The sequence below is a fragment of the Artibeus jamaicensis genome, unplaced genomic scaffold (genome assembly GCF_021234435.1).
Source record: "Artibeus jamaicensis isolate MK-2021 breed Jamaican fruit bat unplaced genomic scaffold, CSHL_Jam_final contig_3152, whole genome shotgun sequence".
Taxonomy (NCBI): domain Eukaryota; kingdom Metazoa; phylum Chordata; class Mammalia; order Chiroptera; family Phyllostomidae; genus Artibeus; species Artibeus jamaicensis.
This window is the reverse complement of record NW_026521729.1, coordinates 2,013,388-2,152,418: the sequence shown is the minus strand read 5'-3', so window position 1 is coordinate 2,152,418 and position 139,031 is coordinate 2,013,388. Positions and strand designations below refer to the sequence as shown.

At 51.3% G+C, this 139,031-nt stretch overlaps 4 protein-coding genes, 2 long non-coding RNA genes and 1 other non-coding gene across 10 annotated transcripts in view; all 7 read left to right on the top strand.

The window, feature by feature from the left end:
- The window catches only part of LOC128627087 (uncharacterized), a 12,463-nt gene extending 825 nt beyond the window's left edge, over window positions 1–11,638 (top strand). Inside the window, exon 3 of the long non-coding RNA XR_008391187.1 lies at window positions 11,551–11,638. This is a non-coding gene — a long non-coding RNA (uncharacterized LOC128627087). The remainder of the gene's footprint in view (window positions 1–11,550) is intronic.
- A 57-nt stretch (window positions 11,639–11,695) lies between these two features.
- On the top strand, window positions 11,696–13,757 carry LOC119046483 (metallothionein-4). Its single transcript, XM_037141611.2, has 3 exons — window positions 11,696–11,745; window positions 12,980–13,045; window positions 13,563–13,757. The coding sequence occupies exons 1-3, from the start codon at window positions 11,715–11,717 to the stop codon at window positions 13,652–13,654; spliced, it is 189 nt and encodes a 62-aa protein (XP_036997506.1). The 5' UTR covers window positions 11,696–11,714; the 3' UTR covers window positions 13,655–13,757.
- A 5,757-nt stretch (window positions 13,758–19,514) lies between these two features.
- On the top strand, window positions 19,515–23,465 carry LOC128627070 (uncharacterized). Of its 2 annotated transcripts, none has more exons than XR_008391160.1 (5): window positions 19,515–19,620; window positions 20,388–20,612; window positions 21,079–21,166; window positions 21,390–21,455; window positions 23,214–23,465. It is a non-coding gene; the product is annotated as an uncharacterized LOC128627070 (long non-coding RNA). The 2 variants fall into 2 exon arrangements; XR_008391161.1 differs by lacking the exon at window positions 19,515–19,620 and adding an exon at window positions 19,681–19,916.
- A 7,679-nt stretch (window positions 23,466–31,144) lies between these two features.
- On the top strand, window positions 31,145–32,046 carry LOC119046432 (metallothionein-2). The gene is made up of 3 exons (XM_037141524.2): window positions 31,145–31,264; window positions 31,556–31,621; window positions 31,812–32,046. The coding sequence occupies exons 1-3, from the start codon at window positions 31,237–31,239 to the stop codon at window positions 31,901–31,903; spliced, it is 186 nt and encodes a 61-aa protein (XP_036997419.1). The 5' UTR covers window positions 31,145–31,236; the 3' UTR covers window positions 31,904–32,046.
- Window positions 32,047–40,347: 8,301 nt separating this feature from the next.
- Window positions 40,348–42,117, top strand: LOC119046431 (metallothionein-1L). Its single transcript, XM_037141523.2, has 3 exons — window positions 40,348–40,468; window positions 41,077–41,142; window positions 41,888–42,117. Exons 1-3 carry the CDS (start codon window positions 40,441–40,443, stop codon window positions 41,977–41,979), a joined length of 186 nt encoding a protein of 61 aa, XP_036997418.1. The 5' UTR covers window positions 40,348–40,440; the 3' UTR covers window positions 41,980–42,117.
- Window positions 42,118–57,893: 15,776 nt separating this feature from the next.
- On the top strand, window positions 57,894–138,765 carry NUP93 (nucleoporin 93). Of its 3 annotated transcripts, XM_037141520.2 has the most exons (22): window positions 57,894–58,006; window positions 68,003–68,195; window positions 74,873–74,990; window positions 106,522–106,584; window positions 111,704–111,832; window positions 120,179–120,253; window positions 122,231–122,320; window positions 123,797–123,936; window positions 126,407–126,539; window positions 128,016–128,173; window positions 128,983–129,148; window positions 129,356–129,449; window positions 130,154–130,345; window positions 130,866–130,992; window positions 131,079–131,151; window positions 131,429–131,473; window positions 132,918–133,034; window positions 133,643–133,761; window positions 134,488–134,605; window positions 134,857–134,940; window positions 136,266–136,394; window positions 138,482–138,765. In XM_037141520.2, the coding sequence occupies exons 2-22, from the start codon at window positions 68,017–68,019 to the stop codon at window positions 138,590–138,592; spliced, it is 2,460 nt and encodes an 819-aa protein (XP_036997415.1). In that variant the 5' UTR covers window positions 57,894–58,006; window positions 68,003–68,016; the 3' UTR covers window positions 138,593–138,765. The 3 variants fall into 3 exon arrangements, with proteins under 3 accessions (XP_036997415.1, XP_053519168.1, XP_036997417.1); XM_053663193.1 differs by lacking the exon at window positions 111,704–111,832; XM_037141522.2 differs by lacking the exons at window positions 57,894–58,006; window positions 68,003–68,195; window positions 74,873–74,990 and adding an exon at window positions 94,573–94,826.
- On the top strand, window positions 90,559–90,691 carry LOC119046493 (small nucleolar RNA SNORA21). Its single transcript, XR_005081996.2, has one exon. It is a non-coding gene; the product is annotated as a small nucleolar RNA SNORA21 (small nucleolar RNA).
- Window positions 138,766–139,031: the final 266 nt, after the last annotated feature.

Genomic DNA, 139,031 nt, shown 5'->3' with positions numbered 1-139,031 from the left:
CTCTGCTCCTCCTCAGAGCTCCCGGACCCAGATGTGTGCTAGTGTGAAATTTAGAAGAGTGATTTTTTTTTTTCCTGCTTCACCTAAAAAGAGAGCTCGAGAGATAGGGGCTTCTCCTCCCTGGGATGTCACTGCAGCAGGTCACCTTCCAGGGTTCTAGTCATTATCTTGATGATTCTGGCATGGGGGACAGAGCTCAGGGTTTGCAGCCAGAGAGATGGCAGTTCAGATCCTGGCTAGCTGACCTTGGCAGATAACATCTCTGAACTAGTGTTCCTGTCTGGAATACGGATTAACCACAGTACCTACTCTGCTGGTGAGGTGTGGGTGTCCTGCGATGCAGAAATGGGACCAACGGGGTTTGGAGGTCACGGAACAGCAGAACCAGGCTTTCCCTCTAAGGAGACTGTCACTAAACCATCTCTCAAAATTCAAGTTCACGAGTTCAATGGGCAGACAAAGCCAATCACTAAAACATCAGAGCTTAGAGATCGAAAAAGGTTTATTCAATTTGGCCAAAGCAAGAGGAAGGGCGAGCACCATCTCTCAAATCTGCTCTCCCCCAGGAACAAAAGTAGGGAGTTTTTATGCAGCTGGGGAATCGGGGAGGGAGCTGTGGGGAACCCAGGGAGAAGTCTGTGTTCCTTCGGTCTCAGAAAACACCCTGTGCGACCATTGGACTTCTGGGCCAGCAGGTGGTCCCAACTTTCTTCAAGGCATTCATTCCATTTGCACAACAAACACAAATTTTCCTCGTGACCCTGGAGTTCTTTCTTTCTGCTGGACAAACATGCATCAGCGTGTTTTTTTCCCCAGGGAAAATGTAATAGCTTTCTTCAGCTTCTCAAAAGGGGTTTTGACTCAAAAAGATTACAAATCACTGAGAGGAATGGATGAGGTCACTGGTTCCCAAACCTGGGAGTCAGTCACCTGAGGAGTTTTAAAAAAAGATGGGGCTCTTCCTGGATCCTCCTCCCAGCCCACTGAGTCAGAATTTCTAAAGGGCTTGTTTTTGAGAATTTCTCACTGGGTCATTCTGATGCCCTCAGCCAAGGGTCAGCCTGAAGTCTCTAAAAAATAGTAACCAAAGGCCTTGGTGAATTTTAAGAGATTCTGTGCTCCTGAAGCTTTAGGATTTTAAATCAGGAGGTTGCCAATGAGGAAGCTGTGGGCTTCTCTGGTCTATGGATGCATTAGTTGTCCATGGGGAGAGTATTTTAAAATAATAAACAACTAAACAAATCTGATCAGTGTTCAAAATTAGAATATTTCACAATCCAGGCTTTAACTTTCTCTTCTAAAATTGGAAGAACTGACAAAATTTGACCCTCACTTCCCAATCTCACCGTTCAGTTGGGGCTTACTCGGTTTGCCACAGTCCCCACCATTCCCTATTACCTACCATCAGCTTACTTCACTCTTACACATTCACCACCTTGCCCCTTAGGTCACTTACATGAGAGACCCCTATTTGAAGTTTCCCAGGATATTCACCAGCTTGGGAGATTATTGACCCTAAATTGAATCCCAGACTGAGTCAAGGGCCACCTGCTCCTGGCTGAACTGGGAACTGAGGAGCCTGAAGTCCACACTTTCCCCAGACACCTGTCCACACTTACCCTGCTGGCATCTGGGAGTTGTCCTGTGACTCTGGCACTGGGGCCGAGGACTTCAAAGCCAAACAAGTTCCAAACTGGGTTGGCACCAACCCTCCTTGGCCTTGACTTGTTTTCTTCTGCTAGGCAGGACCTTCCCGCCTCTTCTTGCTTCCTATTAAAATTAACAAGCGTTTCAGGCAGGCATCAAAGGCAGGGCTGTGCCTTTAATGTTAATCCAGGCAGACCCAGGCTGCACTCACAACCCATCCCCTGCCGTCCTCCCTTCCAGCTGAGCTGAGTGGTGTGATTCAGCTGGGAGGGCCGGAATCGGAGTTTTGGCCATTCTCATCTGTTTGATATTTGCACCAAGGAACATTTGCAGGGCCAGGCAAACATCTTCACAGCAATTTTCTTCAAAGTACCCTACAAGAGCTGGCCAATTCTTTTCCTTTGTTCAAAGATTTTATTTATATATTGTGAGAAAGGGAGAAAGAAAAGGAGAGAAACATTGATGTGAGAAAGAAACATCAGTTGGTTACCTATTGTACGTGCCCCAATTAGGGACAGAACCTGCAACCCAGAAATGTGCCCTGACCGGGAATTGAACTGGTGACCTTTCGCTTTGTGGGACCACACCCAACCAACTGAGCTACACTGGTCAGAGCATGGCCAATTATTCTTAACAGGCACCCTTAGAAAGGTGTGTTATAAACCCCATTTTACTGGCAGGGAAACTGAGGTCAAATGGCTTGCCTAAGGCCTTAGAGAGAGAGAGAGAGAGACTCAAAGCCATGGCGGAAAAAAAAATCTGTGTCCATCCGAGTCTTCCTCAGTCCTGAAGCTGGCCCAGAAATCCCAGCACGCTGAAGCTTTCGTGCTCACCCGGGTTGTCGTGGCCACCCGTTCTGGTTCTCACACCGGGCTTCCCAGACCCGAGCTGCCCAGAGACATCGGGTCAGTGACCCCACGGGCGCAGAGAGGGGCAGCGGGCCCTGTCACCCACCCCTTCCCAGGGCAGAAATGGCAGCAGTGGGTCATTACTCCCCTCCTAGAAACCCCTCAAGCTGTTATCTTTGATTTTTCCTCCCTAACATGGAGTGGCAGAGGGCAGCAGTAATTATTTGCAGAAAACTATGTATTTGGACTGGAGAAATCAACAAATTGAAATACTGCTACACTGTGGTTCGGAGTTCTAGGTGGAATCCCCAACAGGTGGGTAAGGGAGTCTTGGTCGCTCTGCCTGAGGGACCTGTTTGAACAGAAGTCCTCAGACCCCCCAGGATGTCCAGCCCGCAGGGAACGTTTAGCCGTCTGGAGGGCCCCAGCACATGGGTGGGGAGGGGCGGCTGCAGGGCCTCGAGCTGCTGAATTCACTCTCACATCTTTGGAGGAGAGACAAGACTGGAAAAGGACCTGCAGACAATTAATAGTTAGTAAAGTTTCTGGAAAGTGAAGCTTTGATCTCGAAGCTCTAGATCAAAACGTTGGCCGAGGGGATGGAGCCTCTAGAAATCTTAGAGATAGGGACCTCTTCAACAGCCCCCAAAACACTGTCTTTACCAGCACCGGGAGCAGAGCTGGAGGAGACCTGAGCAGTCATCTCGCTGTGGGCGTCTCCTTGATGGTTCGGGGAAACTGAGTCCCCGGGCAGAGAAGTGAGCCTGCGAGTGAGGGATGCCAGTGAGGGAATAGAGAGGACTCAGGTGTCCCGAGTCCCAGCCCGGTCTTCTTGTTCTAAGGGAGAGAAAAGAAGACGCAAGAGAAAAAGTGAGACATGGGAAGAACAAGGGGGAATGAGAGAGAAGGAGGAGGAAAGAGGAAAGGGAAGAAACACAGGAGAAGGGGCAGAGGGTCATGTACACGAAGCCCTAGTCTGTTTCACCATCCGGGCCCTTTCACCATCCGGGCCCACGGTTCTGCAATGCTCACCAGTGATTTCTTTGCTGGGTGCCTCAGCACCCCAATACACTGCCAAACCTTCTTTGTAGTACCCTGGGGTGACGCGTGTGGCACCATGTGGGGCCCTCAGCAGCTGCTTAACCCACTTGGGTGGCTCTGCAAATGGGTACTCTGCAGTCACCTAGGAGGCTGCAAATGTCCTGGGAGGTTTTCCTCCCTGAACCCCTCACCTCGGCCAGCCGACCCACTCTGGCGGGGGACAGGCAAGGCACTCCCCTGGGGGCTTGGGCTCCCAATCTGTAGCTGGGGTTGGGGTTGAAAGAAGGTTTGGACTTCATTATCACCCTTGTAGCTCTGGGGTTCTAGAGTTATGTTAATTCCAGAAGTTCTGCTTTTCTCCTTCTTCAAGTCTTCCTGGGAGGTATGGTAGAGCCAAGCCAGAACTCCTGGCTCCGGATCCATTATGGCCCAAAGGAAGGGTTTCATGTAAAGGGCGTAAAGTTCAAAAACCTAAGACGAACTTTGTCGACTCGGAGGACATAAAGGCTGAGGGTGCAACTCAGGGATGTCCCTTCTACTCTCTCCCACTGGGGGCAGGATGGGACCTAGCACCCTATCTGCAGCACCTCCATGTACCCTGGGGCTCTGAGCATGCAGTATGAAAACCCCTGGTCCAGCCCAACAGTCCATGAGAGTTACCTGGACTGGGAGGGGTGAAGGGCAGAGACTGGGGTGAGGTGAGGCACCTAAGGGCACAAAATTTAGACCGGGGCTCACTCCCAGGGTCATTCAAGTACTACCCAACACCTGTGTGCCTCACAGAAATTCATTTGCTTTCTTCTCTGCTGATCGCTATGGACATGCTCTCGTTGCTACTGGAAATCAAGCTCCTAAGGACCAGGCCCTGGCTCATGTATCTGGCTCATGTATCCCATTCAGAGGGCTAATCTGAAGCCTAGCACGTAGGCAGCCCTGAAGGTGTGCTAAATGATGGATGAAAGGAAAGGGGTTGGGGGCTGGGGAGGAGAAGGAGGAGGAGAAGAAGGAGCAGACGGGGAAAGAGGGGGAGAGAGGGGAGGAAGAAGAACAAAAGAAGGGAAAAAGACCAACGATTAATCTTGAACCTCCTTCCGCCTCTCCAAAGCCCTAATCTGGGCTGCCAGCCAACCTGGACCAGCCACCTTGCTGCTGGGGATAATTGCTGGCTTCAGCCTCACTCATTCTTCCCGCGGGCCGTGTGCAAATCGGAGGGTTTCACTTGCCCATTGGGTACCAAATTATAGCTGCGGAGCTGGAGTCCCATGTAATTAACCAGCAGCCGCAAGCCCTGGAGAGTCCAGGAAGCCCGCCGACTCTGCCGGGGATGGGGCCAAGCAGAGTGGATCCTAATTAGCGGTGGCCTGATTTTCACAATCTACGTTGCTGGGACCCGCCTCCTGGGAGGCTGTTAACTTACAGGCTGTGGGGTTCTTTCCCAGGGCTCCATGAGTAGAACGGGGGGGGGGGGATCAGAAAGCAGAATTGTGTGTGTGTGTGTGTGTGTGTGAAAAACTTTACAGCACATCAAAATCCACAGAACCTTTTCTTGATGATAAGATCTTTCAAATCCCCTCAGCACAGCTGTCAGAACTGGGATCACAAAGAGGGAAGCATGTCATGAGCCCAGCTGGGGAGGAGTCAATAGTGCATCTGGGAAAGGGGGGGACTGCCCCTGCTCTTCACAATCAGCCTCACCCCAAAGCCCAACAGGCCAGGGTCTAGGGCAGTCTGTGCCAGTGTTCACCCCTCTGCACTATGCTCTCTCTTGATAGAGTGTGAAAGGCTGATGAGACACCCACAGCAGCGTGAGGTTGCCTGGACCGTGGCTTGTGCTCTGGATGTTAATGGCGGCAGCAACATGCAAATCACCCCTCAGTGAGATACCATTACACTCCACATTTGTCAGATGGGCAAACATCTCCAGGTCTGAGTTCGGGAAGTACTAGAGGAGCAGGGAGGGAAAGGGGGGTCCCGGAGACCGCTAGAGGGTCTTTGGAGACCAATTGTTCCACTACCCACTCACTGCCGTCCTTCTCAGGATGAGTGAGCCTTGTACCCTCATGTCCATGACACAGCTGGGGATGTTCCTCGAAGCAGTTTTATAGTAAAAACGATGCAGCATAAGGGTCCAGGGCAGGGGCAGGCTCAGGAAGCCGCTTAGGAGGTGGGTGCTGAATCTTTGCCGCAGAGGATGGTGGCTCAGAGCTGGTGGGTGGTGGAGGCAGGCAAGACTGTATAGGTGGGAGGACGAGGTTGGAGGTGAGGCGGGAGCAGGAGCTCCACTGGGGGTATGTCAGGTCGAAAGGCAGTTTGGTATCCTGTGGAATGTGGAGCGGCAGCCAGAAACGTGGCTACAGAGTTCAAAAGAGAGGCCCGACCTGGAGAGGTAAACTAGGAGCCCACAGCACAGATGGAACTTAAGGCCAGGAGCTCATTCATTTTTTATTTCTTATAAATAAAAGAATTGAGGCAAATGGGATGGCGTTGACCTCTGCGAATGCTGGGTGGTGGATGCTGCAGCATTGGTAATGCCATTCTTTGTGCTTTTTAGTATGTTTGAACTTTTGAGTAATCGAGTTAATTAATAAACAGCCTGTGAGGCGGCAAGGCTCCAGACTGCGGAACAGTTTTGCCGTGAGTGCCTCAGACCTAAAAGTGTGGGTGCTGGCAGCGGGTTGAGGAGCTGGGTTCCAATCCCCCTGCCCCCCCCCCCCAGCTCAGTGGTCAGGGGTTGACTGTCTGTCCCTGGGCCTCTGCTTTGTCGTGTGAACAACAAGGGCTGGCCCACGACTTCTCAGCGTTCTTCCAGTGGCGTCCATCCAGGATTCCAGCTGGTGCCCCCAAGAGCCCCCGCCTGCTCTGATTTCGTCCACCCACCGCTCAGGCCCGGCCCTACACATGAGGCCAGAAATACCCCACAGGAGGGCCCCGCAGGTGGGAGGTCAGCTTTGCCTCCAAGCACATGGAGACTGCAGCAAGGGGAGTCAGAAAGGACAGGGCCCCGTGCTCCCCAGAACCTGCGACCCCAAAAATATTAGGTTGAGCTTAAAAGCAGGGAACCCAGAGATTAAAATTCTTTCCAACATTTACTGCTGATGCACGCATCCTGCCCAGGACCCCAGGACCGGTCTGCGAGCCCGAAACACACAGACGGGTTGGGGCTGAACCAGCCTGACAAGTTGTAATAGGCACAGGTAATAATAATAATATTAATAGCAATAACAATAATAATAATTATGTGCCAGATTCCGAACTAAGCGCTCAGTATGCTTTCTCTCCTTTAACCCCGATAACGACAGTGCTGTAGGATTGTCATTTTCATTATTCAGATAAGTAAACCGAGGCTCAGAGGGGTCAACAACTGGCCCCAAGTCAAGTGGCAAAGAAGGAGCAGAGCTGGATTCAAACCCAGGCCTCGCAACTCCAGATCTCAAGCTCTCGAGCGCCCACAGTGAGCGACAAGATTCTCTAAATCTGTTCAACAAGAGCCACAGGAGACAGGATGAGTGAGCTGTCCGCTGAGCCACTGTCGGCTGAGCCACTTATTCATCACCAGCCCACGAACGTTTCTCCAGTGCCCACCTTGCGGCGGCACTTGGTGCACCTGGCCCTGGGGCTGCTGAGATGAGTGAGCACAGCCTCTGTTCTTGAGACCTCTGAGGTCTAGAGAGAGAGATCAGTTCACAAACCAGCACAATAAAGCCAACGGCCCCAGGCTGCTCCCAGGGAGCCACGAAGGTTTCAAGGGAAAGGATGGCGATCCCAAGAGCAAAGCAGGGACCCGGGTGTGGAGTCACGGTGGGGGACCGGTCTCGGCCATCACCACATGGCTGCACCTTCATCCCGAGGCCGTGAGTCCCAGAAACTCCTTCCTGGCAGAAAGTGCTGGGCGTGGGCATCGCACGCGTGGAGCTTTTACAAGAAGGGGAGAAGATGCAAAGGCTGGCACTTTGTGTTTTGTAAGCAGTGGCGTGTTCACTGCTTCCTCAGAACAACCTGTTCCACTGCGCCCCGAAAACCGCCTGACTTATGCCCGAAGGAGAGGCCACAGCTGGGAAGGAACTATTTAGGGCTCAGTGGCTCGAAAAAGCCACATTATCAGCACCATAACCACAGAAGACCTGTTGCAGAAAGATTGCTTCTACCTGGAAGGACCCTTAACTCGGGACCCCGGGGTGGGGGCCACCAACACCCTTTAGGAGAGCCACTAAATCCTCGAACGTGTGGAAAAGTATTGCGTATTTGTGCATTTGCCTTCTGGGTCAAGGGTTTAGAGTTTCCATCGGATTTTAAAGGGCTCCTGGAATCCTCCCAGAAGGCTAAGGATCACGTCTCTGAAGAAATAGCTATTCTCTCAGTGCGGATGTGAGCGGTGCCTGCCTGCCATTACATGTGCTTAGAGTGGCATGTGTGCTCTTGTTTTCCATGCAGAAATAAGGAGCTGGGACGGAGAAGATGCGCCAAAGTGGGAAGGGGCCTGCGGATGCGGGAAAGGGCTGTGTAAAAGCGACTGGTCAGCCCGGGGCGCAGTTCAGCGTGGACCCGATTACTCTGTGCACCACTGTTTCAACCTGCACAACCCCGAAACTGGGCGATATCTTCACGCTAGGGAATTGGGTCTTGCTATCATTCCGTCCGGGCATTAAGCAACATCAGAGCATCAGTTGTCCAAAGGAAAAAAACAATTCCTGGGCAGGGATTGGGGAAGGTAACTCACAGGCAGTGAATTCACAGGTAGGTTAGTTACAGGTTGGGAAGGGGGAGGAGAGGCAGCTTCGACGAGGGTAAAGGAAAAGTCCTCTCTCTCCCTAGACTCACTGGTTCAGGCCAGACCTTCCAAGGCATTATTATTGATGACGCGGCACACCCACGCTGCAGGGGGAAGCTGACCTGCCAAGAGACAGGGCTGGTCCCCGGCTGGGAATACAGGCCCAGGAAGGTGGTTCCAGCCTCTGGACTCCGAGGGCAGCCCAGCCCAGCCCAGCCATGGGTTTCCTGAGCTGAGACGTCCTCCTGACCTTGTGAACCACGAGCCCTATTTTTATTCACCCTCAGCTCCCAAGTGCTCAGCACAGTGCTGGCCCTGAACATTGTTGAATGAATGAATGTGGCCGGGTCCCCTACTAGACTGTGAACTCCCTTCTGGCAGGGACCACTGTGGGATCACGACAATATTGCCCTACTTAGTCCTCCCCAGTGCCCTGCGATCCCTTCCTCCACACTAGACACTCTCAGCTCAGATCCGCAGTTCCATGGGTCAGCCTGAGGCCCTGGTGGTCCTTAGGAGTAAGTGATGGAGACCCTGGTAACATACAAATGGGGAGGGATTATCTCCACAGGTTATGGCAGGCCTCTGTGAATGGTGACAGCATTTTTCAGCAAAGGTCCTCGGTATTCACATGTGGGAAAGTAGTCATGCATTTGCCACTCACCATTCACTCACTCATTCATTTGTTCACCTGTGTGCCCCCTCTCTCATTCATATCTTCAGTCATTCACCTACCCATCTGGCTGATTCATTGACTGATTCATTGGTTCATTCATCCATTCAACATTCTCTAGACATTGCAAAGAACATTGTGTGGACATAGCAATGCTTCAGACACTGGTCTCGCTCCTGACAGCTCCCAGGTTGGGGTGAGGGACACAAAAGTCATGAACATACACAATCACACAGAGCAGAACAGAAGGTAGTAAATGCCATGAGAAACGTACAGACACATCTCTGAGGGGCCACAGAGGGAGAGATCTCTCCCAGCCAAGAGAGGGAGAAATCAGAGGCAGCTTCCTGGAGGAAGCAGGGTCAGCAGCAGCTCCAGAATTTCTGCATGGAGAGAGGGTGCGGATGGCAGCTGGTGGGGGAAGCTTGAAGCTCATCTGGCATGCACTTTGCATAAGACTGAAGTCAGCTGCCTAGGTCAATGAATGGGGTTATGGTAGAGACTGGCAGCTGGTTGAATCTCCCCCAAATTTCCTCTTGCTTTCACTACCCAAGAGATGGAGTTGAAGCACATGCCTCGGTGAACGGGGAGGATTTATTTGAACTGAAGGTGATAGGGAAAATATGAACACCTGCCAGGAGCACAGGCCTGGGAAAGTTCAAGGCGATTGCAGAGATCCTGGAGCAATCAGGTTCTGGTGGAACAGGTAGGAGGAAGTAGTGGGCGATGAGCTTGGAAAGGTAACTTGAACTTGAAAGGCAAGGTTAAAATGTAGGGCTTCATTTTCCTGTTCATATTTTTTATCTTCCTTTTCTTAGATAAGTCCCTTTAATATTTCCTATACTAATGGCTTGGTGATGATGAACTCCTTTAACTTGACCTTACCTGGAAAGCACATTATCTGCCCTTCCATTCTGAATGATAGCTTTGCCGGACAGAGTATTCCTGGATGTAGGTCCTTGCCTTTCATGACTTCAAATACTTCTTTCCAGCCCCTTCTTGCCTGTAAGGTTTCTTTTGAGAAATCAGCTCACAGTCTTATGGGAACTCCTTTTCAGGTAATTCTCTCCTTTCTTCTTGCTGCTTTTAAGATTCTTTGTTTTTAATTTTGTGACAAAAAACTCACAACTATCAACAAATGAACCTTAAAAAAAGAAATAAAGAAAAACAATGAAAACAAAAACTAAGCAAACAACTAGAATAGGAACAGAATCAGAGAAATGGAGATCACATGGAGGGATTTCAGTGGGGAAGGGGAAGGGAGGAATAGGGGGCGAAGGTATAGAGAAGAAGAAGCATAATTAGTAGGCATTAAATAGATGGGGAGAGGTCAAAAACGGTATAGGAAGCAGAAAACTCAAAGAACTTATACGTGCAACCCATGGACATGAACTAAGGGGGAGGGGAATGTTGGAGGGTTGTGGGGTGCAGGATAGAGGGGGAATAAAGAAAGGAAAATTGGGAAAACTGTAATAGCATAATCAATAAATATATACTTTTAAAAAAAAGATGTAGGGCTTCATTCAACAGATGTGGGGGGCCACTGAAGGTTTGGGCCAAGAGAGCAACATGGGCTGTGCTACTTTTAGCGATACATCATCTCTGGGCCAGGGTAGAGAATGAAGAGCGGGGAGCAAGACCACAGGAAGCTATTCCGGGCCCCTCCTTACGTTTAGAGGGGCTGAACAAGAGTACAACCAGGGTCCACATATCACTTGGCTAAAAGATTTAAAAGCTGTAAGTCAAATTAACAAGTAAATGGAATATGTTCAATTCTGTTACCTTGACAAAGTGAAGTTCAGGGCAACCCAGATGGCCAAGTTCAAATGTCTGATTCTCAGGTACCCACATTGGAACACAGAGGTGCCAGATCTGCCCAGTGGCCCTAGTCCCCGACCTGTGACCCATGTCCCTTCTCTTCCCACACCTAGCTTCTTCCCTCACTGCGAGAGGCCTCACACACTCGGCGGGCACCCAGCCCACACTTCCAGACTCTGCCCACCCCCCGCAAAGAGCCACCCCCAGCCACCCCTCAGGCTGAGAGGGACACACATGGGCTGTGCATGTGCCCTTGGGGACCTAGGGAGGAAGATCGAACCAACCCTTGGAAGCAAGTGGGCTTGGGATGGATACTGGCTTCTCCATGTGTGGCCTGTAAGGAGAGGCTGCACATGGCCCTGACTTTGGACCTTCTCAGCCATGAGGACTGGGATCCAAATCCAGGAGAGGGCCTGCGTGGGGTCTTCCACGGCCCAGAACCTAGGATCGGCCCCTCTTGCCCAACCCAGGGAGAGAGAATGAGACCCTTAGCCAGGGTGGGAGCAGCCCCTGTGAGGGAGCGAACAGAAGTGGCAGGTAGTGGAATGCATAGGACAGGGAGACCCAATGGGTGCAGCTGCCAATGGGAGCCCTGCAGGTGCCACAGAGCTTGGTCCTGGAGCCCTGACACCTTAGCAGGTGGGCAGGTCGGTGGGGACAGTCACCTGCATACCTTGTCATGAAAAGCCACTTCAATGACTATACTACTCTTGCTCTCCTGTGCCCTTCCTCTGCTTGCTCTCCCCAACCCCCAGCCCGTGGTATCTGGCTGGGCCAAGTGCAAGGCGTCTGGCCCCAGGGAGAGGTGGGGTGAACCTGCACCTGCAGCTACACGGCTATAAATAGGCAGCCTCCGGTGGCTGCTCACTCGGCCTGCCTTCAGCAGAGAGAGCGCTGGAGCCTCCCAGAGACCTGGACCATGGACCCCAGGGAATGCTCCTGCACGTCTGGTGAGTGAGGATGCCCATGCCCCGGCTTCAGAGCCTTGCCCCAGCTTCCTCCAGGGAGCCTGCCAGTGTCTGGTCCACGCTTCTCTTCCCACAGCGAGGAGCCGCCAGTGGTGCTGGTTTCAGACTCGAGATCCTGGGGTAGCTCCCACTCTCCTTTGGCTACTGGCCTGATTTGCTAGAAGTAATAGCCTGGCTCCAGAATGACTGGAGGGGGCGCTGCCTGGCAGCAGGTCCCTAAGGGCAGCCACCAGGACAGGGGTTCAAGAGCTCAGGCCCAGAGCCCGGCTGCCTGGTTTCAGTCCATCGCAGCCATCACTTCTATCATTTACCATTTCCAGAGCTCTGTTTCCTCACCTGAAAACTAGATTACTCACCCCCCATCCCGTGTCCGTCTCCTAGGGAAGTGGTGAAAGTGCAGGAATCATACAGGACCTGCCGATGTCCAGGGAGTCGTTAGAAGTGCCTGGGGACTCCTGAGTCTGTGACACCACCTAACGCCACGGAAGCCTGTTGGCCGGGAGGGGTGGGGCCCCGGTTCGGAGCCATCCTGAGTTTTCTGGCCTTGAGACAGGGTATGAAGAAGCCTCTGTGGTCCTTAACAGGACATGTCTGTACCAAAAAGCTTGCCAGAGACAGGAGCTTCCAGTATCTCCCAATTCAAAACACTAGGTGGGGTGATTTTTTAAAGTGTAAAGGGTTGTTATGATGTGGAAGCAGTAGCGCCTGGGGCTCTCACTCTGGGCTTGTTAATGTCCTTTGCTCTCCCTCCCAACCATTCAGGGCTCCCGGTTGCCTGGGACCTTGACAAGGCGAAGGGGGTACAAAAGGCTCCCACGGTCCCTGGAGCCTGGGGGAGTCGCCTCCTCCTGTGGTTCTCAGCCCTGATTCGACAGCAGAACCACGTGTTGTTTTTTAAAAACACCGACTCCCTTTCCCCACCAAGACCTTTGACTCAGAACACGTCAAATGCCGGTCCCAGGAATCTACATTGTCACGAGGATTCTGGGGGTCGCTGAGGCAGCCACCCCAGTCTCCCCGCGTGGACTGTGACGGGGAACCACTGGATGGATGCTCCTCGCCACTTGGGGGGATGCTCGGCTGTGTCTTCGTCCCCCCCGTCCAGCACCGCCCAGGGAGAGCCGGAATCCTGCCGCCGTGGCGGTCTGCAGCGCGCCCAGCGGTCCCCGCTCCGCCTCAGCCCTCACGTGTATGATGGCCCTGTCCTCTCTTCTAGGAGGAGTCTGCCTCTGTGGAGACAACTGCAAATGCACAACGTGCAACTGTAAAACATGTCGAAAAAGTGAGTATGGCGACCGGGGCACCTCGGCCCGGAGCTGGGAAAGTCTGTTCCCTCGGTCCTCAGCCCTCCAGCCAGTGGGGTGGGGTGAGGCGGGGAGGGCCTCTGGATGCCTTCTACCCACACTTGCGAGTGGTCTGAAATGAGAGCTGGGCTCCCCAGGGCTGCAGCCCACCTGGCCATGAGGGTATCCACAGTTTCAGGTGTTCGGAGTAGGAAGAAGAATGAGGGGTGGTTCCAGCCTGCTCGGAGGTGAGGGGGAGAGAGCACTGGGCTGGAGTCAGCAGCTCCGGGTTTGGGTCTCGGGTCAGCCACTGTCCAATAACCTTGGCCAAGCCCTTCCCCTTCTCTGCACGGCCTCTGAGATCCCTCCCAGCTCCAGCATCCCAGGGTGGTCGTGACGTGGGCTGCAGCCTGTGGCAGGCTCCTCTCTCCCCGCTTCCTCCAAGTGCAGGGGAGGGGAAGGGGTAAGACAGCAGTGTGGACCCAAAGCTGAGCTGTCCGTCTCCCCCCCTTCCAGGCTGCTGCGCCTGCTGCCCCCCGGGCTGCGCCAAATGTGCCCAGGGTTGCATCTGCAAAGGAGCATCGGACAAGTGCAGCTGCTGCCACTGAGACCCACCGGCCTTGCTGAGGGCGAGGCCCGGGAAATGTCTGCACAGAGGGCTCGCTGAGAAGTTGAAACGATGGTACTTTTTATATATTCGCCCCAACAAGGTGGCAGTGACATTTCTGTGATGTGCTTGAAGCAATAAAGTTTTTACTCGTGGTTGTCTGGTGGTCAGAGAGCTGTTTTACCTCAACCAGGAAGGACCGGGAAGGGCTGACTCTGTGGCAGAGACATCGGTGGCCAGCCTGCGACCCTTCTGCACAGGGCTGCTACCCGCAGACTCCTGCACCTCTGTCTGGGGGCTGTCCCTGCTGCCTGAGCTTTCTGGATGCAAGCACAGGGCAGGCTGGGGGGATGGGGGAAGGCAAGGCCACAGGAAAACAGCCCTTAACAGATGACAAAGAGGAATTAGTAGATAAAATAAATACCCTCAGTGTCTTTGCCCTTACAGTGGAACAAATCTGAGACCTGGTCCACCCTGTCGTCCCCCAGGTGTCCCCAGCTGCACTGACCCCCAGCGGCCCACTGCAGTGGGCTGCCCTTCAACATACCCCGTATCAGCACCCTTCCTTCTCTGTCTCACTTCTCCATTCTCCCACCAGAGCTTCCTGGGGTTCCCACCCTAAGACGCTACTTGTACACGGTCTGCTTTGGGGGTAAAACCCAGGTTTAGCCAGGCTCCTCAGGCATAGTGTTGGCCCAGAACACCTCGTGGTGTTAATGGTGCTGTTTGAGGGACTTCAGCACTGAATCGGCCACAGGGGGTCAGCGTGGGTCTGGTGGGCATCCTCGAGGCCAAGACACTGAGGGCGGTAGCTGCCCCAGTTTGGTTATTCAGGTCAGCCTTCAGGACGGGGTGACTGGGCAGAGGTGGGCCAGGAGAAATGCGTGCTGTTCATTCAGGTTCTTGCATTTCGCAGCAGTCAATGTAATGAGAAACCAAGGTTTGTGTTCTCTCCCCCAGATGGCCGATGTGCATATCAGAGCTCTTACTACCCCACTTATTGATGCATTCATTGGTTGATTCTTATATGTGCCTTGACTGGGGACCAAACCCACAACCCTGGGGTATGGAGAGGGTGCTCTAACAACGGAGCTACCCAGCGAGGGCCTGTGTTTCATTATTACTATTGTTGTCGTTATAATATTAATCCTCACCCAAGGACATGCTCACTGACTTTTTTTTTTAGAGACAGAGAGAGGGAGGGAGGGAGGGAGAAAGAGAGAGAAACATCAGTGTGAGAGAGAAACATCAATCAGTTGCCTCTAGCATGTGCCCTGACGGTGCCAATCCCATAACCTAGGTATGTGCCCCGACCAGGAATCGAACCTGTGACCCTTTGGTTTACAGGGCAGCACTCCTACCAACTAAGCCACGCCAGCCAAGGCTGCTTTAATTTTTTGAATGGAGTGATTTCCTGAATCTCTCTGATGAGTTAAAGTTTTTATTTTATTTTATTTTCATTGTTAAGTTTTCCCTTTCTTAAACTATTTCTGCTTCTTGGAGCTGCAGGCGGGCTCTGTGGGTGTGGGCCGGGCTTGTGGGACAGCAGACTTGGTTCTGGCACGCCCGGGTAGGAGCTGGCCCTTCTCTAGCCCCCCCTCGGCAGCCCGGCCCCTCCCAGACTGGTTACTCCCTTTCTCTGCAGAAGACAGCCTCAGCGTGGGGGCAAATGGCAGAGCTGTACAAGATGAGGTAGGGAGGCCAACCCAGGCCACCTGGAAGATCCACAGTCGCATCTCCCATTAGTCTCCATCCTGGTTTCAGAAGCTAGTTCGCCTGCTGCTTTCCAGCCTGACTCCCCCAATAACAAAAAACAACCCCTCCCCCATCTTATTTCTCTCTAATGCTGGAGCTGAGCTGTGGCTTTCTCTGCTCCCATTGATCCGTAAATGGAACTTGACCCATCCTGGTACTCCAGAAAAATGTTATACTTGTCAAAATCATCCTCTCTCACACTGTTGTGTAAAATTTCTCAGGGAAAGAGACCAAAGAAAGAGGCTGACAGCCCCACTGTTACATCAAGAGTTTTCTAAGGGAACTTCTGTGTGTAGGAGGCTCATTGTGGGGACAACAAGATGACATGGATGATCTCTGCACCATGTGGCAGATGCGAAGGGGTCACACAGGACAGGCAGGATGGATGGGGTATGCAGATAATGGGGAACAGACTTGCATGTTTGCCTGAGGAAGGGCACAGGCCTGTGTCCGGAACCTGCGTGCCTGGGGCACAGGGGCGGGGGCGGTGGGGTTGACCCGGAAGCAATCTTTGTCCTGCCCAAATCTAACTGGATCTGGCATCAGGGTCCAGCAAGGGCCAGGCAGCCCTCACTTCGTGCCACAGCCTCTTCTCCACAAACCCCAATCCTCGGCTCTTTTATTAGTTTTTCTTGTTTTCCCTCCTTGACTTTTAAAAGTTTCTTTAGACAGATTTTCAGGAAGAAGGAGAGGTGAATGCAGGTTTTCAGTCCTACCGTCTTGTGCTAAAGGCTAGGCTTCTTATTGGTATAATTGCTACTCTTTGCAATTACGCTGCAGGATGGGAATTATTATCCCCATTCTACAGGTGAGGAAACTGAGACTCAAAGACGACACTGCAACTCAGGCAGGGCTAGCTGAGAGAGGAGTTTGAAAACCCTGTGGGAAGATGGGGGGGGGGGGCGTGTAGCGAAGAGAAAAGTGAACAGACTGGTCACATGTGACCTTGAAGGGATAAAACTTAAGCAGAGGAAACACAAAGGAAGGCTGAGACATCCTGGGCTGCGTTCCCGTGTTGCATGAGGAAGACATTGGAAACCTCAAACAGGCTGTGACAGACCCTGCACCTGCTCCGGACATATTCCAACTTGGATGGAGGCCAGAAGAGGGCTTGGTGGGCAAGGGGCCCAGGTCTCAGGATGAGAAAGGTAGTTCCTCGTTTGGGCTGCAGGGGGCACTCCAGGCCCAGAGACAGCTAAGGCTGGTGTGCTCCTGAGACACCGGGAATTGTGCAAGCGCTAAGGGGGCTGTTCCCAACTTAGTTTGGCTGTGTTTGGGGCCCGGACAACCCAGAAAGGGCCTAGACCCCTCAGACTCCAGTGTTGGGAGGGTGAATCAGGACAAGCTCTCCAAGAGCCAATTAAGCCGTAAGTGTAAAAGGCCTTAATGTGTAAACTACCCAGATTCACAGGGGATAAGGCTTTTAAAATAATTTGGCAATGCACATCGATGAACTCTAAAAACTTTTTTTCCCATTTGACCCAACAGTTTCACTTCTGGAAATCCTAAGGAATTCACCACAAATTCAAGGGGTGGGGGGGAACCTCACTCATAAAAAGGTTCACTGCAGTAGTATTTGTAATTGTGCAAAGCTGGAAACAACCTCAACTCTCAGTCTGCAAAATTGTTCCAGTAAGCTGCAGCCCAGGCCCATGATGGGGTATGAGAGAGCCACTAAAAATGCACAGGAAATGATTACGGTAAAACCTTTAACCAATTCGAAGTTACGAAGTAGTTATGTGATTTTTTTTTTTAAAGGAGCCACGGAGAATACAAAATGTAAAAATGAAATCCACAAAAATGTTGATGGCGGCTGTGTCCAGATCACAGATATTTTTCCTTCTTGCTATTTTTCTGGATTTCCCAAAATGTGTTCACCTTTATTTAAAACAAAAACACTGTTTTGTGAAATTAATACATGTACACTTTGGGCCAGAAGTTCTATTTTAAAGAATACTGTCTCCTAAGAAAAAATCACAAAGGGACACACACACACAAGCTGCCAAGATGTTTGCCACGGCCTGGACGAGAGCAGGGGAAGTTTGGAGACGACAGAGAGGTCTCCGCGTAGGGGACTGGTTTGACAGACCGTCAGACGCATGTACCAAAATAAGATGGCAGAAATGAAGCTGATTTCAGGGACAGATGTTTATAATCTAATGATCAATGTGGGGGGAAGTCCCTTATAAATCAGTGTGCCCTGTAGGCTTCTGTTTTTATATTTGAAAGGATTATATAGTCATACTCTCACATTTCCAAAAATGTATACAATAAAGAAAGAATGAAGGAGGGGAGGAGGAGGAGGAAGCTAGAGCAGGGTGTTTTTGAATCGGAGGCACGCGTGACCTGAATTGTCTGCTTTACTTTTGAAGATGAGGAAGGGACAGAACCCTTGACATGGTATCGTGGAAAGTTTTGGCCACGTGACTACAGTAGGTCAGAGGGTGGCTTCCCTGCCCCCATGCCCAGCCTCACCATCCACTCCCCTGGCAGGTGCTCTCACTTGCTTTCTCCTATTTCAGCCCCAAGCACCTCTGTCAAGCAGGCAGGGCCAGCCCCGACTGTGCTCGGGTGACAGAGGACGAACCAGAGGCCCACAGACACGCGGACGCAGGGAGTGGACAGCAGGTTTTCTGGTCCTCCCGGCTCTCTTCCCTCCGCGTCTGTGCTGCCAGAAAGCATCCTGGAGTTGTCCTAAGACACAGCAAAGCAGCGTCTCTCAACCTCAGCACCGTGGACAGAAGAAGGGGTTCTATGGAAAGTCACCTCACAGGGTGGTCTGATCATAAATTTCTAACTGGGCAGGCAGGTCATGGTGGGTAGTCACAGCGCAGTCACGTAACTTCTTTTGAAGATTTTATTTATTTATTTGTTTGTTTCTTTGTTTTTAGAGAGAGGTGAAGGGAGGGAGAAAGAGAGGGAGACCAAGGTCCATCCAACACCCCTGACCCAGGCACTTACCCTGATGAGGAATGGAAATGGTGACCTTTCGGTTTGCAGAACGATGCCCAGCCTGCTGAGCCGCACCAGTCAGAGCCATAGAACCTCCTCAGTAAAGGCCCGTCTTTGCCTTAAGCAAGCCCTGCCATTGTTTCTGTACATCTAGGTTAACACACCTTTGACATGCCCCTTTTCAGAGTCCTTCTCCTGGAGCAGGACCAGCCTCTCAGGCCCCTCCTTCTAAAGACTGATGGCCCTCAAAAGACATATCCTGTGAACAGTTTGGTCATGTGATCCCCACCTTGCTTTCTCCCACCTTTATGTAATCTCCCTGACTTTTCCTCCTTAATCTCAAATGCATTAAACAAACAAACAAACTACCAACTGAAGAATTGGTCTGTCTGCTGAGATCTCAATTCCAGGCATATGCTCTATTTGGCGCAAATAAATTTTTGTAAAAATTCTCTACAGGTTTGGACATTTCTTACATTAACACACTGTTGAAATTTGGGGTAGATAATCCTTTGTTTTGGGAAGTTATTCTGTGTGTGCAGGATGGTTAACAGCATCCTTGGCCTCTGCCCATTAGGTACCAGTAGCATCACTAACCCCCACAGTTGTGACAACCGAAATGTTCCCAGACCTTGCCAAATGTCCCCTAGGGTATGAAATGGCCCAGAGCTGAGAACCTCTGAAGTAAGGCGAGGTGTGAGCAAGAACTCTGATGCTAGGTGAGGCTGCCCCAGGGTCATTGTTAGGAGAAGGAGGTGCTGCTGCCTGTCCTCCCTCTGGACCCGAGGGGGTGGGAGGCAGCTGCAATTCAGGGCACAGACAGCTGAGGCCCTCAACGGAGCTGGGAGTCTGGTAGAAGTTCTAGGATTCCCAGGCTCCCTGCAGAGTCCTCATTTGACCTCCCCAGTCTCAGATTCACCTGTAAATGGTTAAGAACCAACACGGTTAGGGCTCTGCTCTGACAGCTTTCCAAGTGCCAGGCCATGTAAGCCCCTGGCAAACCTATAAGGTAGGAACTACTGTTATTCCCATTTAGGAACAGTGAATGGGGACTCTTGAGCAACCTAAGGCATGGAAATGTTGAGCAACTTCCTGGTAACTTACTACATTACTAGTAAGTGGCAGAGTCAGACTGTGAACCCAGTCAACTTGTCTCCAGAGCCATTCATTCATTCAGTAAATGTGTCCCGAATGTCTTGTGTACAGAACATTATTTTCTAGGTGCTTCAGAGGGTCCGTGGACAAAAGCAAAGATCCCTGGTAAGATCTGGGGCTTAAATTCTAGCAGGAAAGGCAGGCAGCATGTAAGCTCTACAAATAAAGGAGTTTATCAGGAGGCGTTGTATGCTATGAAAGAAGAAAAGACAGCAGAGTATGGGGGTCCGGGTCCTGGGGTTTGAAGTGTGTGTTGCGGTTTTAAACGGAGTGATCATGGTGGGCTTCCTGGAGACAACAAGATTCGAGGGAAGACTTGGAAGCAGAGAAAGAAGGGAGTGAGCTGTGTGGGTGTCTGTGGGAAGAGCTCCACAGACAGAAGGAACGGAAAATTATCTCAGGTTGTGGGAATTAATGAGGGTGGAGGGAGTAAAGGCAGAGGCGGGGGTGAAAGCACACCTGGGTGAAATGCTCGCTGCAGGTCCTAGACGCTGAGAACTGCAGGTGGGGGGCCCAGCCAGGTGGAGAGCGGGGGGGAGGATGTTTCAGAAGGATGCTGTGGTTTTCAGACCCCTCAAAATCCTGGCTACTCGAGAGTGTGGAGGTGCGGTAGGGTTCTCCAGAGACACAGAACCAGGATACACATGGATTTTGATATGAGCTACATTACATAGCCATACAGGGTGGGACAAAAGTGGGCTAATGGTGGTTTTATGGAAAAATAATACAATAATTAATAAATGATAATACAAGAATAAACTTTTGTACTCACAACTGTAAACATGTTTTTGCTCCGCCCTGAGTGCATGTGTGTATATATACATATATGAGTGTATACATGTATACTAGCACGTGTTATATATTTATTATAGGGTGTGGATCACATGACTACGGAGGCTGAGAAGGCCCACAGTCTGCACTCCGCAACCTGGAGAACCAAGATAGCTGCGGGGCGATTTGGCCCGAACTTGAAACCTGCAGGCCGGGAGCGCGCCCTGGTCCCAGCGTCTCTGGACAGAAAATATGTCTCAGCTCACGCAGAGGTTAAAACGGGTCCTCCAGGCCCTCAACGGATTGGATGATGCCCACTCACCTTGGTGAGAGCAGTCTTTACTTAGCGCAGCAATTCAAATGCTAACCTCTTCTGGAACCATCCTCACAGACACACTCAGAGATAGTGTTTCACCAGCTATCTGGGCATCCCGTAGCCCAGTCAATTGACATATAAAACTACCCGGCACGGTGCAGGGAAGGGGAGGAGGCGGGGATTGTTCTCCCAGCTCTGAAGCGTCCACCTCAAGGACGCGTCCCAAGCAGGGCACAGGGAGGCGTGCATTCAAGCCGGGACTGTCCTCCCCAGTGCACAGGGTGGGATGTGGGGTGGCTGTAGGCAGGGCGACGCGTTGGAGGGCACTGCGCGGGGAGGGGGCACCGCTGCCGCAATGCGCGCTTCCGCCGGGCGGTGAGCCCAGATGGAGAGGGGGCACGGAGCGCGCAGCCGTCAGGCTGTGCATGCGCGCCACCGCCTGGGGCTATAAAAAACTCATCACCTGCTGCCGCTAGAGCATCCAGTTGCTGGGAGAAGTCGGTTCGCCGTCTCCAGCGGCATCTCCGCTCGACATGGACCCTGAGACCTGCCCGTGCCCTGCTGGTGAGCCCTCCGCCCCCATGCTGCGGCACAGCGCGCCTCTCACTAGCAAAGAAGCCCATGCCCTATGGCTTCCGTCAAGGACATTTGGGGGGAAGGGACCCTTATTTCCCATTTTGAGCCTTCCTGTAGGGTAGACATGGTTGTATTCCAAAGGGATCCCGTTAGGCCTGGCCCCACGCGAGTTTTTTCACTTGAGCCATCTCTGTGGCTTCTCCCCCTCTAGGTGGTTCCTGCACCTGCAACGGCTCCTGCAAGTGCGAGGGATGCAAATGCACCTCCTGCAAGAAAAGTGAGTGTGGGGACTCCCTCCCCTGTGCCCTCTCTGCGCCCCCAGTCTGTCAGCGTGACGTGGAGGGACCCCCAGGCGCCCTATTACACTGCTTCTTACTCTTTCTGGGGCAGAAGCACTGGGGGAGGCCTTAGGATACAATCGCCTTGGCCCCACCCCCAGTGACCGATCCAGAAGGCCTGGGGCAAGATGTTTTGGAAATTCCCAGAAGATGCTCACGTGCAGCTGGAACTGAGAACTGTTACCCTGGTCCAACCCTCCCCTTCAAACCTCCAGTGCTTGGGGAAGCCTTTAATGAGGCTGGGGGTTGGCCATGGAGCCCGCAGAACCCCTCAGCCCCTCCCAGGTCTTGGTGGATTCCTCTTCATTCATCTCCCGCAGGCCTCCCTGGAAGCAGAAGCAGTGTGGTGTGCAAGGGGAGGAGGCAGTGTGGGGAAGGCTCTCTTTTTCTGTGATGTGTAAGAGTAGGGGTGGGTGGCCTCATGGGTCTCCTGCCCCCACCCCCCACACCTGTACCATCTCAGCTCCTCCAAGTTTATCCTTCAAGGCTCTTTTCAAGGCCATTTACCCTGTCATGCTGTCTCCATAAGGCCCAGCACTCCCCCAGCCTGCCCAATTCAAGCTGATTTTTTGGCCTGACCCTCCTACCATCCGGGACTCCCCTGTGTTACCTGAAAGGGGACAGGGTCGGAGCAGGGCTGCCGAGGGCCAGCTGTCGTGTGTGGGGTCTTGACTTCGTGCAGGAAAGATTTCACAGCACGAGTCCAGGTGACTTGGAGAGTATGTTTATTAAAGCTGGGGCAGAACAAGGAAAGGCTTGAGATGGAAGTAGCAACAGGAGAGCCGAGGCGGGGCTGCTTCCGCTCTCTGGAGAGGTTAGAGGAAAGCAGTCGGCTCCCTGGAAAGTCAGAGAAAAGGGGGCCGTGGAGACCCGTTCAGGGGGTGAGCCTGGGATGAGCTGCAGCTGCTCACTGCTCCCCGGTTTGCAAGTCTCGGGGGACCCTTCAAGTTTAGGAGAAAGAAAATTCACCTGAAAAGGAAATTTGAGTGTGTGTGCCCCACGAAAGGCATGCTGGCTTCTTTGTTTTGAGGGATTTTCTCTGCTTTCCAAAGGTAGGGATTTGAAGGGAGACCTCAGTAGAATATTCGTCAGGGCCGTGGTCCCCACCCATTGGTCAGCGCCAGGCCAGGGGGTCGTTAGACACTGCAGCTGGTCCGGGCATCGCCCACCTGGCTTTGCTGCTTTTCTGGGCCTGGAGCTGAAATGCAGCAGAGGCCTAGATGTCATCTCTAAGGAGGAAAGGTCAGAAGAGGGTCTCAATGACAGGACCAGCCACATGCCAGGGGAGCAAACGCCCCCTCCTGAAGGTGAGGTCTGGCACCAGTTTGGCCCGTTGCTAGGCACCTCGGGCTTTCCACCCTGGTGACCTCCTGCCCCTGACTGTAATTTTGCAGCCAGTGTGTTCAGCTGTCTGTCTCAGTTTCCCTGTTCCACTTGCCGAGGAATTTTCCTCGTATCTTACTATCCTGCCTCACCTACATTTACCTAACGCACTGCAGGGTAGTTGCTGGGTACCCCGGTCCTGCAGGCAGGCAGGCCAGCATGCCCCTGACACACCCCAAATGCTGAGTGGAACCAGGTGTGAGGCTAGGAAGGGGACCAGACCAGCCTCCTGGCACCCCCCTTCCCTGCTCTCCTTTGATGGGAACAGATGTGGGGGGAGGCCATCAGACGGGCACCCCCTGTTCTGTCTGCAGGCTGCTGCTCCTGCTGCCCCGCAGAGTGTGAGAAATGCTCCAAGGACTGCGCGTGCAAAGGTGGAGAGGGGGCGGAGGCCGAGGCTCAGAAGTGCAGCTGCTGCGAGTGAGGCCAGGACCTGCCGCCCCCACCCCGAGAAACAGGTGTAGATAGTGCGGGTGGCCCAGTGCCACCTCACCCTGCGGGGAGGCTCGGCTCTGTATCCCCCACTCCTGCCAGCTGCTGGCAAGTGACAATAAATCCTATGAATGGAATAAGCCAAGGACTGGTCTCTTCTTAAAGGGGAAGAGATGGGGGAGGAGGGTGCTTAAGCAGAGGGAACTGCCCGGTTGAAAAGTGAAACCCTGAGACTTGGCTGCTGTTCTGCTTGGGCGGAGATGAAGTGCAGAGCCCATCCTCCCCACCTTCAGATGGGCCTTGATCCTCCTGCTAGGTCAAGATCGAGTCTGGGGAAAGGGGGGGGGGGGCAGGTCCATTGTCTCTTTTTCCCTCTCTCAACCTCTCTTCATCTGAACAATGGGGGTTGGGGGAAGTGAAAACCACGCCCCAGCCTCAAAGGCCTGTAGTTTCTGGAATTTTCTAGTTGCTCCTACAAAGCTGCCTGTCTTCAGAGTCATGAGAAGGAAATCCAGGGGTCCCCAGGGCCTGTCTTGGCAAACTGTCAACCACGTTTCCTAGGTCACAGCCCTGAATACCCTGAGTCCCTAAGAGGGAGTGTTCAGCTCCTTTTCAAATCTCATTAAGGCGATTTGTCTCAGCTCCTCCTTTCTTCTCAGGAAGCCGGGAAACAGGAGCTTCCACAGGCCCTGGTTGTGGTCCCGTGGGGATCGAAGGGACCGCCCCGCTGCACCTGGGTTGCCTGGGAAGGGAGACACGGAATCCGGGGGAGAAAGACTTCCCAGCAGTTTTCCTCCCAGTTAGGTTTTCAGAACGGTCTGTTCAAAAGTCCCCCAGGATTTGTTTTTTAACCTAACAGGCTGAGTTTAGAAAAACAGTGCAAGAAAATCCGGGCCAGTTTTGTAAAGAAACAAAAAAGGCTTGCTCTAACTTGCTGGTGCTGGTCGTTCTAAGGCTGTAGGAAGGGCTGTCGCTCAGGAATAGATCAGCTGGACAGCGAGTCCAAAGGGGGAGAGGGAGGGGGATGAATGGCAATGGACCAATGGGTGGAGACTTGACTTGGGGTGCTGAACACACAGTACAGTATACGGATCACAAGTGGTAGAATTTTGTTAACCAGCGTCACCCCAATAAATTCAATAAAAAGGAAAACAAAATCCAAAACGGATCTCTGTGTAGCCAGAAGAAGTAGATAATCAAGTCAGTGGCAGAAGTATTCCCCAGTCAGTGAAAAGTATTGGAATGACTGGCAACCCTTTTGCAAAGCACACAAAAAAAGCAGAAATCAAAGCTATAAGAGAATTTGGAAAAGAAAAATAAAATGCTTATTACTTTGGGGTGGAGGTGATTTATTTATTTACCTATTTATTGTTGATTGATTTGAGGGGGAGAGAGAGGAGAGGGGGAGAGAGAAACACGGGTTTGTCGTTCCACCATTTGTGGAACAGTCATTGGTTGATCTGACCAGGTATTGAACCCACAACTGGGTTGGTGGTGTGTCAGGATGATACTCCAAACAACGGAGCTACCCAGCCAGGGCTTGGAGATGATTCTTTTACATGAGACACTTAAGCCCTCACTGGTGTGGCTCAGTGGGCCGGGTAGGCTTCCACAAACTGAAAGGTCATTGGTTCAGTTTCCAGTTAGGGCACAGGCCTGGACTGTGGGCTGGGACCCCTGTTGAGGGCATGAGAGAGGCAACTGGTCAATGTATCTCTCAGATCCATGTTTCTCTCCCACTCTTTCTCTCTCCCTTCTCCTCTCTAAAAATAAATAAAACTTTAAAAAAAATTAAACACATAAAAGATTAATACATTTGAGATTACCTTATACTCCTTCTCCTTAAGTATATTATCTTACTTGATCCTTAAACTCAGGAAGAGTGGTATGACTACTATAACCATTTTATCAATGAGGCAATAGGGCCTAGGGTCATTTGTGTAAGGCCTGTTTAAAAATAAATGGAGGCATAATGAAATCATAAAAGTTCATTTGATCAAAAATCAATTTGAACTGGGCAGCATCCAATCTAGCAGAGAGAAAGGAGCCCCAAGGAGTTGCATGAAATGAAAGACTTTTACAGGCAGAAGGGATGAGAAAGTTATAATAGACAAAACCAAGACAAAACTAGTTGATTATTGCAGTTACTTTCCCTCAGGGGATGGCAGGGATCGGTCAGGCAGATTACCTAACTAGTGGGGATCAGGTGATCCTGGATTGGTTTAAGATCCCATTTCTGGGAGAGCCAAAGCCATAACAAAGTGATTGATGATGTGGAACTTAGCACAAGTGACTCCATTTGGGGGCTGTTGCTTGTTTTTAACAGATCACGTAGCTAGAATGTGGTAGAGCCAGGTTTTGCACCCAGGCTGCCTGAAGTCTAGGCTTTTAAACCTAACCATGCTCGTTTTCTCTCTTCCGTCTTGCCTGGTGTTACAAAAAGCCTTAAAATAAAAAAGAAAAAATATATATAAAATCACCTCGCACCCCTTAGGATGGTCTCTGCATCCAGTTGAGCTGCTATAACAACCTATCACAGACTGGGTAGCTTATAAAAAATAGACGTTTACAGTTCTGGAGGCCAGAAGTCTGAGATTAGGGTGCAGTTAGGGGAAGGCCCTTTTCTAGGATGAAGACTCAGTCTGTCCTCACTGGTGGCAGGGACTAGGAGGCTCTCTGTGAGGTCTCTTTTATTTGACCACTAATCCCACTTGCAAAAGCTCTATCCTGATGACCAAAGCACCCCCCAAAGGCCCCAGGGGACACAGACATTCAGACCATAGCGGGCTATTACTATTAAAAAACAGAACAAAACAGAAAGTAACTGTTGGCAAGGATGTGAACTTGGGACCCTTGCAAAACGATGCAGCCACTAACCAGATGGTGTGGGGGTTCCTCAAAAAATTAAAAACAGAATCACTGTAGTCTCCAGCAAGTCCACTTCAGGGGTACACACCCAAAAGTATGGAAAGTGGGGTCTCAGAGAGATATTCGTAGCCCCATGTTTGTAGCAGCATTATTCACAGCAGCCAAAAGACAGACGTAATCTGGGCATCCACCGAAGGGTAACCAGATAACTGAAGGTGGTACATCCATGCAGTGGGGGAACACTCAGCCACTTAAATAAGGGATGGAATTTCAACGCAGGCCACGACATGGATGACCATTGAGGACGTTGTGCTGAGGGAAATAAGTCAGTCCTAAAAAGACAAACACTGCATGATTGCACTTCTGTGAGGGACCTAGAGCTGTCAAATCCGCAGAGATTGTGTTGCAGGAAAATGGAGCAACCAGACACCGAGGGATTCTGGAGTACAAGGTTTATTAAGGTGCACGGGCCCAGAGGAGTCAATCTCCAAATTCTGAGCCACAAACAAAGGATTCTTGAAGTTTATATAGCCTTGGGGGTAGTAAAGCAAGATACAGAAGCAGGAATGCAGAAGTTAGTCCTAGCCAGGAGGCGAAAGTAAAGTACAAAGGCTAAATTCGAAGGTTAGTTTTTATCAGCACCGGTGCTAATCTCAGCCCTAGCTAATGCTCCATTGTTTATTTACCCCAGCATTCTCCCCAGGGCGCCTGGGGCCTGGGCAAATAAAGTTTAAACAAAGGTTCTTTAAAGCTTCCTATATCAATAGAAAAGGAATGGTGGTCACCAGGGGCTGTGGGGCGGGGCAGGGGGCGGGGCACCGGGAGCTGTTTGGTGGGGGCAGAGTTTGAGTCCTGGAGACTGGCCCGCACAAGCCGAATGTTCTTAACCCTGCTCAACTGCACACTTAACAGTGCTTAAGAAGGTCAATTCTGTGTTGTGTGCATTTGACCATGACTTAAAAGTAAAAATACATAAAGCTAAACAGTAATAGAAAAGAGTTGCCATATGACCATGCTGTGATCTGAATTGTCCCCCTGCTTCACCCCTCCCCCACCCCAATTCTTAGGTCGAAGCTCTCACTCCAGTGGGACTGTTTGCAGACAGGGCCTATGAGGAGGTGACTAAGGTTACATGAGGCCATACCGGTGGGGCCTTGATACAACGGAGTCAGTGTCCCCCTAAGAAGAGATACCCAAGAGCTCTTGTTTTCAACGTGGTGGCTGCCTACCAAGGCCAGAAGGCCGTGGGATGCTCTGACCCTCGGGCAGACGTGGTTGGGAACAAAAGAGGGAAGCCAAGGTCAGGTTCATCAGGAGGGCTGATGCTGGAGGGGGTCTGGCTTCTCCCTGGAGGCAGGCTTCGTAGGCTGGCTCTCCTCAAGGTGGGCCTGGCCCTGCGAGGAGCCTGCTTACCCCTGCCAACTGGAGTCCGTTCTCATTCCTCTACATTATTAAGCAGCCCCCAAGAGCCAGGCACTGTGCCAGGTGCCAGAGCTTGGACAGGGAGCACAAAGGACACAGCCCACAGCCTGGGGGAGAGTCAAAGATGAAACAAAGAGCCACATACACCCACACTAGCTACCCCAAGGGGTGGTGCAGCGGACTGGCTAAGTGCAGGGGCACTGGGGCCAGACTGCCTGGTTTGCCCCTTACAGGCAAGTTGCTTGGAGCGATAATACTCACATCTCTCAGTCTCAGCTTCCCCTCTGTAGAATGTGGGTAATAACAGCCCACACCTTAAAGGTGGACAGGAGGATCAAGTGAATTCACAGGGGTAAGGGAAGCCCAGAGATCCTGGCACAGGATATGCATGGGCCTTGTAACCAGGAGCTGCTTAAGTACTAGTAACTGTGGTTGCCGTAAGGGCTCCAGAGAAGGGGTGCATTTGTTGGTAACAGAAGGGTACAGCCTATTTTGGGGTCCAGGATGTCTTTTCTAAGAAAATGGCCTTTCAACTGAGAACCAACAGATGAAGTGGAGAGAAGGATCAAGGCAAAGAGCCTGAAGTCGGACCAGGCACCATTTGCTTCGCCAGTGTAACCAGACTCCTAAGGTGGCCCTGAGCAATCCCAGCCTGTGCTACCCATGCCCTGTGAGATTTCTTTCCCTGAGTGGGGCCTGCACCTAGCAACTTCTCCTACCAGAGTAAGGGATGGAATGTCACTTCCTCGCCTGGGTCACAAACAGAAGACTGTGCCTTCCGCCTGGGTCTGGTGCACACTCTGTGGGGAGCGCTCTCTCTCCGGCCCTCTTGCCTGCACACCCTTGTGCCGTGAGACGCTCCATGCTGAAGCCCACATGGCAAGGAGCCCAGGGCCTGTGAGGAGCCCAGGCCTCAGGATGGTCGCCCACAAGGTCCCAGGTCCTGCCAACAACCCCACGAGAGGGCTTGGAAGCAGATCCTGTCCCAGGTCACCCTTGAGATGCCTGCAGCCCTGACTCTGGGCTTGTGTCTGAGGGCCCAGGGGTCCAGCTAAGCCTCATCTGGATTCCTGACCCACAAAAACTAGAGATAATGCAGGAGTGTTGTCTTGACCTGCTCAGTGGGGGGGGGGGTAATTTGTTATGGAGCAAGAGGTGACCGATACACCTCTGAATGAAGGCAGGGTCAGTAAGGAGGAGGAAGAAATGGGATCAGACAGATGCTACATGTTGGGGGACGACAGTCACGCGATCCTCCCAGGGAGGAAAGTATCTGCCTGCTTTCTGTCCCCATTATGTTAGGGGCACAAAGATGAGCAAGACTAAGCCCAGCCCCTTGTCGCCTTTGCTGGTTGGTCATCTGTCCCCTTGCAGAGTCAAAATGATTCAGCTGAGACGGGAAGCAGGTTTCCCTGCCAGCATGGACAGCCCGAACCCAGGGCTAGATTTGATACTTTGAGGGCAAAACACAAGCCTAGTTGTCTCTTCATGGAGTTGGATTGTCTCCACTGAGTGGACAAATGGCTCCTGGTTGAGTAGAAAGCAGGAGTTTGGCATACATGAGTGCGTACAGGCAAATATGAGCGGCACAGCTGGCCCGCTGCTGGCGAGCAGCCCTGCGACGCTCTCAGTCCACCAGCCTGCCAGACCCGGTGAGAGGTCGGCCAGCTTCCTCTCAAATCAGTGGACGTTTACATGGAGCCCAAATTCTAGTGCAGTCTGGCCATTTTACAGATGAGTATCCTGAGGCTCAGAGGGACTCCAGCACATAACTGGCCTCAGGCCACTCAGCAAAGTGACCATTAGAATTTAGTCCTTCTAACGGTCCAGCTCTCCCTCCCTGCTTTGTGCTTTTATTTGAGTTAGCACGCAGGCCCCAGGGGGGTGAAAGGCATGTTTTACTTTCATTTTGCAATCTTCCCCCAACACAAGGTGGAGGCTGGGGAGGGAGGGGCCCTGGAGGGGATTACCCCCCAATAATTTACTGGACAAATATTCATGGAGCGCTCACTACAGCCTTGCCCTGTGCCTGAGGCTGGGGACACCTTTCAGGGACAGTGACGGCTCTTGGAGTTTTCGGTGGCACACTGGGCTGGGAGGGACACAAAGAGCAACTCGAGAATCACCCAAGTTCTTACATATTACAGACGGGGAAGTTCCGGAGGATGCTTTCCAGCACGTTCTACGGGCACCCTGAAGGAGCACGGGGGGGGGGGGAGGAGGTCAGGACGGACTCCCCAGAGGAAGCCACGTTTGAACTGGGCTGTGAAAACGTTTCCCGGGACCTTCCTTAGGGTAAACACTGCCGGGACAGTCTGTCCTCCACCGCCTCCTCACTAGGCTCCCGCGCAGAGCCAGCGTTCCGGTCTGCCGGGAACTTTCCAGTAGCCCCTCCCCCGCTGCGATGACACACTGGGCATCCCGCGGTTGCTGATCCGGAGAGGAATCCGCACCACGGGGGAGGGAAGTTCTCATGGGGTTTTTCCCTTCCACACGGGCAAGGACGATGCCAGCTCTCCATCCAGTCCTAGCTTTCTCTGCTCCTTTCCCTCCCCTGACTGACAAGGCCCTCTCCGCCTGACCCCGCCAAAGGGCCCACTTCCTCCTGGCTGGACCGGGTCTCCTCCGTGCCCCAGAGGGTGCCCTTTATCCTAGCCATGACCCTCGTTTCACTTCTCTTTGGGCCCTTGTGACACTGCCCCTATGACCAGGAGTTTCCGGAGCACAACGCTTCTGGCTTCTTGATTTTTATTCGTGCTTGTCCGAGGGTGATGTCTACCCTTAGGTACCCTTCAGCATCCCCCCCGCCCTCTAATTTGAATCACTGGATTCTGCCACCACTCCCTAGCTCTGTGACATTGGGCAAGTGACTTAACCTTCATTTTCTGTCCTTTAAAAATGGGAGTAACAGTCTTTACCTCTCGGGGTAGATGCAGGGTTAAAGGAGAGCTCACGCATAACTGGATTACTACACTGGATACTGCGCATAAAAGCGCTGTGTGCGCTGTGTGCCGAATGGATAGGATATGTTATCAACAAGCGTCCTCTGGGTTTAGCATGTTGCTACACAGTTATTAAGCCTTGACAGGTGCAAACAGTGTTTTGAAATCTGTCCTCACTCCCATAGGGTTATGTGTCCGAGCTGGATCCCCAAGGCCGTCTTTTGCACCCTCTCCCTAACCGCTAGGGTTCAAGTACGGGCCGTACCCGGCTGGAGGCGGAGGCGGAGGCGCTTGGCCAGCTGCCCAGCGGCAGGGTGCTCAGCGCACGGCCCGGGCTGTCTAGAACCCCTGTCACGTCTCTGCACCCGGCCCCACCTGCACCCGAGGTCGCCCGCAAGGAGGGTGGCTTCCAGGAACTGCGGCCCGGTGGTCCGTGTGCACAGCCCTGTGCGCCCGGCCGGGAGCACTGGGCCCGGTGCGCCCGGCCGCCGCCAGTGACTCAGCGCGGGGCGTGTGCAGGCGGCGCCGGCCAGGGCGGGCTTTTGCACTCGCCCCCGGCTCCTTCCCGCTATAAAGGAAGCCCGCCGCGCGCTCCGCTCCAGCACGCCTCCTCGAAGTCCTAGCGATCCGATCTGCAGCTGTCCTCGGACTCCAGCCACCTCTTTAGCTCGCCATGGACCCCAACTGCTCCTGCGCCACCGGTAAGGGGACCTGGTCCGGGGCTGGGGACCCGGGGGATCTGTGGTGGATGGAGCTAGACAAGCGATTTGCGTCCCTTCCTGCTCTTTGTAATCGCTGGGTTTCAAGGCACCAATCCCTTTCTGAAGCGTTTGGTGGTCGCCGTCTCTGCTGGCCTCCGCCGACTTACTGAGAGGCGGCTGCGCAGCTGGTTGGTTGTAGATCAGGGACTACAACTTGCGAATCCGAGCTCCTAGCACCCGCTCACTGGGTCAGGTCTCAGGGACCATTGTCACGTGCTTTTCTTCCTGCAGGCGACTCCTGCACCTGCGCCGGCTCCTGCAAATGCAAAGATTGCAAATGCACCTCCTGCAAGAAGAGTGAGTGGAATCCTCTTTTTCACTCCTTCAATACCCCCCAGTCCACCCTCTATTCCATTCTGAGGGGAGTTTCAACAGGGCAGTCAGTCGATGCCCGTTAGGGCGGGCTGGCCTCAGTCGGGAAGGGTGGGATTTCTTATAAGTCTTCTATCCCACGTACTCATCTCTGCTGCTTCCTCCCCTTCTCCAGGCTGCTGCACCTGCTGCCCCGTGGGCTGTGCCAAGTGCGCCCAGGGCTGCGTCTGCAAAGGAGCATCGGACAAGTGCAGCTGCTGTGCGTGATGGGGGGGAGCCTGCTCCCCGATGTAAATAGAGCAACGTGTACAAACCTGGATGATTTTTCTACAACCCTGACCCATTTCCTACATCTTCCCCCTTTTCTTCCCTATGAAATACGTGAATAATAATAAAAGTTGTTGGCTTTACTCTGCCTCTGTTTTCCTTGGCCTGCCCACCAGGGCTGGGGTGCAGGATTGATTGATGGGAAGTGCAGAGATGTGGGTTCCTATTTCGCCACAGGCTTCAGGCAAGCCAGGTCCCTCCGTGAGAAGCTCTCAGGGCACTGGGAAGGTGCAGGGTCCCCTCTGCTGCCGTGTCAGTGTGGAAGGGACAGAAACTTCTCGATCCAGAATTCTGATTCTCTGGCTTCCCTGCCCAACCCCAGTGCCTCATTGGAGTTAGTACCTGAAAGTAGCTAGAGAGTGGGAAGCAACTCTCAACTTGCTTGGTTCCAACATGGGCTTAAAAACCCTTGTAGTGAAGGATACTTTCTTTCTTTCCCCCTGTTCATTCCAGACCTTCATCTTGGTAAATAATAATTACTAGGAAATGACTTAAAAGAATAATACAAAGCCCACATTTTTAGATGCAACACACAATTCCAATATATAAAGAACAAATAATAATATGTGAGATTTTAAAACACAGCACGTTGCTCATCAGAAGTGTGCACTGAGCCCTGGAAACAATTCCTAAAGGTCCCCAACGTGGGGAACCGAAAACACCTGGAGCAGCGCTGCCCTTGATGCCCCCACAGGGGACCATCACTCTTGGTCTGCCTGGTGTCACTGATTGGACACCTGCTACCCCCCTGAGAGATTGCTGTTTGAACTCGTCTCTGAATCTTCCCATGTTCCTCCCCTGGGCAAGCTGAAATCCAGCCCTCCTCCAAAATCCAGCTATTGGCTATTTGAAACCAGCAAAGTGCCTACGGATTTGGAGGGAACTGCTTCAGCTTTTCTCAGCAAGAGGGGCTGTGCCTGGGAACTGGTTCCAGAGAAAGGCCTTGCTGTCAGGCACATGGCGAGAGGTCAGGCTCTGCAGCTTGGAGGGAGTGACTTGTAATTAATGACAGTGGTTAGTCTCCCCCTCCGCCGGCTATTTGTGGAGGGAGTTGCTGTTTGATGTAAAATCAAAGAGAAAGACAAGTCACGTGGACTGGGAGTCAGGACCGTGCTCGCCCTCAAGCCTCTGTGTGAAGAGGGATCACAGAAGCCAGCCTGTGCCAAGGGCATGGGTTGAGGTGTCATGCCCCCTGGTTCACAGCCACGAGTGGTCAGGCCCAGACGAGTCGCCGAAACTCTCTGAGCCTCCGTTTCCCCATTTGCAGAAAGGAGACTGCATCTCTAAGTGAGAAATAAACGATAGTGCCCAGCCTAGGGGTTAATAAACAGTGGCCGTCAGGGTCCCTCCATCCACAGGGACATTCATGGGAAGAGACCCCTTTCTAGCTCCTTGGTTTAGGAGCCTTGCTCTGGGTCGGACGTAAGGGTGGGATTACAAACTTGCTGACCTGGTGCACACTATAGATGACCCCTTATAAGTGCTCCTTGGGACAAGACACTGCCACAGCATGTGGACAGACAAAAGCCTTTCCCACCTTTCATGTCGTTTCATCCGCACAGGAGACAGCGAGACGGAGAAAGTGCAAGCGCTGGCGTGACTGTGTCATTTTCTAGAGCGGTTAAGCAACCTGCCCCAAAATAACACAGCTCAGAAGTCACAGGTCCGAGCCTGTCCGGCAGGTGGCTTCCCACCCTGGCCACTGCCAGCTGGTCGTGATGTCACTGGATGCTAAGTTCTGCATCTCACAGTGACAGCTCGAAGGGACTTTTGAGAAGAGCCAACTGTGCCCCTGGCTTGAGAGACAGGACACGGACACCCAGAGACGTCACAGCTACACAGACTTCTCGCCACGAATGCCTCTGAGCCAGGTTTCAGAGTGCTCATCTTCCACGGGAGGTCGGAGTGGAGGGCAGCGGGCGAGGGCAGGAGGCTGTGGTCAGCCCGCGTGAGCGCCTGTCCCCTCTGTGTCACTTAGACCCCTGTGACATACCCTCTATGTGGCTCGGTGTCCTCCACTGTAAAGGGGCTAATGAAACCAGGGGCGTCATAAGAGTGAGTAAATTTGTACGTGGGCAGAACCTACTCTGTGGGTCCTGGCACGTGGTGAACAGCCTACAGTACGAGCTATGTCTTTACGAGGCCTCTATTTAGCCTAAGGGAATGTAGTTACCACCAGGCACATTAGCCAGGGCTTCCATGTCCTGTTCTGTTCTCACTGACCCCGTGAAGACGCGACCTACAGACCAGACAGAGCCCTTCTCTCTTCCCCCAAACTGCGATTGGCATGACAAACCTCCAGCCCTGAGGAAGGTACCTGGCATCTCCTCAGAAAGCCAAAGAAACCTGTCATTTTTCTCTGCCGCCTTCACCGCCTTAAACTTGGAAACAATTCCTCTTTTCTTAAGTATACTTCTAGGGAAAGCAAACTATTGTACCACTGCTAGTAAGAATCTGTCTTCTGCAAGACATTGGAGATAGCCAGATGACTTTATTGTTATAACATAATTACCTTATTATTATGATACCTATTTATATAGTTAATTATTATCTATAATTATTATAAATAACTATAAGGTATTGCTGCCGTGGCTGAGCTGGCAGCTTGCTGTTGTTAAAACAGCTTCAGAGACTAGAGAAGAGGTGTCTGCAGACCTCAGCCACAGGCCGGCCACTCTGGGAATTTCCCCTTCCCTTGGGAGTCTGACTAGATGCCACCGAGTATATGAATTCCCAGTGACGTCGCCTTGGACAAAGAACTTAGAGTCCTTGTGCTGAAGAGGTCCTTTCAGCTAACGGTGGGGCTCATCCATGAAAGTATTTCCCTTGCGGGGCTGGAAAGCGGATACAGAGATGCAAAGTGATTGAAACGTGGCCGGCCCAGCACTTGCTAAAATGCTGTGTTAGGAGGGGAAACTGCTTTTCCTGCTGTGCTTTCCAAAGCTAAGTCTTCGTATCTCCTCAAGTGGTCCCTCTTCGGGGGCAGCCGCTGCTGTAGGAACCTCCAGGAGTGGGGTGTACCAACAAACTGTGGGGAGCACTAGCGTTTCCTGCCAAGGATGTCGACACACGCGCCCCCGGATCCCCGCAGGTGGAGACGGCTTGGAAGGGTGGAAAGAGCAGAGGCCAGTGTCACCCGCCGAGGTGCGGTGCGCGGAAGCAAGGGGGTTGAAGGCCCCGGGTTGGGGGACAGGGAGAAGATGCCGGCGGGAGGTGGAGGTCCACTGCCACACAGCGCCCTCCGGTTTCTCTGCCCTTCCTGCCAAGTCAAGGACAGGAGTGCGGGGATGGGAAGGGGGAGTTACACGCAGGCTCCTGGAAGGAGCAAAGCAGAGGACAGGCCCCGGGACTGGGGGTAGAGATGTCAAAGGTCGCAGGGACTGGGTTTCAGTAACACACGGTGTACAAGCCCTTCGCGTTTATCAGGCGTTAGGGGTGCGGCCCGCATGGTGCGCACGTAGCCCAGCAGGACTAGGGGAACGATGCGCCCGGCCCCCGCCAGATGCGCCCGGCCCAGCCAAGGGCACTGCGAGCGGCGCGGATTCCTCCGGGCCGGGAGCCAGGGCCGGGGAGAGGCCTCTGCGCCCGGCCCCACTTCTGGGTATCAAGTGAGCACGCGGGCTCCAGGGCGCCACCACGCGCTGAACTAGCGCAGGTGATTCTTCCCCTCCATCTTTGGATCCTCTGATGAAAGTGGACCCCAACTGCTCCTGCCCAGGTGGTAAGAACCCCAGGCTCTGGCACTTAGGACACCATTTTCCCAGCCCCACGACCATGTCCCTGGGTTGAGGGGAGGGAGTATTTCGAACTCGAGAGAACGTGGACTCCTGCAGAGAGAGCAGGCTCTGTGCTCTCTCCCTGGCCAAGGGCATTCCCCTCCCTCACCTGCCTCCCATCATTAGGGTATTTCCAGCCTCCTGAGGCTCAAGACTGTCCTGTTACTCATCACCGGGTGGTCTGGGGGCTGCTGGACCCGGGACCCTAAGTTGTCTGTGCTATCTTGGAGGCAGGGGCAGTGTGTCTTCTGCACCCAGGACAAAGGTCGTGACCCTCAGACCCAGCTTAACTGAACTGGGTCTGGAGCTGGGACCATGCCTACAGGGTGAATACAAGGGAGCACACCACGCTCTCCGGCACAGGGGTGCAGGAGCGGGAGGGGGGGGGAGGCTGCACCTGTCCTGTGTGGGGCAGGAGCTCCCAGGGCTGGTCCTGAAGGGGAAGTGCAGGGCGGACTGTTGATCGCTGCTGCCTCTCTCGCACCACACATCTCACTGCCCGGCTTTCTCCTCCTTGCAGCCCTGCACCTGCCCCGGCTCCTGCACAGGCAAGGACTGCAAATGCGCCTCCTTTGAGAGGAGTGAGTTGGGGGACTTCTCTAGGAACCTGAAGGCAGGGCTGAGGCAAGAGAGGGAGTCCAGAGCTGGTTATGAGTGGACGGTTCTGGGGGAACTGGTCTTCCTTTGCTCCTGGGACCCCGTCACTGCCTCTGCAGGCTCTGTGCCCTGTCCTGAGCTCAGATGGGACAGGACAACGTCCTCTTGGTGAAACCCAAACCCCAAACAGAGTACACGTACTGTGGGCCCTCCAGGGCCCAGGGCTTGTGCCAGGCCTGCTGCTGGGCAGAGAAGTGCCTGGTGACCTCTGACCTCTCATTTCCCCCACTGCCCCCAGGCTGCTGCACCTGCCGCCCCATGGGCTGTGCCAGGTGTGCCCAGGGCTGCGTCTGCAAAGGAGCAATGGACAAGTGCAGCTGCTGTGCGTGATGGGGGGGAGCCTGCTCTCCAATGTAAACAGAGCAATATCTACAAACCTGCATCTTTTTTCATTCCCCCCAGCCCGTTTGCCACTTTCTCTTTTCTATGAAATATGTGCAGAAATAATACAAGTTGTTGACTTTACTCTGACTCTGGTTCTTTTTCTGTGCATTGGAAATGAGAAATTTTTGTCCACCGGAGCTGGGTTGGAGACTGGACCAGAAGTGCAGAGAGCTGAGTTCTGCGTGGAAGTATGAGTCCCCAACAAACGGAGTGTCTTAAGACAAGCAGGTGACTTCACCAAAGTCATGAAAAACATCCAGCCCTGAGGGGTTGCCCGCCCTCCATCTTCTGTCATTGGCACAGCCTTGGGCCACCAGCTATGAGGGCTTGTTTCTAAAACGCTGGGGTTGAGTGCCATTATTTCGTTCCTAACATTCATGGATATCAAGTTTTGTCAAATGAAATGAATCACTAAGGAAAATTTGAAAGGATAATATACAAACCCATTCTGAGACTCAACACGCACAGCCGCAATAAATGTATGGAGAACCGATAAGAAAATTAGGTGTTTATAAACAGCGTACACATGTTCACCGGCAGCGTGCACCGGGCACTTGAAAAAGGTCACAGACGCCCCAGTGTGTGGCACACACAGCCTTGCAGAGCAATGCACACCCCACCCTGATATCCCCACGGGCAGCCATCACTCGTGGCTCGCCTAGGGTCTCCAAAAGGACATCTGCCCCACCCCCGCACCCCGAGAGCTCCTAGTTGTGGGCTGGCGTAGCATCTGAGCCAGGCAGACAGATACCTGCCCCTCCCAAATCCAGCCCTTAGCTACTTGGCACCAGCAAAGGGATTAGGGCTTTAGGGGAATTGCCTGGCCCATTCTCGGCAAGTGGGTGTGTGCTTGAGAACTGGCTCCGGATGAGGGGCTTTGTGTCTGTCTGCCCATGCGGGGCGATGGGGGGTCCTGCAGCTCAAAGGGCGTGGTGGTGTTCATTAGACAGGCTCTGCGTGACTTGTAATTACTGACGACGGTTTGTCCCCCCGGGCTGGTTGTGGAGGGAGCTGCTATTTGATGTAAAATCAAAGAGAAAGACAAGTCACGCGGACCAGATTCAGGCCCCTGCTTGCCTGCAGGTGCACCGTATGAAGAGGGTTTAGCAGCCAGCCCCTGCTGAGAGCGTGGGCTCTGGCGTCAGGCCTTCTGGTTCACACACCACCACGCCACTTCCTGGCCTAGTGGCTAGGAGAAGGCCTTTCCCCCTTTGCAGAAAAGAATGATGTCACTAAGTAAGGAACAAATGGTAGCGTCCAGGCTCCAGGAAAGCGTGTAATGAACAGTGGCCTTTAGGGTCGCTGTCCACACTGACATTCGTGTGGAGGGAATCCTGAATCCTTCCAACCCCTGTGTGCTCCTGGAGAAAGAGAGCTCACTGATTCTGACACATTACTCTGGGTTGGAGGCGGTCGGTGGCGCTGGAACCTTGCTGACCCAGTGCCGTGGGGAGTGGGGATGACCTGCGATAAGCCCCCTGGGACGGGACGTGGCCTCAGCATTTGAACAGACACAGACCCCTTCCCACCACTCCTGCCATTTGCTCTGCCCTGGAACCAGTGAGAAAGTAAAGGCCCAAGGCCCGGAATCATCGTGGCACCTTCCAGGAGGTTAAGCAACCTGCCCGAGGTCACACAGCCCGTCGTCAGAGGTTGGAACGAATCCTACAGCCAACTCGGCCCCCCACCCCACCCACACACACAGGTGGCTGACCAGATGCCTCTGGGTATTGAGTCCTGCCTCTGGTTATTCGGGGCTGGAACGGTCCTTTGATAGCATCCTGTTGTACTCTTGGCTTGAGAGACAGACAGCAAATCGGAGCTCAGAGAAGTCACGGGCTACGCATGGGGATGGGACTGCTCCTCACTGCTCTTCCCACCAGCTCTGGACCGGTGTGCCGTGTCCTTCCCCTTCAGGTGATGTCATGGCACCGGGTGACAGGTGAGGGCATGATGCTGCAAATGGCCAGCGTGAGCGCCAGCCCCAACCCTACCCGTGGCACTGGTAGCTGGGTGTCATGACCCGCCTGTGGCTCAGTCTCCTGCACCATGCAAAGGGGACCGAATAAGCACCTGGCTCTTGGGCTTGACTGATTTAATACCTGCAAAGAACTATGAACGAAACCTGGCACACTGTGAGCAGCCTCTAATATTAGCTATCACTTTATGTCTATCACTCACCGCACGGGAGACATTTTTCTGCGTGCGGACAAGCACACCTGGGCTGGCCTGCCAGCTCTGCGTCCTGGGTCGTTTCATCTGTCACTCGAGCACGGGGCTGAGGGTCCGGAGGAGGTAGGGCTCCCTCCCACAAAGGGGAATCAGCACGGGGGGATGTAAAGCTTGAGCAAGACACTCGTTCAGACACTGAACGAGTCACCATTTCTGCTGCCGCCTGCACCAGCTGTTTACTTAACAATTTTAAACCATCCATATTTCCGTGAATCTGAAATGCAAGCTCCTTACCGCTACTGAAAATGAGAATGGGTTCACAACATAGAAGGTAGCCACAGAGTCATATATACATATAGATCCCTTATTAGGTGTCACTTTGTCACTCCCAGGATTCAGCTGGACATCAGAGAGGTGGTGAAGAACCTCTGGCCAAAGGGAAGGCTCTTTCTGCTTCCTTAGGGAAGTGACGGGGATCGGACCCAGGTTTACTTCCCAGCACCGTGACTGTGGGTCCCTTGGGAACTCCCTGTGCTGTGTGTCATTTTAGGGTCCCCTCCACAGTTGTCGTTGGGGTTTAAAGAGCAAAAGTGATTAACCAAGCCTGCTGTGGATTAAATGACATGTAACCGTCATCATGACCACTGAAAGGGAAAGAACTTTTCTGTGTTGTTTAAGCAGGTGAGTCTAGTGCCTAAAACGGCCCCTTCCCTGGGGCGGGGGAGACCCCCGGCTTTGAGAACCTCCATCCTGGAGTGGGGCAGCCCTCTAGGCTGAAGAAAGGCCCTGGAAAGTTTAGGCAAAGGAGGACCGAGGTGATCTTCCCATTCACCTCTTTGGTCCTGGAGAATGGGAGGAAGGAGAAAGGGGCCCCTCTTGTCCCTGTTGCTGTAAATAAGAAACAGGCAAGAACAGACATCAGTGTGGAGCTGGGGAGGATGAGGGAGAATGAGGGAGTGACAGGATGAAGGTCACGTTCACCACAGGTGCCTGTACACAACTCCTGGGGCTCCAGCCAAGTCAGGGATGTGAGCCCAAGACTGGGTTTGCACAGGGCTCCACGGGGAGAGGTGAACCCGAGGACGGGGACTAGCGGGCAAGAGGTGGGGAAGACGTCTGGGACTCAGGGGTTGAGTTCCCGGAACAGCTGGGAACGGGGGCAGCTGCCCCACGCAGAAAATTGGGAAGGGCCGGGAGCTGGAACACGGTGTGCCACACAGGCCCTTGCACGTGACCGGGGGCCGAAGGCTGCGGAGGAACAGTGCGCCCGGCCAGCCCAAGTGCGCTCAGCGCAGCCCAGGACGCTGCGGGCGGCACGGATTCCGTTCGGCCGGCCGGGTGCAAAGGCCAGGGCGGGGCCTCTGCGCCCGGGCCGCCTCCTCCGGCTATAAATCGAGGCGGCGGGCTGCTAGGCGCCACCACGCTGTGGACGAGCACCATTGCATTTTCTGCTCTTGCTTTGGACCCCCTGCCTCAACTCTGATCGAAATGGACCCCAACTGCTCCTGCTCCACTGGTAAGAATCGCCCCCCCGTCCCAAGCTCTGGCCTTAAGTTGCTCCTTTTCCAGGCCTAGGACCAGTGTCCTTGGGTGGAGCAGGGAGTATTTCAATTATGGCCGTAGGGGACTCCTGTAGTTGGTTAGTGCGTCCTTCCTAGCCAAGCCGCTGAGAGCATTTCCCGTTTCCCTCTGCCTCTGTTTTGGAGTTGAGAGTACTGAGGCTTCAGGTTGCAGTCCTCCAGGTTCTCCAGCCGGTAGAGGCTGCTGCGCTGGGACCCAGTGCTCTGCCCAGGCCCGGCAGCTGCCAGGACTTGGTGGGAGGTGGGACATGGCCTGTTGCCAGTTCAGGACCTTCGACCCTGGCCCCAGGCCCAGTCCACCAGGCTGTGCCTGGAACCTAGATCTCCCTTTGGGGTAAAATTTAGAGAGGGTCTAGTACCCTTCCTGGTACTGAGAGAGAGAAAGAGGGGCTTGTTTTTATATGCCCTGAGTGGGGCAGGAGCTCCCAGTGTGGGGTCCTCACAGGGGTGTGCGGGGAGGGGGGAAGTGCAGGGAGCGACTGGCGACCGTCTGCTGTCTCTCCTGCATCACACATTTCACTGCCCCGCTTTCTCCTCCCCGCAGGCGGCTCCTGCACCTGCACCGCCTCCTGCAAATGCAAAGACTGCAAATGCACCTCCTGCAAGAGGAGTGAGTGAGGGGCCCTCTCTGGGAACCTGGGGGCTGGGCTATGTCCGAGGAGGGAGCCCCTAGCTCAGCAGGCTCCAGCAGACCAACATCCCAACGTCTCTACCGCCCCCCCCCCCACCCTGCCCCACTGCCCCACTGTTCCCCGATCTGCCTGGCTTCCCTCAGCAACTGAATCAGAATCAGCTGAGAGAGCCCTAGAGGTGACTGAGTCTAACCTCTCATCCTAGAACAGGACACTAAGGTCCAGAGAAGTCACCACATAGTGTGGAGGAAGAGCCAGAACTAGAACCTGTTTCCCAGGGTGGCCTTCTGACCCCTTAGTATCTATCCTGAGCACTTGAAGCACTTGAACTTGGCTTTTCTGACCTGCTGGTGTAGCCCTTTCCTGTGGAGCCAGCCTACAGCTCCCCTGACCAACCCCCCCACATTGATGTGGCAGGGCTTTGCCCCACCCCTGATCTTGAGGGCCTCCCCCACAGGAGGCTGGGGGCTGACTTCCATTCCCCCGGAGGCCCTGGCGCTGCCTCTCCAGACTTCCTGCCCTGCCTGGACTCCAGTTGGCAGGGCCCCCTTCTCCTAGGGGGTGGGGCCTTTTCCAAAGGTGCCACCAGTAGCCCCGGGACAGCACATGCCATCTCAAACCCCGGGGTGTCTGGGGTTGGAGGAGCCTACGCCAGGCCTGCTGCTGGGCAGGGAGGTGCCTGGTGAAGTCATCTCTGACCTCTCATTCCCCTGCTGTCCCCAGGCTGCTGCGCCTGCTGCCCCATGGGCTGCGCCAAGTGCGCCCAGGGCTGCGTCTGCAAAGGAGCATCGGACAAGTGCAGCTGCTGTGCGTGATGGGGGGGAGCCTGCTCCCCGATGTAAACAGAGCAACGCGTGCAAACCTGGATTTTGTGATTTTTTTCATAACCCCTGAACCGATTGCTATGTTCCTTCTGTATGAAATACCCAAATGATAATAAACTTATCTGTACACTTCTGGCTCCATGTTCCCGATGGTGTTCTGGGAATATGGGACTTGGTTCCCCTTGGGCTGTAAGGGAGCCGAATGGAGACCGGTGGAGGGGCCGGCACAGTAAGTGGGGGCGGGTGAAACACTTCCTGTTGTCTGGCCTGCCCTTGGCTCCCCCCTCGTGAGCATTTTCTCCACCATCTTCTAGAATTAACAGGTTCCTGCTCTCTCTGTGTATCTGTGTCACTGTGTGTATTCATTGGTGCCCCATCTATGCTGCACCTGCTGAATACCCCAGTAATGGGCTCTCAGTGGTGAGGTGTCGTGAAGCTCACAGGCTGCTGGGGAGAGACAATCACTGCACAGGAGCAACAGAAAGGCTAAGACGGAGGATGCCGTGGGGGTGAGCCTGTGTGGAGAGACCTTGGCACTGAGGTCCGAGAGTGGCATTCCCTCTGGGACGGCGTGAGCAAAGGCCCTGCTGCCGGAAAGAGCTTGATGTGTACAGGGAATAGAAGGGAGCATATCTGGGCCGGTGTGTGAGGGGTGTGGTTCAAGTACACTGCAGAGCGGGGCGGAGGCCACGTGCTTCATTCATCCGAATGACTTCCTAACCTGGGTATGCAGCTGAGTCACTCGGCGAGGAGAAGAGGGTGCCAGGCCACCACCCCACTTTCCCTCCTTAGGTCTAAGATGAGCTGCAACCCGCTGACACAGTCCCATGGAATCAGTTAGTAAAATGCAATGAGCTTCTGCTGGGAAGTATTTCTGCCCCAATTGGTATTTGCAGCCAAAACCTTTCACATGTGGCTGTCTGCACTGGTGGCCGGGGGAACGTGGAGGGACCCGGTTCCCTTCTGTCTGGGGCAGGCAGGCCTTGCCATGCAGGACGTGACAAGTGGCTTCCACAGAGAGCAATCCAGGCGGAGAGGATGGCCCAAGCCTCCTGGCGGGGGGGCTCACACTATGAAAACCACGGTGAAGTAGGTGGAGCGGGTGGGCTGGTGACCCAGCTGCCTTTTGCTGCTGAGGCCTCGAGGGGCTGGAGCAGGTGTGTGATGTGGTTTGGCCACTGAGCATCCAGGTTGCTGCCCTTTTACAACTCCACCCTCATCCTGGGGAACCACAGCTGTCAAACCTCTCCAGACCTGGACACAAAGCCGCTGCTCCTGAGAAACACAGGAGCATCTTCACTCTGCCCCTGGGCCCTGTCTCCCCAAGGGTGGGCGGGGCGTAACGGTTATGGATGTCTGTTGGAGACATTCATTTATAATCATGCTTTTCTAATTTGACGTGCATCAGAATGCCTTGTCAAACCCCAGAAGTTAACACCTGGTGTAATTGGGAAAAATGTGTCACCTCTGCAGCCAGAACATATGGTTCCTTCCTCTGGCAGGAACCATAGCCCCACAACTTAGGCAAGTTCCGTGGCCTGCCTGGGCCTCGCATGGCCCATCTGGGAAGGGGCACAACATTAGTGCCCCCTCCGTAGGGTTGTTGTGAGGTTGGGCGTGTCTAAGAGGTGCTTCTAAGGGCTACTTCTCTCTAGGCTAGGCAGGGTGCCTGACAATCAGTAGGAGATCGTTAAGTGCTCTAAATTGATTCAAGGAGCATTTATTGGACCCCTACTGTATGCAAGTCATTGTGCTGGGCACGGAGAGGGAAGATAACAGATGAATAAGATCCAAGCCCTTTGTTGGAGGAGGTCTTATTTCAAGTCCCTGTTGAAGTCAGGAAGCGTTTAGTTTTCACTGCTACATGCAGCTCTGAACGTGCCTGCCTTCAGGACAGCCCCGCTGCACACCGACTCTGGCACAGGCTGCGGGCGAGAGGAGCTCAGACAGAGGTGTGGAAGCCTCGGGAACATGTGTGATTCAATCTGACGAGAAGGAAACCCTCCCCCCTCCTCCCTCTAAGCCCCGAGTCCAGGCCTGTGGACCTCGCAACTCAACCCTATGGCATTTCCTTGCTCCTGCCCCCTTCCCACACCTGGTCCCAAAGTCCCCCAACTTTACCCTTGACCTTTAGCTTAATCTCACTGCCTGTAACCAGGGAGTCTGGAGAAGATGCTGGTGGGACAAGGGGCTTCCTCTGCATCATCGCAGGCCCACCTCCAGGGCCTGAGGCTCTGCGGGCAGAACCGGACAGGGCCTGCATTTCCCGTCCTGTCCTCGGCCACATCCCTTCTTGCCTGGGCCTGCGAGACCCGCCCCTAAGTGAGTGGTGTTTTGTTTGGGTACCAAGTGTTTCCTGCCGGCCCCTGAGGATATGCTCCTCTCAGGCCTGGGAAACTCACTTTCCTGGCAGGGATTCCGAGTTGGTGCCTCAGTCGGGTGAGGTTCCTCACAGCCCCGAGGTCACAGGGCGTGGGGCGCTGTGTGCTCCAGGGACGGGGCTGAGACGGGGTGGTGAAGAGTTGAGGCGAAATCCCCACAGCCCAGCTCCTCTACAGGGAAACTGCCCTGAGTGCACAGGTGCACCAGGCCCTTGGCTCCTGGACTCCCCTCCCCGCCCGCCCATCCCCGCCCCTACGGAGGAAGAGTGTGAAAAAAGGCTTGGGGATGGAAAGAGAGCCTTGGTCAGCTCCCTATAACATGGAGCCACAGAGGGTTGAGGAGCAAGGGACTGTGTGATGGGGCTTCACTGATTCCAGCCTGGGCTCCTCCCCGGTGCTGGGCTGGTGACAAGCCCCGAGCAGAGTAAGTAAATTGTGCATTTACACACACGAGTGCATCTATTTACTATAAATGATAACATAGGGGACATTTAGAAAAAATAACGCAATTGAGAAAAATGATGAGAATTCTGCCACCGAACCACCAATGTGCCGATGAACATGCCGTGTGACGGACGGGGCATTGCGGTGCATCCACTCCCAACTCTGCACCGAGGCACACGGCCCTGGTAGCGTGTGATGGCGCAGCATCTACACCCTCCGAATGGGATCAGGGCCTGGCTTCTTGTTTGCCAATGGTCTAGACTTCAGACCACGGGGCAGTAAATGTGGATAATGCAGATCAAACCTGAAATGTGTAACCGTTACATTATAAAAAGCACAAAAATTTGAGGAAATGTTCTTCTAGTATTTGAAAACTGTGAAGAAACCACTCGTGCCATTCTCACGAACAAGTCAAGTTACTACATACATATTCTGGTCACAGGGCCCTCATCCCAGAGTGCAGAACGTGGAATGAGGGCCCTGTGCAGGGGGCGCTTCTTGAGCACTTGTCCACCCTGTGACCTTGTGTCTGTGCCCATTGTCTTCCCCCAACCACTCACTCAGTGTGGCTCTGTGGGGCTGACTCTGCCCCTCCCCAAAGACAGGTCCTTGACCCAATCCCGGCCAATCAGAGTGAACTCTAAGGCATTTGCTAGCACTCTGGAGCAATGGATGCTGTGTGTGTGTGTGGGGGGGGGGGGTCACTAGGCTGCTGGAAGCTATAGAGGGAGAAAACTCTCCTGAGTGTGACACTGACCAAGGACAGCAGGGCCAAGACCTGGGGAGAGAGGGTCCCCGTGTCCTGTGGGAGCACCCACATCCAACGGGCTGGAACAAGATGCACCTGGATTTTCAGTGCAATATCACCTTCTTTCACTCAAGACAGTTTCCCACAGGCTTTTTGACTCCTGAGAGAGCAGAGAGCAGAGAGCAGGAACAGGCAGATGCTTTGAATGGCCCGTCCCAGAGCCTGAGCCCCAGTTTCTGGAGTCCCCTGACTAAGAGGCGTGCACAGGGACATGGAAGTCCAGAGATCAGTGTCTCAACCTTGACCCACACCCACCCAAGGGCCTGACCTCAGGCCAGTTCCTTCTGCTCTGGGAGCCTCAGCTTCCACATTTGTCGTCTCTTCTCAAAGGCGTGCAGACAGAGTGAGAAAAGAGTGTCCTTGCTGAGTTGCCGACAGTGTCTTTCCTCCTGCCAGGGGCACCTGCACTCAGCCCGGAGCACTCCAAGCGGTGGGTCCTGGAGTGCTCCCACCTGGGGTGGCTTTGTCCTCCACAACCTCCCGGTGTGCGGCAGAGAGAAGTTTACTGGCTAAGAAGCAAGAGCGTGGGCCCTGGAGAACGCCAGCCTGGGTTTCATTTCCAGTTATGCCCCTTACCACCTGTTTGACGTTGGGCGAGATTTTTAGCTTCTCTGCACCTCAGTTTATTCATCCATGAAATGGGATTATGACATCTACATAACACCATGCGCAGCATACAGTAGGCGCTCAATAAATGGCCGATATTAGTAACCAAAGCTGTGTGGCTTTCTGCCAGATTAACCTTGATTTTGAAGTCTGCCAGTATCGAATGGGGAGGCTCACCCACCACTGTAAAAGACCAAGGGGGCTTTAGACAAGCCTCCAGTGTCCTGACTTTCTTCCTTTGACAGGTGAATGAGGTCACGCGTTTCTCCTGGAATAAAAAACAATTATTTGGGGAAGACAATGGGCACAGACACAAGGTCACAGGGTGGACAAGTGCTCAAGAAGCCCCCCCTGCACGTGGCCCAAGGCCGCCCTCACAGCACCCACTTCTGGGCAGTCACATCACCGCTCCTCCCATGGTAGGCCTGTGGGAACAGGGGCTCGGTGCAGCCAGGTGCGGCAAGTCCTTAGGACAAACTGGAAATCCAGAGTTTCATGTAAAACACCTAGGTTTCAAAAATACTGAATGGAACCTTAAAAGCATGGTGTTATCTGAAATAAGCCAGACACAAAATACTGTATGATCTCACCTACACAAAGTGCTTCGAGTAGGCAAATTCCTAGCAGCAGAAAGCAGAACAGGGGTTACCAGGGAGGGTTGGGGAGGACAGTGAGTCTTCAATGGGAATGGAGTTGCAGTCGGGGAGGATGGAAAGTTCTGGAGATGGATGGTGGCCACGACGTTGTGTGTGTCCTTAATGCCACTGAATCGTACCCTTTAAACTGGTTTAAATGGTAAACAATTCTATGCTATTTATCTTTTACTATAATTTAAAAATCATGTTAAAAGAATAAACAGAAAAATTACTGTCTGGTACCAACAAAAGTCAGAGAGCCAGACTTGGCTGACCTTCAACTCCTGGTGGGGGTGTCTCTGTCTGGAATGCTAGCTCTGATCTGTTTCCCTTCCACCTCCCCAAATTCTGCCCATCCTTCAGGGACTGGCCCCACCTTTTCATCCCCCCAGGCAGACAGTCCGGGCCCACTGTCCAGCAGCAGGGAGCCCCCAGAGAGCCACAGTCTTCAACGTATCACAGCCCCACCCCGTTTTAATCTCTTTTGGTCCTCCTCACCCCTCTCTCTGACCTTGCCCACCAGGTAGGCATCTGAGCTTTCAGCCCCTGGAGACTGTCAGTTCCTTGGGGGACAGCGATGTGGTCTAGTTTCCTGTATTCTCATACTATTCAGGGCTGTAGCGTTCCCGAGTGATTCCTCTGTGCCGGACCCGGGTCAGGGGCCGGGCTACGAAGAGATGAGACCCAAGAAGCCTTGTCTTCTGGCACCAGGGGCAGGACTTTGTCCGTTTAATGCAGGGTGTCTCACCCTGGGCACCCCTGACACTTTGGGTCAGAAAAATCCTTTTGTGGGGGCTGGTGTTCAGCAGCACCAAGGGCCTCCAGCTACTGGATGCCAGCAACCCTCCCCCAGTGGTAACAACCAAAAATATTTCCAGATATTGCCAAATGTTCTCCGGGGAGAAAAATAACACCCCAGGGAGAACTGGTTTAATCCATTGATCCATTTATCTAGTACAGCTTTCTTAAAAATCAAGATCCCAGATAAGGTCAGGGGGATTGTAAACCAATTGAAAGCGAGGTGCAGTTTTTTTTTTTTTTTCAAAAATCAGCAGCCTAAGTGAAATATGGTTACCTACAACCCCAAGTACTCCATCTCCAGGTGTTGTAGATCCCAGCTCTTCAAATCTACGAAAAGCTTAACTTCATTTTTTGGTGTTTGCTGCCACCTGGTGGTCATTTTACTTATTGCAGGCTGTTTCTCCCTCTGCCCCCACCGCCCCATTCAGTGTCATGTGACAACCAACCTGCATCACAAGGTTAAGACCACCAGACTTCTTGTCCTCAGGTGCGAGAAATCAATTCTCAGCTCACAGCTACGATGGCATGAGAGGTATACCGAGGGGCCCTTGGGAAAGTAGCTTGCAGTTAGCTGGTGTAGGCGATGTTCTGCCAATTCTCCTAGGGCCTTGGTGTGAGCGGTTAGAGCGCCCCGCCCCCACGCCCCCCCGCCTTTTCTATGACTAAAAATCCTGTTTGGACTTCGTTTATAATTTTTGATCAGGTGCATTTCCAGTCATTTGGTGAAGACATTTTTGAGAATTTTTCAGTATACTTGGGGATAATTACTCCATATTAGGGTACCATAAACTGAAGATGTCTTGTACTAAGACAGTGTTTTCTGAATTTATCTGACATTAGAAATAAATTGATGTCATAGGCTTAAGGTTGGGCCCCCTCTTCCACCCGAGACTGTTAGAGCAAGGAGGTCTGGGAACCTCAGTGTCATCTGTTGCTATGGTGACCTGGTGTTCTGGCTGACCTTGAGGATGGTGAATATCCCCGAGACTCAGTTTCCAGGCTTGTGCTTTGTACTGTCCATCTCGGCCCAGATATGATGGTTATTCAGAGGTCATTCTTGGGCAGAAATCAGGTGCCACAACTGTTATTAATATGTATAATATTTAATACTGATACCAACGATGTTTCCAGAAGCTTTGAGAGAATTCAAGGGAGTGCAGCCAGAACTGTGGTCTATTCTCTACACAGCACCCAGATGCATCCTGGGAGAACATGTCACTCCTCTGATTCAAACCCTCCATTGGCTCATCGTTTCTCTTGGAGTAGAAGCCAAAGTCCTGACATTGGTTGGTAGGGCCCTACCTCCCTCCCTCCCACCAGCTACATTTGCCTAGTCCTGTTCCTGGGAACCATTAAGAATGTTCTGCCTCAGGGCCTTTGCACTTTCCATTCCCTGTGCCTTAGATGCTGTTCGTGGCTCCCTTCCTCATCTCCTTCTGGTCTTCACTCGCCCCCTCCACCTCGGAAGCTCACCGCAGCCCCCTTTTCAGCTTCATTCTCTTCCTACGCCCCCCGTGTTTATATTTGACATTTTTTGTGTCTCCCCTAACAGAATGCACCCTCCATGAGGGCAGGAACTTTCTTAATGGAAACATTCTTGCTTCCTGAGGACAGTGCCTGGCAGAGTGTGTACATAAGAAACAAGTCAGGCAAGGCAAACTTGCAAATTAAAAATCTCTCTCTTTGGAAATAGGGACATTATTTCAAGGAGACCACTTATAAGCCATTCTGTAAAAATGTCGTGTAATTATGGTAAAAATTGTTCGATCATTTTTACTTAGCCTAGGAAGCCATAAAATGATCTCACGTCTTGGTTTCACAGGCACAGCTGAGATCTGACCTATATTTCATTTCCTCTGCTCATTACCTTAAGAGTTCCTTCAGTCAAGGACGAAACGAGAACAGTGAGGGGCAGATAGAGAGGAATCGCCCTGGATTTCAGAACAACCCCACAGCAGAATAAGTGTCAAGAAATGAATAGGGATTCCTACGATGGCTTTAATAAAAACAAGCATTGAATCATCGATGGTTCTGGGGCCAGTGTCAGATGTGGCCTCTGAGGCCCTGGGAGCAAGCCCTGTCCCTGCTCCTTACTGGGCATGTCACTGGGGGCCACTCCCGAGCCCAGAATAGCGCCCTGCACACAGATGCTCAGCCAAGAAGATGCACGGAAGGCCGGGAGCAGAGACCCCTTTTTGCCAAAATAGATTGCAGTGGGTTCTCCCTAAATGTTGCTGGCTGGTGAAATAAGCCAAGGCGGGATCAGCAGTTTCAGGAAATGCCTCCCCTGTCCAGCGATGTTACAAAAACCCTGACCACCGAGACAGGGCCTCGCACAGAAGCTGGCTTTGCCTCGCTATGCCGTTAAGTCAGTTTGGGCCAGGTGCAGGGGCGCCAGTGCCACTAGAGAAATTCAGACTCTGCCTTCCAGCGTAGTCGGTAATTTGGGGGCTGGAGCCTCCATTCTGAGAAACCCCTGGATGGCCGGTCTTGCAGGATCTTTTCCAACTAACGCTGACCGAGCGCCGCCTGGTGGACATAAGGCGGAACACGCCACGCTGCTGCTCTCCAGGCTTCCAGCCTGGTCAGTTAGGCTCAATTGCAATGGCCTGTGATGCCTAGGGGTGGGGTCGGGAGCACCTGGCAACTTTGTTCTGGTGGGTCTGAGAAGCCTGTACTAATTCCAGAGTATTGTGGCAACAGGCCTTGCCAGAAATAAGAACAGTTCACACTTACTGAGTGCCTACTATACACAAGACTGCTCTAAGCCCTTAACAGGTATTAACTAATTTAATTCTTACAACAACACTTCGTGGTAGATTATTATTATCCCTACGAGAGTAACCATAATGTGAAAGAGGTAATCTCCCCAACATGAACTGGGGCGCTCTAGGGTATTGTCATTTAAAAAAAAAAAAGGGAGGATGAGGCCTGATTGGTGTGGCCGGATTGGTTGGGTATTGTCCCCCAAGGTGAAAGGTCGTCAGGTCATTCCCAGGCAGGGCACATGCCTGGGTTGCGGGCCAGTCCCTGGTCAGGTGTGTGCGAGGCAACCAATCGATGTTTCTCTCTTGCAGGTGTGTCTTCCTCAAAGTAAATAAATAAAACCTTAAAACAGGTGGGGGTGGGTCGAGGATGAACAGTGGGAATCCTCAGACACCTTACTCGTTACCATACTTGTTTGCTGATCATTTTCTCCAGGGTTTTCAGAGAAGGGTTAAGTCCTCGGATTTCCAAGAGTGGGGATAACTGGGAGTCTGTTTCTGTTTTCTGCTTTCCCTCTTGGGGACACTCTTGTCATTTGAAGTTTGTTTTCCCCCCCTCCTGAATCTCCAGCTGCAAATACGTTTAATAATCAACCACAACAGAGCCCCCGACAGATGGGCTTCAAAGCAGATGGCTCCGTTGACGGGCTGCCGCTGAAAACAGAGGGTAATTTGAACCGATCAAGAAGACGGGGTCTCTAAGAGGCAAAGTTTCTACAGAAACCAAAACTAGGCCCTCGTCCCCCTGACACCCACCGCTCCCCAGTTTCTTCGGTACACTTTGCACCCACAGATAAGCCCTCCAACTTAAAAAAAAAATCATCCGGAACATGGAAAAGAAAGAGAGAGGAACCCTGGGGCCTTGTCAATCAAATTCACTTTTCTTTTGGCAAATTCAGCATCAGTGACAAATTGCACCACTCTGACATAAACAGAGTGGATAGATGTCAGCAAAGCTGTTTTTAAACAGCAGCAGTGGAGAGATGTATAGGATGGGGTGGAGGTTTTTTTCACTCAACAGTCAGTATGTTTCATAACAAATAAAACAACCAGATGTTTATGCAAGCCTACCACCTTTCCAATGTCATCTGATAGTTAGCTGCTGCTGATTAGTGAGAACGTGGGGTTCCTTCCAGTCCCAAGTGGGAAAGCTGGCAGGAAATTTCGTTTAAGGACTTCACTGGGTAGCTCTTAGTATGGTCCAGGGAGGCTTCTAAGTTCACCTCTGAGGCTTTTTGGCCTAAGAACACTGGTCTTTGACATCAGCAAACTTGTGTGCAGGCCCTGGTCCACCCCACTGTCCTGTGTCACCACCTTAAGTCACTTAATCCTCCCTAAGTTCAGTCTCCCCACAGGCTCCATGACGATGATCAGCCCTGCCTTTCCTACCCCTGGTTATTGGAAGGTTCAAGTGTGATATTATTACATGCGAACCACTGTTTTTAATTTGAAGATTATCGATCTTTTTATTGGGGAATCATTTAATCCAGTAAAGGGCACGCGTCTTAAGTGTACCTCTCAATGAACTTCTACACATGGGTTACCACGAAAGATCAAGGGATAGGCTATTTGTGGCACCCTGAAAAATTCCGTGTCTTCCTTCCCAGTCCGTACTTCCGAGGAATAAATTGTTCTCTCCTTCACCAGCCCTAGATTAGCTTTGCCTGTTCTTGAATTTGATGTGAACAGAATGACATAGTAGGTGTTCTTTCACGACTTTCTGTTGTCCTAGTGGTTTTCGAGTTCCATTTATATTGATACAGGGATCAGTAGTTCATTCCCTGTCATTGCTGAATAGAGATTCGTTGTATGGCTAGACCAGAGTTTATTCCTTCTCCTGCCGATGGACACCTGCGTTGTTTCTGGGTTTGGGTTATTCTGAATACAGCCACCACGAGCATTTTTTGTACAAGGGTTTTTGTGGAAATGTTTTTATTTCTCTCAGGTAAATACCAGTGAGTGGAATGGCAGGGTCATAGGCTAGCTGTGAGTTTAACTTTTAAAGAAATTGCTAGTTTTCCAAAGTGGTTGTATAAATTCATATTCCCCTTAGCAGTGTGTGAGAACTCTACTGTTGTTACACCTTGGTCATGCTTGTCACCATTAAATTGTAGCGCCCTCTGCAGTGTGGAGGGTATTATTGTCATTATGGTCAGGAGAGAGGAGATAGTGCAGGGATTAATATGGGGTCTGGAGTCCTGTCTGAATCCTCGTCCCATCCTGGGCTTACCACATGGTTTTAAGTAAGTCATTTATCCCCCTCCAACCTCATTTCTTGCATCTGTAAAATGGGGCTGTGAATAACATCTCTTTCAAAGGGTTGTTGTGAGGGTTAAATGAGAAAAACCTTGTAGACTTTAGTTTGGGGTATTGCACGCAGGGAGTGTTCAGCTGATGATTGCTATGGTCTTCATGCCTTTATGTACTTTTTTTCCACTAAAAAAAATTGATTATGCCATTACATTTGTTCTATTCCCCCCCTCCATTCCCCTCCAGCCTGCACACCCCTCCCTCACCATCCCCCCTTTTAGTTCATGAACACGTGTCTCAAGTTCTTTAGATTCTGTATTTCCCCTACTATTCTTACCCTCCCCCTATCTATTTTCTATCTACTGTCTATGCTACTTATTTTCTGTACCTTCTCCCCCCTTCTCCTTCTCCCACTCCCCTGTTGCTGACCCTCCATGTGATCTTCATTTCTATGGTTCGCTCCTAATCTAGCTGTCCTCTTAATTTGCTTTTGTTTTAGGTGTGATTGTTACTAACTGTGAGTTTGCTGTCCTTTCACTGTTCATCTTTTTTATCTTCTTTTTCTTAGGTAAGTCCCTTTAACATTTCATATAATAAGGGCTTGGTGATGATGAACTCCTTGAATTTGGTCTTATCTGAGAAGCACTTTATCTGTCCTTCCATTCTAAATAAAAACCTTGCTGGATAGAGCAATCTTGGTTGTAGGTTTTGGTTTTCATGACTTGGAACACTTCTTTCCAGCCCCTTTTTGCCTGTAAGTTCTCTTTTGAGAAATCTGCTGACAGTCTGATGGGACTGTAGGTGACAGTCTCCTTATCTCTTGCTGCTTCTAGGATTCTCTCCTTCATTTTCATCTTGGCTAATGTAATGATGATGTGCCTTGGTGTGTTCCTTCTTGGGTCCAACTTCTTTGGGACTCTCTGAGCTTTCTGGATTTCCTGGAAGTCTATTTCCTTTGCCAGAATGGGGAAGTTCTCTTTTATTATTTGTTCAAATAAGGTTTCCACTCGTGACTATTCCTCTCCCCCTTCTGGCACCCCTATAATTTGGATGTTGGAACGTTTAAAGATGTCCTGCAGGTTCCTAAGCATCTCCTTATTTTTTTGAATTCTTGTTTTTTCATTCTTTTCTGTTTGGTCATTTTTTCCTTCCTTCTGGTCTACTCCCTTGATTTGAGTCCAGTTTTCTTTCCATTACTATTGGTTTCCTGTGCATTTCCATTCATTTCAATTAGTTTATCCTTCATATATTCCTCTAATTTGTGACTAAAATCAACCAGTTCTGTCAGCATCCTGATCACCAGTGTTTTGAACTGTGCATCTGAAAGTTTGGCTATTTCTTCATCACTTAGAGTTATGGGCTCTGGGGCTCTGAGTTGTTCTTGAGCCATGTTTTTATCTGTTTGTGCCTGTTATGTACAAGGAGCGGAGCCTTAGTTGTTCACCAGGGTGGGGCCACCCAGGTCGCTGGTTTGTGACGCTGTATGTGGGGGTGGGGTCAGAGAGGGAGCAATGGCGGTCCTCTCCCCTCGCCCAGTCCGTCCCACCACTCGCCCCCATCTGTTTATCTGAGCAGAAATGTGCCAGCCTGCCACCCTGCGGTCTCAATGCTCGCCTCTTCACTGGTTTATCTGCACACAAATGCCCGACCAACCGCAGACAGCCAGCCGCGCCTCTTCTCCGTGTCCGCCTGTAGCTAAACCGCACCTGGGATCTGCGCCTTCGGCTGCCTGCGCACCTCCTGGGTCGGGGAACTTTTTGGCCAACCCGCTCCGCTGCTGGCTTCGCCCCTTTTACCGGTTTAGCTGAGCAGTATTGTCGGTTTTCTGTGTAGTTTGATTGCGTTTATTGTTGTTAACACTCTATTGTTTTCAGATTTGGTTGTGCGAGGATGCAAGGTGTTTCCACCTACGCCTCCATCTTGGTGGAGGTCCATCTTTATGTACTTATTTAGCCTATTCCTGAACAGATCCCAGTTGGACATCTTCAAATGTCATGTGTCTGTCAGGAGCTGTGACAGTGACCCTAAGATGACCCACGTTATAGCGTCAGAGCTGTCTACTGCCTTTGACCAGAACCATCTTTACTCCCCGAAGACGGTGTCCACACTGAGGCCAGCACATCCGAGGGATGGGAACAAGATCTGAGTCTCTGGGGATTGGGAGCTGCTGAATCGACCAAGCCGACATCCTACCGCCACACTTCTCATTAGGTTAGAAAATAACCTTCCTTTTTAGTTAGGCTAATTTAGGTGATTCGGAGCTCCAAGGACCTGACTGCTCCCCCAAATGATCCCAGCATTCCTCCACTGAGCCTGGATTTACTCTCAGCATCCTCGGCACAGGACTGCTGGTGCAGCCGACCAATTAATTAATTAATTAGCAGCTTGCGTTCTAGAGAGAGCCTACTTGCCATCCCTGGCGACGCCGAGTCACCTTTTGTGTGGCTGCAATTAAACCCATCTGGAGTGCAAAGTAAGAAGCTTCCTTTTTAAGCTTTTAATGACTTTGAACGACTACCACTGATCACTCAGCCACAGTTCACAAAGCTTTATGTAATTTGCTGCCGCCCACGAAGAACCCATCTCTGGCAGCTGCAGCTCCAGAGAGGGACGGTCATGGAACTGGATTCTGTCTGTCACTCGAGAACTATGTCTTACTTTCCTTCCACGGACCACACGCTGGGGACTGTGGGGGGAAATTAAAGAAGTACAGGTTCTAGAGCACAAACAGCTGAGGGAGGAGAAGTGATATGAGTTCTGGAGAGCAAAAATAGTTAATACTCCACAGGGTAGGAATCATTCACATTTTTATTTTAGTATAATGAATAATATATGGGTGGTAACGTGCACAAATCTTAAATGTGAACTTCAAGGGGTTTTAAAAAATGAATACATCCATGCACCCAGCATCCAGATTAAGAAAGAGAACATTCACAGACCTCAGAAGATTCTCTCATTTCCCTTCCTAGTCAATAGCCCTGCCTTTCAAAATAACCGCTGTTCTGATGCTGCTGAAATTCTAGTTATACTGTTCTGCTTTTTCCTCTCCTTGGGCATTTTAAAATTGTATAAGGTACTATTTTATACATATAAAAGAATTTACTTGTGATATATAATAACAAATAATAATGTAATCAATGCCTATGAAACAACTACCTACCCCTACAACTGGAACATGTCCAAGATCTTACATCTTCTCATGGGGTCCTTTCTCCATACCCCTTTCTCTCCCCTGGAGATAATTACAATCTTAAACTCCCCATTTATCATTCCAACGTTTTCTAGTTATGCATCTATGAATAAGCAATACATTGTTTGGTTTTACTTGCTTTTTAAGTTAATTAGTAAATTTGACTTCATACTATACTATATAGTCTTCTGGTACTTGCCTTTTCCTTTTAACATTATTTCTAAGATTCACCCATGTTATTTTTGTGGCTATTAGCTCACATATTTTTCACTGCTATGTCATATATCCTTGTGATACTACCTACAATTTATCCATTTTGTGTTAATGGACATTTGATTTATTTATTTTTTTGTTTTGCTGTTGTGAACTGCACTATTAAGATTCTTACTCATATTTCCTGATGAATATGTGTAAGAGTTTCTTTTGGGCCCTGACCAGCGTGGGTCAGTTGGTTGGTCATCATCCCGCAAAGCGAAGGGACCCCGGTTTGATTCCCGGTCAGGGCACATTTGGTGTCCAGTCTGGGCGTGTAGGAGAGGCAACCAATCCATGTTTCTCTCATATCGATGTTTCTTTTCCCTCTCTTTCTCTCTCCCTTCCTTTCTTTCTAAAAGTAAATAAAATATTTTTTTAAAGTTTCTCTCTGGTATGAATCTAGGAGTGGAATTGCTGGTTTTTATGATGTGAAAATATTCAGCTTTAAAAGGCAAATGTTCTGATTTTTCATTTGGCAATAGTTTATGAGTATTTGTCCTTAAAATTCTTCTTTACCACGCTGGCTGGCATAGCTCAGTGGGTTGAGCGTGGGCCTGTGAACCAAAGGTTTGCTGGTTTGATTCCCAGTCAGGGCACATGCCTGGGTTGCAGGCCAGGCACCCAGTAGGGGGCATTTCAGAGGCAACCACACATTGATGTTTCTCTCCCTTTCTTTCTCCCTCCCTTTCCCTCTCTCTAAGTAGATAAATAAAATCTTTTTAAAAAAGGAAATTAAAAAAAATTCTTTACCTAAAGGAAAAAAGCAACATAAAGTTATAAAACACTAGTCAGATGTAAGGTTATGTATGAAAGCTCAGATATTGTCTGACCACAGCAGGATCTAAATAAACATCTAATAGCTTTAGGATGAAGGCCATCCTCATGCATATTGTCCATCAGCGCCCATCATTTATAAAAAACCTGAAAACCCCCCTTAGTGCGAAGTGTTAAGATAAACAAAGCTAAGCACTAGATAAAGTATTATGGGCTTATTTTAATCAGTAATATACAATTGCAATGGGGAAAAAAAGTCCAGTATGAACTGAACTGAACTTTGTACAGAGTTGTCTCAGTGGGGGAGGAGAGAATGAGAGCATGGGGATGGGGGGTGAACAGTGGTGGGAAAAATTACAAGTGCGAAGACGATGTTGGTCTACAATAAAGAAACCCAGCCAGGTGTGAGTCTCACCCCACCTATCCTTGCTCATCCTCTGCCAGTCACTCGCCTCTTCCTTCTATGCCTTATACACTGAACTTGTTTCCTCATGGAGCCTTCACTCTGCTCCCTCTGCTTGGAATGTTCTAAAGCCAAGGTCGATTTTGCAAGGCTGACCCTTTATCACTCAATGTTTCAGCTCAGACGTCACCTCCTCAGAGGCCTTCCCTGACCATATCGGTATTCTCCTTTCATCACCCTGCTTTTCTGGTCCCAGCCCTCCCTATTGCTCATATTTTGCTTCCTCCACTAGCCTGCGAACTCTATTAGGGCCGGGATATTTTCTCTTGTAGTTGTCACTGTCCCCCCAACACCTAGATTAGTGCCTACCACTAGGGTGGCGTTCAATAAAGATTGAGAAATCCGCGTAAGTTAATTGTGGAATCACTTTCTCCAGGCAGCGCCGTTTCTAACCACGTGGAGGGACCAGAGCAGTGGCTGCTGGCGTGCCGGGAGTGACAGCTCAGCCGCAGGCCCCGCCCCCAGCCCCGCCTTTGTCCTTGTCTTCCACCACCGGTCTCCATAAAGTTCATTTGGCGGCGCGCTGCGCGGGGGCTCCTGGGAGCGGCCGGCCTGGGCCAATCAGGAAGCGCGGGTGAGCGGCGCGAGAAGCAGCGGCCGCGTTTTCTAACTCGGGCCTGGGTGGTGTACACGGCTGTATTGCTCGGTAAGGCTGTCTCTGGCAGAGTCCTGGGCCCCCGGCGCTTGTCCTTGAACCCTGGGGTTCCGAGGCTGGGCGGAGCTGGGTCCCCACGCCGTGAGTCCTGCTGCTCACGCTTCCCGATCGCCTAGTGGCGGACGGGATCGCGAGGCTGACGCCGGCGACACAGCTCAGGTCTAAACGCCCCGGCAGAGTGTCGGGCTGGCCTGCGTACCGGGAGTGCCTTCTGTCTGCCCGCTTCCTGAAGACGGAGCTTTGTGGTCCCGACTCCCCAAGGTAGCGCGACGCGACGCGCCACGCCCCTGTCCCACCCCCACGAGCCTACCTACCGGTCGGCGCCGCCTCCCCTCCACTACACTCCACCACGCCCTGCCTGTGTGCCCTCCCCTGGGAAGTGCACCCTGTCCGGAGGCGACCTTGACGACCCCCTTAGCCTCTCCCGACCTGTTGTCTCCCCTACCGCATCCCTCGGAATGCTCCTCCCCATCCAGGGAGGTGCCAGTGATGAGAACTGGGAGGTGGCTCGAACTTTCTCTGGGTTCACAGCATCCCATCTTCTGCAAAGGCAATACTTAAGATTATGGGGTCTCTTTTTCAAAGTTACTGAGCCGACCGCAGGGGTCTTTGGTCAAAGTTTGGAGGACCCTTTGACCGAGTCGCTGGTCTGGGTCTGCCCCTCTGCAGGTGTGAGAAGGAGGTGTGTGTTTGCCTAACCAAAATGGCTTTCAGCAAGCAAAGATCGCCATTTGTATTCCTGCCGGGAGGCGTGAGAGTGTGTCCTTGGGCATCGTACCTTTTCTTTCTTTCACCTCTATCCTTTGTGCAATTGTGTTTGGGACATTTTCTTTCATGGCGATCTCATCGAGGCTCAGTTTTAAAATAGCCATATATTAAGCTGACATGTCATGTTTATATCTCCCGCTTGGCCCTCTCAACCTGCATTCAGCTGCCTACTTAATTGTATCTCCGCTGAGGTGGTTGATAGGGAGCTCCGACTGAACATGTGTTATCAATTAAATCTCAAGAAAGCTGGGGAGAATAGAGAAAAGTAACTAAAGGCACTGCAGAAATACAAGTCTCGCCCTGACTGGGTGGTTCAGTGTGTTAGAGTGTCACGTCCTCTACACCAGCCCATTGCAGGTTCCATTCCCAGTCAGGGTACATGCTTAGGTTGCAGTTCCATCCCTGGTGGGGGCCATGGGGGAGAGAACCAATAGTCAGTGTTTGTCTCACATCGATGTTCCTTCATCTCTCTCTAAAATCAGGAAACATATCCTTGGGTGAGGACCAAAAAAATAAAAGTATTCCTTGCTATCTAAATATGTTTAGGTAATGAGAGTTTGGATAGGAAATTTGGAGAGTGAGGGGTATCATGTCATCTGTTTAGTATTTGGTTTCCTGAGTTTTCGATAGAGTAGCAATAGTCTAGGTGGCTAAAGTGTGTCTGCATCTGTTTGGTTTCTGAGGCTGGAGCGTGGAGCACGCATGTAAATAAGCCCAGGTCATGCAGAGATGTGAAGGAGATGGGTTAGTTAGGACCCAGGAGAGAGAGTCCAGGGGGCAGAGCTGAAGGAGCAGGGGAGGGTAGCCAACTCCGAGTCACGGTGTGGGTGGGTTGCAGGAGCAGGCTGGGGTGCGGATTTGACAGTCACTGTCTCCGAGCATCCAGGGGCGGGGTGACACAAGCACTTTGGAGCAGTGAGTTAGGAGCATTTGAAAAATTAACAGGTTATGAGAGTTCGAAAGGGTCACACACACCCGTGGAAAAGAAATCAGACTGATGGTATAAAATGAGAACTAGAAATGTCCCAACTCTTACCTTCACCGATGGGAGGTAATGCTAAGTTAAGTTACTTGGTATGCTAATGTGTTTTGTGCTATTCTAAAAACTATCTGTGAACAAACCATTCGTGCATAGTTCAGTAAAATTTTAAATAGTTATTCCCTCTTGTGACTGCCACCCATATTATGATGTAGAACATTTCCAATTCCCCAGTGTGTCAGCTTGGGCTTCCGTGACCAAAATAAACTACAGAAGTTTGGCTCAATCAGTGAGGTTTGGTTCGCACAGTTCTTGAGGCTGGAAGTCCACAATCAGGGCGCCGGCGTGGTTGGGTTCTGGTGAAGGCTCCCTTCCTGGCTTGTAGATGGCCACCATCTTGCTCGCTGTGCACTCATGTCTTTTCCTGGATGCAGGGGGAGGGGGAGCGAGGAAGCAAGCTCTCTGGTGTTTCTTTAAAAAAAAAAAAGATTTTATTTATTTACTTTTAGAGAGAGAGGAAGGGAGGGAGAAAGAGAGGGAGAGAAACATCAGTGTGTGGCTGCCGCTCGTGTGCCCTCTACTGGGGACCTGGCATAACCCAGGCATGTGCCCTGACTGGGAATCAAACCTGGGACTCTTTCGTTCGCAGGCCTGCACTCGTCCATTGAGCTACACTAGCCAGGGCTCAACATAAGAATTTTTGTGGGATACATTTCAGTCCACAACACCCAGAAAGTTCTATTGTACTCTCTCTATTGCCTCCCAGAAATAACTGGTGTTCTGATGTCTAGAACCACAGATTAGTATTTTTTCTGTTTTAAAAATTTGTATAAATGGAATCATGCAGTATGTCCTTTTTCTGGTATCTGGCTGCTTTAGCTCACCGTTATGTCTGAAATTTATTCCTGGCCTTCCGTGTAGTTATAGTTTGAGCTTTTCTATTGCTGTATGGTACACCAGGGTGTGAGCGTAACCATCACAGTCCCAGATGGGGTGATACTGTATATACAGCAGCTTTTAGTGGGTTTTTTTTGGAAGGGGAGGGTCTCAGACTTTTGTTAGGCTGTAATAAAAGCTATAGTGCTTTTCTTATATTACAAAAAAGTTGAATGTATTTCTAGGTGTCATGGCCCTCAGGACAAGAAGCCTTCCTTGGTTTACAGTAGGGTTTCTCAAACTCAGCACTATTGTTATTTGGGGCTGGATAATTTTTTGTTGTGGAGGCTGTGCTGTGCGCTGTGGGATGTTTAGCAGTGCCTATGACTTTTACTCGCTAGATGTCAGGAGTACAAAACCCTTCTCCCTCAGTTGTGACAACCAAAAATGTCTCTCCATGTTGGCAATGACCCCTGGGAGGCAAACTTGCCCCTGGTTGAGAATCATTGGTTTAGAGAGAAAAGCCAGAGCCAAAGACTTCTCAGAGGCAGAGTGGGTGATCTGTCATGTGCCAGTTGGAACATGGGGTGGGTGTCACTCCTAAGGTTCTGTACACAGGTAGTTCTGTACACGATACTTATGCATTCCTGACTGCAGACACAGAATCACCCAGTCTATAATATCTCTTCTGTCTAGGGTAATCTATTTCAGTTCTTTATTTTCTCCGAAAGTCTGCCTTCTGAATAATGATTACAGTAGGTCTAACTTTGTTTTCGTCTTACAGACTATAAAGAATTATCCAGCAACAATTTTTTTAAAAAATCATTATTCTCTTCCCAGAAGCCTCTGAAACAATAGCGTCTGGCAAGATATAATTTTCTTTTTGGTGGGTGTAATGGACAACTGACAGATACGGTAAAGGGTGGAACGAATCTGTCATCTAACCATAGTTTATATATTCAAGAAGAGAGGAGAGTGAAACCAGTCGCTGATATCTCGAGTGAGGCTCTACCCATTAATCTTTGGTGTTGAATACTGAACACAGCTCTGTGTCTTCATCCCATTATAGTTTAATTAATAAGAAGGTTTGAGGCAGCCACTGCTGGGTAACTGTTGGTTGCAGTGTCGTCTTGGTAACACCAGGGTAGTGGGTTCTGTCCCTGGTTAGGGCACATTCGAGGAGCAACCAGTGAATGCATAAATAAGTGGAACAATACATCAACATTCCTCTTTCTTTCTCTCTCTCCCTCCCTCCCCCTCTCCCTCCCTCTCTTCTCCCTCCCCCTCCTTCCTTCCTCTCTCCTTCTCTAAAATCAATTTAAAAAAAGAAGAAGAAGGTTTGAGGGCAAGATTTCCACTTGAAATTAAGTGCTGCATTTCTTTTGAATCCCACCTTCACTATGGAAATCTGAATTTATAATAATAGCCATATAAGATATAATTGAATGACAAAATGTTGCCAGTTGGCAGCTTTGGGAAAAAGCTAGTGTAGCCTTTTACAATGATACAGATCAGTGGAGTTCATAAAACACTGTCTTGTGTGTTATCAACCTCTCGAGTAGGTAGGGATCATTTCATAGCTGAGACTGAGAGGAGACCTCTGCATTTCATCCCAGGGGTCAAGGGCCCCCTTTCAAGCTAGTGAGGGGGCCCCCTGGACTAAAACCAGGCTTGTGGGTTCAAAATTCAGTCTTCTCCTGTTTACCCATTCTGTTTAAAATACTCTTTTTGGATTTGTCCTGTTGTCATATTAAAACTTTAAGAATAATTGAAAAAAGGGATAACATTATTAGTTGTACATTTTAAAGAAAAAAAGCAAAAATAACAGCATGAGTTAATTTCCTTGGGTGTGTGTGAAATTTCCCTTTCAGACAAAAAAATCACCACACTGCTGACTGTGCGTTTGGTTCAGGTGATGTTTGGGTGTGGTATGAAGTTCGAGTTCACTGTGAGTGGTAACAAGTACTGTCTGAATGTAATGAAATTGCAGGGAAAGTTGTGTCGTTTTTTCATGCAGATGGGTGAATCTTGAGATTCCTTTAACAGATGGCCTTGCCTTTATTTTTTCTTCTTTCTCGGGCCTTTTTGTTTCTTGGACAACTGGGGTGTTTGGATTGTGGGTGATGAGGAAAAAAGAAAAATTCACGTGGTTTAATATGTTGCGTTGTCTTTGAAAAGGACCAGGAGGTCCGTCTAGCATTCTGTGTGTTAGGTCAAAAGAACATGTACTGGGCAGATTTCATCATTTATAAAACACATTTCTTCTCCCAAATATACTCTTCAAATAAACAGTGTCAGGAGAGCAGGGCAACGGCGGCAGGTCTGTCGTGTTGCTCGTTCCCTCTTCCTGTGGTCACCACGGAGGCCTGGGGATGGACAGCAGGTCCGTGCCCACGGCGAGCAGGCAGCTGGGATTTGCTCACCAGGTCTGGCTCAGATGCCCTTGGCAAGCTACAACCCGGGGCCAGAGAGGCTAAGAAGAGTTGTTATATCTTTAGAAATCATTGAAAAGATTCAGAGGAGACTTTCAGGACAGGTGATATGACGTGAAATTCACATTTGAGTGGCCATAATTAAAGTTTTGCTGGCGGGCAGCCACCCTCCTTTGTTTACATGTTACCCACTTTAAGGGAGACTCGAGGGGTAGCTAGGGACCAGCCCAAGAAGCCCAACATGCTCACCGTTGCCCTTCTGCAGAGAAGGTTGCTGACCTTTGGCCTAGGTGACTGGTCTCAATAACTAGAAGGGCTCAGCTTGTTGACTGGAAGCTGAGTGTCTTCCTGTAAGGGAACAGCGCCCTTCCTGCCCTCTCGTTCCCCTCCGCTGCCTCGCTTCTGACACCAGGTGTGTGGGTTTGCCACACAGCAAGCCACGCTCAGATTCCCTGGACACCAGCTGGGTGTTCTACAGCTTAACTCAATGCGGACACTGTCTAAGTGGAGACAGCATCCAATAAGGGTTCCGTCCCACAAGACTGCTCCCCGAAGCCAGTCGCCAAGTTCGCGTTGTTGCCTGTGCTTCCGACCCCACTGGCTGTAGATCGAAGGTCCAGTTAGTCGGCTAGAGCAGGACATGGAACTCGGAGACGTTTACCTGTGTTTACCAGCTTACTAAAGGATGTGGACGGACTGCCAAAGAAAGAGGCACACAAGGGGGGCCTGGGAGGGGCCTGAGCGCCGCAGCTTCCCCATGGGACTGGCGTGTGTCACTGTTCCAGCATGTGGAAGCATTCACCGCCCAGAAGCGCATCTCATCTCATCGGGGAGGAGTTTGTATGGAGCTTAATATGCAGCCCTCTTCCCCGTCCCAGAGCCTGGTGGGCGGGGCTGGGATTTCCGGCCCTCCAAGCACCTGGTCTTCTTTCTAGTGACCAGCTCCGAGCCCATCACCCTTCCCTTTGAGTCTAGCTCAATGGATTCTCTCAAGTTGAACAAACACACTGTTAAATAGCACCCAGATTAAAAAACAAAAACAGAAAATCACTCCACCACAACCCCCAGGTCTCCCTTTTGTCACTACCCTGCAATGGGACCCAGCCCAGCCTCGGGACAGCAGTGGTGAATTTCAGGTGCCCTGGTGGTGGAAGAGGTGTGTGGAGGCTCAGTAGGACGCCCGCCAGGTGGCGCCAGAGAGCACCATTGCCCAGGCCCCAGGTGCCCCGCGACGGCCTCGAAGTCCCCGTGGGTGGTTTCAGAGGCCTCCCTCATCAAGCTGTCACCACCGACAGAGGGGACTCCTAGTGCTCGGAGCCCGGTTTTGCTGATTGACTCTTCCCCTCCCACTTCCGCGAGTTCGCCCGCTTCTTCCTGGCTCCCTCCTCCGGAGCTCCCCACGGTGCAGCTGGTGTCCAGTCTCTGCGTGTGTCCTGGGCAGATTTTTGCGGCATAAAGCTTACACTTACTTCATCCCTCTCCCACCCGCACCCTCGTAGTTCTTTTCCATTGGTCAGAGCTAGTGAGGTTACTTTCGTGATCAGTTTACAGCATCTTGGGTCAAAATTGATAATTTGGTTGGCTTAACCCCTATATTTTATGGCTATTTGTTATGTATTTTGCAGAGGGGATAAAAAGTGCCCTTAAATTGATAAAAATTAACCACAGATGAAAACATTTTAGTGAAATCGTATGATGACTACGTGGAAGTAGAGATTTGAAAACTTTAATAACTTTTTTGTAATTTAACTTCCATTGGTTGATTTATATATAATGCAGGACAGATCAGTGTTTCTCAAATATGGCTATATATATATATTTTTTTTTTTTTTTTTTTTGGAGATGTGGAACAAGTTTATTTTAGACTCTGAAGTTACGTAGCAAATTTCTTCCTGTGTATATACTTATCCTTTGGTTTGGAGTTCCGTTCACCCAAAAACCAGGCTGTTCTGAAATTCCACCGGGCTTTGCCTGGGTACACAGAGGGGAAGCGCTAGTCTGGACCGAGTGTGATCTGAAATCACGCCATTTGTGCTGCCTCTGCCTTCTGCTCTGCAGCCTCAGAAATGTTAAGCATCAGTTGGTAGTTGGAAGGGAATGTTTTTGCTCTGGTCTTTGCTTGCCAGTGGGTGCTGATTTGGCAGGGGAGTGCAGGAAGCTTTGAGAAGAACAGACCCACAAGTGGAGGAACGGAACTCCTCCTGTTCATTCAACAAATGACTCCCTACTGTGTGCCAGGCACTGTTCTTGGCGCTGGGGGAACGTCAGCGAACCAGACAGACAAATCCTTGTCCTTGCACAGGTGCGTTCAGCAGAGGTGACAGACAGTAAGAGAGATGGGGGAGGACCAGGGGTGCTTGCAGGTTGCATCCTTGAGTGTTTTGTTCTAGGTTCTCATCAAAGGCAAGGTGACAGCTTAGCTGAAACAGAGATGGGGAACTGTCCTGAGTGAGTCTGAGAGGAGCGATCCAGGCAGAGGAGACAGGGCGTACAGGGACTCTAGGGTGGGAATGCAGGGGGGGCCCAGCATGGCTGCAGCCAAGGCCAGGAAGGGGCACAGGGCTCCAGATGAGTCTGGGGGGTCAGAGGAGGTGGGGCCTCATCTGCGGAGCTTCACTCTGTGTAAGAGGTTTGAGCAGAGGAGGGATGTGGCCCGGCTTGAGAACAGACTGTGGGCAGTGAGGGGAGAGCAGGTCAGGGAAGAGGTGACAGTGACTCACATGGCGGAGGTGGCGGGCAGAGGCAGGTTCGGGGTACATTTTGAAGGTGGGTTTGAAGGCTTCATTGGCCTGTTGGATGTGGGGGCGGGTGTGAGTCACGTCTGCCTTCAAGGATTTGGGCCGAAGCAGTTGAGTAATGTCGTCTCCCCACTGAGGAGGCCAAGGAGCCAGTTCTGTAGGCAAAGGTTAACTCGCAGTTCAGGGCATTAAGTTTAGGGTGTTGTTTAGAGATGCAGGCTGTATTTTTGGTCAAATAGTTCTTTAAATAACTTCACAAGTCTTGTTTATTGGACTGTGTGAGAGTAAATCACGACTGTTGTTTGCCTTTATTAGTTCTACACAGACCCATCACTGAATCTTCTTGTGGGTAGGTCACGTGAGACATGGAGCACTTTCTCTGAGTTTGTCTTAGAGTAAAAAGAACGTGGGGAAGAGGCCGCTTCCTGTTTGTGGTGAGTGACGAGTTTCCGGTAATAGAATGTCATTGACCTTGTAGGTTTCTGAGAAGAAGCATGCTCTCCGTCAGTCAGGAGCGTTATGTAAAAACACTCTTCTTTCTGTCTTGGAGAATATCTTCCTCTTTCTGCCATGGCCTTCTCCCAGAGGTGGGGTTTGCCAGTTAGAGTCCGATTCTCTTGGGTTAAAACAAAAGGGGAAAAAGGCCATGATTACTGGAAACGTTGGGTAGAGTTACTGTGTACATGACTGTCTTTAGACTGCAATCAGTTCAGCACTTCAGAAAGAACACCAGTGTGTTCCAGCAGAAGCTATTTTTGTTTTAACCCTGTGGCCTTGCCTTTAAAGTGAACATTTTTTAACGTTCACTTGAACGAGTTCTTGTTCTCCTGCTGTGGGTTCACGGTGGTGACCATGGCCTTTAGAACGCCAACCAGCGTGTCCTCGCTGAGACGTGTGCGGTGGAGAAGTATCATCACCAAGAGCTGCTGTGTGAGGAGTTTTGTTATTTTTAAATAAGTAATTTTGTTAGCTTTATAGCAGTGTAAAATTTTTTTTTAATGATGGTGGTGATACTGTTTATCTTCTTGATTTACATGGTGGGAGGAGTTAACAGTCTTGGTCCAGAAGCTTACACAAGGACAGGGCAGTGTGTGTTTCTACATCTGTAAATATGGAACGTCCGTGGAGTGTCGGCTCTGTTTATAGGGATTTTCTTGGTCCACCGGTGGAGAGACACGGTGTCTTGTTGGCGTTCGTGGTCTAGAAGCCAGCTGCTCTTTACCGGGTCCGGCAGAAGTGACGCCATGGAGTGTGTTGGCGGGTGTGTGAATGCCTTGCACACGGTGGACAGCAATTTGAACGCTTCATCTAAAATGCCATGTGGTGTGCTTGAGTGTAATAGGATTATGTTACAGAATTGCATGCTTATGATTTTGTAACAAAAGATTTTTTATGTAATAAAAAGGGGGTGTTATTTGTGCCGGACCCTGTATATTACTATATTAGTAGCTGCCGTATGTCTACAAGTAGTGGCTACATTAACAATTAAGTCTAATATCTGCGCGTCATAACAAGCAGACACAGATCTCTGCTCTGAGGTACCTCGTAAGCTAAAGGACATGTTCATGGAGACTTGGACATGAATTTGAAGAGACTGTCTTGCACGTTAGTGCAGGAGCAGGTGGTGAGGATAACATGGAGTTCGTCCCCAGACCCGTCGTCTTCTGGTCTTGGTTCAGCTGCTTTGCAGTGGAGCGTAGTCCGGGCACAGAACTGAACTCCGTGGACTGGAGCTGCTTCCCCCATCTGCTCAGGAGGATCCTGAGATAAGGGCCTTATGAATTGCCCGGCGCCCTGCAGGCAGCGGTGTTTTATCACTGAGACCTGGAGAAATGGGAGGTGGAGGGTGGTCGCCCTTACAGCCTCCCGGTTGCTGTCTCGGCTCCATTTTCCTTGTCAGCTCGAGTCTCAGGGACGAGGCAGGGGCCCTGGTCTGTGGCTTAGTATCTTTGCATTTTGTTCTGGTGGCAGAAATCAATTTTGGGACTGTCAGTCTGCACGGAAATGATCTATTTCTCCACCGTCTGGCTCATTTTCTCCATCAGGCCCGTTCTTAGGCTCTGTTCAGGAGGCGTCCCCTTGTTGATGAGCTGTCTCCTTGTCTGTCTACAAAACGTCGTGTTGTTTCGTTAAGCTCGTAACGGGTTCCGGTGGTGGTTGAAGCCTGTCATTCCCGTTTTCCTCCCCGCTGTAGGACCCGAGCCTCCGATGGACACTGAGGGGTTTGGCGAGCTCCTGCAGCAGGCCGAGCAGCTCGCCGCCGAGACCGAGGGCGTCTCGGAGCTTCCCCATGTGGAGCGGAACCTGCAGGAGATCCAGCAGGCGGGCGAGCGCCTGCGATCCCGCACCCTCACGCGCACGTCCCAGGAGACAGCAGATGTCAAGGCGTGAGTGCTGGTGGGGAGGCAGGATGCGTTTCTTCCTTCCCGTCTTGGGTTTGGACTCAGAGCCTCGTGTAAACAGGCCAGCAGCCCCGCTCGGGCTCCCTGCCCGGGCTGTCCAGCCCGTCTGACCACGCCGTGAGCCCTTGTCACAAGCAAAGGTGCCCAGGATGGGAGGGGGCGAAGAGGTTTGTCATGCAGACACCAGGGACAGTGGTTCCCGCTTGAGGTCACTGACTGTGGGGTTGTGATGGCTCCTGTGCGTATGTTAGTCACGGTGGGCCACGCAGGTACGTGTTACCTCTGTGCCAGAGAGCACTGGGTGATGGGCAGTTTTTAAGAACATTTGGGAGAAATTGCTGTGCAGTCAGTGGCGAGAAGCCGTCCAGGTGAGGAGTGGGGGTCTGCTCACTGTCAGCGACTCCATAGGCCGCCTCCCAGAGGCCTTGGCAGTGCCACACCCACCAGAGAGTGCAGCACGGGAAGGCGGGTGAGTGCCAGGGAGTGCGGCTGCAGAAGCGCTGACGCCGGCTACCTGGTGGCTGCCGCATGGCAGAGATGGGCTGTTGGTGCCAGGTCTGGGCCCGCTCCAGGGCTCCAGCCATTCATTAGACGTGGTCCTTGCCCTCAAGGAGCTTATAATTTTGGAAGGCAGGAGGAAAATCTTGCTGCTTTCCATAAGTGTGATTTACTGATTACTTACTGTGCCTCGGCCTCTCGGCCAGTGTTAAGGTTGTTGTCCCCTTATTGCAGCTGAGCGGCTGGGGCTCAGAGAAGGTGAGTGGTTCTCAGATCACACAGCTGGTGAGCGGGGAGCCAGGCCTGACGCCCAGAGGGCCAGCTCCAGAGCACACCCTCCCTCAGCAGGGATGGAAGGGTCACGGGAAGGTGGAGGGGTGCCGTTATTCGTGACCTTGGTGGGTCTGGAAAGTCACTGAGATTCTGTGTGGGAGATGTGGACAATGGTCCAGTTCCGAATTGAACTTGAGAAGGGCTGACGTGCTGACATTGACATGGGTACATTGTTTTGGGTATGTAACAAATGTCCCAGGAGTGAGTACAAAGGCTTCATTCTTCTTCCAGCTAATCTTGAAAGCTGAATCTTCTGGCTGCTCCTCTGAGTCAGTAAGTGTGTTGTAGAAATTCTTCTGTGGGTCTCCCCAGAAGTTTCTTTGTAAAGACAGGCCCGGTTAGTTTTGGTGCTGGTGGTGCTGGTTAAAGGCAGGTCAGAGGAAGCCCAGCAGGAGTTGTCAGCTCTGCAGCCTTGCGAGCACATGCAGCCAGCCGCTGCCCACCCAGCGCCCCAGCGCCCCAGCGCCCGTTACAGCCACCTTGCCCTCCCTGCAAGCCCCTCACTGCTGCCCCTGCTGCCTGCAGCAACCCCCCATCCCGCCGGTCTGAGTTGCAGGCTCCGTGCTCGGGTGCACGGATGCTGCTGGAGCCGAAGGACCGTGATGCCAGCTGAGTTGCTATAGTTATAATTTAATTGCATCAGCTTTACAGCCTATTAAGAGCAAAAAGGGAAAATGTTTTCTTGGTAACAGTTAACAGTCATGCTCTCTTTCTTGTAAATTTCCATTCTTTCTCATCTTTTTCCACCTTAAATTTATTATTTGAGGGAGGAGGAAGTTGGAATATTGAAAGAATGGGTGTAGGGTGGGGCATTTGCGGCAAAATAAACCCCGGGGCTGACGACAGTACTTTTCCACCTTCTCCATGGGCAGAGCTGCGAAGTGTGCTCTGAGTGTTTCAGTGCAGGGTGAAGAGAGCGGAGAGGACTGAGTGGGGAATTTCTCTCTTCCACGAGGCAAATTTTGAAAGAAAATTCTGTCTTTAAGATTTTAATTAAAAGTAGATTATAGGTTTCAGATTGAATTGTTTGGTGCTGGATTCATTTGTTTCAATACACTTTGTTGGATTTTTCGTTTTAGGGAATAGATTTGACAGCTTTTTGTTTCTGTGTGTTTAATGTTTTTAAATTGTCCAATTTCCTTCGCACGCGGAAAAGGGTACACATCACCTATGTAAAGGTGTTTGCCGGGGGTCCGCGAGCTGTGGCCCATGAGCCTGCGGGAGCTGCGTGGGAGCTCGGCCGCGCCTCGTGCGCTGTCTGTGCTGCTGCAGCCACGGACCTGAGTGTTGAGCTGCGCCTGTAGGGCCTGGACGGCCTGGAGTGGTTACTGTCGGCCTTTGGGAAGAAGTTCGCTGACTCCTGGTGTAAATGATGGAATGAATTGGATACCCACGTGCGCCTTGCACGTTGAGATACAGAGTCTCCTTGGTAGTCATGACGCCCTGCCCCCCCCCCATCAGTTGCACCTCCCTTCTCCCCTCAGAGGGGTCTCATTGGATTTGCGGCAAATCCACTCAAGCCCAGAAGCCAAGCCACCTAGAAGTGAGAAGTGTCCAGGGGAAAAGCCAGCAACCACTCCTTCTCCCTCATTTTATAGTCCAGGGTCACCGTGTCATTAATTGCTTGTTCTTTCACACTCTTCTCCATATTCATGCAAAGCAAATAAATGCACATTTATTTGCCCCAAGCCACACTGCGAATCATAACTCTGCTCATGCTAATACTACTAAGCTACCTTTTCAAGCACTTACTATTTGTGAGGCCTGTGCCAAACACTTTACATGCCTTATATAATAATTTCTTCTTAAAATAACCCTGTGAAATAAGTGTTATTATCTCCCTTGTAGAATTGAGGAACGTTAGCTAGCAAGTGGCCAAGCCAGCATTCCAGTCCAGCTTGGTCAGTGAGACTCCCACGTGTCTGTCGGGCACTTTTCAGGATTCAGAGGATCATCGTGGGCACTCTTCTGGCCGATGGTCTTCACAAGCCCGAGAGGTGGGCGAGGCAGGGAGTTCTGTCCACATTTAACAGAGAAGTGGTGCTTGGACAGGTGAGGCGTCTCAGATTTTCAGGCAGTGAGTGACAGGTGGAGCTTGTGTGCAGACGCCCTGATGTTTTTCCTGCTCCCCGCGGATACCGGAACAGCTTTTCTTTTACTTTCCTGGGACCGGAATGTTTGATTCCCCTCTGTGCCTTTGCTTAGGAGAAGCTGCTTGGTTTACCGACATTGGGGTCTGGCAGAGGGCGGGAGGCCTCTGGGTTTTCCCACCCTTAGAAGCTGGAGGTTTCTGGGACCCATGCTGTCGGTCCTCTCTCCCTGCCCCCCACCGGGGCTTCTGCACAGTTTCTGCTCCAGCCACTGAGGTGATCTTTCTCTTCTGGCAATTCTGATAGCTCACCCTTGACTGCCAAGGTCCTCAACACCGATACACCTTGAAACCACCGGGCACTGGGGACATGCCTGCCTGTCACATGCAATTACAGTGGCCGTGAGACAGAATGTGGCCATACTTGGCATATTTTCCTTCAATCCAGCCACTCCACTCCTGGATCCATCCCAAAGATGCACAGCCAAAAGTCGGAAATGACGTATGCACGAGGACGGTCGTTATTTACAGCAGAAAGTGTTGGAAACATACATGCACCGGAGCGGACTGGTGACTCGATGGGGGACGTCTGTGTCGTGGAGGACTTCCCAGGAGCAGGAAGGGACGAGAGCACATGCCCGCGGAGTGACTCCGCAGGTGCTGTCAGGTTTAGTGAAAGTGCACGCTGGAGAAAAGCGTATGGTGCCCTCATTCATTTAACAAAGCAGGTGCAAGACATCCCATGTACCTGAATCAGAAGACTTAATTTTTTAAACTCAAATTTATTGGGGTAGCATTAGTTAATGACATTCTAAGATTTGATTCAGATAGTTCCCTAGTGCATCATCTTCATACGCCCTTGTCTGCCTGCCACCCAGAGCAGAAGACTAGAACCATCAACACGTTAATGCTCCCGGTTCATCTGTAGATTCCGTGTAGTGTCTGTCAAAGGTCCACCTGCTGTGTTGTTTTGTAAAAATTGACAAGTTGACCCTAAAATCCATATGGAAATGCAAGGGACCTAGAGTAGCTCCAACAACACTTAAAAAAGCAGAAGAAAGTTGGAGGACTCATGCTTCCAAATCCAAACCTTCCTACAAAGGCAGCCGTGAGGACCAGGGTGCTGGCGTAGGGACAGACACACAGATGACAGACACACAGATGAGGTGCACAGAGTTGTGAGTCCCGCGGCAAACCCGTGTGTCTGTGATCAGCTCATTTCCAACGAGGGAGCCACGGCCGTTTGGTGTCTTCTCGACACCTGCTGCTGGATGTCTGCACGCAGAGGATGAAGTCAGACACCTGAACTCAGAGTGGAGCGCAGGCCTAAGTGTGAGGGCTGAAAGTTTAAAACTCTAGGTGAAAGCGCACTGTAAATCTCCCTGACCTTAGGTTAGGGACAGCCTGGTCGGGTGTGAAACCAAAGCAAGAATAAAAGACCTCTGTACTAATTAAAACAAAACAAAACAAAAACTTGTGTGCTTTAAAGGACTCCATCAAGAAAGTGAGAGCAGAACCCACAGAATGGGAGAAAATATTTGCAAATTCTACATCTGAGAAGGTACTTATATCCAGAATATGTAACAAAAAATTCTCACAGCTCAAAAATAAATAAAAAGCCCAATTTAAAAGTGAGCAAAAGATCAGAGTAGACATTTTTCCAAAGAAGTTATATACATTTCCAGGAAGCAAATGAAAAGATGCTCAGCGTCCCAGTCATCAGGGAAATTTGAACCAAAACCACAGTAACATACCACTTCACGCACATGCACATGCACCCACACGCACAAACACACATGGAAAGCCGTAATCAAAAGGACAGGCAGTAACGTGTCAACGAGAATATGGGAAAAGCTGGGAAAAGCGGAAACTCTCATACCCCGTGGGTGGGGTATAAAGTGCTGTAGCGTTTCCTCCAAGGTTAGATACAGAGTTGCATCCAGCCCAGCATTTCCACTCGTGGGTGTGTACCCAACAGGGATGAGGACAACTGTCCGCACAAAAACGTGCACACACGTGTTTAGCAGTATTCACGTGAGCCGAAAAGTGGAAACAACCCAATGTCCCTCAGCTGGTGACCTGGGAGATGACACGAGGCGTATCCGTACCATGGAACACTGTTTGGCAATACAGACAGTGAACCACTGAGGCACGATTCAGTGTGGACGGACCTGGAAGACCTTACGCTCACTGAGAGAAGCCCGTCACCGAAGAGCATGTGCCGTCTCGTTTCATTTATGTGCCGTGTTCAGAAAAGGCACATTTACACAGGTAGAAAGTAGATTGGCATTTGCCTAGGGACTGGGTAGGCTGGGGGGCGGGGGGAGTGACTGCTGATAGGTAGGGCTTTAATTTTGCAGGGTAAAGAAAATGTTCTGAAATTGATTGCAGTGATAGTTGTACAACCTTGTGAATACACTAAAGCTTACTGAATTACGCTTTTTAAATGGCTGAGTTGTATGGTATATGAATTATATCTCAGGAAAGCTGTTGTGAAAAGGGAAGGAGGGGTTACGAGGGCATCGCCCAGCACCGGTCGGAGTCCTTGGGAGGAAAGGTGCCTGGGTGATTCTAATGGAGCAGCCGGGGCAGGGAGCCTGCGTTAGCTGTAAGGATTGTTAGGAGGGAGAGGCAGGGTCATCTGTCTGCTACGGTAACTGGCCCCAGGACGGCATCACATTCGACGTGTACACGGAGGAGGCAGAGTTCCACAGCGGGAGCCCTCCGAGTGCGTGCCATCGGTCTCTGCAGCAGGACAGAAGTAACGTGACAGGTCCTTTCTCTTCTCCGGTCATTCTGCTCAGGATTGGAAGTTTCAGGTGCCACATGCGTAGATCTTAGGGTTACTAATGCTGCCCAGTGCTCTAGCATCTTCCAAGCTACTCAGAATGCGCACAGATTCTGTCAGCGGGATTGTCAGATACTAAATCATAACCCAAAACCAACAGTCTAAACAAGCTAAATCCCCTGAGCTTCTTTCTCTCAGAAAGTGTATCAGTGAGACTGATTTTTTTAAAAAACTTCTTCCACTGTTACATTGCCTCAGATAGGTAGAAATGAAGCTCACTGTATTTATTATTCCCGTCTCTCTTCAAAAACATGTATTAGTCAGGTGGCAGCCTCCTGTATTATTGGACTGGGAACTAGAAGTACGGGGCACCTGATGGATGTTTGAAGAGATGCCGTGGAGCGCTGGCCTCGGCTTCCGCAGCTAACGGATGCAGCTTGGACCGGGCTACTCTGAAGCTCCTGAAGTTTCGTGGGTCACTGTTGCCTGGGTTTACAGAAGCCGTAAAGAGAGAGGAGGGTGGCTAAGGGCAGGGCTCGACTGGGTCTGTTCTTTCCTGTCTCCCAGATTTCAAATCAGTTGGGTTAACCTCCCTGCACCTCAGTTCCTCATCTATGAAATGAGGATTGAGAATATCGTCGGTCTCATGATCTTCTTTCCTGGAAAGTGTTTGGAGCAGTCTGGCCGGTTGTTTTATTGATATACTCTCATGTCGTTCTTGACAAATCTCTTACTCTAATTCAGCCACAATCAGAACTTCCTCTCACTGCCAGATGCGATGTCGGGTCTGTTACTTCAGGTGGTACATCTTTATGGAAAGGTATAAGATGACCATATAAAAGTGTCTAGGCGGTGTACAGGAAATTTTGGATAGAAAATACTCTCTGGTGTTATATGAAGCTTGCTAGGTGTCTTAATCCTGCTCCTCTCTCCCTGTCCTGTATCCTCACATAGGTCGGTTCTCCTTGGGTCTCGGGGACTCGACATCTCCCACATCTCCCAGCGCTTGGAGAGCCTGAGCGCGGCCACCACCTTCGAGCCCCTGGAGCCCGTGAAGGACACGGACATTCAGGTAAGGGCTGCCCGGTGTGTGGAGCGCAGCTGATTCTGGATTGCTTTGTTAATTCTCCTCTTCCTCGGATGTTAAGGGAATGGGAGGCTCCACTCTGGAGGTTGAGTGGGGAATGTTGGGTTATTTTCAGAGTGCTCCGCGGGGCTGAATTTAAGGAAGCCATGCCGACCTGTGCTTTTAGGTTATTGTAACTGTGAGAGCAGACTTCTCTTCCTTGGGTTTGATCCAAGGCACAGAGACATTAGTTGTACGGTTCTACTGCTTTCTTTGCTAGATCTCAAATAATTCTACTATTTGTCTTCCACATTTCTACATCTCGCTTGCATTGGTTGGCAAAGAGCTGGGAAAACTTAGAGTACTGTTTACTAAAACATTTTCATTGATTTCTAGGAAGTATTTGGCTGCATTAGCAGCACCAGGAAATTGTCTAATAGAGCACTCCAGTCTCATGTAACCGAACACATGACTGGCACAATTGATTGCTATTCTAACCTAATCAGAAACTGATAGATGTGTGTGCATGTGTGCATGTTTGCCTGCCAGGACTGTTGCGGAGTTGGAACGCTGCCTTTGTGTTAGAGGGACAGCAGGGCACCACTTTTATTACTGATTCACCTTTGGGTCGGAAGGACCCGGGTGCTGCAAAGGCACGTCCTAGCACAAGCAGAGGCTAATTGTGTTGCTGTCGGGCTCGGTTTGGATTAGTGCTCTGAGGACCACAGTTCTGTATTTATCCCAGCTCAGAAACCTAAAGCTCTGTGCTTTAAATTGAAAGTTGAACTAACTGTAGACACCCATTATTTTTCCTGTGGTTGATATGTTCCCAGAGAATGGAGGTCGAGGGTTTTTTTTTTTTAACTTTATGTACTAAATAAATTACATTCTGCCTGTTACCTTATAGATGCCTTATTTCCATGTAATCTTAAAATGACATATGTACTTAACTTTTTAAGAAAATTTTAGTTTTAGCTGCTCCCTTTCCATCCTATTTTTACTGCTTGATGCTCTGTAAACAAATACTTATAACAAAGATGAAGTGGGCAAATGGAATAGAGCTCAAGTAACTTGAGTAATCACCATATATTTTGGGGAGCACCCCTAGTACAGAAGGAAACAGCACTTGCTGAAAGGTGGCAGTTTGTTTGAGGGTTTTGATGTTTAGGATATCAGAGAAGTTGTTTGTTTTTATTTTTTTTAAACTAACTGCTTTTTGAAGTTTTCCCTGGCATGTTTATAACCCACACGTGGGATACTCGGCCACGCTCAGTGGTGCCCTGTGTGACCTCCCACTGACGTGCTCCAGTTTTGGCGTTGAGCAGCGATGCCAGGTTCCTGGATGCACTGAGTCCTGGCGATCACTTAGTCTGACCTCCTGCCTGACATGTGATCACTGCCCTTCAACAGCCCATCCGATGTTTTCGAGCAGTGCACGCTTGGTCACTTAGAGTTTCTTGATTTGGAATGGGCATGGCGAAGAGTTTTGCTCCCGACCACCGGGAAATCTTTGAACTTCGAGTGGAAGGACGCTTCCATTTCAGAATTCCACCTCTCAGCCGGCTTTTCTGGAATAGCTTCAGAAATGCGAATGGTCAGTCCGAGAGCGATGGGCTCGTGGAGAACAGAGCGTGGGTCTGACGGGAAGACCTACTGGTTTCGAAGTCAGCCCTCCGTTGAGCTCATCTTCTTCCCGGCGTAGTTTTCACTTTCAAAGGCCGAGACTCAGGCCTGCTCGGAGATGGCTCTAGTTACGGTGGGGACGGGAAGCTTTCGGCTGTCCTGTGTGGCTTATGGGGTTCCTGCATGCACCACGGTGTGGGGTCCTTGCGGACTTCCTGTGCCGCGGTCAGGGGCAAGAGGAGCGAAGCCAGCGCTCACCCGCAGCGCGGAGTCGCCTTCCTCTTAATCGTTCTCCTAATGTGTCTGTTATCCAAGAAGAGTTTACTTGGAAATTTCCGGTTTTTTGTTTTTAGAAAATCCAGACGTACTTTTTGATGGACATTTTCTCTCATGTATATATTAACAGCTTTATTGAGATATAATTCACATACCATAAACCTGATGGATTTTTGTGTGTGAACTTCTGTTTGCTAACCAGTGTGGTTTTGAGATGGGAGTGCACCCTAATCCCCTGTGTCCACTCTCAGTCCGAGAATTTGTCACGTCGGTTTATACATTCACAAAAGGAGATTCTATGGGGCCCCCGGACAGGGGCTGTCCCAGACCCTGCCGTTCATGGTTTGCGGAGAAGCTGGAAAGGCATTTCCCCGTATATACATCTGCAGATACATGGGTAGTCCTTTTCCGTTGGGTAAACACTGATTGTATTCCACTCTGTTTCTAATGGAGCTTGAAATTAATACAGCTTTTTGTTGCTACTGTTTCCTTCACCATAATCAGTGATGTTGGTATCACTGAGAACACATTTTTAAAAGATTGCTGTGGCCAGCAAAGGTCACGTATTTTTTTAAAAAACCACTTAAATATCTGTATGGCTGATGCTGGTAGAATTTTTAAATATGTTTATTGATTTTACGTTTTGGAGAACGTCATAAAGAAGGACCGCCTGTTTGTGTAATAGAGGTGAGGAGCAGTAACTCTTCATAGGACGTGTCACCAGAACGATTGTCCTGTTCTGTTCCAAGGGACGTAAGGTGCTTGTGAGTTCGAGTCTTCTCACAGAGACTCATGTGCTCCCTTCTGTCTTTGGGAAGAAATACGGAGGGCAGATTGCATGGCTTTATTAAGATCTGAACAGCCCTGATATACCATGGACAATGTGTGCTCTGTAGCAATAAAGCACAGATTTACACAGTTCAGTCCTATTCTGGGCTCTTTCATCAGATTACATGTATGTTTTAAGGAGGCTGTGCAGAAATAGCCGAGTTGGTCATAAAAATGGAAGCTGCAGTTTCTCAGCATTAACCCACATATTTCCAAGTGGCATTAGACCAAAATATAAGAATACTATTGCATTAGATTCTTGGGGCTGCCACAGCAATTTACCACAAAGTTAGTGGCCTAAAACGTTAGAACTTTACCTCTTAGAGTTCTGGAGGCCAGAGTTGGAGACGCAGGTGTTGGCAGCGCCATCCTCGCTCCGAAGGCGCTGGGGAGAAAATCCCTCTTCTGGCCACGGGTGGCTCCTGGCGTTCCTTGGTTTGGGGCCACGTAACTCGTCTCTGCCTCCAGCTTCACAGGTTTCCCCTCGTGGCAGCCAACTGTACCTCTCCTTTTTTTTTAATAAGGGCTCTACCCTAAATCCAGGATGGTAATGTGTTTGAAGGATTTCTGTTGAAGCATTTTTCAGCTAGAAATCATCTGCTTTATAAAAGCATTAAATACCTAGTTACTGGGATAAGTACCAGGAGGATGAAATCATGGTACTTTTCTAAGGTAGGAAGAGCTGATGCTGATGCGTGTGTGTGTTTCTACTTCAGCCAACCAGACGGCCTGGCCTTTCCTTTTCTCTGTTCTCTGGGGGGGCCTCTGCTTACCACCCTTTTTTAGCATCAAGTAGGACCCCTGAAATGTCCAAAACCCTGACCGCAGCCTGGCGCTGTAAGACTTTCCTTAGATGCCCCTCCTTTAAGAGTCTTCAGATCTCTTCCCCACGACTTCCAAATTTAGTATGTTGGCTTTACTATGTAAGAAAAAACTAATCTTTCTGAATGTTCCCCCACAAAGTAAACAGAAATTTAGAATGTGTTGTTGGAATTGATTTAGCAGCTAATAACTCAAATCTTAGATAAGCGAAAATTTAGCTCTTTAAGAAAAAAAAAGAGAGAGAGAGAGATCCTATGCTGAAGGTCTTTATAATCTGTCTAAATTTCCAGGTGGAAATCTGTTCTTTGTGAACAAAAAGAAAAAGAAATCCTTCTGCTTTAAAAGATTTTATTTATTTACTTTTAGAGAGGGGAAAGTGAGGGAGAAAAACATCAATGTGTGGTTGCCCCTCGGGCATACCTCCAACTCAGGACCTGGTCTGCATCCCGGGCATGTGCCCCGACTGGGAATGGAGACTGAAGCTGCCGAGCATGTAGACCAAGCAGAGGTCTTGTCAGAGCTGCTGTGGTGGATTTAGGGCAGAGACGAGGGTCATTCATAAGAGTCAACGTCTGTCTGCTCACTGATCATTTTCGTAACAATTCTGAGACGTGGTCTCAGTGGGGAGGACCTGCCTGTCTTCCCCATTTCTGCTGCAGATGCTGCTTGAGCAGACTTCTCTGCACGTAAACCAGGGCCAAGCGAGTTATGAGAAGTTTTGACTTGATGGACCGCGGAGGCTGACTTTGCTCTTGAAGTGTTTTCACATGGAAAGAGATAGCGTGTGTGGTGTGAAGGTTCTTCGGGAAGGGGTGTGTTTATCGAACTCCTTTGTTCTGTTCTCCTGGCCCCCGAGGGAGCTTTGTGGTACCTTCCTTTTGAGGTTTTAAGGACCTTAACTGGTATTTGAATCTCGCCCTTTCCCAGCTTACAACAGCTGCCTGTTCTGGACTGAACACAGCCTATAGCTAATGCTCTTGGGCTCACTAGCAAGTGAGTCCAGTTCTGCCCAGTCCAGGTTCTGTCACAGAGACTCCCGTTCCGGAACGAGCACCGGGCACATTTGCCTGTGAGAGCCCAGTGCAGGTGGGGAGGATGCGTCCCGCTGCGCCCGGTGCTCCTGTGCAGGCCGTCCCCGTGCCAGCTCCGTCTCTTGTGTGAACCCGCAGTGTCCGTACACCCCCTACTTATAGATGCGTTTGCTGCTCTTGAGTATTAAGTCTTGGCCCAGGGCGAAGCTCAGGACTGGTGAAAGCCAGTGAGCTCGCAAGAAGAAAATAGTGGTCTCCGCAGAGGCAGGTCCGCGTGCCGCCCTGTTCGGTGTTTGTATGCGGTGGTGTGGTGCTGGCTGCCGTGGCGAGTACCGACATGGCTTAATTCTCCTGTTTGTCATCAGGGAACAGTCGGCACGTGGCCCGGCGGCAGAGTCAGCAGTGACAGCAGGCGAGCCTCCTTCGAGTGGAGTTAAAAGTCGTAACCCTGGAAATCAAATGGGTGTTAAAGGCACTGCCTGTGGAGTGAGAAACGGCTTTTAAGGGCACCAAGGATATGAGATGTCAGGTCTTCGCTTGTCCATTTACTCTTACTCTGAGTGCAGGGCCCTCACAACAAGCAACTAAGTGGATGCTGAAAGTATTCGACTTAGTAGGAAACGACAAGGCGTCTTGTCTTCCCAGAGGTTCCTAATGCCCTGCAGTGAGCAAGGGCCTGTTGATTACCAGCCTGAGGAACTTGGAATGGTTCAGTAAGAGTTTTCTGGGAGAAGTCCAGGGCTAAAGTATTTACCTAACAATTTAGTAGAGCACTTCAGACATTGGCCAGGCTCTGGTACCTTTGAACTGGAGCTGAGTCATCCTCCCTCCCTCACGAGGTGTCTGTTAACCTGCCCACCTCTGTCGGAGCCCCAGCCCGCTTGGCCCTCGTCACCTTCAGTCTTGTGTCTGCAGATTGCTTGGTTTCAGGATCCAGGAGTGGGCACGTCTTTGTACCTGCAGAACTGTTTGATGCTGGAGGGGCTGCGATTTAAATAAGGGCCCAAACCTCCGTGGAATGCACTGCTGTAGATCAGTCTCTGGTTCCCAGATGGCAGCCCTGGACCCCGTGCGCCACTCTGATCTTCTCGCCATGGCGCCCTGTGCTCGCTCTCCGGTTTGGAACGTTCGATCCAGGCTTTTCAGGCCTGCAGTCTCTGGGGTGGCTCCTTCCACTGGTGGCTGCAAAGCATGGCTCCTCAGCTACAACACTTTGGGACCCAGGTGTCCCACCGCTGCCCCTGAAATTCCATGTGCTGGGAAGGAACCGAGGGAAGGGCTCCAGCGGGGCAGACTCTGGCTTTCGCTTTCTGGTTGGTTGGTTTGGTGGGAACCAGGAAAAGCGGCCGGGAGGTAGAATGGGCGGCATCCTCTGTGGACAAGACCTGTGCCTAGAATTTCTCTGGCTGCAGAGCCCTCGGGCCTGGTATACGTTGCTTTCTCCTTAAGCGTTTTCCTGTTTCACAAGTGCTGGCTTCCGTCTGGCACTGCAGACATCAAGAGGCTGAGCCAGTCCCCCAGGCTCAGGTCCCTGGCCGCCCCTGGTCTGCATCATTAATGGTCTGTATGATCCTTAGCGATGCACACGCCGCATTAACTGTCCTGGAGGACGGAAGGGCAGGTCCGCGTTTTTCACCGAGGAGTGGCTGTGGGGCTGAGAGCCCAACAGCGAAGCCCTGGCTGTGCCGTGCAGAAAACAGCAGCACTTCAAGCACTGGAGCCAGATATGCTGGGCGGGGCACAGCTCCCAGGAAATGCACAGAAAGGGCCCTTGTCTTAGAAAATACCTTCGAAGCCGGGACTGGGCTGTTTCGTCTGGAAACAAAGGGGAGGGGCAGGTCAGCAGTAAATGCTGGCACTATCTAGGGACAGGTAGAAACAGCCTGGGAGGGTTGCAATGCGCTTGATTTGCTCCGGTTACTGGAAGGCAGTGGTGCGATGTCCTCTGGGAGTGCTCTGTCCTCTCCATCAGGCCTCTTGCACTGTGGGCGCACTGTGGGTGGGCGCACTGTGGGTGCGTGTCGCTCTGTCTCAGCAGGACCAGTCTCCAAAGGAGCAGGGCCTGGCGGACCCTCGAAGGGCTCCGGCCGTTTGCAGTGGAGCTTGGCTGTGTGATGAGGTCCCAAACTGCCCGGTGTCTTCACGGTGGAGGAGTTTGGTGGTGGGTGGTGCTCACTCAGACATTGCTTTCGGAATTCGTACTTCTTAAACACACCGTGTTTTTCTTTCAAGTTTATGTCAAACCGAGAGATACTTTTATAAAATAGAGTAAGAATGAATTAGCCAGGAAAAAAAGAAGTGAAAGATATGTAAAACGCAAGACATAGTTTTTTAAATTAAATGTAATTGGTGTAAAATTACTCAGATTGCTATCACAGTTTCTAAATGCTCGTCCCCAGTTTTCGCCCTTATCTGCTGCAGGCTGGGAACAAACCCTCGCAGACCCGCCCTCCTTCCCTCCACCTTTCCCTCCTCCAGGCTGTGAGTAGTGCCAGATTGAATGGCTGTGTTTGCTCCCTTCCTCCCTTCCCTCCCCTTCCCCTCTTTTGTCTAGTTAAGTGTTCCCTGCGGGGACAGTGAAATGCGGCACCCAGGACCAGTTTGAATTCCTGTCTTCTGGTTTAAGCCAGCCAAAACTGGGGAGGCAAAGCTAGATTTCCTGAACATTTAATATGTCCAGACACTGTACCAAGCACTTTCTGGGCTTCCTCATTCACTCCTTGCAGTAACCGCCTGGGGTGGATACCGCCGTTCACCCCCTTTTCACGACGACAAACCTAAGGCCTCAGAGGCTGGTATGCCAGACTCGAACTCCCTTCTGTTGGTGTGAGTTCAGTGCTGTGTCCTGAGCGCCCTGGGTTATAAATTTCATTTATAGACTAAGAGCCTTTTAGTAAAGGAGGAACTTTTCAGGATCTGTTTGAAGGAGGGAGGTATGAGATAGAAGTATAATTGAGGGCTCATTTAGAGCAAAATAAAAAGTAGAAAGCCCACTCCGGATGTGGTGGGAATTGCTTTTATTTGTATAGGCTTAGTAATAAAATAATGTTGAATGGGGAGAAAGTGGAACATGCTTTTCAAACCTTGGTGCAGACCCCCGCTGGTTTGGGGGGGTTGGGGGCACGAGTTTTATAGGAAGGCCAAAGCCGTTTCATCTGCTTGTCTTCTCCAGGAGCTTGCTTTTCTCAGACACAGGTTTATGCTTTCTGAGCTGTCAGTTTAATTTACTGTCCACAGCTCAGCCGGTTATTTCTCAGGTTTGCTGCCCTACGGGTCCACAGCAAAGGACTTCTGTGAAATCCTGGAGCAGCTTTAGTTTTGAAATGCCAGGCCTTTGGGCTTTGGAAATAGGTTGTGTTCGGCTTCTTGCTTGATCATCTTTGTTTTGTTTTGCTTCTGAAGCTGAGCTTGAGTTGGAAGGATGATGCTAGAAGCAATTTAAAGGGCACATAAAATTTTTACTGTGATCCTGAACTATCGATTGTTGACTTATTTGTAGGTTTAATGCAGACCCATTTCCTTACTTAGCGTCTCCCTGGCCATTAAGGTCTGGCAGCATGCCGGAATGTTGAAATCTTGCATCTTGTAATATGATTTGGCTGTCTAAGGGCATTATGTGTGTTTGGCTTTTAAAGACACAGACAAGACCTTCAACTTTGTGTTTGCTCCAGATGGAGGGAAGAATCTCTCTGTACAGTGAAATTGCTCAGGTCTGGGAGACAGCACAGAAGTGAGGAATCGACACTCAGGAGCATGCTGATACCCGAAGTCATGTAAATTGGTACCTTCAGGATCAGCGGGCTCTTCTAAAGAACCGCAGACTAACACAACAGACTTTCCCAGAGGAGACCAGGCAGGGAACCAAAAAGTCGCGATGGTGTTCCAGAGCCGGGCACAGTTGGTCCTCGGTGTGCATCCGATGCCACTCTCCCAGCACGAAGTCGAGGTTAGAGTCCCATGGAGGGGCTGGTTCAGCGCCCTGCTTTCGGAGGGAGCTGGGCCCGGAGTGGGAGGAGGAGAAGTAGTCAGCGTCCAGAGCAGACTTCCACCCTCTCCCTCCATAGCCAGGACCCCTCTTCAGTGGAGTTGAGGGCGGGTCGCCCCTCTTGAGTGAGGGTGGAGGGGCTGGATGACGGGAGACTTTGCACTTGGCATTCTGGGAGTGAATGAGAACTGAATGGCTTCAGTAGAAGAAGGCAGTTATCTCCCTGATTCTCAAACAGACATGCTTACGTTAGAGAACTTGGAAAATGGCTCCACAGAGCTTTCTGGACGGGTCTCTTGACCCTTGAAGTTGCTGGGCAGCCATCATTCAGGGTGGACCTGGTCCAAGTTGTGTGGACCAGGTACACAACACCAGGGAACATCTGTGTGACGTGACAGGGGAAACAGACTTACTTTAATGGGGAGGTGAGGCGTTGGTCCATGGAGCATGTGTTAGAGACAGACTGTAACCTCGGCCTTAACTGTTCAGGATTGGTCGAGGCCTGTGGGTGCACGACCCTCTCCTTCACCCGGTGATGGTGCAGCGTCCTTCCCTCTGCGTGAAAGGGTCTGAAACACGCAGATTCACACACAGCCATTACATTTACATCATCCCACTGACCCCATCAGGCTGTTTGGAAGAGTGGTCATTGAGAGAGTTCTGTGACTTTGTCCTAATTTGGAAGATTTAGGGGAAAGTAAGTAACGAGCCAGAGATTTTATGTGATGTGTGAGGGATGCATGATTGGAATCCGTCCATGTGTCCATCCCCATCTGGTTCCTCACCACGGTGTTGAGATGGATGGGCTGAAAGGGTGTTGCCATCTTTTTACTAGAAGGGTAAGGAGCTGAGGCCAGGACAGATTAGTTGCTAAGGTGGAACTTGAACCCAGATATGATACGTCCTTACTGTCAGAACTGGCTCCGGGAGGCATCAAGGGTGGGCCGGTTGGGTGAATTCCACATTACGATTTTTTTGCAAAGACATTAAGATCTTTTGCCACTGGTCACGTTTCTTGATGTTTTGGTCCTTTCTCTATTCTCAGACCTTTTCTTACCTGTTTTCTTTGAAGCGATATTTCTGTTTATTCCTTTCCATGTGAAAGGTTTTCTGGGGACTGAAATCAGTTGCAGGGACGAAAGTGCTCCTTACAGGGGTCATCCTGGAACCTGAGGGGGACAGACCTCATTTTTCCATCTCAGATACACGTTGGGACAAAGAGCGGTGCTGATGTGCGCTGCTGCTGCTGACGTAGTTGACAGACGCCCTTTATGCGAAGGCGCTCAGGACTTCCCGAGGTTTGTCGCAGAGAGCCTTTCAGCCTGGTTTATGCCGAGCAGGCCATTGCGCCACCAAGCACATGCAAAGTAGCAAAGCAGAACAAAGTCATACGTGAAACTTCAGGCTTTAGAGCAGATTGGGGGAGAGGTTTTCTGTTTGTTTTTGGTTTTGCCAGTTTTATGCTTTCTGTTTTCACCTTTCCTGTTTTATTCCTTTCTTCTGGCTGTCCTCACTCCTTATTTTTGTTTCTGTCTTTTCTCCTTTGCTCCTTTCACTCTTCCTTCTGCCCTTTGCATCCCACTTTCCTCCCTGTCTTTCCCAGCCTTTTAGACTGGCTCTCCGAGCAGTCGTTGCTCATATGAGCGGACCTCCTTTTTTCCGGTCAGGTGGTCAGGTGTTGGCTGTGCAGTCTCGGCTGTGGCACGAGTCCTGCAGCCTGGAGCGTGTGCCCTCCGAGGCCGCCTTGCTGTGTAGAGCGAGCACAGACGAGCTGGAAGGCCGTACCGGCCAGTGGAGAGGCGGCTCTGTGGGGGGAGCCTGGCCTTGCGGGCCGCCAGAGGTGGGCCTCTCTCCTTATGTGCTCCCCTCACTTGTGTTTTCTGCATAATCTGCTCACGTTTGCCTCTTTAATGGGCACCCTGAAGTTGCGTTTCCTTGTTTTTGGCCCTTGCTCAAAGCTTCTGCTTCTGTTCTACTTTTGTGCCTTTGGTGCCTGACTCAGCTTGCTGTTGAGTGTGTGAGAGTTTTCCGTTACAGGACATAGCAAAAGGGTTGATTGTTCATAAAGCCACATCCTAAGTAGAGAGGATGACGGGGAAGAAAATGACCAAGGGTATTTAATTTTGCTTCTCATGTTTTAGAATGAATCTGTAAATTCATCTAGCTCCGGCCTTCATATGTGTTCTTTACCATTTGTTAACTGTTCGCCTTACCAGCGCATTTGGGGGGAGGGCGGGGTTATGGACTGAGGCATATTTGGGAGCAGCAGGCACATCGCAGACCCCTTCGGGCCCCTCGGTTTTTCCTTGGGAGCTCAGGAAGGAGAGGAGCTGCACACCTCATCTGTCCTTGTATTAGCTTTCTACCTCCAGCTGCTGTTAGTCTCCTTCCCCATCTTCCTCGTGCCCCCATCCCTTCGGCCACCGGAGAGAGGCCCTTTCTCAGTTGTTCCCAAGTGTGGTGTCCAGACCAGCCTCAACGTCACCTAAGAACTTGTTAGGAATGCAGATTCTCGGGCTTCTCCCTAAACCTGCCAGATCCAGCTCTCTGGAGATGGGGTCCCCAAATCTGTTTTCACGAGCCCTCCAGTTTGAGAGCTACTGGGTAAGGAGTAGCAGAAGGCTGACGTGGGAAAACCTTGCTTTTCTAGCCGTCTGCCCACTTAATCTTGATCCTCCCATTCATCAACCCTGAACTCTCAGCCTACAAAGTAGTATATTTATTATTTAGGTGTTTGAATCCATGAAGAACTTTTTACCACCCTTGTTTTTATCTTTGCTTCATGAAGGACACAGCGGTCAATAAAATATATGTTTAATACTTAGGTATATTAAAAACTTATGACTTATAATTGGCCATTGATTATTTTTTCACCATGGAGGAATTGACTGGCACCAAGACCATAGCTCCAAACACGCTGCCTGAAAAGCAGCCAGACCCCAGAGGGGAATGAAGATGGACAGGAGGCAGAGGGAAGGAAGCGGAGGGATTAATAATCTCGTATTAGCTGATCGTCATTACCCTCTGTGAGCACTGTGAGCGGATGTGCTTTGGCTTCTGCAAATGTTAATAATTCATGGGTGGACCATGCCAAAGGGAAGCCTTAAATCTGGTCTCTCAGCAGATTAAGTACACCGTCTGCCTTCAGTAGGAGCCAGGAGAGATGAAAGATGGACTGTTGTTTCTCCTTCACGAACCCGGTCTTCTCCGCGTCTCTCCTCGGCCCCGCACATCCTCGTTTTGTTGACTTTTTCATGTGCTTCTTTCCGCCACTCCCGGCCCACAGGAGCGAGTGCTGGGGGCCTGGGGTCTGCTGTTAGTGACGTTGGGTTTTACTCTTCCTTAGCTGCTAGTGACAACAGATGCCACGAGAAAAAGCAGAAAGGCAGAATAAGTATTTCCTTGGAAATGTCTAAATCAGGCTGCAGATTTGAAACATCTATTACAATGTGCGGCCTGTGTTTTAGAAATCGTTTGAAATGACTCCTCTTTGTTTGAAGAGTCAAAGATGCGGTGTTTGTCCCGTAGGTCCGGTGGCGTTTTCCCATCTTACAGATGAGAGAACTGAGGCATAAGGTGCATTTTCAGAAATTGTGGCTAGGTGGCCTTCTGGGGCACTAGCTAGAATGTAATTAGATTAGGCTCAAATACTATGTGGGTAGCTACACAGGCACATGCAGATTCAATTCTAAATGGCAGTTTGCCAAGAAGCACCACAGTCGGAAAAGGTGGCTAGAGTCTGCAATTGTGTAGATATTTCTAGACCTTCTGAATAACGGTGCCCAACAACTGAACAGGTTAATCAGTAAGTACTCGTTGAGCACTTAACGCTGGGCGTGATGCTTTGTTGAGCGCCCTAGGTGAACACGATACAGACCCACCGTCACGAGGTTTTCCGAGTTTTAGGCCAACCTGAGGGACTCATCTGTCTGACACGTGCAGGATCCGCTTCAGGGAAAGAGATGGCAAAGCAGCAGAGCTGGGACCGTGTTTGTCACCTTCAGTCACCCTAGTCGTTGGCTGGAGGACTTGGTGGTAAGGAGCACATTGACCAAACCGGACCATTGTTTTAAAAACCCACCCATGTCACTGTGGGAAGGCTGGCAGAGCAAAGAATGGCGTGGGCACAGCAGATTGAAAAATCAGCTGAATTTTCAAAAACTGTGTCAGAATTGCAGATCCTCGCGTTCCTGTGCTGGAGACCGGACGGGTGCGGTACAGGGGCGAGGGCCTGGCCCGCGCCTCATTGCAGGGCAGCGTGAGCTGGGGCGCAGGCAAGGCCGGGCACCTCACCGGCCGTGGCTGTCCGTCCGGACTGCAGGCGGTGGCTCCGACCAGGCACCGACTCTGCGCGCCTCTCGCCCTTCGCCTAGGCCTGCGGGTGGCACCGCGTTTTCCGTTCCATGTTCTCTGTTGTTATTTCTCATGTGATTTTTACCAGGGTTCTTTTTTTTAAGGCTGTATCCTTGCATATAATTTTATTATGTCTTGATTTCAGATTTTATTTGTTGCTTTGAAGAATGCCATGTTCAACTTTATAGTAGAGATTACTGAGAAAACAGAACCCTGCCTATAATTTTCCTTCGTAGAAAAATTTCAAGAGCCTATGTTTTATAAGTCAGTGAGCTTGGAATTCTGACCAGATAACAGAATACAGTTTTTCCCTCGTTTAAATCACTGAGGATTCGGTAATTTTAGTAATTCTTTTCTTTTTAAAGAGGAGTCTTTTTTTAAATCAGTTTTTGTCCTCATCAGTGTTTTCCAGCCAATAGCAGAAATAGCAAATATGTACAGAAAAAAAATACATGAGAATTAGTGTCTTTTCTCTAAAGTAACAGTAATAGCACCATGGACCGGCTGTAGGAAGCAAATCCAAACTCTCGGTAACTGCATTCGTGGGAATCTTGGGGCCATATTGAGGTTTAGTTCTCCTTCAGATAACAGGTTCCCTGTGAAATTTAAAGTAGAATTTGAGAGAATCCTGTTTACACTCAACCTGGTACTAAACGCATCTATCGAGTGAAGTACACTGGTAACAAGAACTGGCAAATCGGAAGCTGTTCTGTTGTGCTCCCCCCCCCCCACCCCCCAGTGTAACAGCTTAAGATTTCATGCAGTCTGGGCTCAGGCGCATACCCTTAGAGTTTTTGAGGTCAGTGTCCCGTAAGGCTGTGCAAAGAGCTCTGTGAGCAGGAAACTCAGGTCCTGAGTGACCTTGGCCAGAATCTAAGTTTCTCTGGGCCTTCTTTTCCTATGTATGCCACAGGGGAGAAGAAGTGCCCCTGAAATTTTGTGGCTATGAGACGGGTAAGGTTCATACAATTTATTATTTTATTTCTTATAAAGAGAACTTTTTCATATAGCCTAAAAGTTCTTGCTGAAATCATTTGTTCCCTCTGTGTAAGTATTGAGATTTGATAGATGCTCTGTGTGTGTGTGTTAGAGAGAGCGCGCACACAGACCAGCGAGCTAGCTCTCTTCATTCCGAGTTTCCGAAACCTGGACTGCAGTGTGATGAACTGCCCTGAAGGAATATTTGGGATGCTTCCTCTCTCCCTTTAGCCTGTTTTCATTAGTAACTGCATTTCCTGGGGAACTACTTTTTGAGAACTTGTTTGAAGTGGAAAGGGGTTGAGTTGCTGGCCCACCTCTCAACCTGGTTCCCAATCTCTTTGGTGTGTGGCATACTGGGGGCAGGGCCCTTGTGCACAGGAGCTTCCCTGTGCAGAGAGAGCCTTCTTTTCCCTCCTGTTTCTTGACCTCTGGGTAGACAAGTTTGCGTATGAGCAACAGAGAATGGCCATGATCTGTTTTACTGTTAACTAAAGACATGCAGAAACTGTCTCGTTTTTACTGATTGCCTGAGTCCAGTGGTCCCCCACATAAACAGTACTCAAGGTGAAATGTCACTGATGACATCGGCAGATTGCTGTCTCATCCTCAGCTGATTTTTCAGGACAGATTGGCTCTGGCCGCCCTGCCACTGACTCTGGGCCAGGACCGTCTCCTTTTCCCCGAAGCTCCTTGGCCGTAGATGCAGCTGAGAAGGAAGCCGACTTTGGGAACTGAATCCTGTTGGTAATGATGCTTAGTCACAAAGAGGAGCTCGACGCCTCTGCACGCTGGCCAAGGGCCATGTCAGCGTTTGTCGTACTACCTGAGGCTGCATGTATCTCAGGGAGCCGAAGAGATCGGGAAGAGCAAATGACGAGCAAGTAATATTCATATTCAGCTCCCCTTTAAGTAGTCACCTGCATCTACCGTGGGCAGGGCCCTTTTAATTTTTTTTTTTTAATAAAAATCAGCGTTGGGGAAACGGTTTTCTTGAGCGCCCTCAAGGTCAGCACTGGGGTGGGCACTGATGATGATTAGAGTAAATACGAATCGCGGGCACTGCCTTCTGGGAGCCCATTGTCTTCCACCTGGAGAGCCAAGCCTAACATTCCTGTACAAGACCAAGTTGTCCGAGAAAGAGCGAGGTGACAGGCAAGCTGAATGGGGATGGCATGAGGTTCTAAATGCCGAGGGAGTTCAGAGGAGCGGAGAGGTAACGATGAGTGGATGTGGGGGTAGCTGGGGGAGACCCCTGCAGTAGATGGGATCCGAACAGGCCTGGAAAAATTAAATGGGTTTAGCTTGCAGGAAGTGAATGGGGATGTGAGAGTAATGACCTGGCCCAAGGCAGGTTATATGCTAAGGAATAGAATCTGTCAGGGAGGGGCACGAAATGTGGAAGGAATGGCTGCCAAGCAGCGGCCTGCGGGCAGTCCTTGCTGTTGAAGGTTTTGGAGCAGGTAAATGCGAAAAGGAAGGGGGGGGACACACAGAAGTTGCCTTGGCCAGTGAAAGGATCCCTGCTCGGGTGTCCTTCGGAGGCACTGTAGCTACCCGGCCAGGACCAGGCTGGTGACCGAGAACGGAGAGGAAGGGATGTGCAAGGTGCCTGTGGGATAGAACACCTGCCGCCCTTGGTGGGCTCCAGAGGGATGTTCAGAAGTGACTCAAGGAGCCCCTTTGAAAAGCACTCGTTGGGCCTTTTGCTAATGACCCACTGAGCCGTCAAGAAAGGGCAAAGTAAAAACACCGCTTTTGGGTGAAGTGGCAGCATGTGCTGTTCTGCTTCAATCGGGGGTGTGACAAGGGGAAAGAAAAGTGACTCAAGGAGAAGGCGTGGTGCTGTTGGTCAGGGCTGAGAAAGCAGGCTGATTAACCAGATCGAAGGTTGAGAATTCTTCTCAGTTTTCGATGTTCTGGCAAGAGAACGAGGTGGAAATGCCACTAAAATGTTGAGAGAGAGGATGAGAAACACTGTTCAGAGAATGGCTCCAGACGGAAGTTTCCAGAGCCACTGATCTAGAGGTGAGAGCTGTGGCAGTAACACGGAAGAGGTGCTGGGGCGAGGGCGCCAGGTCTCAGCGAGGGGAGAGGAGCCCTGAGGAGGATGGTGGGGGTGGTGGGCTTGGCGGCAGCCAGGACCCTGCTGTGCCTCGGAGGGCTCGGCCCGGGGACAGTGACTGCCCAACCTCATGTGGCCTCTCATTCTTAACTCTTTTAGAAGCATTAACCCACCAGTGATACCACTTGATCTTCCCAGCAGCCCAGTGAGCCTGGCAGAAGGGGGGACAGAGCTCATGGGGGATCTGTGAGAGTGTGATTTTGGGGACAGCCCCTTGTGTCGTCATTCACCTGAACGTAACGTCGCTGATGGGTACTATCATTCTACTTGAACCACAGAATTCGATGGCTTCCTTTTTCTGTTCTGTGATCTTATTTATTAATGATTACAGGTTAAAAAGGGGGGGGCTACTAGTGCCACACCTTCAAAAATGTCTCCTCACCCTCGTGTTTCAAGTGTGGGCCGAAGGAAATCAGAACTACCCCCCCCCCCCCCCCCCCGTTTTTCCCATCCTACTCAGAAATTTGTCAGAGCCATTGACAACTTTGGAATCTGAATATCTTCAGTTGGAGAAAGTGTTCCCACTTTTCTAGTGGTCTTATACCCGTACTTTGCCGGGAAGTTCCTAAATGGACTCATTGGGAGAATCTGTCGAGAGATGAAAATAAAAATGACAGACTTGAAATTTTTCTCTGCAAGATTGCACTGAACTCTAAGGAACTAAGTGCACGCTTTGTTGAAATTTTATATGGAACACGGCTTGAAAATTCAAGCCTTCACCCGAAATTTGGAGATTTTTCAGGTACATTGAGGCTTTAATACACTTCGGTCATTGCAGTAGTAAGATGCACGTGTCTTTGCACTTGTGGGTGTCTAGCTATCTTATATAGTGTGTATCTTGTATAGTGTATATCTCAGAGCATGCGTGAGGTGCAGGTCAGCTGCCGCTGCAGTTTGAAATGGGGTGGTTCGAAAAGATGGTGTTAATCCCCTTTGGTAGAGAGGGTTAGATGTCATCTCTGCTATTGTATCAGAAAGCCAGTTTTTATTCCTTATATTAATAAATGCTGGATCCACTAGCTGTCTCCCTTTTCTCTTTGTTTTAGTTTTTGGTGCTTAGGGCCATGGAAGGCCCAAACAAAATGAAACAAGGGACTACCAGATAGACAGTTAGGAATGGACCACTTTGTGTTCAGTAAAACAACTGGAGGGCTACCTCCTTCATAAGGTCATTTCCTTCCAGTTGACCTTCACACACGTGTTCAGGCATCTGGTGTCTGCAGCAGGTGAGGTAACACTTCCCAGTACCCTGCGTTCCGAGGCCCTTTGCAGCCAGAATCCGGTTCCCTTAGATTACTCATAGGTTGGGGCACAAGGGAATCCAAGCCAGTTTACAATTCCTTTTAGCATAAATATCCCCTTAATTTCTTTGTTGGCTGTACTGATGAAGAAAAATGTCTTAGTAGTGAGTGACTCAATGAGATATTTCTTGTTTTGTTTCCTTAGTAATGAAAGGGGGTTTTCTCATTCACCTGTGAGTTCACAAGGTTCCCTCAGAGGACAGGTTTGACCGTTGGTGACATGGTTTGCCCAGAAGCCCACTGGGGTCTTGGTGTTCTTTTTTTCCTCGCCCCCTCCATCCCCAGGCAGAGGCTGTCATTGCTGCACAGCCACTGTGCTCAGGCGCAGTATGCATTCGATCCCAAACCAAAGAGTTTGTTTCTTGGACCGGTTTAGAGAGAGGTCCCCCAGATTTGTCTTTTGTTGGGTAATTGGAGTGTAAGCCGAGCCTGGTTAATTTCACAGCTACTCCCAACACATAGTTTCTCCCTGTCTCTGCAGTTTCTGAGCTGCTAGTGGTACCTCGTGTTGGGTCTGGAACAAAAAAAGCTTGAATTGTGGAACGTTCGCTGCACCTACTATAACATCTGCTACGGCATCGAATAGCACTGTCGGTGCGGTTAATTTTAAGTTAAGGGAAGAAACAAAACTAGAAAGCTCCTGAGATTTACAGCACTTGGTAACACACACCCCTCCAAATTATGCATTTGGTGTGATCACAGTGAATAAAACAAAGGAGACCATGAGCTGATTTTTATGTGGGTAATGTAAGTTCTTTCATTGTTATGTTCATTTTCTCTCATATAGTTTTCTCTTTTTTTTATAAGGCAGAAAGGTTTCAAACATCTCAACTCTGAGCACTTAATTGGCAAAAGTTCTATTGTAAGAGATACAGATTAATTATATTAGTTGTTTTTCTTTTAGAGGAATAAAATCTAACTTGTTCTGCTTCTTTAAATACCAACTTGATGATTGTAGATGAATTTGGCTACCTTAAATAGCCAAATTCTATATGCTAAGTAGCCAAGTTAATATTTGAATAGAATATATATATATATTTTTGAATTGACACGGATTATGTGTTCTTCAGGTTCTGCAGTATAGGTGTTGGTTTTGCACCCAGCTGATTGCAATTGTAGGGTTTGCGGATGTTGTTTTTGAAGATGAAAGAGCCTTTGTCTTGCTTTTTCTTTTGCATTCTGCACCGTAATGACAGTCCACTTACCTGCCTAGCCCGGCTTTAATCATCTGGTGCCTGCTTCTCAGTGAGGCTTCATCTTCGATTCTTCACAAGCCTCCCTGCAATTGCATAGCTGTTTGCTGCATTGCATTTCTTTCAGCGACAGTGAAAAACACTTGTTCGTATTTCAGTGTAGACATTAATTCTCAGGTTATACGTTAAAGCACAGAGGGAAAAAATCTCTTCCTGAGAACACTTTTAAAAACCATTATGGTAGAATGGGAGTATTCATGACTCGCACATCACATGTTTTCCCCTAAATGTTGTACAAAGAAGTAACAGTTGAGCTGAGCATATGTTAATGAAAGGTCTGCATTTCCCTGTGTCACTGACAGTTTCATTGGCTGTATATTCCTGAGATGCAAATAACCTCGCTTCTGTTCAAAGCTGTAATTAATGTGAATAGCTGTTTCAACAGTATCAAAATCTTTTAACTGCTGAGAAGCCAAACCTTTAAGATGGTGAGTTTACCGTTCTGGGTGAAGGCCAGTGCAGTGGACGAGGGCGCAGGCGTCCGAGATGCTCGTGTGTCTGGGCTACACATTCTGTGGGCTACAGTGGCAGGATCTGCCTGCTGCTGTATAAAATCTTTTAGCCACCATTTATTTTAGCACCGTGGCTTGTGCAAATTTTTGCTGCTCAGTTAAGGGACCAGCTTCACAACTGGGGTTACAATCTGCGGCTACAAAACTGCATCACAGTGCAGCAAATGCATTTTTCACATTAACCAGACATGACAGCTGAAGCGATTTTTAATCATGCAAGATGTCGGAAGTCATCAAAAATTCACATCAGAGTAATTGCAGTGGCTGGGGTGGGGGGTGGGAAGTATCATAGCATTCCTTGCCTACATGTTTTCTCTCCCCCTCTTGAATCTTAACTTGGTACAGTCCGTTAACAATAAAATACCCTTCTGTAACCTATAAACTGTTACTCCCATCAGTTTGTGCTTTCAAACTGGTGTCTGACTCCTGCATCCGTGCAAAGCAACTGCGCCCTGGGGGCTGCGAGGCACCCGGTTTAAGGGGCCCTGCAACCTCGTCTGATTGGGCTCTTCAGCGCTTCAGTCGTATCAACATTTGCAGGGCGTTCTCTTTTCTTTTTCCTTCTCTCTCTCCTCTGACTCCTCTCTCCTCTCTTCCTACCCCTCACCCTCCCCCCACCCCACTTCCGGCTGTTTAGAGTGGGAAAAACTTGAGCACTGGTTCTAACAGAGCTCATCCCACACGGAAGGTAGAGAAGAGCTGCGGTGACCAGCGGCACCCGCCGGTCTGGAGCTCCTTCTGCTTGAGGGCTGCAGGTAGGACTGCCTTTGCCTGTGTTTTGTGAAGAAATTAAGAGAAATGCACCCAGTGAACAGCGTGGCAGCGTGTTTCCTCTGAAAGACAGGGTCTTGGCTTGTTTAAAATGTTGGGATAAGTGCAGAGGCATTAGCTCGTGTGATAGAAAAAGTACTGATTTTCCTGAGAACTGTGCAGATCTGTGCCTTGTGATTCTGATATTTTTCTTTTTTTAAAAATCTGTTGGGTGGGGCAGAGGGGTATTTGCTTAAAGATTTAAATGGTTATTTAGGATCGTTGCAGGCTTCATCTTCAAGTGGTGAGTAGTGTGGACTTAGGATTTTTTTAAAGATGCTTGTGAAGTGCAGTTCTTATTTGACGTAAAATAAGGTGGAATTTCTTTTCTATAACCAGATTTTTTGGGATTGTAGGTGTGTGTGTGTGTGTGTGTGTGTGTGTGTGTGTGTGTGTAGGATATTTTACCAAGGAATTCAGTCATTTTGTATTTTGTTACAGGGAAAAATTAGAGGTGTTTGGAATTATCTCCCAGGAAATGGGTTAGCATAAGGCTTTATGTGACAAGCACTAAATAGTAACACCAAAGACATGATTCTTAAAGTCATTCTCTTTTTTAAATTCATCCTCAAAAGAGTATGCATTAAGTCCTTTAAGTATATTTCCAATTTTTGGTGTGGAGAAAGTGATCATGTAAGCGAAATGAAAACTTTCTAAGTCATGCAAGCATTATCTGGAGGACAATAAAACTGTAAATGTTGCCTCCAACACTTTGAATACCTTGAGTAACATGGGAGAGAAAATGCTTTTACCTCAGCATTAGAAAGCAGCTTCTTGTTGTCTTCCCTTGCAAACAGCAAGCAAAGACAATGATGTGTAGCTTTCCATCCCAAGGACCGTCTCTGTGTCGTGGGACCGTGGGGTCTGGACCTCAGCGCTGGGCTTCCTCCGCAGTGTGGACTTGGGAATTGCTCACCCGGTAGGGAGATGCGGCTCCCTCCAGAGGTGTGGGACTTTTGTACTCCTAACAATGGGAGGACTTGAGGGGCTGGCAAGTGGGGAGAGAGGGAGGGCTTCGCAAGGAAGGGACAGGAGCTGTGAGGTCACCCCCTCCCCCGTGCACTGGAGGGCTGGAGGTCTGGATTTGCCCAAGACCCGGGCTGCTTGAAAACTGTCACCCAGTGCAGCATCCCAAAGAATTGGTTTCTGAGATGAGACAATGAGCTGTGGTTTGCTTGTTGTAAAGATGGAGGAAACCTCTAACACTGACCCTGTGTGGGAGACGAGTCAATTATCCGTGCCTGGTACAGTTGCAAATCATCTTCCTTTGTCTGAAGTGGGTGGGTGCCAGCGCCTCCATCAGAGCTCCTTAGTTTAATGTATGGAGAGTGCCTCAGCCACCATTTTTAACAGTTAGCTGTCTCACGGTGAGGTGAGCGGGTTCCGGAGGCGGCTGCAGGGTCATTCACGTCAGGTTTGGTGCCACGAGAGCCTTCTCGCTGGAGAACTCGGAAGTGGATTTGCACACTGCGTGGAAGAGTTCTCTGGGAGGGTGGAGAACATTCCCAGAAAGAAAATGGAATCCTTTTGTCTACAGTAAGTATTTCTCATGCTCCTGTAGCGGTGAGAGGTGGGAATTGGTCTTTGATTGAGTGGACAAGAAACACTAAAATGAATGCCGCATGCGTTAGAGGTGTGACCCGGGGTTCCTGGATGTGTTGCTTTAGTGTGTGTGTCAGGAACTAAGTGTGAGATAATATACCTGAAATACAGGTTTCATGAATGATTCTAACACATGCTTTTAATTATGCATTGCTAATTTAAGGTGTTGAGAGGTATGAATTTATTACTAGTTAGATGAAAACAACACTTGAGAGAAAAAAAAGAAATCTAAGTAGGGTGTATTTAAAGGTGTTCAGGCTTCTTTTCACCATCTTTTACAGTCAGTTTCTTTTCCACGCCTAAAGAAAACTGCTGGATTTTAGGTTTTTTAAGAAAACACTTTCATGATCTCTAATAGCTGATTAAAATATATAAGAAAAAATGTTTTAACAAAGCAAGATTTTGCCCTAAAAGGTCAATAGCTTGGGGCTTTCATGCTCATTAATGAGGATAATTTTTAGTGCCTTCTGTTTAATTAATAGTAGTGACTTCTAAGCTACTTGTGGAAAATTCTTGTTCATGAGTGTAAGCTTAGAAATCTTGATTCTTTAAATGAATTGGATTTGATTTGGCTCATTCCTTTGTTCCTTTATGCTGTCAAAGGAAACAAGTGAATTTTAATTTTGATTTGTGTTTATCTTTTTAAAGGCACTTAACCCTGAAGAGTTTAAAGTAAGTGTATGTTACAGTAAACTGTACCGTGAAGAATTTGCTCAGAAAGCTTTCGTAGCTGTTCCAGTAGTTGCATCTTTGCAGACCGGGGTATCGGAGAAACCTTTTAACTTGATGTGGAATTTATAAAGCCAGCTGTTCTTTCAGGTCTGGCCGCACTAGCTGTTCACACCATTCGCCGGGTGCTGCTTTCTAATTATAGATGTTTTTGAAACTAGAGGAGGGGAGGCTTTTCACATCAGGCTGTTCGTCGAACTAGGAAGGTTCGGTTTCCTAAGTAAGCCCTGTTTAGGATCCTACGAAGATTCCATCAAGCTTGCAGAAATCTTACGGATGCTTGAGGGAGAAGAGCCCAGATCTCTATGTAATTTTTTTTAATCCCGAGTGGGACACTTAACATATTACTTGTTCGGGTGCATGCAAAGAGAGTCTTTTTTCCTTGGATTTGATAAAGGCTTGCACTTGGAAATAAGAGAGTGTGAGTTCAGCAGATGAGAACTCCATTTCACTGGCGGCTCTGAGTACATAAACCATGAGTGCATGGACAGTGTGAAGGGTGTTAGCCTTCTTTTGAAATTTTTAAACTACAATTTGGTTGAAGATGCTGGCCGTCTTTTCTTTCTCTGGCTTTCTGTACAGTAGGTACTCAGGGGAGATGGCAGAGGCCTCCGCCATGGTCTGCTCGGGTTTGGCTCCTGGGAAGAGGCCCCCTTCCCAGTACTGGTGGGGGCTTCGAGTCTCTCAGTCGGAAGCTCTTCGGTTTCCTCGTGAGATTTTAGCCTGGCAGGTAGTAAAGAGCAGGGCTGGTTCTTCTGCTACCAAAAGAGTGCATTTGTGTTAAACCTCTGAGAGTCTGGCAGTGAGCGGCACCATGTAGATAAGCAGGCGTGCGGGCCTGCGGCACTAAGATGGCAGGCGCATGGTGGCCCCGGGCGCTCTGTGACAAGAGGTGACCGCATGTGACTCATTTGCCTGTCTTGCTAATTTACAGTTACTTTTCCTTTCATTAGAAGATAGACATTTTCCTGAAATAAAGACTTAATTAGCATTTATACGTGGAGAGTTTCCAATCGATGCTTTTAAGAAATTGTGGACAAATATGGATAAAGTGAGATCTTAAGTAGATATTTTATACCAACACTCGTGAAATTCCTTGCTTTGTGCCGCCTTTCTTCTTGAAATGTATAGACTCGGTCCTTGCGGTGTGAGAGGCATATTCAGAAAATGGAAGGCAGTACACTCCTCCTCTGTGGCAGGGTGGAAACTAGCCTTCCCGTGACGAGTTCTCGGTGTTTGATTCTGATTTTCATTCCCGTTCTTGTGGCCTTTGGTTATTTCATAGGTAAAATAATGTCAGCTGCCCTCAAAAACAGAGTTTATTGCATTTTGTGGTTCAAGATACAGATAATTTTGAAAGTGAAGTCTAGTTACAGTGGTAATGACAATGCTAATTTCTTACTGCTCCCACCTGCCATGGAGTTGGAATTTCTGGAGCTGGCCTCAGAGTTCATGTAGTACAGTCCGCTCACCTCGCAGTTAAGGAAAGCAGAGTTTACTGTAGTTAAACAACCTTCTCAAGGCCATGCATCTGGAAGGCAGACGCTTTTGCCCCCACTACAGGACCCCCCCACAGGCACCCCCCACTCCTGACCTGTGCCACGCCTGTGTCTGCATCCGGCTCCACCCCTTTCCCTTTGAAGGCTCCCTGGTGACTCATGGACCCAATGGGTTGGGCTTTCAGCAGGTCTTGCCAAAAATGACTTATTGAGTCTATATTATAGTAAATAATATGCATTTATAAATATATCACATAAACCATTGTTTAAAAAATAAGGTACATCTTGCAGGTCAAGCTCTTAGGTTCATTGTGTTGGCTTGGCAGGAAAGGCAAGGTCTCCAGGGACAGTCTCGGACAATCCCCCCAACCCCCCACCCACTCTGAGCTGGGCAGAGCCCAGAGTTGCGAAGGCTCCTTCTGCTCCAGGTGCGAGGGCCCCACAGCACAGGGTTCCCCCTTCTCCCCTAGTTCGGATGGAGAGGTCCGAGCTCCTTGTCAGTTTTGGGTGTTTTCTGTTTGAAAAATGGTCTTGCCCTCTCTCCTCCTGTTACTTGTATTTGTCACTCCAGCTCAGCAGTGTTCCACGTTTCCCGGACCCGCGGTGACACTGGTGAGCCGTGCGTCCCGCAGTACAGCAGGGGAAAGTCCACTCTGACGAGGTGAGGTCAGAACGCTTTCCAACTCAATTAAGATTTGAGAGAGAGCATGACACCCAGCCACGGTTAGCAGAGGAAAACCATGACAAATTCCATTTAAGACAATGGGAAGATATAAAAGAGGTCTCTGGTTTGCTTCACTAGATAAATACGTTTTCAATAAAAAGGAAGTTCTGGACTAGAAGAAACTGCAGGGAAACCAAAGCGTCTGTTCCTGTGACAGGTGGGAGGAGCCGCGCTCCATCCCATCAGCACGAGCCATGCTGCAGCACGGAGGAGCCTCGGTGTCTGCCTGCGGCGTCCCTGGCGTCCACGACCGACCGACACCGGTGCGGTGCCGGCAGGGAGTTAGCGCCGCACGGGGTTCCTACACTGACAGCGCTCCGAGCGCTCACTCTCTGGATAGAACTGGAGGCTCCGTCCTGAGCTCCAGAGAAACCAGCCTGGCAGAAACCGCCCGGCCCCCACCTGCCGGGCTTGGAGACACACCCTCTGCTCTGGGTCATTCCCGCAGCCCCCAGGTCTTGCCTTTGTCGCCCCTTTCCTAAGGGAAAGGACACTAGATCTGACAAAGCAGGGGGTCCCTGGGTCTGTTTGACTTTTAAAAAAATACAGGGTGGTTTCAATGAGTAGTTTTAGAGTGAGTTCTGGGGGGCTGTGGGAGGGGGTGTTGGCCACGGAAAAGGTCACTATTGAGGCATTTCCACTCTTTAAATATTGCCGTGCGGTTTTAGTACCAGAATTCTTCGAACCTGGGCTGATCCATCTCCAAGATGGAAATCAGTTCCCCAAAGACATATTAAAGCATTTCTTATTGCCCCTTGTTGTACCCTCCTTGTCTTGTCTTTCCGTCACCTTGGAGTGGCTGCGGGATTAACGCTTTAGATCTGTTCATACCTCTGGGTGAGCAGAGACCTCTGCTGCTGCGTTTTGGAGCCCAGCACGCTTCGGCGCACTGCTGTGTTCCTTTTGCACAGCTGGATTGGAAAGGTTTCTCTTCAGATCTTTCCTGTCCTTGTGTCCGCAAAGGGTGCCCCAGCGAGTGTGCTGACTGGGTGAGGGGTGGTGGGGAGGAGAGAACATGCTCGGAGTTGCCACCCTCACCTGCTCCCACGGGGCCGCCTCAGCAGCCCGAGAGCAGTTGAGCAGTTGGCTGGCTGCCCTCCTTCTCCCTTTCTTGACTCCTAGTGTTCCTGCCCCCCCCCCCCACGCCCAACCCTGTTCTAGAAGTCCAGAGCGTGGAATGCCAGCAGAGGCCCAGCGCTGCTGCGTGGCTGGTCACTGCATCCCGGCCCCTCTCACGAGGGGCAGGCTCTGCTTCATTTCTTCTGGAAGTGGCGAGGTTATCTGCATGGAGCAGATCACATCCTCTCCCCAGACCTGTGAGCAGCAGGGGGAGCTGCTTACGCAACCCCGAAAGGTTATTTCGGGACTTGCTGGGTTCAGGAGGAGAGGGCGTTGTGCTGAAAAGCACTGCTTCCCACTGGTGCCTAAGCGGCCGCCGTTGATTACTCGTTTCTGTCGTGCTTTAGACCACTCACTCCCCTCTGCACGGAGTCTCCCAGCGACTGAGCTGGACAGATTGCTTTTGCTCCTCTTTCCTAGAGGGCCTGGTGGCAGATAAGAATACCCTGGGCCCCTAAAAGGGACAGAACTGGCTTTGCAGCAGTAGCACAAGACACTTTAAGTGGACCTCCTATGCTTACTTCCCAGAGGCAGCCGCCTGGTGCCTTGGTGTGGAAATAGAAAGAGGCATCTCGTGTGTCACGTGCCCACACAGGGTTGACGAGGGAGGTGTGCCTGCTCCTTTTCCTTCTGGCCACGGGGAGTTCTTCCTCTTAGATTCTTTCTTTCACCAATGATGAAGATCTTGGGAGTTGGGATTTTGTTACAGGATAGTCTCCTCCCTCCGTCCCTCCCTCCCTTCCTTTCTGTTCTTGATGGGATGGCATGATAGAAAGGAGGAGTCCACAATAGGCAGTTAAATGGACTTATATGTGAGTGACTCTCTCAGAGGCCGGTGGCTTTTCCAGAAGGCACTGGTGAGATGGCATTGTATCGTGGCGGTATGGGCATTCTCTTGAAGGGACCAGGGCGTGCCAGAACACTCACGTCAGAATGCTGCCTGCCCACAAGGCCCTGGGCAGGTCCCGGAGGAGGCATTGCTTGGAGCTGTGTATTCTTGGGTGCAGAATCAGCCTTCCTGCATGCTTTTGAGTTTCTCTTCAGCCTGGGAGACTTTGTAGGCCAACCTGTAAACCAATTTGAGTTATGGGAGTAAGTGATTTGTTTTGCCTGAATGGACCCAAATCCATCACGTACTTGTATGACCCTGTGTTTAACCCAGTAGTAGAAACCATGTACAAAATGGGGCCGTGCAGCCTGGCGGTGACAGATGGCCTGGTGCCCACACAGCGCCATGTTACAGAGCCAAGCTCTGCCACCTGTGGCTCCCGAGCCGCCTGAGCCGCCTGCCGGCGGATGGATATGCGGAGCTGGCAAATGGTGGGTCTCCACCGCCACGCCTGCGGGTCTGCTGCCACCTGCTGCACGAGAGCAGCCAGGCTTTTGCATAAGTGCACAGTGAGAAACCCTGCAGCAGCGTTAAAAATAGGTTACAGTTGGCGACGGCAGCCCTGCCAGCTCAGCGCTGCTTTCTGCCGGGGTGATTTTTGAAGATATATATAGATAGATTTTTTAATGCGCTCTGCGAACAAATAATTTAAAATATTAAAGTTTTTGCAGAAAACAAGCAGTGAGACTTACTGTAAATATTTAAATTGGAGAAGAAAGCCCCAATTTGCTACGCAGTCTGTATTCCACGCAAAAGGAGATTCAGGCTGACTTCTTATGTATTCTTATTTTGTTACATTAAACATTGGTCTAAGAAAGTTACCAAACGTGCTATAAACAATATGAAAGTTTCCCAAATCCTGAAAATGCCCCGATTTTAAATTTTCTGTCTTCATCTTTCGAGTTTCATCCATAATGCACGTGTCTTTGCACCTGAGAAATTCCCTGAGGCACTCTCTGCAGGCCCACGGATGAGGCTGATGGATGGAGTGTCAGCACTGTCTGACCAGCCGGGGCTCCGAGTCCTGGCAGGGCTTCTGCATGTTCATCTGAAAACAGTATCTTGCCATTTCCTTCTCCACCTTCTCCTTAAGTAGCAGTTTTACTTTCATAAAAATTTCACCCAAGAGAAGGTTGCAGAAGAGATCATTCAGAAATTGGGAAGAGGCGTTGGAGAGGTTACAGGAGTAGGCGTTTTCCTCCAAAGGCACTGAAGCAAAATCGTGGATGTTAACTCACTCTCCAGTCTTTATGGAAGTTAGACATTCTCCACTCCCTGCCCTCCCTTCTAACAAACGCAGTTCTTATTGGAATCCTTGTTTCATTTTGGAGCTGACCCTCTCCATTATCCTGCTTTTTAAGTTTAATGTTGATCCGCTTATATGTTATTCCATCTTCATTGCCTTCCGAGCTGTTGCCTGTACCCTTGCAAGACCTCACCATGACCATTTTCTGTTACTGCTTGCATTTGTTGATATTACTCTGATTTGGAATGTTGGTTACAGGTTTCCTCTTTTGTATGCAGTGCGTGTGTTAAATGAGAGGGGATACGGGACTTTTGTTGCGCCCGCCACGTGTTTTTGTCTGGCGTCTGATACCTGCCGTGGGCACCGCACTTTTCTGATCTGGCGGCCTGGCCACGTGGTAGGCAGAAGAGGACAGACATGGAATGGCCCTCTGGTGTTGAGGGCTGTGGAAGCTTTGACTTTGGCTCTGTGGGGCCACCTTAGACTAATTATCGTATCTTTTTTCACTTTATTTTTTAGCGATCAGGCAGTTTGTGATCTCTAATTCAAACCATTTATGTAACTGTCTAACAAAGCACTTGCAGGCGGGTGGGGAAGGCCTGGGAAGCATTGGTGTCTGCCCTTTCTCTACCCTGTTCTCTTCCCCGCCAAAGTGGGTACTGAAATTTCTCTTGCAGATACCGTAAATTACTGCTTACGGTTTTCACTTTTGGAAAGCAAAGAAGCTGAGAGAATTTGGCCATTTTACCAAAAAAAACATCCTTTTGCCCGTTCTGTTTTTCTGTGGTAGGAGCTAGCTGCCGCTGGTGTTCTGAAACCTGAAGTCTGAAAGGTGACTGTGTAGCTTTACCGCCATCTTTCTCAACCCGGGCCGTTGAAAAGCCAGGTTGGCGGCCAGGTCCCTGAGATCCGGCCACACGTTTGATAGCAGAATAGGCTCCCCTTGCGGTTACCTGCTGGGTCGTCCTGTGACAGTGGACGTCACAAGGCAGCCTGCTTCCTCCGTTCGAGGTGGAGCACGTGGCTGGTGATGCCGCCTGGGCGGGTGCACGGTGTTTATGGCGCCAGAGCAGTAAACACTGATATTTCGGAATGCTGTAGAGTTGACATGTGCAGCAGTAATTTCCAGCTTTTCTGTCTGTGACCTGTAGTAAGAAACGCATTTTATACCCTGACCCAGCCCATTCACACCCGTAAGTGTATATAATTGAAAGAAGAGTTCCACAAAACAGTATGTGCCCAAAACAGATATCCCTGTTGGACTTTATTTCATTAAAAAAATTGCTAGTTGATTTCATGACCAAGTTATGGGTTCTGAGCCACATTTAGAAAACCAGTTTTAAAGGAATGCCAAAAACTTGACGTTTAATGTCTCATTCCCCCCCTGCCATGTGAGGTAGGGGGAGGGAAGGCATAGATATGCAAGTATAACATACCTGTTTATTCCACTTGGAAAAGGGGTTAGAAAATTCAGTGTCTAAGTCTGAGCTTTGCAACTTACAAACCATGATGTTCTGAATATGCAACCCCAGCATTTGAGCGTTGGTAGAAGCCTTAAAAACCATCTGGTACAGCTTCTTAACTGTTTAACCTATTTTTTTAATTAAAACTTAAAAATATTCAGTTCCAGTTGACATCCAGTATTAGCATCGGGTGTACAACACAGTGATTAGACATTTGTGTAACTGACAAAGGGATCGCTTCAGCACATCTCACCCGAACATGTGCTAAGAACACACTTGCGGTGTGGAGAGACAGCCTGGAATGGGGTTAAGGTGAGGCCCGGAACTCGAGGTGTGTGTGTGTGTGATCGCCGTGTCCATGAGTGTGAGTGAGCTCCTACTCGTACTGATTTAAGGGTGGTGCCCTGTGAGCCTTCAAGTTCATCACCTGGAAAGGGGGACTGACAACTGATGAAGAAAACAAATGTAGGGTATTTCATGCCCCTCCTGGACTTCATCTTTTAGAAAGGAGAGACATTTTCCTGATTTAGAAGTTTACTGTTCCCTAAGTATCTCAGAGACCGTGTGTCTCTGGAGAGAACTGTGTGCGAATTCTGCCTCTGCCTCTTCCTGGTGGGACCCCTTGGGCAAGTCAGTTAAATGCAGAAACCTGTTTCTTACCTGTAAAGTGGGGTGGAGGCTGCTCCGTGTGGCAGGGAGCCCGCCCAGTGAGAGAAGGCTCCTCCTGGCCTGCCCAGCTCGCCTCTGCAGGAAACACATTTTCTGGTGAGCTCTGCAAGTGTCCCCTGGGGCGCGGCACGAAGAGTCTCACTGGACGGTTGGAAGGGCAGGAGACACACACAGAACAGGGAAGTCCAGGGAGAGATCTGTGGGACACTTGGGCTGAGGTAGGTGGGTTTTTGCCCAACTTTTAAATTCTTTAATGTGCCGTTTTTTCCTGTGTGGCCTTGAAAAGAAACGAGCTGCCACTAGATGGTGCACTGGTCCAGCACCATTCCGACAGTCAGTTACTGTTTGTGAGATTCTTTTCAAAAGACAGGTCACCAGTATGTGGTTTTTTAAATGTGAGTCGTAGTCTATTTTGTCATTTCATTTTAGAAAAGAACAAAGGAAGAAAAATAAAAGTTCAAGATCTATATATTCTCTGGGCTTCGTTTATGGTATAGAGAAAACCCAATTGCATATAATGGGAACGAATACTTTAAGGAAGGAAATAGTCTCCCCCAAAGCCATGTCTTTTTCTTCTTTTTCTTCCTTAACCACTACTGGAAATTTCACTTCTTGGGAAATTTTTAGAATTATGTTCCTTACAGAAGTGTGTTGCTTTTCAACAGATGTGTCTAATGATTGTGTGCGTTTGTGTTTTGATTGTGCGTATGTATATGTGGGTTACATGCAGATCTGGGTGCAGTCAGAAAAAATGGGATGGGCTGGCCATTGATGGGGAAGAGCAAAGGAAGCCCAGCGAGGGGGCGGGCGCTTGGCACAGCCCCTGCCATCCCACCTGCAAGGAGAAAAGTAAGACCAGGCCTTGTATTACAGCGTGTAGGTGGATCTCACGTGGAGGGCAACTCGAATTCTTTCCTGTTTCGACTGAGACTTTGATCTTCACCTGTTCGCTGACAGGTCATCTTTCTTCTTCCCACTCGGCCCCCACACCCCAGCTGTGGGAAAGAAGCTGCACCCCTGTGCGAAGGGCAAGGGGTTGGCACGGGGGCGGCCCTGACACCCACTCTCTCTGCAGCTGTGGCCGGCTGTCAGCATGCTGTCAGGACAGGGACCCTCTCTGCTCCTCGAGACCTCAGTTGGAGCAGCGAGGGCACTGAGCAGCAACAAGGAGATCACCCTGGGCATCTCTTTTTTTAATGTTACAAACAGACCTGTGTCTCGTTGATCCTAATAATAGAGCTGCCGGCATTGGATGTTGGGCGAAGCCCTTCACGACCTCATCTCACTTAGTGTTCATTTCGCATTTGAGTCAGTTAAGGTTTTGAGAGTCCGAGCGGCTGTAGATGGGAGCAGTTAGCGCACTGCGGCTGGCTGCAGGGCCCAGCTGCATCCGTGGAATGGGGGCCATTTAGGAATTGAAGGGCAGTCCTGACCTCACATCTCAGGTTTAGAGGACGTGGGACTCTCCGCTGCTGCTTCATGGGACTTGACCTCCTGACCGTCATCACGTGCTCCCAGACTGAAGGAAACTAGGGGACAACTGTGAAAACCACCGGCTTGGATACTTCCGAGTCGAGAGTTTTGGGAGGGTGAAGGTGGGCAGGGTTGAAGATGTCCTTCTGGTTTCTTCCCGCTCTGTGCTTTCGATGTTTCCAGGGTTGATTCGAGCCTGAGCTGTGTCATTTCTCCCCCTTCCTCAGGGCTTCCTGAAGAACGAGAAGGACAATGCCTTGCTGTCTGCCATCGAGGAGTCCCGGAAGCGGGTAAGACACGCGCCTGCACGTGGACGGTGCACAGCCATGGTGAGGGCAGCGCTGTGTCCCGGCAGCGCCGGTCCGGGCGCTGGAGCCTGCGTGGAAGGCCCAGCGCTCTGACCTGGACAGGGACGCGCCAGAGGGAGCTCTGCAGGGGCTGTTTCTGAGGAAGACGTTGTGCCTGTAGGTCCTTGTGTACTTAGTTAGTGACAGGTGCCTCTGAAACACTGGACTGGTCGGTTATTTATAAATTAATCTTAAACTGGAAGGTCCAGACAATTTTTTAGTTTTGTAGTAAAAAAATGGTATTTTGTTTTCTCTTGAATCAGCAGTTCAGAGGGACAGTTTTGATCACTGATAATTTTTCTCAATTCCCTTCTCCCTCATCACCCAAGTTGACTTTCTGTGCTACAGTTGACATACAATGTATTAGTTTTGGGTGTACAACATAATGATTCAATGTGTGTATTCCTTATACTGGATCACCACGGTAAATCGAGTAACCTTGTTTCACAGTGCAAAGTTATCACGGCAGTACTGACTTTCCTATGCTGTACGTCACAGCTGTCACGTCTGCGGCAATATTTTGCAACAAGCATTCCCTCAAGAAGCTCAGAGATAACTTATTTTACTAACATGTGAATTATCACCATTTGTTTTGGGCAAGGATTAAAAGATCGAAACCTTTCCAGAACTTCCCACTACAGAGTCAGGTTTTCCGCCGGACTCTTTGGGAGGCGGGAGGAAGGTTAGCGAGCGTGTGGAGTTGGTTCTAAAAAGGCAGTTTTTCCCGGGAAGGGGCTGGAGGGCCCGCAGCAGCCCGCCTGCAGGGGGCACGTCCACAGCAGCGAGCGGGCTGCGGGGGGAGCTCTGTGCTGCTGTTTACTTATGTAATCCTCATATGGCGAGAAACACACTTCTGTATTATTTATGGAGAAAGTGATAAGGTGAAAGGCGCCGCTTCTCCGTGTGCTGCACTGCGCCGGCCCACGCGGGCCGAGCTGTCTCAGCTGGGCTGATGGGAGACGGCGTAGCAGGCGGCCCGCGGCTCTGACTCGGAAGAAAATGTTCCAGAGGACTGACATGTTTCATTATTAGAGTACCGTTTCCCAAAATTTAATTCATTATGGTTTTTTGGTGTAAGTGCTTATTTCTATAAATAGGGAAATTCACTTGATTCTAATTCAAAAATATTTTTTAAAGGTTTTTGTTGTTGTTTGTTCACGCTTGGAGTGAGCTACCCACTTTAATTTTCCTGCTGTAAAGGACCGGTGAAATTAACTTAGGTCTGTCGAACGCCACCAAGCCCTATTAATCCACTCACCCCGCGGAACGCGTTGCTGGAGTTGGCAGTCTCCGAACATTGTGCCACACTGAGACTATATGTGCAGCCAGCCAAAACATTTAAGTGACACACCACAGTGCAAAACGTGTACATATGTGTTCGTGAGGGCGCCAGCCTGGGGGGAGACCTGTCACCGGATGGGACCCTGGGATACTGCCACGGAGCAGGAGTCATTTTCAGACAAAGGGGAGCAGCTTCCTGGCATTTTGGTGCTAATTTCACGTTTGAATAACTTGCCAATGTCCTGCTGAAATGCCAAGAAAACAAGCTGCAAAACCACAAATGTGTCCTGTCTTTTCCCGCTTGGTGCCTCCCAGCACAAACAGAACAACATTATCAGAACATATGCAGAGCCTCTAAAAGCCAGCAACAGCTCAGTAATAAGCAGGTGTGAAGTCAGGGCCCATCACCCTCCTCTCTTTATGAAAATGGGGTGCGAGTGCCCCCACCTGGTCTCAGCTCAGTTGCCCAGTTGCCTCCCTGCCTTCCCTTCTTAACTGTGTTCAAAGGGCCATATCTCCACACAGAGCTCGAAAGTTCCAGTTTAACGTCTAATCGTTTCTCTGCTGCCGCGTCATTTTCTGTGGTTTGTCTCGTCTTCCTTTAATTTGAGACCTTCGCACACCCTTCCAGGTTATTCTTTCCTCTTCCTTGGGTTTCTTTCCTTCCCGCTCCTAGTGTTCCCTGCCTCCCAGGTCTGAGTCGGGCGGTTCTGTTGGTTCCCTCGTGCTCTCCAACAGTGAACACCCTCCTGGCGCACCCAGCCATCCGGTGGGTCCGACGTGGGTCTAAAGGGAGTAGGCTGCAATAGGGCAGATGGGTGGCTGATCATGGCTGACGAGCCCACACGTTGGATGTTCCATTACCTGTGATGTAATTAAGAGATGCTGGGGGTGGCACGGTCAAGGGAAGAGAATTTTGACGTTGGGCCATTTATTTTTACTTGAAGCTCTTTATCACACTAACGATGAATGGAACCACAGAGCTGTTCATTCAGGTTATGGGGCTGTTTCTAAATGCGTAGCTGGCACACTTCTCAGATCTAGCTGAGGATCTGAGCCCAGAAAGCTGCCAGTTCCCGGGATACTTCCTGTGCTGCAGAAGCAGGAGTTCTCGGCACACAGGTGGGCAGGCTGATCAATGGGACGGTTCGTCCCCACTGGCTGTCGCCCTGATCCTCACACGACGCTGGAAGTCTGCCCCCACCCAACTCATCGGCAGTGTCCCTCTGGATGGTATGTTGTCTGTTTTCTTCAGTCGCCTTCACTGCTCTGCCATCCTTGTCCCTGAGAAGAACTCTCGTGACACCGTAGTGTCCTGGATCGCACCAGTCCAGTTTGACCAGTGCCCTGCTCGCTGTGGCGAGCTCGGAAGCCCTGCCCCGCCTCACTGCTGCGCACCCTGGGCCTCGTGCCCCCGGCCCTCCGTTCGCCTTGCCGGGAGAGGCTCAGGCTGAGGCCGGTTGGTTCGACCACTAAATAGTATGAGTTTTAGACTAAACTGTGGCTCGCTCATGCATTACTTCTGGACACCTTCTAGAGTGTCCCCTCCCCCACCCCCACGTTTCGGTCCTCACATACTTCTCTCCGTTCAAAATACATGGCAAGAGAAAATGATTTTTCTCCAAGTACCTTTTCAATCCAGGCCCACCGATGGGAGCAGTCCATTCCGCCTGGCTCTCGGGGGGAAAAAAGCCGGCGGAGCACTGTCTTGAGAGTTCCTGGTACACATGTCTCCCTTTGTCTTCCTGGCACCTGTTAGAAAAGGGGTCCGCGGATAGATGGGCCAGAGTCAAACTCGGAAGGTGGCACCCCTCCCTGATTATTTTTGTGTGTCTGCTGTCTCTCTCTTTCACATTTTAAGAAATATTGGTCCTTAGTCGAATATCCCACTTGTAGGAAGAGTATATGTGATTTTTCTAACAGTTTCCAAAGCGCACATGTATGGCTATTATCAGCATAAATTATCTACATTGCCAAAAATAAAGTAGGCGTTACTAATACTCATCCCTTGGGTGCTGCCTAATTAGATGCCAATCCACTTGTAATCAGATTGCAAATGAAATGGCTTTTGGAAAAGTGGGATTAAGCTGATGGAAACCTGCTCTGCCAATTGAAGAATAATAGGCCAAGAACGGTCATGATTCAGTATATTTCCCCCTGAGAGGTTTCACTTTGTCTTTCCTTCCTCTCTCCTCCCTTCCTGACTTGTCTCTTTCTCTCTCTCTCTCTCTCTCTCTCTCTCTCTCTCTCTTTCTTTCGTTCTGTCTCTTTCTCTCATTTTTTTCCCCTCTGAGTGCATGCCTTTGCTTCGGTAACAACTGCCGTGTTAGGAGTGAGTGTTAGGTAGACAGGGGTGGGGTTCACCAGCTGTTTCAGAAGTGACTTTGGGTAAACAGGGAGGAAACCTAACCTTAGAAGGCTGGGTTTGTTTTGTTTTGTTTTGTTTTGTTTTTACCGGTTCGCCCCCGCCTATGAAAATATCACTGTTTCTTTAAAAAAAAATTAAGACACTGGGAGAATCTTTTGTTTTTGTGTTTTCTTATCTTAGATGCTTATTAAATCTTAAGATACCATTGATTTTATAATTCATCATTACATGCACCACAAAGAAAATAAACTGACATGCTATCAATTGTATTATGTAGCCTAATATGAGAGGTTTGAAAAATAGACAGGGTGGGGGCAAAGGAGGTTTACAGTTGTAAGTACGTGAAACAGTTTATTCTTGTATTATTGTCTGCTAATTATTGTATTGTTTTCCATATGAGCAGCTGTGCACCTCCTTTTGCCTCACTCCGTGTTTGTCTTAGTAAGAACATGAAAATATGTTTAGCATCAGTAATCACCAGGGAAATACAAACCAGAGCTGTGAGGTATCACCAAATACCCAGTAGGAGGGCTGCTAGCCCCCAAAACAACGAAGTAGTAAGTATTGAGGAGGACGTAGAGGAATTGGAAACTTTGTGCACTGTTGATGAGATTGTAGAATCCTCGGCCTCAATGGAAACAAGCCCTCAAAAAGTTAAACATGAAGTATCACGTGACCCAGCAGTTCCATTCTGGCTGTGCACCCAGATCAAAAGCCAGAACTTGGAGAGATGGCTGTCCATGCATGTTCGTGGCACCACGGTTCATAATGACCAAAATGTAGAAGCAGCTCGGCACCCGTGGATGGGTAAATGGGCAAGCGCAATATGGGGAATGCATACAGTGGAGTATTATTATCGAGCCTGAAAAAGGAGGGGCGTTCTGCGTGCGCTACAAGGTGGGCGAGCCTTGAAGGCATTACGCCAAGTGAAGTAAGCCCCCCGCAGAAGGACCCAGGCCCTGTGGCTCCACTTCTGGGAGGCAGCCGGGCAGGCCGGGTCCTAGAGGAGCAGCAGCACGGTGGTTGCCAGGGGCTGGGAGGGGGAAGGCCCGGAGCTTCACGGTGCAGTGGGGACAGAGCTTCAGTTCTGCGGGGCGGGAAGCGCCCTGGAGAGGGTGGTGGTGACGGCCGTGCAGCACTGTGCTCAGTGCCCACTGCACCGTCCACTCAAACGTGGTTGGGGTGGTAAATTTTGTTACGTATATTTTACTGCAATTTTTAAACCTTTCTCATGTGTGAGACTTAATGAAATAGGGTATGTTGTGAACAGCCGTCAGTGAACTCTTCGAGGGTAATTTTTCCAGGTAATTGCTTTTCCTGTACAAATGGAAGGGTGGGAGATCGGGGGGCTTACAGGACACCGTGTGCTTTGTTTTTCCGCTCGGGCCGCCTGTCCCTGCTCGTCCCCGGCAGACCTTTGGCATGGCCGAGGAGTACCACCGGGAGTCCATGCTGGTCGAGTGGGAGCAGGTGAAGCAGCGCATTCTGCACACGCTGCTGGCGTCGGGAGAGGATGCCCTCGACTTTACTCAAGAAAGCGAGGTAGGTCGAGTCCAGGAGATAAACCACTGTTAATAAAATGCGAGGTCAACCAGTGTTTACCTGCCTGATCGGGGCCACCCTGGCACAGCCCACCCCCGCCTCCCCTGGACACACTGTCGTTGTTGCCCCCACCCCTTCACCCCCATCTGCCTGGACCGCCTCCAGCATGTCTGGCGGCGGCTGCTCAGCTTCCTTTGCTGAGCTGCCCTCTGGCTGTTTGAGTGTCCCAGGGCTCAGCCTTTGCCCTGCCGTTTCCCCCTCAGTCACTGCCCCTTGGTCTTGTCTGCACTTGTGGCTTCAAATACCATCTGTCTGCTGAAGACTCAGGCACACGCCGCAGCCCCAGGTCCAGCCTCCTTGACCCTGCGGCCTTTGCGGCTCTGCCTGGACGTCTCAGACGGTCCCGAGCTGCACACGTCCAGGACTGAGTCAAGGTGGCAGCCGCCCGCCACGTCCTTCCTGGCGCCAGCCTCCTCCTCAGAGTTTATCATCTTTATATATGGCCATTGTGGTTTTTCACTCACTCAGATCCGAAACCTCAGATTTACTTCTGTCCTCTCCTCCTACCTCATCTCACAGACACCGGTAAATGCAGTTTAACCCTCCTCTCAAAACGTACCCAGAACCCAGCTGCGCCTTAGCACCCCCACTGTTAGCACTCCAGTCCAAACACCGTCAGCTCTTGCCCTGGTTTTTGAACCAGCCCAGCTGGTTATGTTAGTTACCTGTTGCCACATAGCACATCACTCCGAACCACAGCGGCTGAACATGGCATTTGCCTCAGCTGAGTAGTTCTGCTCAGGGTCTCTGGACACTGCTGTCAGGGTGCTGGCCGAGGCCACACTCACCTCCAGGCCCAGTTCAGCACAGATCCACTCCCGAGTTCACTCATGTGGCTCTTGGCTCAGGGGCATCAGTGTCCTGCCACCTGGGTCTCCCAGTTGGTTGTGCTGCTCACAACCTAACTTACTTCCGCTGGGGCAAGAGTGAGGGATCCGAGGGGCACCGAGTACCCGCAGCAGGAACCCACAGTCTTTGCATAGCTTAGCCGTGGAAGTCCTATCCTATCCCCTCTGTCCAAATCCAGAGTCGTTAAACCACTAATCCAGCCTGCCCTCAAGGGGAGAGGGCCGCACAAGGGCTGGACTCCCAGGAGGTGGGAATTATAGGGACCATCTCAGAGGTCGCCGACCCCCTGGGCTCCCCACCTTTGCCCTGTGCAACCTCTTAACACAGTGGTCAGAGTAACACTATTAAAACACGGGCTACATTGAGTCTCTCCTCTGCTCGGGACCCTCCTGTCTCACTTGCAGTGAGAGCCAGAGTCTTCTCCGTGGCCTGCAAGTCCCTACCGGACCGGTCTTCTTGCCTGTCCAGCTCCCTGTGTTTACTGCTCTTCCCATTGCTCTTGCTGCTGCCACCACCGCAGCTCCTGCAGGTCCCTCAAACAAGCCTGCAGGTCCCTCAAACGAGCCTGCAGGCTTGCTTCTGCCTCGGGTTCTCTGTGCTCCCTGTTGCTTCGGCCTAGGTTGCTGTCCCCCAGATAACCACATGGCGTCGCCCTCAAATGGCTTTTCCCTCCAGGGCCCCCCAGTGCCGTCTCCCTGCGGCCTGGGCCTGCCGAGGGCTTGCTCTGCGCAGCCCAAGCCAACCGCTTCCTGCTCGGCACTTCCTCTATCCCTTTTTTTGCTGTTTTTCTTCTTAGCACTTCCTTCCATACACCATTGTGTATGTTTTATGTCTTTATACCACTTACTGTTTGTTTCTGTCATTAGAATATAGTGATTGATGGTTGTGCTAGGTCGAGCGTTTTCTCCTCTCAAAAAAATCTAATTTTAAAAAATGGCCGTGCGTTTCAGGAATTAAAGTGCCCTGTCCCTGAAAGCCTCTTCCCTCCCCCTTCCGCCTCCCCCAAGGGCAGTCACTGTTGCTACTTTCTTGTACAAATTTCCAGTGTGTCTCTTTTTTTTATAAAGGTTTTATTTATTTTTAGAGGGAGGGGAAGGGAAGGAGAAAGAGAGGGAAACATCAATATGTGGTTGTCTCTCGCACATCCCCTACTGAGGATCTGGCCTGCAACCCAGGCATGTGCCCTGATTGGGAATCGAACCAGCGACCCTTTGGTTCTCAGGCCAGCTCTCAATCCACTGAGCCACACCAGCCAGGACTCCATTGTGTCTTAATACAGATACAGGTATATGACACTATACATTCTTATCCCCCCTCCATCTTACACAAAAGTCAGCTCACTGTATGTTCTGTATCTCGCTTTTTGCACTGAATATATTCTAGAGACTTTTCCTGAGAGGGATTTTGAGCTGCACCTTGGGGTCAGCAGGCAGAGTGTCTTGCTTGATCGGCGATGCCAGCCCTGTGCTGGGAAGCCGTGGCTACGCACACATTCCTGCTCTGGTGCCAGGAGAGCCCAGCCCTGGCCGCGGGTCCTGCCTCCACCACTGACTAGTTCGGAGACTGCTCTGGGCTGTTTAACCCTGCAGACCTTCCGTGTCCTCACTGGGGAAATGAGATTATTGGGAAAGTCAGTGATCATGTAAAGTGACTGACCCATAATGGCCATCCTTTACTATTTTTTTAAATAGTTTCAGAGCATTTAGAGGTGCAGATTAACAATTATAATGTTATAAAAATTACAGTGTTAGATGTTTCAAATACTTTTACCAATGCTTCCTGCTGAGTCTTTTCCAGAAGTCATTCTATGGTTAGCAAGCATTCTTTTCTCACGAGAGAGAGGACCACGGAGACTCGGAGAGGCGTGCGTCGTGCTGGTGAGACCCGGGCTGTGGGCCTCCTCAAGGCCACGGTGCTGCTGGAGTCTGGTGCAGGGGGGCGGCTCGGCAGTTTGTCGTGCCTGCGGGATAACTTCGCTGGTCCCACATCTGCAGATTCGCTTCTGATTTAAAAAACCAGTTTTCCTGTCGAGTTGGCCCCCAGACAGGTAGGCGCTGAAGCCAGTCGCCTTGGGAGATTGCGCCCTGAGGCCGGCTCCACAGTCCCCGACTCAGAGGCACCAAAGATGCGGGTCCGAGCCTCTGGGGAAGAAGAGCCAACTCATGAAACCCTCGGTCAGTCGGACGTTCCTCAGTTTCTCGTGAGTCTGGGCAGATAATAGAGCAGCTCGTGGTTTTATAAACTTCGTGTTTTAAAACGGTGTTAATAGGTTGTGGTCTGTATTGGGATTTGGAAGTAATTATAAGCTGCTAATGAGATATTCTTTCTTGATTGTTCTCTTAAAAATAGACCAATCTATTTAGCAGACTCTTCTTCCTTGACCTCAAGTCCCCTCAGGAGGGAGTTACCCGCACTTTTGCGTTTCTTCATTGTGCCCCCCAGCAGAGCAGAAGCTGGTGCGTGGTTTTCCCCAGGGACTTGCCACTCCTCAGACCGCTGTGGGTGTGTCGTTTGGAACGTTTTTCCTGAAGTGTAACGTGCACGGAAAAGCCCCATCATAAGTGCACGACTCAGTGAGTGATCACAAATGGAACGCGCCCAGGTGCAGAAGCGGCACCACCAGCACCCAGGAGTCCTCCTGGTGTGCCTGTCCCGTCGCTGCCCGCACCACCTCCCACCGGGGGCCGCGTCGGGACTGCTAACACCGTAGGCTGGTCTCCCTGCTCGTTAACTTGTGTGGATGGAGTCACGCAGTGTGTGCTCCTGTTTCTGCTCAGCGGTCTGCCTGTCGTTACTGCAGCTGCGGGCCTTCATCCCGCGGCCGACCGGTGTCACTGCAGTCTGTGTGTGCCTTCTGGTGTTGACGGACCCTTCAGGTGGTTCCCACTTCAGGGCTTTTATGAAGAGCGAGCGCCGTGGTGGCCAGTCTCATGTGTGTGTTTCAGTGCACGTGGTTGCTTCTCTGTCTGGTACACCCGAGAGGGACCACCTGGCTCAGGGCACGTGTGCAGCTCCTGCCAAGTACTTTGCCAAAGGGCTTGCACCAGTGGGCCCTCGGACCAGCAGGGTGCGAGAGTTCCATTGACCCCAGATTGTTGCCTTGCTTCGTGTGTCTTGTCTTCATGTTCAGCTTTTCTGGTGGGTGCGTGGCATCATGTGTTTTTACCGGCTTTGTCCATGTAACTTTCTTCAACGTGATGGGAAGGTGACATTACCTCCATTTGGGCAGGAACCCGTGTAGTGTGAAGGCCAGGCACAGGCGCCGAAACCCTGCAGCCCGGGGCTCCCCGCTGGTTCCTTATTGTCAAGGCCTCTCCTGAAGGCCTGTCTGTCGGAAGGAGCGTAGGAAGCGCCTCCCCGCCCAGTGCTGGCGCTGGGCTCACACTCAGCTCATCCCAGCAGTTCGCGGAGCTCCACGCTGTTCGGTTCATTTTAATCGTTTTCCGAAGGACCTGCGCCTTTGTAAGTGTTGATCGCTGGGAATCTTATTCCCAGTTGGTGGTGGTTGGAATTCAGAGTCATCAGGACGGAGGCTTCTATTCTATTCATGTTGAGCTGACCTTACATTTGAAGGAAAATGTCCAAAGTAGGATAATTTAATATAAAGAGAGACTTAAGGAAGTTTCTTTGAAAGCTAAAGTGAACTAGGATACGGTGCTTCCTGAAACGTTCGTGTTGTCTGTCCCACGCCCCCCCGCGCCTTCTGATCGTAGGAGAGCAACGACGCGTTGCTGAGACCTGTTCCTGGCGAGTTCTAATGCGGGAGATGCTGGTTCCGTGGCACAAATGCAATCTGGGAAATTAATTTCCTTAGGATATCATTGAGGACAGAGGTATAATATTTAAAGGACGGTAGAAATTGGAAGGTCACTGATAACCGTTCAGGTTTTTGCTTTGAAGCGAGAAAGAGGCTCCTGGCAAAGAACCCGAGACAGAGGAGCGTGCCGCCCCCAGGGCCCCCCCAGCACCCGGGGCGCATTCCCTGAGTCTGTTCTCGTCAGCTGGTTCCAGACAGACACGCACCATTCATCTCCTGTATTAGACTCTTCACTGTGGCATTGTGTTTCCATTTCGTAAAAAACTTACTTCGGGGTCTTTTTTAGGTCAGTACATGGAAATGTCTGTCGTTTCTTAGCGGCCGTAACTGGTTTCACCACATAAAGGGCCTGCGTTTTCTTCTCATTTTATGCGTGAAGTGCATGCAAGGCTACAGAGAAGGTCGTGCCGTTGGGTTGCGTGTAGAACCTGGGTCTTCTGGTTCCCAGTTGGTGGGTTTTTTGGTTTTGCTTCGTCTTTCTCTCTGGCAGTGCTGGTTTCTGTGCGTAGGTTTTGTAGCCAGCTTTGTAAATGAATCGCTTTGGTTCGCTTGTGCTCCCGTAAAGCCAAAACATCCCACTCGGAAATTGAAGACCGCCTTTCCTCTCTAACGCCGCATCCTCTCCTCTTTCCCCTGTCGTGCAAGGGGCCCTCCCACACTGACCAGTGTGTTCCCACACTGACCCGGGCCTCCCTGACCAGAAGGCGCCCTCCTTGGGAAAGGGTTTATTCGTCCCTGGGTATGCTGCGTACAAAAGCAGTCGCTTCGTAAAAGCTCGCAGCCTCCCCTGCCACTCTGCAGCCACGCCCCCCCTGTTCTGGAACGCGCTCTGAGAACAAGTTTTGGGAACCCCGTCTGCTCTGAGAAGACCTTTGTGTGGCTCTGCTCCCCGAGTCGCTGTTTCTCCCCAGATCCCTGGACTCCTGGGTGAGCCCCTGGGCTCCCCCGGCCCTGCCCCCCACCTTGCCTGCCTTTCTGGTCTCAGGGTCCCTGCTCCTGTCACCTGGCCCCCGTGAAGAGGAACCCACAGGTCTGTGGAGATGGAATGTCTGGCTCCACGGCACAGCAGCAGCTGGCCCTCCAGCTGCCCCTGGCTCTGAGATCCCAGCGAAGGCTGGCTGGGCCCTCTGTGCACACACACTTCCTGTCGACGGGCAGTTGGCCCTCTGCGTGCCAGGCAGAGGCCAAGGGCAAGTGAAGGAAAGGCGCTGTGAAAACAAGAGCATTAAACAAAATTAATTTAAATGGAAATCGGAAGCCTGAAAACCAACTACTTTTTAAATGCATCATTTTTAAAATTGGGTCTTTAGTACTGGAAAATATTTCTCGAGGCTGTTCACATATATTTAGCCGAAACGGCTATGTCCTTGCAGAGATGTTTCAGGGCTGTTCCCCTTTCCTGACCCTCTCCCTTTCCCCCAGTCAGGTTACTGGCACTAACAGGCTTAGTGTTCTGTTCTTTCAAAAGGCTTTCGGTGGGGAGGTCTCTCCCAGAAGGGCGGCTGTGTTAGAGGGCAGCCCTCGCGCGGCGTGACCGGGAACGCTCCGCATCGGCCCAGCAGGGAGAGTGAGCCGTTGACACGAGGACAGCGTGTTCGTCATAGGGACGGGGGACGAGAGTTCAGCACAGAGTCAAATGTGTTAGGTTCCCTTTCTGTGGCGTCCGTGCCTGTCTGTCGTCGTTTAGTTCAGGATTCCTTTCCATGTTCGTCGTGGTGGCTTGTTTTTTGTTCAAAAAGTGGAAACAGCGTTTATTGGCCAAGGTCCGGGCGCCACCCTGAGCCCTTGCTACTTAGTTTCTCGACAGTATTGGGAGGCCTGTTTTCTGTCCTGTTCAGTCTTCATCACACACCTGTGAGGTGCATCTCGTCACTGCCCCATTTGACAGCAGAGGAAACTGAGGCCCGAAGGAAGAGCTGCACTCGAATCAGGGTCACATAGCTAGTGAGTGGCGGAGCCGGGTTTCTGACCACTGCTGTTCTCTGATGGCCAGGCTTGAGAGGTCGCCCCACGGCTGCACTGGTTGCTGTCGGAGTGACCTTGGCCAGGTTGCTCTCTGTGTGCCCTGGCGTCTTCATCTGTGAAACGACACGGTGTGAGTTCCTATCTCAGCATCGCGGAGTTGACACGTGGACAGTAGGGCGGGGCTCGGCGTGTAGTAGGTGCTCAGTGAGTGTAGTCAGCGTTATTTTAACCTGGTGGTTTTCCGGAATCCCGTGTCTCAGATAGGAATGCCCTTCGGATGTATATTTAACTCAATGTGCCAGACTGGGAGCTAGCAGTGGGTGGAGATGAGAGGGAGGGATTTGGAACAGCCTTTGGGTCAGCCGGCCAGCCGGCAGCATCTGCCCAGGTCAGTGAAGTGCTCAAACTTCTAACACCGGTGGCTGAAGAAAGTCGGAGCTGAGGAGGGCCCCTCGAGGTCGTCTGGGACCACCTTTCACTCACCTGACGGGTCTCCGGGGAAATGTGCGACGCACCGAAGCCAGGGAGACACCGGCCCTCCTGGAGCCCAGGCCCCCCCCTCGGTCCCCAGCCCCTCTCTCCTTTTCCCTGCCCCCAGTGCGAGCTCACGCCAGTCTGTCTGTCACCAGCCCGCCCAGTGCTAGGAAGTTTCACTGCAATCTTCTGGTTTCCTAGGAAGCCTACTTTAAACTGCTTTGTTTTAGATTTTAGAGAATGGAGCATTGTTTTTTTTTAAAGTTTTTTTAATGATGGAAGCATTAAAAAATGTCGTTTCTGCTATAGTACAGTACAAGTTAATAATATACTAGAAGTATAAGACCATACCTGTAGGGTACACCTAATTTTGATCCATATGTGTTTACAGTAGGGAAGCTTAGCTAAAGATTAACTTCAGCCTTTTAGAAACAAAAAGACTGCTAAGCTTTTTCATCTATCTGTGTCTAACCGTCTCCAGGAGACGGTAAGGGCCTTGAGGACAGGCGCTGTGGCCTGGCTCGCCATCATCTCTTTGGGGAGAGCTGTCACACAGCTGCGCCCATGGCAGGCAGACACTTGGCAGGTGTTCACAGCACAATGGAATGGCTTCCGACCCAGACCAGCTCCCTAGCGCCAGAGGCAGGAAACACATCACCAGCGTTTGTCTCGGCGTGGGCTCTAGACTGGTAGTGTCTGAATCCAGTGCCACGACTCCACAGGTCCATTCCCTCAGCCGTGTGACTTTGAGTTGACTGAGTCCCACGAGTCCCTTCTCATGTTCATGATAAGAAAGTTGCTTTCTGTTGAAACCCCTAAAATGGTCATCTGGAAGTCTGACCAGGAAACAGACTCCTGGCAGCTTCTCTTTGTTAAAGACGAGCACATGCCCTGACCGGTGTGGCTCCGTGGTTTGGGTGTCGTCCTGTGCACTGGAAGGTCACCCACCAGTTTGATTCCCAGTCTGGGCACCTGCCTGGAATGCAGGCCAGGTCCCCAGTAGGGGGCGTGCAAGAGGCAACCAATCCATGTTTCTTTCCCTTTCTCCCTTTCTTCCCCTCTCTAAAAATAAATAAATAAACAAAATCATATTTAAGAAAGACAAGCATGTGTTCATATGAGTCTTCGTTCATGCGACTGAATGATTTCTTAACCAGTTCCTGATGTGTGTCTGCCTACAGCCCAGCTACGTCAGTGACGGGGCGCCCCCCGGCCGCAGCTCTCTGGACAGCACGGAGATGGCCTACGCCCGGCAGGTGAGCGTGCTACCCGGGAGGGCCGAGTCCGGGGACGCGACAGGGGCCTTCTGGGGAGTAAGAGGAAACGAAGACCTCCGTCCCATGAAAGTCCAACCCTGGAGGCCAGTTGGCTTTTCATTCAGAGGACTGGTTAATATTCCACCATCCAGGCTCTCAGAGAATGCCGTCAGATTCTCTAATACACCGACTCCTGTTCGATTCAGGGTAATTGAAACCTGCCTCTGCACTGACTGGGGCGCCTTGTTTTGCATTTGGCAATGACCCATGTACAGTGAGGCCTTCAGTAACCTCACTGCTTAGCAAATGGCGTTCTCTATTAACTGGAGTACCTGTAGGCTGATGATATTATCAGAAATCCATCTTCACCCCTTGTTGTTGAGAAATTCTCTAAATGCATTTCTGCTTGGTAAGTACCGTGTACTCATAACTACCTCCTGTTGCTGCCCTGGGTGAGCTTCCACTGTTGGGGACTGTGGTTCCGGCCGGGCACTGTGGCCCTGCAGGCATGCGGGTGCAGATGGAGCTGCTCTGCGGTGAGCACAGGGACATTGGACTGAAAGGGCCCTGGGGACAGTACCACCTGGGCGGACTTTTTGAGTAAAGTGGTCTGGCCCCCTGTCTGGTTTTTTCCAGTTTGCCACTTCCCCACACGGAATGTCAGGACGGCAAAATGACCTTGTTTCTTGAATTGAGGGTGGCCGGCTTCCATCCCTCTTACGCCCCTTGTTAAGAACTTTCTAGGTGGTTTTTTTTTTAAGTCTTAGTGTTCCATTGCCACTTCTAACCAGGCACCTGCATCCGTAGCATCTGCTTCCTGCACACGAGTCCCCTCCTTCCACATCCCTCAGGCTTTACCACTGCACCCTCACTGCTTTGCTTATGCTGCAGTATAAGGTCCCTCCCTCACTACATCCACATCCTTTAAATTTCACTTCTGTGGTGTGGAGGACTCCTTCCATTGCCATGGCTACTACCAGAGTTCAAGCCTAATAAATGACCGTCCAAGGAGAGAAACCACGTATCTTCCGTGTCTGTGAGGTTGAAGCCCTCATAGAGCTAACATTTTCTAGCACAAAGGACACCACAGTGTCACGTAGCTGCTTACATGGCTGTCCCCTCCGGTGGAAGTGAGTCTTGCGTCCCATGTTGAACGCCGTGCCTTGAGAAGAAAGGGAAGGCCCTGGGTGGATAAACACCACCGTACCGTTCAAAGCCCAGTTTATTTCATGTACGATGCCCCCGGAGGCTGCGTGACGGGGCACCTGTTTATCCAGCGTCACCACCTGTTCAGTCCCTGGGAGAGCAAGGACCTCGGGTGTGAAGACTAGAACTTACTAGTTTTTACCCTCATTATTTAGCTCTTTTTAAGTAAAATTCAAAGTAGTAGTGATTTTTCCACACCTGAAACCTCACACAGTTCCTTTCTCTCGAGAACATTTACCAAGGAGAAGGGGGCCCTGGGAATGTGCAGTAACGGCCGTTCCCGCCCGTGGGGCGCCGCCACCTGGCCCTCCTTTACTCAGCCCAGTGGCCCTGGGCCCGGGCCTGTTCCGTCCTTTTGCTGAAAGGCTACCAGTCTCGGGTTCTTAGGAAACAGCCCTGGGAGCCCTTCCATTGTCCGTCTCCCCTTTGGGTCCTTCACTGGGACCGAGGGCAAGGACTGAGGGCGTGCTGGGCAGAGAGTACGGAAGGGCCTGTGGTACTCTCCGCCGCCCGGGACCCCCAGCTCCTGTTCCTCGGGGGTCCGGAAGGCTGGGGTAGCCGTGAGCGCTGGTTTGTCGGTGCTGCAGCCGCAGAGCTGGCAAGCTGGCTGGAGGCCTCGCCTGCCCAGTGGCATGGACAGGAAGAAGGGAAGGCCAGCCGAGGCTCGGCTGACCCCTGGGCAGAAACTGGCTCCAGCGCTGCTCTAAGAGGCCTGGAAAAGAAGAGCTGCAGCTAGAAATGGGCCCCTGACTCTGTGTTCCGCGGTTTCAGATTTATATCTATAACGAGAAGATTGTGAGCGGGCACCTGCAGCCCAACCTCGTGGACCTCTGCGCTTCGGCCGCGGAGCTGGATGATAAGGTAGGGCCCGGGGCTGCCCGGCGTCTGGGCAGGTGCTCCTGTGGGATGAGCTCTTGGACTCGGCAGGGATGGGCTGAGGAGACACTCTGTTGCATGGAATAAAACGTTAACTGCTCCTCGGAGTTTTATCGTAAACGCTTTCAGGGTGGTTTTCCAAGGGTGGTTCTCCACATGCATGTTTGACGCGCCTTCAGAAGGCTTTCCCAGGATCAGCTGTTGGCCACCAGAGTTCTTGGGCTGGTTTTGCTTTGAAGTCCTGTCTGGCTTCGGCCCCTCCCTCACCTGAGTCCCTCCTTCCACAGACTGACTGGCTCTTTAAGGACAGTGAGTTGTAACAGCGATGTGGTCTTCACGCCCGTGAGCCCCTTGAACTTGATTCTGGTGGGGTCTTTAGGAGCATTCTTCATGTGCTGCTGGTTCCGTTCCTCTCTGACTCCCTGCCTTTCAGTTTATTCCCATCTCTCCGTTCTTATGCCTGGACAGTGGCCTCCCCCAGGAAGGAGAGAGAGAGAGCGGATGGATGAGTCGGTGGAGCCAGGAGGAAGGAGGGAGGGCGGCAGCATATAATGGGAGCAGGCGCTCACACTCAGATTTTTTTTTCCTCCAGAAGTGCATCCTTTATTATTATTTTGTTAACAGTAAAATATAAGGCAATACAGACAGATTTAAGGAGAAAGTAAGAATTCACCAACCATCTCATAAGCCAGAAACAGTCGCGTTTGGGTGGACTTTCTACAGTTTTAATTTTTGAGAGGGACAATAAAGACAGGATTTTCTCTTTTCCTTTGGAAAAAGTGTAAACTTGCTTTTCTCCAATCAGTGCAATTCGCAATTTTAGGAAACTGCAGAGGTTCAGGGGACACCTTTTTAAGGAGGGATTTGCCACCAGGAGGGCCCTGGGGAGAGGGCGTCCCAGCTGGTGGTGGTGACAGAGGAGGGAATGCCTGTTCTGTGCTGGGAGGCGGTCACCGGGGCATCTTTCGAAGGCACCGGGTGGGAAGGGAAATGGGAGGCTGGGACACTCCCAAAGTGGGGGAAGGGCAGTGGCCCCCGGAGAGTCTCTGGGAGAGAAAACATACTATTTAGGTTAAACTCTTATTTTAAGCTTTTAAAAAACTGAAAATACCTTGTAAGGACCGGAATGCAGCTACTTGAGTTCACAGTCCTGGAGCGCTGGACCATTATAAATGCGTTTGCTCTCTCAAGGAATATACCCCACTGAGATTCAGTGTTCTCGTTACTTCTGCTCGGTCTTAATCATGCAGACTGGGAGCAGTCATCCACGTGAAACCCGACTTGGGCCGGGGTGCGGGGCAGAGGTGCATCCTCTGGGCTGGGCGTACCCGGGGGGTCCCCCGGACCACGTTAACCTCTCCCCCTCCGTACCCCACCCTCCCGTTAAGTCAGAGAGCGCAAGGAGCCGGGCGGGCTCTGCAGCCTCACGGCACTGTCCTGTGCGGTCTCGTTTCTATGCAGAACATCTCGGACATGTGGGCCATGGTGAAGCAAATGACCGACGTGCTGTTGGCACCGGCAACGGACGCCCTGAAGAGCCGCAGCAGCGTGGAAGTGCGCATGGAGCTGGTCAGGCAGGCCCTGGGGTACCTGGAGCAGAGGTGAGGCGGCGGGGGCACGGAGCCCCTCGTGTCTCGCGTGTCAGGTTGTCCCCAGGCTCGGCGCCCGTCACCGGCACAGTGCAGACGAGGCCGAGCAGGGCGGAGGGATGCCCCTCTGGTCCCAAGACTTCTCTGCCGGGCCTGGTTCTGCAGCGATGCGGAGTCGTGGGAGGCAGGGCACTGTCCGACTCCTCTTCCTCCTCCTCCGCACTCGTCCCTTCAAACAGCAACATCGTGCTGATCAGGCCTTTTCAATCAAGATCCGGTTCCCTGACGTGGTTCAGCCTCTACTCCTGAGGCTCTTCTGTTTCTCCTGGCGTTTTCATTCCTGCGCCCGGCGAACTTGCTGCCTCCGAACCTCAGGAAAGGCCCTCCACCCTTTGCTTTCCTTCTGGCTCTGTCCCACTGATCCCTGTGAGTCTGGGTCCTTCCCAGCTGCCGGAGCCGTGATGTGTGCCTGGGTTTCTCTGCCACCCCCTCACTAATTGGACCTGGTCGCTACGGGGGTTGTGGCTGTGCCCTAACTATTGTCCCCTTCGCTGGTAGGGCTGCTGCCATTCGTCCCTCCCTGCGGACACTTCTTCCAGCGCTGAATCGGCCAGTGGGGGTTGTCATGAGTGTGCAGCAGACCCTCTTTATCTCAGAGACCGGTGCTGAGCCCCTGTGCTGGCTCAGGAAGGAAAGCCACGTTGAATACACCTGCTGAATTCAGCCCTCGGCCCCTGGGCCTGTGCAGCCACCAGCGGCCTTGCAGTGTGGCCGCCCATTATCAACGAAATGATGCTTCATTCAGAACTCGTAAAACTTCCCGTGTGTGACTGAGGCGGTTCCGGCCCGGTACAGCAGAGACTACGTTTTTATACCAAATACTCAATTAATTATATAGTAGCTATGTGAGAGGGTCACCATCAGACAAGTCAAACTCACTGCCTCCACTCCTGTTAAGTAAAATTTGGAATCCCCTGTGGCACGGCCACAAAAGAGTTTATGAAATATTTCATCTGGCTTCGGGCTAAATTTTTGTAACATCAGTTTAGAGTATCGATCTTGAGCCATAGAGAATCTAATGGTGTAGTAGTATTTATTTGCTACAGTTCAGCAAAATGAGTCAGAATTTCTTACCACGTAGGACTTTTTTTTATGGGTACGTAGGTATGGCTGCTTTTTTCTTAAACCCAATTCCTGATATTGGTGCTCGACTTCCCCAGTGGTACCAGGCTGCATTCCTTGGCTTTAAAGCTGGCTTTAAGGCTGTCCTGTTTTCAAAAATTATTCTTTTGATTTCTTTTTCAGAATTATCTTGCCCCATTAATTCCTTTAGCAGCACGTGGAGCTGTTTGGGAAGTTCCCGGCCACAGTTATTGCGACCTTATTTTCTCTTTCCCTCCGGCGGCATCACTTCCTGCTGGCACTCTTTTTAAGGATTCCTTGTTACTTTTTGATCAAAGGAATACTGTAGAATAATTATCTCACTTTTAAAGCATTTTGGCTGATGCTGATCCACTGACAGTGGGGGGTGGGTGTGGACAAAATGGGCAGCGGGGGGACAAAATGTACACACTTGCAGTTCCCAAGTCAGTCCGACTTGGGATGGAGCAGCACGGTGCCCGCAGTTAGTGGCCGCGCCTGCGTGTGTGAGCGCAGCTGGGAGAGCGGGTCTTCGAAGTTCTCGTCACAAGAAAAAGTCCTGTGACTGTGTGTGGTGGCGGGTGGTGGCTAGACCCGTGTGGTCATTTCACAAACACCAAATCATCAGGCTGTGCCCCAGGGGTAGCATCACACTGTGTCATTTGTACCCCAATTAAAATAGAAATTTGAGGATGGGTTATATCTTCAGTGCTAACAGTTACTAATGTTGAGTTTCTTGGTGTCGTAATGGCATTGAGGTTAGGTAGGAGAATGTCTTAGTTTTTAGGAGATACCTGGTGAGGTATTTATAGATGAAATAGTCCCTACTTTCTATATTTCTAATAACCTTTTTAAATTCTTAAGAAGAGAACTGTATACATGTGCGTGTGTGTGTGTGTATCTATAGATAGAGAATGAGAGAAAATGGGCACACGAATGATAACAGTGTGCGAATCTAGGTCAAGGGAGGTAGAGCATTCATTGGACTATTCTTTTGAATTTTTGTAGGTTGAAATTTTTCCAAAGAGAAACGAACCCACTAGAACCTTAGGCTGTGAGCTGGAGCAATCACTGTTCCGCACATTAGCCCCGATGCGTTTGAAGCCCACGGTTATATTTATATTTCTCCAGGGGTTCTTTCGAGCGCCTACAGGGATGAGCAGTCTTTGCAGCGACCCACTGCCCGCTGAGTGAACACTGCAGTTTGCTTCACTGACTGTGTGCGGTCCCCTCTCTGTGCCGGGGGGACAGTCCAGCCCCTGCCCTGCGGAGTCCGCTGTGGGTGTGGCAGAGACATGTATTTCACGTGTTTTCCTCTTCCATTTCTTTTACACTTTTCCAGTTACAAGAATTACACCCTCGTGACTGTCTTTGGAAATCTGAATCAGGCCCAGCTGGGTGGGGTGCCTGGGACTTACCAGTTGGTTCGAAGTTTCCTGAACATTAAGCTTCCAGCTCCCTTGCCTGGACTGCAGGTATGGGCCGTTTTCTCCGTGTGGTCATTTACACCTCCAGCGTCTTCAGGTCAAGTGAGGTGTGCAGAGACTGTCGTGCGGGGCAGAGGGGAGAGGCCGGGGGGCTTGGAGGCCGGTGGGGCAGGAGTCCCGCCGATGGTGGTGCTGCTCAGCTCAGGGTGGGCGGGGGCACCGAGCTCCGTGGGGATTTGGGGGGGTGGGAGGGTTCCCTGGGTCCTGAACCTGTTTTGAACACGGAACCAGTAGGACTTGTGGAAGAATTTGGAGGTGGGTGTGAGAGGCAGGGTCAGGGAAGACTCCTGAGATTACTGGCTCTGACAGAAGACTAGATGCTTGGGATGCGGCCTTCCTTCTCGGGTCACCGCCCACTTGGGGGAATGACCTTACAGTCACTTATCGTACTGTGTGCAGCGTGCTGCCGAGAGTGGTGGGTACTAGGAGGCTGGCTTCCTGCAGGAGTCCAGCTTCACCTGCGCTGGGAAGGCAGGGGCTGACCGGAGTGTGGGCCACGTGGTAGGGCTTGGCAGGCAGCAGCCAGCGGGTCTCGGCCTTGAGTGTCAGGCTAAGCACTTTGGATGTCAGCAGCTCCAGGGGGTTTTCTCTTTTAAAGATTTTATTGTCAGAGAGAGGAAGGGAGGGAGAAAGAGAGGTAGAGAAACATCAATCAGTTGCTTCTTGCACACCCCCAACTCAGGACCTGGCCCTCAACCCAGGCATGTGCCCTGGCTGGGAATTGAACTGGCAACCTTTTGGTTTGCAAGCTGGTGCTCAGTCCACTGAGCCACGCCAGCCAGGGGGTTTAAGTGAGGGAGTGACATGATCAGATCTGGCTTTTGGAAAGAGTCCTGCCAGGGGTGGGTGGAGGGACAGAAAGGAGGTCTGCAGCCCTGCTGCTGAGATCGACGGCAGAGCCAGACTCAGGACAGATGAGCTCCAGGCCTGGGCCCATGGGGACAGGGCTGCCTTCTCAGATCCCCGGCACCTAGCACAGTGTCCGGAACAGAGATACTCAGTATGTGTTTGGATGAAAATGCCAGTGTCCTTTTGGCTGATCAGTGGTAGTTAACATTTTACAAGCTCAAGATTGATAGATAGTCTCTTGTGGTCAGCAAAGGTCTTCGTCCCTCACCGGTGGGGAGTTGTGGGAGTGTGTGTCTAAGTTGTCATGGAAGAACATGTTATATGATTACTGCAGGCTACTGGGGTTCCGTGGAGGTGCCACTGGTTGGCTCTGAACCGGGTGGGATGCACAGCGATCAGAGGGAAAACTTCAGAGCCGGACTGCCAGTTGCCGAGTTACCTTAAACACTTACTGCTCCCGTGCCTCAGTTCTCTCATCTGTGAAACAGGAGGAGGCCATGTGGCCCCCACGTTTTGGGGTCGTGGTGAATACTGAGTACAGGAGAGGGTCAGTGTATCAGAAACCCATCCGCCGGCTCTTGTTTCTGTGTTTACTTGTGTGTCCTTCCTCTTTAGGATGGAGAGGTGGAAGGCCATCCTGTGTGGGCACTAATTTATTACTGCATGCGCTGCGGAGACCTGCTTGCCGCTTCCCAGGTGGTCAACCTAGCCCAGCACCAGCTGGGAGAGTTTAAAACCTGGTTCCAAGAATACATGAACAGCGAGGACAGAAGGTACTGGGACCAAGGTGGTGCCTCCGGAAGCATTGTTCTCTTTTCCCTGTTCATGGCTCAAAATTAGTTTGTACTTGGGAAAAAAGGAAGTTGAGGAAGTGAGCAGAAGGCTCCTGAGAATAACAGTTGAAAACCTTAGAAGGGGAGCCCCATTCTGACCCCCACGTGCTGGGGGAACTTTCTGTTCCGACTCAGGAGCGGCTCTGATGGGAGCGTGATCCAACCTGCTCCGTCAACCCCAGGCACGTGAGGGTACCCATCAGGTGGCGCCGGGTGGCGCTGCCCCTTCCTCGTTAGCGCCAAGCGCTTTCTGGGCAGCCCAACATGCCGCCCTGCACCCTGTGGCTCGAAGGCTGGGGTTAACAGTTAGAATAGACACAGATCACACAGAAGAAATGATAGCGGGCGCCCAGTCGTGCATGTGAGAAGCAGGCAGGACGATTTGCTTGGTGATGTTAATAATGCCAATGATATCGTCTTGGGTCGTATACCCTTGTCTGGTTTGCATCAGAGTAAAGGAGGGGTAATGTTCTGGACTTTGCCCCAGAGGGAGGCCCTAGGGCAGGTGTTTATTCGGGACACGTTCCCACACGGGTGAGGGAGTGGGGAACCCAGAGGGAGGCAGAGCAGGTGCCAGTGGTCGCCATCAGATTAAAGGGGGGTACCACGGCGGTGCGGGCAGGACGGCGTCTGTTACCCTCGGGGGAGGAAGGCTTTGTAACTCTGGTACCTCATTGGGCCCCAGCGCTTTCAGATGCCCTGAGGATCTATAGTGAGTCTAGTGTCTTGTCTGTCCCCTTGTGCCTTAGACTGTCCCCAGCTACAGAGAACAAGCTCCGGCTGCATTACCGCAGGGCCCTCAGGAACAATACGGACCCCTACAAGCGGGCCGTGTACTGTGTCATCGGCAGATGTGATGTCACTGACAACCAGAGTGAAGTGGCTGACAAAACCGAGGACTACCTGTGGCTAAAGGCAGGCGCCTCTTTCTTGCCTGGGCTTTAGTCCCCTCCCTCTGCTCGCATTCTGCCCACAGATTTTACCTGCTTGGTGTATGATGTCAGCGGGGCCACCGGGCTGGTTGGTGTCCTGGGTCCTGGCCCCGTTGTTTGTTGTGTCACCGCAGCTGCACGCCTGGCTCTGGCAGACTCGGGGCCAACGCGCGTGTTTCTCTTGGCGCAGCTGAACCAGGTGTGTTTCGATGACGACAGCACCAGCTCCCCACAGGACAGGCTCACTCTCTCACAGTTCCAGAAGCAGCTGTTGGAAGACTACGGTAAGGCGCCCTGAACATGACCGCCTTCCCCTCATTCACCTGAGTTCACTACTTCCCTTTCCTTTGGGGAAGTCCTCCACCCCGAACGCTGTCTCTCCTTCAGAACCCTGTGGGCCTTCAGACCACAGCACAGCGTGACCTCACGTCTGGGTGGAGGCCATGTGGCCTTAATCAGTGTGACTTTTGGTCACACACAGGAAGCTGTTTTCTTTGAACTGCTCTGGTTGACATTTGCTCAGGGAGGGATAATAAGAGACCTGGCTACTGCTTCCTCGTGAATTGCGCACGGACTCTGAGCACAGATGAGGGAGAAGTAGAGCCCCCACCCTCATGGGTTAAGAATTCTGGGAAGAAGATTCCAGCTACGCAGTGGTCAGCAGTTGTTGACTTCAGGTGTCTGCGCATCTCGGTGGACGGAAGCATCTGAAATCTTCCTTCCGCTCCTTACGGAGTGACTTTACCAACATAAAGGAGCTCAGTAGCCCCTTCGTATTCCATTTTACGGTCCTGAATGCCGTTTCTCTCCCACCTGTGCCAGCAGTTCAGGCTTTGCAACGGGACCCTCCCTGCCAGTCGTGTCGTGAGGTCTGAATAAGGTCACGGAACCGGGGGGGTTCCTGTGCAGTTCTCCCTGTCCAGGCCTGCGTCCCGCCCTGCCTGGGGCCGGCCATCCTCAGACCGACTCGCTCCCTCTCCTCCCCCAGGCGAGTCCCACTTCACGGTGAACCAGCAGCCCTTCCTCTACTTCCAAGTGCTGTTCCTGACAGCGCAGTTCGAGGCGGCCGTCGCCTTCCTCTTCCGCGTGGAGCGGCTGCGCTGCCACGCCGTCCACGTGGCCCTGGTGCTCTTTGAGCTGAAGCTGCTCCTGAAATCCTCCGGACAGAGCGCTCAGCTCCGTGAGTATTTGTGGGCAGTGGCGCCACCGTGACGCATCCCCCATCAGGCGGCAGCGTGCACGTCCCTGCGGCCGCCAGGACTGGGGCCGACGGTGCCCGCCAGGATGACGGTGCCCTGCGAGGCGCTCGTTCTGTGGCCTAGAGAAGGCTGCAGGAGCAGCATCCTGGAGTCATGGGCCTGGGCCCCACCCAGTCACCCTGTGGGCAGGTCTGCGTGGGGTGGTGGAGGCAGGCAGGGGAGTGGCGGCAGTCACCCAGCGTACACCCAGGATGGTCCCTTGTCTCCGTCTTCCCATTCGAAGACCAGCGTGTGGTAATTTACTGCAGAAGGCCGCTGTCCCCACTCTGTGCTCTGAAAGAAGCTGAGGACAGGGTGGTGAAGGGGCTGTCAGAGCTGCCCGACGCTGGCTGGGCCGCAGGACAGCTCCCGCTGGGTCTCCGGACTCAGCCCTCGCAGCTCCTGGCCACCCGGGCCCTAGGGGCGGTGTGGTGGTGACCGGCTCTGTCCCCCACGGTGCAGTCAGCCACGAGCCCGGCGACCCGCCCTGCATGCGGCGGCTGAACTTCGTGCGGCTCCTCATGCTCTACACCCGCAAGTTCGAGTCCACGGACCCGAGGGAGGCCCTCCAGTACTTCTACTTCCTCAGGTAGGCCTCGCTTTGACCCTCCGCTTCAGCTGGTTTGGACCTCAGGTCCACCCCGAAACCACGCCGTCTTTGTCCCCTCCCCGCAGGGACGAGAAAGACAGTCAAGGAGAGAACATGTTTTTGCGCTGCGTGAGCGAGCTGGTGATAGAAAGTCGAGAGGTGTGTCGGTTTCCTTGTCCCCCCCGCCCCACCCCCATTGTCAGCGTGCACCTTCTCGGCCAGTGGGACACTGCAGGGTCCCCTCAGTGCGGTCTGGGTGGCTGTGACCCGGGGGAGCTGTAGAGTCCTCTTTGGTTTCTGACAATAACTCACTGTTTCCTAGTTAATGTAAGACTTCCCTCACCTCCCCTACTTTCTTCCCCTTTTGTCCCCAAAGAATGGTGGGTACGCGTATGTCTTGTGCAGTAAATTGAGGAAACTTCTTTTGTCTCTGCAGTTCGACATGATTCTTGGGAAACTGGAGAGTGATGGGAGCAGGAAGGTGGGTTAAACACACCCCCGGGCATGTGTTAGTTTGCAGTTGGGGTTTATAATTGTCCAAAGAGTGTGGTTAGGTTTTAGAATTCAAGGTGCTAAAGATGCAAATGTGAATGAAGTTGCTTGGTTTCAAAAACAAAGAATGAATTACAGGGCTCACGTGGATGACCTTGATCTTACACACATTTCTGTTTCTCCTTAAAATATGTAAATTGGCGACTAGGCAGCTTTTATATTCAAAGTAGTCTGTTTACCGTCATTTTCTGAGCTAGGAAAGCGACGTATCTGTCACTTTTGGCTCAGGGAATATGCAAGAAAAGAAATTGGTTACTGCACCTAGTCTCCCGGATGGGAGAGCCAGAACATGCTTCTCAGAAGGCAGGGCCTTCTCTGAGGGCTCGGGACCTCGCCCTGACCCTGAGACGCAGCTGCGCCGTGGGCCCCCGCGGCGGCCCGAGACTCGTGTGCCCGCTGGCAGCCCGGCCTGTTCTAGCGCACTCCTCCCACCCCCACTTTCCTCCCGTGTCCGAATGGTGGCTTGGGCCCAGTGTCCTCATTGCGAGCTCACACTGTCCAGCCAGAAGTGAGGCCGGTGGCCATGCCAAGGAGACAGCAGCCGTGTCTGTTGAGCAGTGACAGTCACCAGGTGCTGTGCCGGATGCAGGGCGGGTATCTTTTATCTAATTGCCGAGAGAACTCAGGAAGGTTGGAATCCTTATTATCTGTGTTTTCCAAGTGAGGAAGTGGAGATGAGAGAGGTTAGTTATTTACCTCAAGATCCCACAGCTAGTAAGAAGGGGAGCTGGAATCGGACCCCAGAGCTCCTGCCCTTCGCTGATCCATGCTGCCTCCTGGGTGGCGGGTGCGTGTCCCCGACCTGGTCCTGTGCCAGCAAGAGCCAGAATGGCCAGTCGGGCGTCACGCGAGCCGCCCCAGCCCTTCTGTGGTTCCCGAGGCCCCCTCATACCCTCCTGGTCATTCAGTCTCCGCTGAGTGATGGCAATTTTTAAAAAAAATATCCTGACCCCACTTGTCATGCATACTTTGAGCGCTGAGTTTCTCTTGCCATCCGTCTTAGAAAGCAAATCCACCACCTCTCAGGCACTTTTCCTGAGTTTTCGATGTTACCCCTGGCGCCTGCTCATCGGCAAGTCACAGGTTTCACCCACGCCCGGGTCGTTCTGGAAAGTCAGGAGGCCCAGCGTCTCATCGCCGACCCCTCTGTGCTGCCGTCTCCCTCCCTGGTGTGGTTTCCTCGGCCCCGTCACGCATTAGATGAGCCCTCACGTTAGGGAGCCGGAGCCTGGCCAAGGAAATGTGCACGTTGCCCCGGGCAAGCGTTTTCGGTTCAGTAGCTTCCAGACCCAGGTGCTTCCCGCCTTTAAATAACAGCTCTGTGCACCCATCTCTCCCTCTCCCCCCACCCCCTCCTTAATTCGTCTTGTCAGCCTGGAGTCATAGATAAGTTTACCAGCGACACAAAGCCTATTATCAACAAAGTCGCTTCCGTGGCTGAAAACAAAGGGCTCTTCGAGGAAGCAGCAAAGCTTTACGATCTCGCCAAGGTAAAGTGCGCCCTTCCGCCTGCTGCGCCTCATCGACCTGCCGCCTTCTGGTGTGAAGTGCACGGATGTTCCGGGGGTGCCATGGCCCTACCGCTCCCCCTGTGAGGCCCTTTCCCTGGTGCGCAGGCAGCCAGCCGTCCAGTCGGGGTGGACTTCCCACCCGCAGACTTCTTCCTGGCCAGACAGAAGTGGGTGTTGCCGGTGTGTCCTGTGGGCACTGAGCTGTCGTCTCGCTGGGCAGCAGAATAAGCGTCCGCCACATTTCAGTGGCAAAGCTGCTCGTGGAAGTGCCATGGTGCCTGCCCTCCGGGAGGCCGCAGACACGCTGGTGGGTCAGAGTGTGGCAGGAAGTCGAGGGGCAGTGGGGGCGGGGGTGGAGGAGGTGGGATTCTCTCTCTTGCAGCTGGGAAGAGTGAAACGAGGCTAATTCCTTATTTTTTATTTTGGGTCTAGCTGTGCAGATATTAAGTGTCTATATCAGGGTATAACTGCTCCCCAGATACAGAGCAGTTCCGTCCATCGCCCCAGAAAGTCCCCTCTTGCGTCGGTTGCTTAGTTTTTCCTTTTCTTGGCTGTGTGCCTCCCCCTGAATTTAAAATCTCGAACAGAACGCCGACAAGGTGCTGGAGCTGATGAACAAACTGCTGAGCCCCGTCGTCCCCCAGATCAGCGCCCCGCAGTCCAACAAGGAGAGGCTGAAGAACATGGCCCTCTCCATCGCCGAGCGGTAAGGCCGGGCGCCGGCGGCCACCCCATGTGTGTCTGCAGCGTCACTGGTGACCCCCCAGCACCCCCAGAGTTCTGTTTCCCCGCCCCATAACCAACACTCGCTACCAGCAGACTTCAGGTGTTTTCCCAAAAAAGAGGGTAGGAGAGGGCACCTCAGCGTCCTCATCCCGCACATCAGGTCTGGCTGCGGGCGTTGCATTCATCTCCGCACTGTCACCAGCAAAGGCGTCTGGGAGCAGAGCTGGTGACGGCGGGCGGGGCGCTCTTACAGGGGAGTAGCCAGCGTTTCAGAATCAGCTCCTCCTGAGACCAGCGGAGTCACCACACTGGACTCGGTGTGGCTCCCGGGCTGAGGCGGCAGGCGTGCCTTTTGTGCCCTCCCTGGTTCTCCTAATGAAGTGAGCCAGGAGTTGGGGTGCTTTCCTGGGGCAGCACAGAACACCGTACTTTGGCAAGTGACACATGTCCACAGAGCAAACCACCCCCAGGGATGGTGGCTGAGGCTAGAAACCGTTGCTTCGTAGAAAACATTTGTCGGGGGATTCATGCCAGGCCCGCTGTCAGAAGCACAGCCATTTCAAAAAGAAGCGCTATTTTTAGTCCTTCCTTCACCTCCTGTAGAGAGTTCAAGAGGTTCTGACACTTCCCAAACGCTGTCCTCAAGTTCCAGGCCGCACAGAAACTCACAGCATGCCCTCGGCCCCTTCTGTCTGTCGTCTTCCAGGTACAGGGCCCAGGGCATCAGTGCCAACAAGTGTGTGGACTCCACGTTCTACCTCCTGTTAGACCTGATCACCTTTTTTGACGAGTACCACAGCGGCCACGTGGACAGAGCCTTCGACGTGAGTGTTGGGAGGGGCGGGGGAGGTGCAGGGGAGCGTGCGCCCTGGAAAACTCACAGCGGTGCGTGGGAGTGACGTGGCGCCAAGGGGGCGGCACCGGGGTGCCTGTGGCATGTGGGAATTAGGTCGGTCAGCAAGTCGGCATCGAAGCCTTGGTTTTCTGTAGGAAGCCCGGCACGAGCGGGTTCAGTGCTGGCTGTGACATTTGCATGGCTGGGTCACAGGGGCTCTCGGGTTTTTCTCTCAAACAGATCATTGACCGTTTAAAGCTGGTGCCCCTGAATCAGGAAAGTGTGGAAGAGAGAGTGGCCGCCTTCAGGAATTTCAGTGACGAAGTGAGTCCCTCGCTTCCTGAGCTATGGAATCCTCTTCCCTGCTTCCACCAGAAGCGTTGGTTTTACCGTAGCCAGTAACTCTGGGGGCCCCGGCACAGCGGCCATCCAGGCTGAGCTTGCTAAGGCGAGTTCAGTGTCCCGTCCCTGGGCCGGTGCTGCCGTGCCTGTGCCTGTCCTGTCAGGTCACTGTCCTAGTTCCCGACTCAGGAAGCACAGTCCCTCGGTGATCAGACCTGCTGGTGGGAGAGAGGGGTCTCTGGCTGGTCCCGTGAGGCCTGGTGTAATGCGTCACTGTCCACCTCTGCTCACCTGTGATCTTCCTGAGGCGTTCCATTCAGTGAAGAGCACTAACCTCTTCCCCACTCCGAACCGTTTTGTCTGGGAAGCAGGTGGGGTGGCCGTGGACTAGTTACTGGCCTTGGAGCCGCAGAACCACTGCCCCTCGGCAGTTTCTAGCCTGCTACCACCATCTAGTCTACGGGTACTCCGCTGCACACTGGAGTTGCTGGGAGAGCTTAGAAAACTCTTCATGCCCAGGCCCTGCACCCAGAAGCGCTGTCCTCCCTCATCCGAGCCGCAGCCCCCCTCCTCCCTGCCACTAGTCCCGTGTGCAGCTGGGGCAGGACTCGTTGTCTTTATGACCACAGACACACAGGGCCAGCCGATGTGTCGCTAATAGCGTTTCAGTTTAAAACTCTCACTCAGTAGCCAGTACCTTTTGTAAAGCCAGGTTCCTGTGCTAGAGGAAGAAGGAAGGCCAGCTTCCGCACGTGCGGGGGGGTGTGGCCCGCCACGGCCCACAAAGTTGAGAAGGTCTGGCCCCTCGCCACCCTCCCCTCGCCCGCTGTCATCCGCCCCAGCCACTTGTTCTTCTGTCGTTTCCTGTCCTCTGGACACGTCGTTCATGGCCCAGGTGCACCGGCGCCCGCCCCTGTAGGCAGGCGCTCCCAAAGGCGCTGCCAGGGCTGTGAGGGTCCAGGGGAGAGGGTCTGGTGGTTCTGAGACAGGAGTGTCCCTGCTTTCTGTCATTCAGATCCACACTTTGCTTGGTAATTGCCCCGCCAACCTACGCACCGGTCATAGGTGGTCAGCCTGCTGTGGGCCCGCCCCCTGCCGGGGAGGAGCACAGTGCACCTGACCTTCTGAGCAGCGCCTGGGCTTTGCTCTCACACTTGACACCTTGGTGCCATCGCCCACTCCTTGTGACTGTCACTCCCCCCGGCAGCGGTGGATAAGCGGCGTGAGCAGGCCTGCCTGCGGTGCCCGCGCCTGTCCTCGGCCCCGGGCTGGCTCCTCCCTAACCCCACGTGTTTCTCTCTGTGCAGATCAGGCACAACCTCTCAGAAGTGCTCCTTGCCACCATGAACATCCTGTTCACACAGTTTAAGAGGCTCAAGGGGACCAGTCCCTCCTCGGCGCCCAGGCCCCAGCGCGTCATCGAGGACCGCGACTCTGTAAGATCCCAGGGTGGGCCGGACCCGCGCTGAGGCCAGCGCTCGCGGCCCAGGCTGCAGACCCCGTGTCGGGAGCTCCGGGCAGGGATCGCACACGCGTGGGATCGCTGTTCTTCTTGAGCTCGAAACGGAACAGAAATAGACGCGCCGAGCCTGCCAGTGTCACCTTTTACAAAACCGAACAGAACGCTAATCTGCAGTGACCCCATGAGAATCTCCCGCTCATTTTAAAGTCCAGGGGTATTTCGTGAGTCCCAGCACTTTCACAAACCCGGACTGACTTTTGGTCAGCACCTGGATTCGGTGTAACCCCCCATTTCTGCTCTCAGCTGCGCCTCACAGTGACCCCACGGGGCGGTCACTGCCATCCCCACCTTGAGGCTTGGAGTCGGGAAGCAGCTGGCTTCTGTGGGCCCTCGGGTGGCAGGGGAGGAGGCAGGTCTGGGTGCCCCACCCATCTGGCGCCGACCGCTGCCCTCTGGGCTGCCTGCAGGGCCCGGTGTTAGTGGGTCAGGCAGGGTCCGCCTCACACAGGTGCGCTGCCCAGGTGATTTGACCCAAGGGCAGCGGTGTTGGACCCGGTTAAACCGTTCAACCCAGGAGTGTTCTAGCTTTCCCTTTCCCTCAGCTTTCCCACTCAGCATTCAGTGAGGCTCTCAGTGCGGGTTTTAACAGCCTTGCCTGATCTGGGCAGTCAAGAAAGCAGGTCTTTGAAAGCCCTGTCTTCCTCCCCCAGGGGTGCCCCTGGGCACCGTCTGCCATGACCCCTGCAGGCACTGTCATTGACACGCCCGCCCAGTGAGTGAAGGTGGCAGTTTTCACCTTTAGCCTGGGAGGCAGCAGTGCTCGGGCTGGCGCACTGACGTGGGGAGCCCGGCCGAGTGTGCACCCGAGGTGGCTGCTGGCATCGGAAATAGCGCCAGGAGACCTGCCAGCAGCGGGGGCCCTGTGCTGGGGCCTGGGCGGCGGTCTGGTCTGCGTTTGTGTTGGAGGGAGCCCAGGCCGTGCTGCCGAGAGTGCGGTATTGAGGCGACGGGGCAGTTTGGTCCTCTGGGTGCCGCTCAGGGGTCCGCAGAGGCCCACAGAGAGCGGAGCTGGTGGCCCGGCCGGCTTGCTGTCCCCTCTGATGGGAGCTGTTTGGAGACCAGCTGCACTCACCCTGTGTGTGAGGGGTGTGCGGGCTGCCTGCCCAGGAGGCGGCCTCCCGGTTCATGCCCAGGGCCGCCAGCAAGGGGCGCTTTGGAAGAAAACTGAATGGGCATTCTTACCGTAAAGCAGAAGTGTCTTTTGCTTCGGACAGTAGTTAGGACATGTAGTTAGGACATGTACTTGTCCGTGTATTTTACCTGTCAGTTAGGAAGCACTGGCCTTTGTGTTCTTCTCGAGTGGGCTGCGGGAAGGCTCCTTACGGTCCAAAAGACGTTTGTAGACTCGGTCTTTCTCTTTCAGATGTGGCTCCTTCTCTTACAGGTGTAAGCATCCCACAAATCTCAGTTTGGGGCCACAAAGCTGTCCTCCAAAGTTTCTGTCCTCCTCAATCAATTTATCAGTTAGAAATCAGAGTGAAGGTTGTCTTTTAATGTTTCTGTAAACATCTGAGTTAAAATCTTTTTCCTTCCTGGAACAACCCAGGAATCCCATAATATTGTTGCCTGGGAAACGAGGACCAAGCGCTTGGGTCAGGAAGGGATGAAGCAGGAGAGGCGCACTTGCTGGCCTGGGGCGTCCTCTTCAGTGTTGCGGACCCCTGGGGAGTGGACCCCTGGGAAGCAGGTGGACAGAAACCAGCCAGGAGGGTGAGGCCTGGACTCGAAGGGCAGGCGGTTTGAAGCCCAGGGCCGTGGCAGAAGCTGGTCACGTGTCAGGCGAGGCGGCCTGCCTGGCGGGCCCATCTGTCTGGCTCAGTAGAAGGGCTTCGGCACTGGGGCCCCGTGGACGGGCTTTGCTAACCCAGCGCCGAGCCGTCCACCTGCCAACAGTCTGCGCCTGGCACTGAGGGGTAGGAAATGGAAGACCCTCGTGGCTGTTCCCAGCACAGTGCCCCCCTGGAAAGTTAACTGGCTTTCTTTTCTCCCTCTTTCTCTCAGCAACTCCGAAGTCAAGCCCGCGCCCTGATTACCTTTGCGGGGATGATCCCCTACCGGACGTCCGGGGACACCAACGCGAGGCTGGTGCAGATGGAGGTCCTCATGAATTAAGGGCTCGGAGGGGCTCCCGGGACGGCTCGCTGCCAGTGGTCGGGCGCGGGGCCCACCGGGGCGGGGGTTCTGGTTCTGGTTCTGTTTCCATTGTGTTGTGTTTCGTTTTGTTTTGTTTTTTTATTATGTATTTTTGTCAGCACCAATAAATTTCTTTGATTTGTATTTCTTTACACATTTTTTCTTTTCTTTTTTTTTCTTTGAAATTTTGTTTGAATTTTTATTTGTGGGGAAGAAAATGTCTTCGGTAGGTGCTTGGGCCAGAGAGTGACAGGCTTACCGAGGAGTCTGTGACTTGGTTGAAGTTGACCTTAAATGATTAAAAAGTTCACCCAACATGAGCAAGGCAATGAAGGCTTTGGCTTCACTTTTACTTATTTATTTTATTTACTTAGATCTGCCGTTCTCTGTAGCAGGGTCATGGTCTCTCTGTCACATT

Excerpts from the sequence above, each read along its gene's own strand:
- LOC119046431 (XM_037141523.2), top strand. The coding sequence starts at position 40,441 with ATGGACCCCAACTGCTCCTGCTCCACTG. Across the intron at positions 40,469-41,076 it reads CAACTGCTCCTGCTCCACTG|GCGGCTCCTGCACCTGCACC; the intron begins GTAAGAATCGCC and ends TCCTCCCCGCAG. Across the intron at positions 41,143-41,887 it reads ATGCACCTCCTGCAAGAGGA|GCTGCTGCGCCTGCTGCCCC; the intron begins GTGAGTGAGGGG and ends TGCTGTCCCCAG.
- LOC119046432 (XM_037141524.2), top strand. The coding sequence starts at position 31,237 with ATGGACCCCAACTGCTCCTGCGCCACCG. Across the intron at positions 31,265-31,555 it reads CAACTGCTCCTGCGCCACCG|GCGACTCCTGCACCTGCGCC; the intron begins GTAAGGGGACCT and ends TTCTTCCTGCAG. Across the intron at positions 31,622-31,811 it reads ATGCACCTCCTGCAAGAAGA|GCTGCTGCACCTGCTGCCCC; the intron begins GTGAGTGGAATC and ends CCCCTTCTCCAG.
- NUP93 (XM_037141520.2), top strand. The coding sequence starts at position 68,017 with ATGGACACTGAGGGGTTTGGCGAGCTCCTGCAGCAGGCCGAGCAGCTC. Across the intron at positions 129,450-130,153 it reads GCAGCTGTTGGAAGACTACG|GCGAGTCCCACTTCACGGTG; the intron begins GTAAGGCGCCCT and ends CTCCTCCCCCAG. Across the intron at positions 131,152-131,428 it reads TGGTGATAGAAAGTCGAGAG|TTCGACATGATTCTTGGGAA; the intron begins GTGTGTCGGTTT and ends TTGTCTCTGCAG.
- LOC119046483 (XM_037141611.2), top strand. The coding sequence starts at position 11,715 with ATGGACCCCAGGGAATGCTCCTGCACGTCTG. Across the intron at positions 11,746-12,979 it reads GGAATGCTCCTGCACGTCTG|GAGGAGTCTGCCTCTGTGGA; the intron begins GTGAGTGAGGAT and ends CCTCTCTTCTAG. Across the intron at positions 13,046-13,562 it reads CTGTAAAACATGTCGAAAAA|GCTGCTGCGCCTGCTGCCCC; the intron begins GTGAGTATGGCG and ends CCCCCCTTCCAG.